Source organism: Zalophus californianus, chromosome 8 (assembly GCF_009762305.2).
Source record: "Zalophus californianus isolate mZalCal1 chromosome 8, mZalCal1.pri.v2, whole genome shotgun sequence".
Lineage (NCBI taxonomy): Eukaryota > Metazoa > Chordata > Mammalia > Carnivora > Otariidae > Zalophus > Zalophus californianus.
In genome coordinates this window covers 5969898-6108214 of record NC_045602.1, presented here as the reverse complement: position 1 = coordinate 6108214, position 138317 = coordinate 5969898, and the positions used below count along the sequence as shown (strand labels likewise).

At 42.3% G+C, this 138317-nt stretch overlaps 1 long non-coding RNA gene across 2 annotated transcripts; it reads left to right on the top strand.

The window, feature by feature from the left end:
* The first annotated feature begins 38472 nt into the window (after window positions 1-38472).
* On the top strand, window positions 38473-103594 carry LOC113938089. 2 transcript variants are annotated; one of them, XR_003524821.2, is made up of 4 exons: window positions 38473-38500; window positions 98511-98776; window positions 102166-102720; window positions 103323-103594. It is a non-coding gene; the product is annotated as an uncharacterized LOC113938089 (long non-coding RNA). The 2 variants fall into 2 exon arrangements; XR_003524820.2 differs by lacking the exons at window positions 38473-38500; window positions 98511-98776 and adding an exon at window positions 100736-101005.
* Window positions 103595-138317: the final 34723 nt, after the last annotated feature.

Here is a 138317-nt window from a genome sequence, read left to right as displayed (position 1 = left end):
TCCCTCCTTCCTTCCTTCCCTCCTTCCCTCCTTCCCTCCTGAATAGTATCATTACTCTTTTTCAGTCTCGTGGAGGTATAATTGACAACTAGAATTGTAAGCTATTTAAAGTGCATGTTGTGATGAGGCCCAGGCACACTGTGAAAGGGCCCTCCTACCTAGTTAGTGGACACATCCATCACCTCACATACTTATCTTTTTGAGTTTTTTGGTGAGAACATTTAAGTCCTACTCTCTCAGCAAATTTCTTAGACAATACAGTGTTATTAGCTATAGGCACCTTGTTATATCATACATTAGATCCTTAGATCCTGCTCATCTTATAGCTGACTTTTTACCCTTTTACCAACCTCCCTGCCCCTGCCCCCCCAGCCCCTACTTTTCTACTCTGTTTCCCTGAGTTTGACTTTTTTTTTCTTTTAGAGATTCCACATATAAGTGACACCATGCAGTCTTTATATTTCTGTGGCTTATTTCATTTAGTTTAATGCCCTCAAGTTCTATCTGTCTTGTTGACAGCATTTCCTTCTTTCTCATGGCTGTGTAATATCCCATGGTCTATGCAGCAGGAGAGGTCTTTCTTTTTTTTTTTTAACTTTTTTAATTCCAGTGTAGTTAACATAAAGTGTTATATTAATTTCAGGTGTACAATACAGTGATTCAACAATTCTATATATTGCTCAGTGTTCATCACGATAAGTGTACTCTCAATTCCCTTCATCCATGTGCCCCTCCCCACCTCCCCTCTGGTAACCAGTTTGTTCTCTGTATTTAAAAGTCTATTTTTTTGCTTGTTTCTTTTTTTCTTTTTTTAATTTCTAAAATTCCACATATGCATGAAATTATATGGTATTTGTCTTTCTATAACTTATTTCACTTAGCATACCCATCCATGTTGTTGCAAATGGCAAGATTTCATTTTTTATGCCTGAATAATATTCCATTGTACATATACACCACATCTTCATCTATTCATATAATGATGCTGCTCCCAAAATTGGACTATTGTAAATAATGGTACAGTAAACATAGGGTGCATGTATCTTTCTGCATTAGTGTTTTCATATTCTTTGGGTAAATACACACTAGTGGAATTACTGGATCATATGGCAATTCCATTTTCAAGTTTCTGAAGAGCCTCCATCCTGTTTTCCACAGTGGCTGCACCAGTTTGCATTCCCACCAACAGTGCCTGAAGCTTCCTTTTTCTCCACGTTCTCACCAACACTTGTTGTTTCTTGTGTTTTGGATTTTAGCCATTCTGGCAGGTGTGAAGTGGTATCTCATTATGGTTTTGAGTTGCTTCATGATTAGTGATGTCGATCATGTGTCCTTTGGCCATCTGTATGTCTTCTTTGGAGAATTGTCTGTTCATGGCTTCTGCCTATTTTTTAATTGGATTTTTTGTTTTGTTTTGTTTTGTTTTTTGGTTGAGTTGTAGAAGTTCTTCATGTATTTTGGATACTAACCCTTTTTTGGCTCTGTCATTAGTGAGTTATCTTCTCACATTACACAGGTTGTCTTTTAGTTTTGTTAGTTGTATCCTTTGCTGTGCAGAAGCTTTTTATTTTGATGTAGTCCCGGTAGTTTATTTTGCTCTTGTTCCCCTTGCCTCTGGAGACAGCTCTAGAAAAATGTTTCTATGGCCATTGTCAGAGAAATTACTGCCTGTGCTCTCTTCTAGGATTTTTATGGTTTCAGGTCTCCTATTTATGCTTTTAGTCCATTTTGGTTTGTTTTTGGTGTAACAAAGTGGCACAGTTTCATTCTTTTGCATGTAACTGTCCAGTTTCCCTCGCACCATTTGCTGAAGAGCAGGAGAGGTCTTTATTAATCGGACTTGAGGTTTGCACAGCATCCGTGACCCCTCAGCTGGATCCTCCTCTCACTCTCCCTGCGGCTGTGCCCCCACCCGGTTATGTGGTGTCCTGTTGCGCCTCCACACTTCTCTGTCCACCTGCAGCCGTGGCCGGTCACTCACATTTGCCCACAGTGTGTGAGGAAACACGTTCTTCCTGTCTGAGCCGTGGTTTCTTCCCGTAGCTTCCCTCGTGCCGTCCCCGAGGTCTTTCTGGACGAGGAGCCCCAGTCAGCACCCAGTGAAGCATCCACCTCTGGCTGCCTTCAGGTAAGACTGGGCTCCTCACCCACTCCTGAGAAGGGCCCCACATGCACCTCTTCCACTTCTAGAATCCCCTTCCCCCTTCCCTGCCTTCCCGAGCCTCAGCACCCTGGTCTCACTATCAAGCTCTGCTTCACATCTTCGCAGCTTTATGTGTGTAGCTCACCCATCTGTGTGTGTGCGTGCCCGTGTTACGTGTCGGGATGGGGCAGAGAAGAGAAAGCTCAGATAAAGCCTCCTTTCTAAAGTCATGCTCTTACCCTCATGTGTTTCTGTTTGGGGGATAAAAGTGACAACATGTTCATATTACATGGCAAGAGAAAGACTCATTTTATACATTCCTCCTTACACATTCCTCTTAGGAGGTATTAATGTGGATACTTCTTGCCAAAAAAGAATAAACAGTGCCTTCCTAAAGTACCATTGGTCCATGAACTGCAGTGCATGTATGTCTTAATGCATGGAAGTATAGAAAAACTATATGTGGAAGTATAGAAAAAGATTTCTGTATGTTCCTTGAAGATGTTTATATTTTAACATAGGAAACAGATGTGAGTATAAAAGAGAAGAGATGTGTTTCCACAAAGCTAAAAGTATGTGAGAAGTGTTTAAAATGGTCGGAAAACTGCTCTTGTAATCCTTGTAGAGGACTCTGGCCTGCACTTTCCTCAGTACACTTTATATTTTACTCTGGAGACCATACTGATTTGAGTTTCAAACCTTCGTGCCCTGACCAAGGTACTGCCTCTGAGCAGGGCATCATTACGGCTTCTGGTTTTGCTGATGCTGTGCTCGCTGGCAGAGGTTTTATGACTTTGAAGGTATCGGTTTCCATGTAAGTGGAGGATTTAGAGGATGCCAGGCCAAGGCATTATTTGCCAGAATTTTAACATTTTATACAAATAAGGGCTGAATTTCTGCTTAGAAACAGGAAAAGGGTCATTTAAACAGTTTAAATATTATTAACTTGCATAGAAAAAGAGAAGAAAAGAAAAGAAAACAAAACAAAACAAAACCCTGAAGTTATAATGGCATCCACAGCTAACTGGATAGATTTATTGAAGTTTTTGTTCCATGTTAGAAATATATCTACAGATGCCTCATGGTAAAATTAGGTAGGCTTATGGCACTTAGAAAACTGAAATCTAGAAACACATGGAATGAGTAAAGATATTTCCAGCAATCAATGCATTCTATAAAATGATTGAAGAGAGCTTCTTCTACACAACAATTTTGGACTTATGGTCCAGTTCTGTGTTTCTTATCCTCAATTATAGTAAAGGCCAAATCCCATTATGACAAACTGTAATAGATCATCAAAATTCTTGAGTTAGACCTAGAAATCTGTTATGTTAATGTGCTTTGATCTAAATGTGACTAGGACTTGGAAATCTTTTTTGTTAACTGAAAATTCTGGCTGTAAAGATATTTGGCTGATGTATTCAGTTCTTCCCATTCCTAGAGCAGGAAAAATCCTAGAGTATAAAAATTTCAGATTGTTTGGTGAGGCTGGCCAGACCCCAAGTTGGTCCCAGGTCCAGGCTGGAGGACTCCTGGTGCGGGGAATGTTGCTTTCATGTCTGTTTATTGAAGACCCAGTAGAGAGCAGAGAGTAAGAAACTGTGGACCCAGAGGTGGATGTGGCCCCTGGGGCTCCCCTGTTTCTCACACAGGGAGCACTTGGGTCTGCTGATCCTCCACAAGGATTCTGTCAAGTCACCTGACCTGGGGGCTCTTGAACTTCTTCCAGGCTGGACAGGAACAATTTCAGCTCTCTGGGGACAACCATTGTCATACAGAGTTCTTTCTGACTCATCATTTCATAAAATCATGTGTGTCTGCTCAAGCTTTCAGGGCGGGACCAGCTAAAAATGCAATTGCTAAGGTAGTCTGAAATAAAAGATGATGCTGACCCCTCTATCTGAGAAAACACTTCTCTTCTGAAGGGTAAGGTATTAAAGCATGTAAAAAAGAACAGGCCAGCATTATGGAGCCTAATAATGTCTTTCTTTTCATTGATGGATGACCCAATTCCTTTGGGCAAGCTCAGAGACAACAAATAAACAAACATGGATAGGGTCATTTCCCTCAATGTAGAATTTGGTATATGTGTCCTATATGGAAAAAAGATCAACTTGACCCTTCACCAACTAGAGGACTAGCAAAACAATGCATTCCTATGGGAGTTTGTGCTCCGAGAAAGCTCTCCATGCATGTCAGAAGGAGAAGAAATATCCTTTCATACACGTGCGACTGAGCAATCTGGTCTTTTAACTTGGCCAAGTGTTGTCTAGGTTCTCGGAGCCTCACTCTGGGGGATGTTTGTTTCCACATCTCATTCTTACTTGAAAGTCTTTTGGGAAATTACTGGGATCTTTGAACTTTTTTTTTTTTTTCTTTTTTCTGTAGGTCATACTAACAGTTCTGTCTGAGAATCCAGAGAGGAGGTGCATGAGAGCTTTCTAGTGTGAGAAAGATTATCTGAAATTTGGAAATATGCAAATAAGATTATTAGGTGTTTTCTCACTGTGGTGCTGGGATTGTACCTTTGATTGACTTCCTGGAGACTGGACTATTTTACAATTCTGTGGTGCAGAGATTAATGTGTAGATTTTTTATCTGGTAGAGGTGCAAATAATTTCTGTCCAGTGGGGAAAAAATAGCCACAAAGATTAATGGTGTGTGGCCCCATAGTTTGTTAACCAGTTATGTATCTCACCGAGTAGTCTTTTTCTAAAATTTCCTTTATTAAATCACACATAAATATACAGCTCCTCTAATTCTCATCTGAATCAGCATTAACACCTTAGTGGCTTTCTCACTAATTAATGCGCTGACTAAATCTTTGGCGTGTGTTTACATTTGTAGGAGAGTTGTGTTTTCTTTAACCTTTTGAAAATCGGAATATAGCCAGGAAATAATAGGGGATAGGGGCCTGGGAATTTCTCTGAAAACTTGGGCACAATTCCCTGAAGAGCATGACATTTCTCTCCGTACTCCCTACTCCCGTGGAGCTTTTCTGAGAAGGATTCTGTTACTTCCACTCTTCCCCAGAAAATGTCCAAATATGTGCACGTGCCAGGGCTGTCTGGATAAAGCTCAGACTCCAAAGAACAGTGAGATGAAGCAAACAGAAGTTCAGTGGCTACTCCCTCGCGTGAAACCTCTCTGACAACAGGATATGGGAGCCCTGATCAGAAGCAGGTGCTGCTCGTGACCTTGACAGACTGTGGCTCAGAAGCCTGCACCCCACCCTGACATCCTCCCTGTACCCTCCCTCCACATCCATCCGATCAGCCCTCTGCTGGGAATGACTGGTGTTTGCCACATTCACCTAATGTCGCAACTGTAGCCTGCCACGCTGGGACAGCTTGCCCCTGGGAGCTTTGGCCTCACTGCCCGGGGACCGTCTTCCTGCCTTCCTCCTGCCTCTCTGCTTTGTCTCAGAATGGTACGGGGCTGGTGACACACCTTTTTCTGATGGGTGTTCGTGATAATTTTCTCCTCCGGCTTCACCATCACCTACCAAACATGACTCTCCGTGACTCACCATGTTTCTCCTGCTTTTTCTCCATTTTTCTGTGTGGGGCATCTTACATGCTTAGGGAGCCCAAACATCCTCCAGATCCTTTTATTTTGTATTGCAGAGTAATTCACCTCTTTCTTTCCCAGCCAAGTCTTAGGGGCTTCAACTTTTCCAATGCAAAACAGGCCATCCAAGGTATTTTGCTAAGTAGAAAAATTATGGACGCCAAGAAATAAAATCACTTCTCTAATGGCTGTGATCAGAGTTTCTAGCAGTCTGAAGAGCAACATGTTTAACCTGACTGTCTGCTAGCATAGGTGGTTGGGCAGGGAGTGGCCCCAGTGAATGAGGAAGAATCTGGAGAAGGACCAGATTGGCAGGGGAGGTGGGAAGCCCAGCTATGGATGATTCCAGGGGAGGTTCCTCGGAGACATCAGAGTATCATGTGATGGCTTCCAAGACTGGAGAAGTTTGCTTCAATGTTGAAACGTTCTGCTCTTCCTCTTATTTAGGCTTCAAGACCTTGAAACCATTTGCTTCTTTCTTGCTGCTCCCCTCCCATTTGTCTCTGCATTACAAAGAGGCTGAGTGAGGGTCTGGTAAAATAATCAGGAGTTCTGGACTCCTGAGCGTGACCTACCACCAGACCCCCGGGCTGTGCCCACAGTAGTCTGCCCCACATTTTGCACATATGCTCGCCCCATTCTGTGTGGTCTTGGCTTCAGTGGCTGGACATAAAGCTTCAGCTGCTGTTTCACAGCCTGGATTTTAAAGAGCCCATAAGGAGAGATTGAAACCTGAATGTCTAATGCTGCCTTCAGATGCAACATCCATCACCCAAACAGTCTGCGTGGAGCATTAGTTGCTAGAAAACTGTCCCAAACATGCTTTTTATATCTCACCCTCAACCAGAATGAACCACTCAAATGTACTAATCAATCAATCAGAGTGTGCAGATTTATACTGTTGGGCCAGAGCAAATCAAAATAGTTTAAGTTCTAAACTTGCATTATGGGCAGTGAAATTACCCTAAACTGTGTGTCTGGGCTTGTAAAAATGATGGCCTGGAGGATTTGGGACATTTCCTGGGAAATATTTAATTACATATTTTTGAGTCTGATTAGGGAAATGTAGTTATTATGGACCAGACTCACTTGATATGATTTTGACCTGCCACAGACCAACCTGCACAGAAATCTGTATTGTGCCAAATCTTCTCGGAGGTAATTTAGAGAGTAAACATTTTCAAAAAAGTAATTAGAAATATAACTGGGTAGAGAGCTGGGGATTTCACTTCTAGTTTGAGCTTGACTTCCAACCAGCTGTGTGCCCTGGGTCGAGGCCCCAGTTTCATACATAAGGGTAAGGCAGTGAGACCAGTTACCAACACTAGACCATAGGGGCCCCATGAACCTACCCCCAGTGCAGAAGCTTCAGATGTCAGGTACTTGCTCTGATGACGTCCTTGAAGCTTGGGTGCAGATCTGGGATCTGCCAGGAGACAAACTTGCCACGGGTATGAACATTCAGTGACGCAGAGACCACAGAAGATGCGTGGTGTGGCAGTGGCGGCTGCAACCCAGCTGCGTCCAGGGAAGTCGCGCTAGTCGCAGTTCGGGCGCGTCTGGGTGCAAGATGGGGAAGTCACTGCCAGGTGGCAGCCACGGGCCACCTCCAGCAGGTCAGCTCTGTGGTGTGATTTGGGGGCACTGCTCCTGGTGATCTGCCCGTAAGTCTGCTGTTCATGTCCTCCCAGGGGTTTTTGAAGTCACTGCCAGGTGGTAGCTACGGGCCACTTCCAGCAGGTCAGCTCTGTGGTGTGATCTGGGGGCACTGCTCCTGGCGATCTGCCCGTAAGTCTGCTGTCCGTGTCCTCCCAGGGGCTTTTGCAAGTTCATCTGCAACATCAGTCTCTTTACGCTTGACACAGCCAGACTCCGTTTCTTGGGCTTACAACTAAGTACTCTGACTGTCATGGTTATAACTGGACAAAACATGGGGCTACCTAATTACAACCTTTTCCAGTTACCAACACTAGATTAAATCATAGCATTGCTCTATGTTTAAATTCCTGTCTCCTCCACTGATTGTTGGTTCTTCAAGGGCAGAAATGATGCCTTGTCTCCACAGCCCTAGAACTTAATGCTCTCTCTTACCTGGCATAAACTGAATTCCATCACAGGAATAAGAGCCAAGTGTAACAGATGTTCAAAGGAGCTGTTTATGGATTCAAGAAAAGCCTATGAGAAGAGTATCATTTAGGTGGGGACCTAAAATAATAAATATATGTCAAGTAGGTGAATCTGGAAGGGGCATTCCAATAGAAAGAAAAATGGGTGTAAAGACACAGAATGGGCCATTCAGGGTGGAGCAGTTAATTTGATGCTTATGGGCCTACATTGGAGTGTTTCTTCCCCCACAAATCTAGTGGTAGCATTGTAGTGCTCCCAGTGAAATCAGCATAGGTCAGGAGAAGCAAATAGGCAAGAGCACTTCCATACATCAGAAAGAGCTTCCAAGTTTGCAAATCATAGCTTTAATGAACTGAATACATTAATTGACTGCATTAATATCTAAAGGCAGAATTGGCACATAAAAGTGGGTGGATCAGCGACAAATTGGCATCTGGTTTGTAAATCAGTCTTGCTAGCTTGGTTAAAGGGAGACTGCAAAAAAAGATAAAACCTCTCTATTTTGATGATGATAAATTAAGGCTTCTAAACAGAGAAGACTCAGGAGCAGACTAAGGATAGAAGATAACTTACTAATAAGGAAATGCCATGCTGTGTAAAGTGATCAGCTAGGTATTCCATTATGCATTGTTTAGCCATTTGCACAATATGCCTTTATTTTGAGCTCTTATATTTGTCATGGCTAGGAAATAGGGTCTCTGGAAGGGCGTGGTGTATGTGAATAGTAGGTCTGGAAGGGAAACATGGAGGCTCTCAAGGGAAAGCTGCCCTGAGGATGCACGCATCATATGCTGGGCAATAGAGAAAGTTCCAGGCTCTGGAGTAGAATGAAAGCAAATTAGAAAAAGCACTTTCCTTCCACAAATACTATCTGAGTAGACTGCGATCATGGATGCATCGGAGCAAGATGACAAAGGCCTGGTCTCTGAAATACAGGGACCTTTCTGTAGAATGACAGACATATTTCAGAACCGCGTGACAAGGTCAACAATAGATGCATCCCTGAGACACAAATCAGACTAATCACACGTGGGAGGAAGGACTGTGAGGCCAAGGAAAGCCAAACTGACAGCTTCTCTGTAGAGAGGGTCAAGGTAGGGTGGCTGCTGAGTGGGGCAGTGGCCAGTGGCTAATGCCCAGGGTCCTACCTACCTGGTTCTGTAGAGTCAGCCCAGAATCTCCAAGAGGGTGACCCCACCCCACTTCCGATCCCTTCCAGCATTCTCTGGACTCTACCTTCCACTGCTGGTTCACGTGCCAACAAGTGTCCAGCCATTTTCTATCTTTGAGAAAGAAGTTGGTTGAGATTGTACTGACTGACAGCCAACCTCTGCCCCCTTCCCCATTTTGGAGATCATTTGGGTTTTATGAATATTTCTTTAGTGTTGGATCAATGGGGCTTTAGAGGGAGGAGAGAGAAGGGGCTTTTCAGCCTGCCCCCTCTTGCATCTCTCATTTAGCCTGCACACCACACTCAAGAGGCAGGCGCCATTATTAAACTATTAGAGATAAGCTAAATGCCAGGGTGGCGGAGCTATAGAGGCAGGGCTGGATTAGAGCCTGCAGTCTCCCCACTGTGCTCCCCTGTGCAAGGCAGGCCAAAGCAAGGGGACGGCAGGCTGGGTGCTCTGATGGGTAATGTGTAGCATCCACATGAGCGTGAGCTGCAAGGAGGTTAATGATAATGACGTGAAGCTGGTGGGCTTCCATGGGACCTTTGAGGGTGGGGGGCACGCCTTAGAGCAGTGGTTCTCACACTTTGCCAAGCATTAGAGATTTAAAAATTCCTCTGCACAGCTACATCCCAGACCAATTAAATGAGAATTTCTGGAGGCAGGACCCAAGCATCTGAAATTTTTTAAGCTCCCCAAGTGATTCCACTAAGGTCAAATTTGAAAACCACGGCTTTATGCAGCACTTCTCTCAAATGTTGATGTACCCAGGAGTGACCTGGAGACCTGAAGATGTGGATTTGGATTCAGTACTTCTAGAGTAGGACCCGAGAGTCTGACTTCCTAACAAGCTCCTAGGCAGTGCTGATGCGTCTCTCTCCCCCATGACATGTTGGGTAGCGAGACCTGAGAGAGGCGCAAGGCCCTTTGTTCCAGAATTGACACTGGGGAGGCTGACCTGGTTCCCTTGGAGGATTCTGTGTCTGGCCTGACCCCCTCTTTGTTGTAGGCTGCCTCTGCATCCCAGCTTCCTGGGTCTCAGAGCTGCTCTGCTGAGTTGGTGGATGTTTGGGACTTCAGTTTTCCGCACATTTTCTGCCGGGTCCAGCTCGTAGCTTCCCCTGTGCTTGGGGGTAGTGTCAGACACGTGCAAGCTGAGGAAAAGTCATTCATGGGGAAGCCCCTTTAACTGAGAGTTAACAGCCTCAAATCGGAAGAGGAACATTTCAGCTGGAAACTAGAAAAGCTCTTTTTCCTCCGACCACGGAGTGATTTTCCTGGGCAGTAGAAGCCACTTGTTTCACTTGGAGAGTCAGCTTAGACGACGCACAAGAGGTGCTGGTACAGGGATAGGTGAGGGGACCTCAGGGGTTTCTTATTGCTCCAACTTGTCCGCCAGTGAAACTCGAACAGCTTTTCATGCCTTAAACAGACGCACATAAAGCAAGTGGGAAGAGTCCATCTATTATAAAATACCTCCGTTAATAGCATGTTAGAAATATGCTGCTTGGGTCCCACTCTTCTGCGGTGAATGGGATTTGGACCATCCGGTGGGAGCGAACTTGAAACCCCAGGGGCAGATGATGTGGGGGAAGGAAGGTGGGTGGAGTGTGGCCCTCCCCCAAGGGGTCACTCCTCTTTCCAGGTCCCTGCTCTCCAGATCCTCCACACGGCCATGGGGGTGGGTGGGGGAGTGGAAGCAGAGAGGGTAATGGTTTCTTCATCTTCTCTTCTGCCGTTTTACAAAATGATGCTACCATATGTGCTGTTATATTTAAATAGCAGATGCAGAAAACTCACAGGGTGGAAAAATGCAGAAGCATGGTACCATTTGCAAACAGGTTTTCCAGAGAAAGCTCACTTCCTTGCAAGGTTTAGAATTTATTGCATCCATTTTGCCTCTAATTGCGGTGGTCTCTACAGCAAGGAACGGTTAGTGGTTCTCTCTCTCTCTCTCTGTCTCTGTCTCTGACTGGCTAATGGATGGAGTGTGCAGCTCTGAAATAGGCTTATGTGAAATTGCTTTTCACACCATTAGGGAGCTGGGACGATCTCTTCAGCAGTGCAGCCACATGCAAACACTGGCTGGACTGCTCTCATTTTAGAGAAGATGGCTGCAAAGATCTTACTTTACATCCAAGAAATGCCTGAGTAGGCAGAAGCCTTCATATTCTCCTTAACAAGGTAAGGGAAGCACTTGGCGGGGGGAGGGGGGGGTTGTGGGGAATGCACAAAACAGACGAAACTTGACAATAAGAGAAACTACTTCCCTGCCCAACTCAGATGTATGGATTTAATTGGGGAAGCCAATGAGTTGTAGAAAAAGCAGAGGAATGATGAATCTGGGTTCAGATCTTGTTTCCACACTTATTGGCTGAGGGATTTGGGGCAAGTACCTCAAGCTGATGGAGTTTCCAGTTCTTGCTAAGTACAGCAGAATGGAGCTCCTGCCCTTCCTGATTGTGGTCAGAGTGCGATGTGACAGTGTCTGTAATGAATCCAGTTCACCACATACAAGATTATATATTATCAGTGAGCATGGGGAGCAGGAAACCCACACTCACTCTGACCCTTGCCTGTATGCAACTCTAAGAAACAAGATTATAATTATTTAAATGTGCTTCATTAGCTCAGTTCCTAGGGGAGCAAAGCACCACCAATTAATTATAAAGCTGATTACAAGTTTTAAATCCATAGTATAATATGCTCATTCTGTAGTATTAATATTAATGCTCATTCTGTAGTAGTTAGAGAAACAGTTTAAGATACTAATATATTACATAAAATGCCATCAGATGCGACATCAGTGGGAAAAAGTTTAGGTGGAGCATGAGAAGTATTAGTCACACTTATTTAATCATTTATATGTAACGTTAAGTGTTAAAGCAAGCACAGCGGATGTATTTGTGATGACAAGGTTGCTTTGATTCTGTGGGCATTTTCATATTCACACCTCATTCATTAAAATAAAAATCACTTTAAATTATCATTAAGGAAGAGATACTATGGAGTAATGTAACAGAAATTCTTGCTTCCTCCTTGACCTTCCGCCCTTGCTAATACCAGGGTGAGGGCTGGGCTTTAGGAAGGGCCAAGGATAACATGGTAATTAAGGACTGGAGTAGTATGGAATTTAAAAAAATAAAATTTACATATAGTTGATGAGTATACATTTTACTATATTCATTGGACACCTGTTACTATACTGAAAAATTAATTTAAAAAGAAAAACTGAATGCTTTGTTTTTAGATTTAAAATAGATATACTTGTCTCAATGCCCACAGTGACACATGTTTCAACACTCTCAAGTGCTGGAACGGAACTGAAGTTTGATCTTTGGTTAGACAGACCCCCAAAGTCATTCTGTGAGAACCTGGTATTTCAAAGAGATTAGGATGTTCTTTGACTTCTCTTTGTGGAATAATACATACCAAAAAGATGGCAGTACAGAATATGCAAGAACATTGAGGGTAGTATCTGAAATTAAAATATGTGACTGTAAACTCCCTTCTTTCCATATTTCCCCCTGCCCCTATCAGCAGGGCCCTTATTAGAGAATGTCAGAGGGAGAGAGACATTAGTCATAACTTAGCTGAGAGTTTCAAACTTTAGTTTTGATTATCAGGAACCAACATTTGAAGGAATTATCACCTAGTTTATCTCAAAATGACAGGATTTCATAGAACATGTACATAACTGGCTGCTTTTCTCTTCTGTAGCTCATCTGTGTCTTAGGGAGGGGCAGTCGGAAATCTTTGTGGATTTGTTGAACAAGTAGGACTTGTTTCTTAGAGTTGCATATAGGCAAGAGTCAGAGTGAGTGTGGGTTTCCTGCTCTCCATGCTCACTTCACATTCCATCCTAGAAAGGGAACAGTTGGATGGTTAGTCGTAGAACTGCCCTCAGTGTGGGCGAATGCAAAAGCAAGGGAACCTGTGGCTTGCTTTTACAGAATTCAGCCTTAGGACTCAGTGGAATCTCCATCCAGCCTGGCACTGGAGCAGACCTCACAGAGACATCCACCTGGCATGGGGGAGAGCACTGCAGATTTTCCAACATGTCCTAAGCCTTTATTCCTTGCCAGGGGAGATAAGAGCCAATGGAATGGTCTTTTGAGTTGTGACACAGACTACACGCGTTCCAAATCAGAGATTATGACTAGACAGTGGACATAGTAGGGGCTACAAGGGGTCTAAAGGCCAATGAGGAAAGACTAACAGGGACTGGGCTCTGTTCAGAGGGGTGCCAGCGGAAAGCACAGTCTGACCTGGAACAAGACCACCTTCCTCCAGATGTCATGTGAAACATCAGCCTACCAGGAATTCTGTCAGCCCAGGTTAAAGGCAGAAGCAAGGAAGGCAGAAAAATCTGGATTTACTAACAGACTGAAAAAAAAAAAGAGAAGTGACTGAATTATCCTTGAATTGGTGAGCTTTACTTTCCTGCGATAGTTGAAATGGAGACCAAGATGGATATTAAGTTATATTGTAGAAGAATAAAGTCGTATGTTTCATACCCAACTCTGTGATTTAAAAATACATACCACCACAAAAAAATGCCAGAATTGTTGCAGATAATTTGTGTTGGAAGGAAAGATGTGCTGGATGGGAGAGAAAGAATCTGAGTTCATTCCATGTCAGAAGTGCTTTTAGGAGGAGGAAGGATTTGAGCTAGACCTTGGAAATGGGCAGTATCTGGATGGGGGCCCTGAAGTGCAGGAGTAGAGGGAGAAAAGAAGGAGATACATGTGGGCGAGCAAAAAGATGGGCAGCTTGGACTAGAACATTCACTGAGAAGTGGTCAGGAGAAGTGGTTGGACAAGCAAAGCAAGCAGGCGACACTGCAGACTTAGGGGATGAACAGCCCTCCTTGAGATGCATAAAAAAGTGCTGAGTAGCCAATAACAAAAGTCTTTCAAAATACTGAGGCATGCTCAAAAGGAAGAAAAGAATATTTTAACACCAAAACCTAAGAGAGAATGTAAAGCCTAAGCAGTGGACTTCCTCTGGTACCATGACAGTCCCTGGAGCTACTGATCAGACCTGGATCCTGGAAGTTGGTGGCTTACACAGATGCTATAGATCTTGATTTGGGCCAACTGGAGATGAGAACCTGGAGTTCCTATAAAAAAAATAGGATCCAGAAATGATCAGCGCTTCCATGGAACATACTAGAAAATCACATGTGGGGGCCTAGAGAAGCCAAAAGGAGGCTTACCACTTGCCTAGGACTCTGGATGGGAGTAAAATGTCTCTACTAAGGAATCAGGCTTGTACCTGTGAGCAGCAAGGCATCTAATGCACACAACTGATAAAGGTACAGGGAAGTTACCATAGAATCTAGGGCAGGAAAATTCCCAAGTCCTAAGCCAACAGCAAACAAATATAAAACTGCTCTGTAGGAATGCTATAACTCTGTACAGTGTATGGAACACCCACAGAAACCCCAAACCCTGCTAAAGAGGGCTTATATGACAAAATTGCACACCATTTGAGAAAATGAACAACCACAACAGTCAGCCAAAGAAATAAACAAGAAATGTGTGCTCTAGGACAGAAAACAAAATAATCTGAAAGAAACCATAAAATTAAATGTTAAAAGTGATTAAAAATGTAAAAAATAGAAATCATAGTGAAAGCATGTGGATACCACGATGAGAAGTGAATTCTAATAGCAAATCAAATGGAACTTCTTGGATTTAAAAAAAGAAGGTATTAAAATAAAAAAAACAATGGCAAGGCAAAAAGCAAACAACATAAAAACACAGTGGCATGGTACATACATATATAAAGTAAGTGCTCAGAGATTGCCTTGTAAAGGCCCGGGGTACTACACAGTGTAACTTCTTGTTACTTTGCCAACACATGTCATTCACTCTGGCTGTGATCAGTAAAGACCATCTCTTATGTACCTTGTCATATTTATGCACTACTTGAGATCATTGTAGATTAATGTCTGCCTCTCCCTTCTCTTGGTGCTTGGAGGGATGTTTTGAATTCATTGATTGAGCCTCTGTACGGACCCAGTGCGAAATAGGAGAATAGAACTGGGAGTTTCAGGAAGTTCTTCACAAAGTTTCATTGTTGGTCAGATACATTTGAAGCAAAGGAAGAAAGAAAATTTGGATGTGTGTAAAGAACATTGCCCTAGCAGACCGGGGTGATTGGGCTTCTTAGACACACCTTTCGCTTCTCTGTGTCTCAGGTAATTGAACTGTTGGGTGTGGGATGGCTGTGAGGAGACAGGATGTGGGCCCAATTGTTCTTTGAAATCACTTCCCCATCTTTGATCCCTCAGGAAGGGCCCAGAACTGTGTCTGAGGGTGGACCCTTCTGTTGGTGTTTTGCTCTTCAACTCCTCTGAAAAGGAAAACCTGACTATAGTGAGATCAAGCAAGGGATAAAGGGATTGCTTCCAGGCAGTTCCTCGAAAAGCTCCAGGTCCTCCAGTAGCTTCCTGGAACCTGGGCAGCTGGCTCTAATAATGTACCTTAACAGATTCACCTCAGACCTCAGGCTCACGTTCTCGTGTCTTATGTCTGTCCTGCTCTCCGTCGTCTGCACATGCATCTGATTTCCGTCCCTCTGGCTACTCTTTCTGCCTTTCCCCTTGAGTCTGATGGGGAGCTGGAGGCTCATTTCTAAGGATTTCCACAAGTCTCTGCCCTGGCCTCCTCTGGCATTTCATGGTGAGCCCCAGGGAGGGGGTCCTGGACTGGAACCCCAGGTTCCAACTTCCTTGAGATGGGTGTCCAAAACAGCTCCAAGAGATGGAGACGGAATTTGGATTTCTGTAGTCCAGATATTTAGAATGATCCTGTGACTATTCCAGGAAAATGGCCCAACCTTTACATTTCTAGCCCCATCATGAGCTACTTACCTCATTGGATCCTCCTCACAGTGAATTTTCCACTGGTTTTGAAAACACTCCTGGTGTTCAGTCCCATGCTACACGCCCTAATGCTAGGCTCTCCAGTAGCCACTTCCAGCCCTCCCTGCACTGATCGCTCTGCTTGACCTGCTTCTCCTTGTGAAAGTCATTCTCATCACTGTAGCCCACACAGGCCGTGCTCTCTCTTTGAACTTCTTGCTCCTTGTTATGCAATCACTGAACACATAGCTCAGGCAATTCCACCTGGGGAAAATGTCCAGTGAGGCATACATTTTCTTCTATGAGAGAAAGGATTGATGGGTAGAACTTGGCGGTTATTGATGGGTGAGGGGAAGGAAGTGGGTGAACAAATTTATATAACAGAACTCACGGACCCTTTGAGAAAACAAAAACAGAAACCCACATCCCAGCCCCTTCATCCCAAGATTCAGTGACCAAAACTTGGCCGATTGACTTAGCATGTAGTTTAATCCAGGGAGGCTCTGAGCAAAGCTTCCTGGAAGAGGAACTTGATGGGATTCCTGAAATAGAAGCACTGTGGGCCATCAGGAGACACACCAGTGGCCTAATTCCTGAGAGAAACTTCCATTGAAAGGAAAACGTGGGTCATTGTCTAAGAGGAGGTAGATACTCAGACCTAGCCAGAAGCCCCTCTCCTAAGAGCCCAGGCTGACGCTGGTGTGGTTTGTGCATGCAGAAGCAGCTTACCTGGGAAAGGTTGTTCTAGTCTCAACTTGAGGAACCGTTGTGTCTGGTCTAATGAACCAAATCAATTATTTGAGCATGGCCTAGACAAGAGCCTTGGGTCCTGATGCATCAACTGGGTGCTTTGGAAGCACTGGCTTGGGAGGTGGTGCAGATCCCTCCAATCTCAAGGGGCATTTCTGATTTCCAACCCCAACAATGAGATGAAAGCCTCCAGGGTGACCATTGAGCACTAAAAACATACCTAGGAGATTCTGGAGATTTTCCTAAGAAAGGAGTATCTCAAGACCTGAAGTCTTGTGACATTTGATAGGGACATTTAAAATAGCTGTGACCCATTTTACACCCTGGTTTCAAGCAAATAGGATGCATAGTTTATACTTACATTGTTATCGAGCTTTTAAAGTATCTGTGGGCACAGCCTAATTGCCCTCTCATGAAAGGCAGGAGCTTAAGGAGATTAAGCCACTATTTCCTAATTCTGTATTCAAGAGTTTATGTGATTATCACAAATTCAAATTTTATTTTGGTTTCCCTGTAAGCTTCTACCTGTTGTATCTCTCCTTGGACAAAGTCCATCTTGTGTAGTGTATACCTTGACACTCTGTGGCAGAAGCTTTCAGAACCTGTCTGGATTTTGGGTATATCATATAGTTGCTTGCACAATTATCTGTGTACATCTCAGAAAATCTTCCCTAATTTAAATTAAAAAAAATCAACTTTCTGTACATAACATATCATCAGCATAGCATTTCCACAAGACCTTTGTGGTAAAATATTTTTGGATTTACTACTTGATCAAGAGGTTATATACATTAATGTACATATTATTATATATGTTCACATATATATGACATATTCTATATTTTTATCCTGAGGCTTTTCAACATGCATCTTAACCATAGTCATCATGGATCCTCATTTCAGAAATGGCATCTCTGGCCTAAAAGTAAAAATTTCATGTGTGCTTTTTACAGTACATAATTCCTCATACATGCTGTGCCTTTGAACCTATAACAGTAAGATGGTGATAAAGACCAAATTTTTAGAATAACGAAACTGAAACCTATAGCAACCAAGTGACTTGGCTAAGGCCCCATGACCAGCAAAGCATAGAGTCAGAATTTGAACCCAGGTCCCATCCTGTAAACTCAAGGCTTTTTTCATTAGATCATTTTTAAAGAAACAGTCCTTCTGCACTGTTGAGTATTTAATTGGTGTGCAGCACTTCCCAGTTCACTTAGTATTTCTCATACCCTCAGTCTAGCTTAACCATAAGGTGAAGGAGCGCTGTTCTTCATTTTGAACAGGATGGATCACGTGCCGAGGGCCACACAGCAGTGATCGGGGCGGCTGGGACCAGTTCTGACTCTGAAAACACTTGGGCTTTGCTTTTGTTTCTTTACTCTTTCTCTCCTCACTTCATTCCTTTCTTATTTACCTTATCCCAAACTCCTCTAAAGAGAAGGGAAGGGAGATATATTCCATAACTCATGTTGATGTGTGGATTTTGTCGCATAGTATAATTGTGATGCCTTAATTTTTTTCTGATTATAAAGGTAATGTGTGCTCATTTTGTAGGAAATTTGAAAAATACCTAAGTTTAAGAATGAAACACATATCCCATTATCCCATCACCCCCAAAATAACTGCTGGTAATACCTAGCTACCCACTTATTTATCTGTTTGTCTCTTTCATCTGTCTTTTTTCTGCCCTCTCGGCTATCCTGTTATCTACTTATATCTATCTTTTGTGTTTCTAGATCTCTACAACCATAGCCCTAAAGAAGTCACGTCATAATGAAAATACTTTTTCATTGATAAATGTACTTTTAATAATTGCCTATGTAAGAATTTTCAGAAATATGATTTTAATTGCTACACAGTGTGATTTATTTAATGAGTTCCCTATTGTTGGCCATTTCTGATGTATCTAGTTTTTTTTTAATGAATAACATTGTAGTGAACAGCCTTCCCCGATATGCTTCAAATTCCTCAAAGAATTGAGCATCTTTATAGTTTGCTTGTAAGTTAGCTTTCCTTCCTAACATAGGGGAAGTGTGTGCATGCAGCCGGGCCCAAAAGCAAACAGCTAGGGGTTTGGTGAATGCTTTAAATCCAGAGTTGGCTGCACACAGACCATTGGATATTCTGCAGTCTATAGATTTGATGGTTTTGGTGAGCTCTTGGCTCCATCAGCTTCATAAAAGCAGACATCAGAGTCTCCGTCAGAATATCAAATGGGCAAGGATTATTGTTTAAAAATGAGTTCCTTCTGGCCTTAGATTCCCGTTAGATAAAAGGACGGTTTCTGATCCTCCAGGGGAATAACATTACCTGAAAGCTCTTATCCATAATTCAGAGCCTTTGGATAGTATATATATTCACTCTTGGGACATTTCTTTGTGGTATGCTAGAATTACATTAGCTTCGTGGGATAAGTCTGACTATCTTGTTCAACGGATATATTTAAAGTACCTATCATGTGCAAGGTATTTATAGGTGTCTGGGAATTGTAGTAAGCCCTTGACTTTCATCATCCCTTCTATCCTTCACAATGATTCTAATGAGGGAATTTCACTAACACTTCCCATTTCAGGCATAAGAAAACTGAGACTGAGCAAGATTAAGGAATGTTCCCCCAAGTCATATATCTCATATGTGGTGAAGCTAGCGTATAAACCAGATTTATCTCATTCAGGGCTTTTCTACTTAGCACCATGAATATTTTGGGCTGGATCATTCTTTGTGGGTGTGGCGGTTGTCCTGTACATTTGGGATGTTTAACAGTGTCCTCGATCTCTACTCACTGGATGTCAGTGGCACCTTGCCCCGCTCCTCAGTTGTGCTAAGCAGAAACATCTCTAGACATTGCCAAATGTCCTATGGGGGCAAAAATTCCCCAGGTTGAGAACCACTGGTTCAGTTCCATCATTAACCACTGTGCAGTGTTTCATCTCATGGGAAAACAAATGTTGCTTAATGAATTCAGTTTGTTAGAAAATTCATTTCTCCCAACATGGGTCTCAGGTTGATTTAGTGACTTCTTACAAAGTAGGTCCGGGGAGAGCAGCAAAAGGTACAATCGTGTTTACTGGCCTTCTAAGTCTCCAACTATAAGGCAGCTTTTCCTTCTTAATGTGGATAATTTCATTCCAGTCCTCAAAGAATGCACCTTTTTTTTTCCCTTTCTCCCATCAAATAACATGCAGGTCAAAATAGGAATCTTTTTATTAACATTCTGAACGTCTGGTAATTTTATTCATTTCTGTCTTCATCCTCCAGATTGCCACCTTTTCCTTTTTACAAGCTGCCTTGATGTTTCCCAATCATTTCATACCTGGCACTAGGGGGAAAATGGCAGCTTGCAAAAATGCCTACTTTTGCTTCCAAGTTAGCGTGCAGGAGGATGGAACTTTACTTGAGTTGAAAAAGTCATTCCCTGAAATTAAATGGCAATTGCTTTGCCTTAGTTGTCCAGGGAGGAACCAGAAGTTGCCAATGATCTCTGTCCAAATTGGTCATTAAGGGGGTCTGATGGCAAAGTGAATATTACCACCAGAAACTGCAAATTTTATTGCTACGTGGGCCTGAAAGCCCGTGTTCTGCATTCAAATATAGCTGCAAAACAGCTGTGATAGAAAATTGGTCATTTACCAGTGCTTAATGACTAATGCCCTACCCAATCTGAATTAGCAAGATTTATGACAGAATTGCTTTGTTCAGCTGAACTCTGCTGTTTGCAAAGAAACCAGAAAAGCCTGGCGTGAGTGAGTGATAGTGCTGCCTGGGCCTCCTGACTGGAGACAGGTTTGTCCCACACCTCAGAGGAAAAGGGACTGGATAACCCACCAGCTCTGGGCCTGTGTTAATATTGAGCCACATGTCTCAAGATTCATTCAGTCGTGGACTCTGAGGGGTCTCCTTAGACCATCCTGGTTGAGACCTATCTCTGATCAGCTCCTAAGTTCGGAACTGTTGTCAAGGTGAAGGGATTAACTCATCTACTCAGGCCAGATTCCAGCTCATCTCTTCTTACCCATAGGGGCTATACAGAGAAGGGTAACATGAATTGAGAAGCACTATAATCTAGTAGCAAGGGCTTGAAGATTGAAGCCAAACTGCTTGGCTCTGTCACTTGAGAAACCTTGAACAATACACCTAATCTTTCTTTGTCTCCGTTTCCTCATTTGTAAAATAAGGACAATTAGAATACTTTCTTAATGGAAAGGTGGGTAGGATTGAATGACTTAGCCATGGGAAGCTCTTGGAAGATTTCTTGGCTCATAGTATGTGTTCAGTAATTGTTAGCAGCTATCATCATCGTGAGCATCATCATGATCATCAATTTGTTTTTTATTTTAAAAACTGGTGACCTCCAATAATGTCAAGAATTCATCTTCCATAAATAGAAAACATGCTTTTAAAGGACAGCGATCTTTTAAATATATAAACTGAATTTTTTATCAATTCACATGTTTATTTGCTCACTCTTTTAATCATTCGTTGACATATTCACATAATCTTCATTGCTTATTTGCCAATAAATATGTACCCATCACTGAGTTGGGTTCTTTAGATACAGAGGGAAGAAAGAGCTCCTTCCTTTCTACCTTTGCAGAATTCAGAAATTAGTGGAATGATCAGCACGAACAAGATTGGATGCAATTATGTGAGGAGCTGAAATGGTGGTGTGCATGCCATGGTGGGGACACAGAGGGGCACTGGTGCTTTGCAGAGACCTTGACTGGGACAGTCTTTGGTGCCAGAGGCTGGAGCAGTATTAATTTCACTCATTATAACAAATCTGTGAAGGGCACTTTTTATCTCCATCTTACAAAAGAGGGAAGTGAGGCTTTAAGTCTACACACTACCTACTAGTGGTAGAGCAGAAGTCACCCAAATCTGGGCTCCACGAGCATTCTTTCTTATTGAACCTCCAAACTGATGATAAGGGGTAGATATTCAACACAGTTGCCACAGATTAACCATAACTTTTTTTCATTATCTTATTCATAATGAGCCAAGAATCCATGAAATCATCTATTCAGTCATTTTTCAATACACAGTATTGAATATGAAGAACCACCATCATCAACTGTCTTTTTCCTTGTCTCCCTAGGGTTCACTTCTGTGAACAGTACATGGTACATTCTTTTAGGTCTTGTGCATTTACAAAACACATAAATATGCCCATATATACAGACATCCCCCATATCATCTTAGATCACAGGACAAACCTTAAGGGCTTATGAGTTGATAGACAAGATGGTAATCTGTTCCCCCACCTCATTTATTTTACCAGTTTAACTTTTCCACATGACCAACAATTATTTCAGTATTTTACCTGATTTGACATAGGTATCCTCAAGCAAAAGAGCAGGAGACCATCATAACCTGAGAGCTTGGCCATGTTTTGGCTATTTGTGAGGGTAAGAGTGCATTGTTGCTCGCTCAATGCCACAAGTTCAATAATCCTGAGCATACATCCCCTGGGGTGAAAGGACACCCACTGTGCAAAAGTCTGCTCTAGTGGAATTAATAAATAACACAGTCATTTCCTTTTGATGGCACATACCCCTGAGCCAGGTGGCAAGCTCATGACAGGCAGCCTTTTCTCCTGCAATGCTTTGGTCTCCAGCCATAGGAGGTGATCCACTGGGGGACCCGCACCTGTCAGACTGTAGTGGTTGTCATTGATTAGACCATCCCTCCAGGCTGGCTGGAGCCATAGGTACATCTCAGAGAGGACTGGACAATGGCGTCCCAGAACAGATGTTGCTGCTGGAAGCAAGGAAACGTCACTCTTTGCCTAGTGTGCTGGAGCCCAGCTGGGCACAAGAGCCAGGCTCCAGCCACACACACGCCTTGGGCTCCAGCCCCTTGCAGGTAGCCAGACGTGCAGAGGCCAACAGATGAAAGGCTGTTCTCCAGATGTCCCCTGCTGAGGGTGAGACAGCCTGTCCAGAAATGTCATGTTTGGCAGCTGCTGAAAACCCCCTCCTACTGTTACTGGCTCGTAGCTCCTATAGGGCAGGAAAGATGCTTGCAATAAAGTCTCCTAAAGAGACAACATTAAAGGGAATTTTTGGCTTCACTCATATTGATACTCAGCTGACAATGTGATACGCTTTCTTGGTATCTCATTAATGGCATTTTATAATGTAATGAGAATCACAGTAATTCTGCTAAAATGTACATCTGATTATGTTATCCATCCATGGCTTCCCAATTGGTGGGTGACAGGATAGAACTCAACTTGTAACATGGCTTCAGTTTGAGGATTGAAAATCTCACATATTCTAGAGTCACACTTGTGAATAAAATACAGCTATTTGATTTTCTACAGTTTATACAAGCTTTCTCATGAGCCTTCACCCTTCTGGGTGGCAAGAAAACTTAAAGGCTTGCCAGTTGATGAGCCTGCAGCCTCTTCTAGTCCAGACACATAACTTGCAGTTGAAATGTTGGCTATTAACAAAACTCAGCTCTTTCTCATTGCTCCTTTCAGGGCTACTTTTAGATCTTGTAGAGTCTTGTAAATGCTCAGATTTTCCAAGATGCCCTTTCAGTCTTCTCCCTAAGATGGCATTTAGGATGAGTGAGGGCACCTACTTGTTATCATGGGGGCTGGGAAGGAGAGAGCTTTGCATCCACAGAGCCTCATTTGGATCTTCACTGGTCCCTCCCTACTCTGGGCTTTTTGGGTTTGTTCTCTGAACTGGTGACCACTGGCACTATTTGGGCTTTTAAGTAATTTTCTGGCACTTACTACAGAAGTAGACACACTTTTAGTCTGGCCCAGAACTTCCACATATTTTCCTACCCAGCTCTTACTAGAATCCTCTTATGTCCTACCAACTTTTCAGCACTTTTGCATTTATTTGTTGGGTACACTGAGACCTCAAGGATGTTGTCCATGCTATGTGTGGCCACAGGGGACAGGAACTCTGTGTCAGGCTCATCCATTTGTCCCTTGCAACCAGCTCCTGTGCATCATTTCTTCTGTTGGGGATGATGCCAAGTCAAAGGCAGGGGTTCCCCTGAAGGCCTGAAATCTGCCCTTACCATGATCTCAGTTTGACAAGTGGGCCACTACCCCAGGCGACTTTATGCTACTCTCTGCTTATCTAGATATTCCTAAAGCCAACCCTACCTCCCAGGATGCAACTCTGTCTGGGCTGGTGGATGAAGAACCTGAAGTCTGACCTCACTGATTTAGTTTCCTTCTGTCTTCCCATAGACTTCTTTAAATAATGGGTCAGAATGTGTTCCCCTCCCTATATCATGTCTTCCTTATTAATTCAAGCCTGATGACACTGTAAGACTGCTACAGAGGGAGAATCTGACTCTCAAAACACATTTCAAAAATAATATATACATATATATGTAAACACATATACGTAAACACATCCCTTGACATGCATGTAAATCTCCTTTCACAAACACACACGCACACGCCCATCTACCTCTCTTAATTTCTTAGCCACTACCTATTTCTCTTGCCCCATCTTTCCCCTCTTCCTCATTCATAACTTTGTGGTTTAGCCACACTGCTTTTTCTCAGAGCTACTCTGTTCTGTCTCACCTCCAAGACTTCACAGGTGCTGTTTCTTCCTCCTGGCCACCTGGCTGACTCTTACCTATCTTCTAGGACTTCACAGATGCTGTTCCTTCTTTCTGGTCATCTGGCTGACTGCTACCCACCTCTAGATCGGACCACAATAGTGCTTTTGCTAAGTTTCCCTTATTTGGGGAAGCTAAGAATGGGTTAGATCCCTCCATGACTGTGTCTCCTAAGATGACCCATCTCACACCTTATTGTCATTGTCCAAGTAATATCCCCATTAACTGTAGGAATGAAGAGGCTCTACATATGTTGTCACCCTCTGTGTTGCCCATGCTTGATATGGAGTAACCTAAGAACAAGTAAATAAAGAACTGACACAAGGCACAGAGACATACAGGAGTGAATGAGTCTAAAGGGATCTTCCAGTGGTTTGATTTAGGGGGAGGCTTATTAGGAGTTTGAAGAGCCAGAGAGGAAACTGAGATCACGTGACTTCATTGGCATTACAGCCCCTACAGACCTTCAGTGACTGGATTCTTGATCTTATTTTTCTGTTTTGGTTTCCTTTTAGTTTTGCTTTGTTCCTATGAATATGGCTAGAAAAGTTGCTCACATTATTAGACACCGCCCATGCCTCTGAGTCTCATGCAGTGCTCAGCTGTGATGGCGGCGGGTTTCTCTGTGAAGTCTGTGTCCAACTGGAATCTGATGGTGGGCGAGGAGGTAATTGGGGGCAGGGTCATGGAAATGTGCAGGGCTCATCATCTCACGCAGTGGACAGTGTCCGAGAGTAGCTTCATCTCACACTGTGTGAAATCTGCACAGCCAGCTTTCGCAGAGTTCGCCTAGACAACTGTTTCTTTAAAATGCTAACTTGTAAGAGCACAATTGGTTTCCACTATTTTCATGGTAATAGGGAAAATTAAAGAATTTGGGTTGCATTCTCCTTAAACTTTTTTTCTGACAGCATTTCCCCCATGTCATTACAATTTTCTTCTTAATAAGTTTCTTAACAAAAACATTCACATCAACTGTATAAGAAACAAAAGTTGCAGTCTATTCCTGTTTGTATCTGAGGTTTTCCCTGAAATATTTTTTTAAAAACTACAGCAATAGTTAATACGTAATTGACCCTTGTCACTATTCTAAGTAGCTTCTATTCATGAACTTATTTGATCCTCACAACAATCATATGAGGTAGGTTCTCTTATTATCTCATATACAGATGAGGTCAAGAAATTTCCCTGAGGTCACACAGTAAGTGGTGAAATCATGCTTCAAACCTGGTTGTCTGGCTCCAAGTCTGTGTTCCTAACAGCCTTCCTATATTGTATCTCAAGAGAAAACTCTATACTATGTTGTTAACAGGAGAGCGGCCATGACTGCAAGTTAGTTTGCTCTCTGTGATCTGAGAGAAGGAGCCAGGTAACCTTCTTCCTCTGCTCTTTGAAAGAGAGTAGTTAGATCCCTCAGGATATTCAAGAGACCCAGTGGCTTACTGAGGCAGCCCCTGGAAGAAGCTTAATAAACCAAATTTCACACATCCTACCAAAGGCTTTGGGTACCTAAACACAGCTCAAGAGAAGGCCTTCCTTATCCTTGTTGGCAGCAAACTCTACCTGTGAACTGGAAGGATGCTTTGGGCAGGATAAAGGCCAAGTCATTCAAGATTAACCCAGTAAGAGTCATCTTCGAAGTGGGGAATGCCTATGTGTATAGCACAAACAAAATGGTGGAAGTAAGGCCGACTGTGAAGATTAGGCAGGGATTCCCTGTGATGTGTTCACAGTAGCTTGCTCCCAAGGACCACTGCAGCTTCCTGAGATGATACAACTCCCTCTCAGCTGTAGCATGAAAGGCCTGAAGAGAAAATGATCAGCATTCTTGACTAAAGGCAAACATGTATACCAAGGTGTGCCTACACATTCTACTACTTCTCACACACAGGAAACATTGTCATGATAATCATGGGGAACAGAATAAGGAAACTGTTTGTTTTGTCCTGCCCATATCAGGTGTTATGTGGCACCAGAGATGCTCTCACAAAGATGGCTGCATTCATTTGCATCGTAAACCTCTGAGGTTGCGTCATCAGCTTCCTTGTCTCATATAAAGAAACAATCTTAGAGACCTAGAGATCGCATCTGAGTAACCCACCTAGTCACTGTCACAGCCAGGGTAAGATTTCAGGTCACACAGACTCCAAGCCCTTGCTTCTCTCCCTTGCCACACTGATTCCTGAGTAACCGCAAGTGATAACCCAGAGAGTGATCCAGGGTAATAATGATGGAGTATAGAGGGGTTGCTTGTCTATTTCAATAGGAATCCGAGCCTTCAAAACCAGACAGTAAAGTTGCTAAGCTCTCCCCTTTCTGTGGATAAATGAAACTTGATTTTCACTGGGTCTGTTAACACTCTACCTCTGCCTTATAGAGAAAGATGAACCACAGAGGAAAAATTAAAAAGTCAGTAAATGCTCACACCCTCTGTGGCTGACTCAAAAATTTCTACAAGTGCCCTGCATTTATAGCTGGAGAGAGGGAGACAGAGAGAAGCAGCTGCTTGCTGTTATTTCGAAGAACTTCAGGCTTCCAACCAAAATAGTGTTTGAACTTTTGAAACTCCCATTCTAATAGTCTCGAAGAGGAGTGAACCAATATCCTAGAATTTGAGATGATATTTTTAGTCTTGAAATCAATTGTGCACTTTGCTCCCTCCTTCCATCATAATTCCCTCATGCTGTGCGATGAGCATGTTGTTTTACTCAGGGGAGTGTCTCGTGGTATCTCGTGTGGGGCTGGTGCCAAGTGAAACTTGGATTAGGACTCAATTAAAAAAAAAAAGAAAGAAAGAAAAGAAGACCTCAAAATATTTATAAGTAAAAAATGCTCCATGGAATCAAGAAATAATTTAAAATATGTTCATCAAATTAAAAAAATAGGAAAACTTATTTTTAAGCTTAATAAAAGTGCTTATTAAAATAGATTTGCAGATGCTGTGGCCCATATGCATATTGCATATCTGTGTTCCCTATATGAATATATTAAGCTCAAAATGTTATATGCCATATGCACATATTCTTTCCTTTATTAAAAGCAGTACTAGCAATAGAATAAAGGCGAATCACAGACAACTGAGTCCATTGATTACCATCTTCAACCAGAAACACTGACATCGGACTTTATTCTTACCCCTTTTCAACTGCCATCTGCAACCCGTCGGTAAGACCTGCTGGTTCTACTTCTAAATTGTGTTTCAAATCTGCTCTCATGTCTTTACGTCCGCCGCCATCATTTAGTCCAGGTCACCTTTAGCTCCTGCCTGGGTCTCTGAAGCAGTCTTCCAACAGATCGCTCCCTTTCCACTGCCAATCCCTCCACCCCATGCTCCCCAAATCTATAAAACGTGATGGCCATCAGTGCTGTTTCTGCCCTCCAAAAATCAAAACCCCTGACTTGGGCAATGACACCTTAGCTATCCTTTGAGAACTCTCTCCTCTGCTGCATCAGCCTCAGGGGGGCTGTTGATGGGGGAGCTCTCCCTCTCCCTCTTCCATGGGTAGAGCAGGTGATCTAAGCTGGACAGTCGGATGCTGACTTGGGAGCTGGAATCTAGAGCAAGGACAGCAAGAGCTGGGAACATTTGAAGCTGGTGATGGATTTCTTCCTGCTGTTTAGATGTCCGGAGTGATTGGTACCCAGCCTTTCTAAGAGCTCTTTGTTCAGAGATTTTATCATCTCAAATTCCTTTACTTTGTTTTGCCAGAATTGTTTTGTTTGTAGCTGAAAAGCCCTAACTGACCCTAGCTGACTTTGAGAATATAGTGAGGTGACATTACCCCTCTGATTAAAACTTTAATGGTTTCCCAATGTGTTTAGAATACAGTGTAAGTGTTCTCATGGTGTTGGGTGATCTGGCCCTGCCTGTGCCCCTGGTGGCAGATTTGATGGGCACCTGTGGGGTTTATTTACAGACCAGGGAGGTGAGGTCCTGATGGTTCAGTGACTTGCACTACACTACACAACTATAAGCAATCGAGCAGAGATTGAAATCATTCAGAATTATTCCAGAATAATTTTAGTCAGAGTTCTTCAGAGAATCAGAATCAATCAGAGATAGATGATAGAGAGATAGATAGATAGATAGATAGATAATTTATTATGGGAATTGGCTCATGCTGTTATAGAGGCTGAGAAGTCCCATGATCTGCCATCTGCAAGCTGGGAACCCAGGAAAAGCCAGTCATGTAATTCAGTCCCCGTCCGAAGGCATGGGAATCTAGGGACCAATTGTGTATGTCCTGGTCTGAGTCCAAAAGGCTGAGAATCAGGAGTGCCATTGTTCGAGGGCAGAAGATGGATGTCCCAGGTCAAGCAGAAAGCAAATTCTCCTTTCCTCTCCCTTTTTTTTCCCATTTAGGCCCTCAAAAGATTAGATGATGCACATTGGTGAGGGTGATTTTTTTTTTTTTAACTCAATTCAGTGATTCAAATGCTAATTTTTTCCAGAGACACCTTCACAGACACACCCAGAAAGAATGTTTCACCAGCTATCCGGCCATTCCTTCGCCTAGTCAAGTTCACACATAAAATTAATTATAAAAAAATTTTTGTCTCTTTCCTTCATTTCATAGGATATTTGACTTCTTTTTCTCACTAACTTATTTCCTGGGACCAGGACACAGCAAGCCACATTCGATTTTGCACATGGCAGGATGTATTTTCAGAGGCTCTGGAAGAGCTTGTATTTCTTTCTTCTACCAAACTCAGTGGGTGTCAAATGACCCTAAACTCCAAATTCCTTGAAAGTTTATCCTAATATCAAATTACTTGTTTAGTTTGTGTAACATATTTGAAGATGTTGCATAAATCTTTTTAATTACATGGAAAATTATGTTTGTGACAGAGTGATTATGGAGGAATTAGTTCAATATGGCACCATTTGGGGGTATGAAATAGGCATGGCAGAGATCTCGTTGCAGACCATTAAATATTTGTCCCTGTGAGTGGAAGGGCATTGTGAAATGCTCCCACACTTATAATCCCTAGTTTTCCTTTCTCGGATACATTATTTGCATAAAATTGAAAGAATACTTTACAGGAACCAAGGCTGGGAACAAAATGGGCCATGTCTCTCTCGTTTTGCTTCTGCCAAATAATCTGTAAATTATAGTCCATTGCCGTTTTTTCATTAATTGCACATATTCTTTTTCATTTGGCTGCAAATTCCATCACTTTGGCCAAAAATGTGTACTTCTGTGACAGCACAAAGTAAGCACTTTGAAAGGACAAGCAGTTCAGAGAGAGTAGGTAATTATACCAAGAAAACCAAATGCAAAAGGAGAATAAAGCCCCCAAGATTGAAATGAGAAAAAACGATTAAATAAAATGAAGTCACCTTACAAGGTTTTTAAATAACCGAATACATGGTGTAGGAGTTAAGGGCCAGAGGGAGGACCAGTCCTTCTTAGTGTTTCCGTGTCTGTGCAGTGGGATTCTTCCCTATAGTCCTCCTTTCTCTTGGGCCAGGCACACCCCTCCTCCGCCCCCACTCCTCCCGCCATTTGTCCTGGGTCATTTACTGAGCACCTCTTGTCTGAGAGACTTTCCCCTTTGCTGCACGCCACGCTGCCTTTTCCTGCTCTTGGCTGCGCAGTGTGTTAGCCACTCTGGTGCCCATCTTTTCTTCAGAAGAGAAAACAGAGTTAGAAGCTCCAGTGGATTTCACTGACTATTCCAACAGAATCAGGCTTTCAGCCTAGACTGTCTGACTCCAGGGCTGGGCAGACTTACTGCTTGAATTCTGAATGCCATTCTCTTCCTTCATCAGAAACCTCCGGAGACAGTGCTGGATGACATGGGGAAAGTGCCTGAGTACATTCTTCCAGAGAAGGCTTTACATTTGTATGTTTCAGATCAGCTATTTAAACTCTTTTGTGTTTTTTGGGGGAGATTTGGGAGGTAGGGTAGGATATGACTACTCTCTGTCTTAATTTTGCTGAATTGTCCAAACTTGCAAACTCTCCACTGAAAGGGTAAATTTTGCTCCATGTAAGTTATATCTTAATTATAAAAACAGAAATAAATATCTTATGATTACTCCTTTTTGAGATTCAAAACCAGAGCCCCACTCTTGAGCAAAGTTTAAGTCAAATTCTCATGAGAGAATCACCAGCGCTCTGTCTTATCCCCTTAAGTCTGCCACCTTTGCAAACTCAGTCTTGTAGAAGAGTAAAATTTACGGTTGGTCAAAAACAAATGCAGATCCTCTAGTGTATAGTTCTAGACCACCCTAGAGAGGAGAACCGCTTTTTTTTGTTCAAACAAACGCTTTGAGTTGCTTAGGATTAGTAGACTGGAAATGTTTTGCAGGACATTACTTCCCCATATTTAATCACATAATTATATGTATTTTAATAGAAGGCTAATTTGTAATTTCTAAACAATCCACATCCTGCTGGGTAAGGGCTTTAGGAATAGTGGAACAGTTTTCTTTGACATAGTACCCTTCTCTCCATGGGTCTCAGAACTCATTCCAGAGCCATTGCAATACCAATAGAGGAGCAAAATTTCATGTGTATATGTAACTTCTCACATGCTTTGGAAAGACCAGAGAAGGACCAACAATATCTGAACTTTTCAGACATGTTGGATCTTCATTGCTTCCTAAAATAAAAGCTTCTGGAAAAAGAAAATGTGTGCACACAACTTCCAAATGTTTCAGCACTAGTAGACCTGATATAATATGGAATTTTCTCAGAATAATATTCTAAGCAATAATGTTTTGCTTTTTATTGGCATTCATTTAATGACTGTGTTGAGGACTTCCCTTCCTTAAGACCTTCTCATGTCATGGGGCACCTGGGTGGCTCGGTCAGTTAAGCATCTGACTCTTGATTTCCGTTTGGACTTTGATCCAGGGCCATGAGATTGAGCCCTCCCGCCCCCCTCCATTGAGCTTCACGCTGGGTGTAGAGCCTGCTAGAGATTCTCTCTCCCTCTCCCTCTGCCCCTCTACCTCCCCCTCAAGAAAAAGAAAAAGACCTTCTCACGTCGTATCAGTGTGGGTTCAGATGGGAAAATAGAGCCATTCTAATTACTCTGAGAATAAAGGGACTATATATGGACATTAGGGCCTATGTGAATATAGGGAGAACTCTGGGAGAAAAGATCAAGAGAGCTTCAACTGGAAGATGAGAACAGACATGGGAGCTTAGGCCTGAAACATAAGAGGTAGTAGTTACCAGAGGTTCACTGGAAAATGCTGTGGTTCTCAAAAGTACCTGAGGAAGCTCCTGCCGACTGCCTTTGTCTGTAACAGACAGGCAGGTGTGTCCCAAACACCTGCGGAGAAGCTCTGTGAATCCCATCCGCTGTTTCCAGGTCCGGTACAACTGCCTCTGGAAAACTGAGGAGTCCTTCCTCTTCTGCCACCAGATACATGTGGGTTTCTTTCACTAGCCGACTCTGTCCTGGACCAGACAGGGAAAAGGTTGCTGGATATGACTACTCTGTCTTAATTTTGCTGAATTGTCCAAACTTGGAAACTCTCCACTGAAAGGGTAAATTTTGCTCTATGTAAGTTATATCTTAATTATAAAAGCTGTCCCCAGCTTCTCCTCCCATTGCAGAGGGATGGTATGGGTGATGCCTTGCAATAGATCATCCTCACACATGTGCCATTCCATCCTCCTGGAACACTGTTCCTCTCACTCCTATCCTTCAGGTCTCACTCTAAGTGTCTCAGACTTAGTGCAGCCTTCTGGGGTGACCCCATCCAAAGCCTGGTCTTCCTAACTAATTTCTCATTAAACCCTACTCTTTCCCTCATAGAGCTTATTACAGTTTGTAAGTATGTAATTGTTGGATGTCTGGCTGTTGTCTAGCTCCTCACTGGAATGTAAGTTTCCGTGAGGGCAGGTACCAGACTGGCTCTGTTTGCTGCTGTATGTCTGCTTCCTAGTACAGCACTTAGAAACAAATGTATATGTTGATTAACATTCTGAATTTAAAATTTTCTTCTGAGATATTCTGGGACCACTCCTTACCATTTACAAAGTATAGGTACACATTTAAAAAATAAGAACTACTAAACATCAGTTATTTGCAAGGCAGTCCTCTGGATACTGTGGGAGGGGCATGCCGATATTACACAGAATGCAATTCATGTCCAAACTTTAAATAACTTAATCTTGGATACATTGCTCCCAAAACCTCACCCCAAGAAAGAAAACCTTTTACTTGTTTCCCACTTAAGTTTGATATGGCCTTCATGTCTCATAGAAAAATATGATCCTTTTTATTTATGTAATTTATGCAGTGGTCCAGAGTAGAAGAGCTTATATTAGCTTCCAAGGTTGGGAAAGGGATATATGAGCTGAGAAATTTGGAATTGGTCTGTGTAGCCTGGGTTTCCAACCAACACAAATACTATTGCCCGGTGTGGCGGGGCGGGGGGGGGGACTTATAAAAACGAGGCCCATGGCGCCAGCTTGCTGGGTCTTGAAGCTACATATTACGATTTCAAACTTAGTTTCAGTCAGGCTTAGTTAGTTCTCAACTTGGGGAGAAAATAAAAGTGTGTGAATCTCTTCTTTGGTTTTGGATAACACAGACATAGTATAACTTTGAGATTATTTTTTTCCTCTGGAGGGGGAAGAATAAAAAAAAAGCCTTCATTCGGATGTAGTATTGCAGCATCTACCCACCAGGTTAGATGTCTATCTAGTTAAGAGGGGGATTTTAATTAAAGAACATAAAATTTAAATGGTTTGGAAAATGTCAACATGGTTTCCTATTTTGAGCCCAACACAGATGATAGAACAAGAGGGTATAAATGAAAATTAAAGAAAAACAAATTCAGAACAGATGTCAGGAAGTGTTTCTTCTTTTTTTTTCCACGCAGAGAATCATAAATGTGTGGAACAGCTTACCAGGCAAGATAGTTAAGGCAAAAAGAGGGAGGTCATTAAATAAACAATTAGACTGCAAATAGATTGCAAAAACAATGAGAAGTGGTGAACCAAACGGTCTGTCTCTTCTCCGGTGTTTGGATGTTGCGGATAAAAGGAATCGTGGACATCCCTCAAACCCTAAATGTCTAGACCATGCAAATGGAGCTTGCAGATATTCCAGTGTCTGTATTTCTGCGCTTCAAATGAGAGCTTGTTGAGTGTCATCTTAGAGATTTTCATGTTGGAATTCTTCCACTCCAACACATGTGCTTCAGGAGAAACATGAAGTGTGAAAACATTAAGTTCCAAGTAACAAGAGGCATGGCAACTAATGAATAGACTCTGAAATGATGAATAGATTATGGACAAAGAGTTGCATCTACTGCCTGTATTAAATAATAAGACCTAATGTGAACATTTTAGCTAATTACACTTATGATTGTTTATGTTGGCATACGTCCTATGTTGACAAAACGTTCACTGTAGTAGATGCCTTATTGCAAGGTTGACAGGCATCTGCCTATACAGGGCATGTTCTGTTTTTAATGATGTTTTTTTCCTATGTCTTATATTGACTTTGTCAAGAAGTCCTGATTGTCCCATATTCAGCTTTTATCCATAAGTTACAAAAGTCAACAGAATTATTTCCCACTATAGTAACCGGGGTGCATAACTGGCAATACCAGCTGACAATCATACCTCTACATTCAAAGTTCTGGATGATATCTGTGGTCTAGCCCACAAGATTGGCTGATGGAAAACAAAAGAATGAACTGAGAAGAATTAAAAGTACTTTTTTTTCCTATTCAAAACAGGGAAAGATTGTTCTTCGGCTTAAGACCCAAGTTGTGAGCAAGTAAACTACTGTTAATTAGAGATAACCCTATACCACTGACCATGCTCTGAAAATCATCCAGTCTGTAACTGCCTCACTCCAGTGGTGGGTCATGCTTCAGAAAATCAGCAAACCAATGACAGCACCAAGCTTCAGAAACTCAACAAATTAAAGACAGCCTTACAACTGTAGATAAGAGCCAATCAACAAAGGCTTTACCCCAGTGACCTTGCTTCTGAAAGTTAGCCTTACTTCAGTGACCACAGTGGCACAGCTGAAAGTTCTCAATGCCTGAACACATCCACCTCTCAAAGTCCACAAACCCTTGTAGGCAAAATCCCCAAACGTCCTGTAAGACTAGCTCTGATGTTAGGAGACTGTACACAACTGTCCCTTGCAAGCAAACTGGGAAATTCACTGCTTTCACATCAGATGTAGAGCTTAATTTTTTGTTAGTTCACAAATTTGCAATCCTCTTAATGATTCATTCAATCTGTTTACAGTTAGGAGCTCAAAACTTGTGAGTGACCAACACACTAATGTGGCATTGATGAGCTCAAATTCAATCTTTCCAATTGCTGTGGTGGTTGCTATTATCCTTTTTTTTTTTTTTTTTCCTCCATTAGGACTTAATTTTTTAGAGCAGTTTTAGGTTCGCAGCAAAATTGAGAGGAAGATACAGAGATTTCCCCTATATCTAATACACATACACACAGCCTCTCCCATTTTCAACATCCCTCAACTCTTGGTGGTGTATGCCATGGGTTTGGCAAAATGTATAATGATATGTATCCATCGTTGTAGTATTAACGCAGTATTTTCACTGCCCTAAAGATCCTCTGCATTCTGCCCATTCATCCTTACCCCACCCCTTAACTCCTAGCAACCACTGATATTTTTACTGGCTTCATAGTATTACATTTTCCACCGGGTCATCTAGATGGAATCATTCAGTGTGTAGCCTTTTTAGATTGGCTCCCTTCATCTAGTAATATACATTTAAGTTTCCTCCATGCCTTTTCATGGCTTGATAGCTCATTTCTTTTTAGTGCTAAATAGTATTTCGTTGTCTGGCTGTATCACAGTTGATTTATCCATTCACCCACTGAAGGACATTTTGGCTGCTTCCAAGTTTTGGCAATTATAAATAAATCTGCTAAAAACATCTGCATGCAGATTTTTGTGTGGACATAAGTTTTCAACTCCTTTGCGTAAGTATCAAAGCCTACAGCTCTGGCTTGTATGATAATTTTTAGCTTTGTAAGAAACTGCCACTCTCTCCCAAAGTGGCTATACCATTTTTGCATTCCACCAACAGTGAATAAGAATTCCTGTTCCATATCCTCATCAGCATGTGGTCTTGTCAGTGTTCCAGAGTTTGGCTACTCTACTAGATGTGGTTTAATTTGTATTTGCCTGATGACTTATGATGTGGAGCATCTTTTCATATGCTTATTTGCCATCTGTATGTCTTCTTTGGTGAGGTGTCTGTTCAGGTCTTTGGTACATTTTTTAATTAGGTTGTTTTCTTATTTGTGAATTTTGAGAGTTCTTTGTATATGTCAGATAGCAGTCCTTTATCAGATGTGTATATTCTTCCAGTCTGTGGATTTTCTTCTCATTCTCTTGATATTGTCTTTTACAGAGCAGAAATTTTTGATTTTTATGAAATCTGGCTTACCAATAACTTCTTTCATAGATCATACATTTGGTGGCTTATATAAGGAGGCCTCACCATACCCAAGGGCATCTAGGGTTACTCCTTTGTTATCTTCTAGGAGTTTTATGGTTTTACATTTTACATTTGAACCTATGATACCTTTGGAGTTAATTTTTGTGAAAGTTGCTAGGTCTATGATTAGATCCACTTTTTTTTCTTTCTTGCCTGTGGATATCAAGGTGTTCCAGCAACATGTGTTGAAAAAAGTATCTTTGTTCCACTGTATTGCCTTTGTTCCTTTGTCAAAGATCAGTTGACTGTATTTATGTGGACCTATTTCTGGGCTCTTTTTTCTGTTCATTGATCTATTTGTCTATTCTTTCACCAAGACAACATCCTCTTGGTTATTATAGTTTTATAATACATCTCGAAGTTGAGTAGCACCAGTCCTCCAACTTTGTTCTTCTCCCTCAATACCGTGTTGAATATTGCAGGTCTTTTGCCTTTCCATATAAACTTTAAAATCTGCTTGCTGATATCCACAAAATAACTTGCTGGGATTTTGATTGGGATTTCATTGAATCGATACTATATATCAAGTTCTTATCCATGAACATGGAATATCTCCCCATTTATTTAGATATTCTTTGATTTTGTTTATTAGAGTTTTGTAGTTGGCCTCTTATAGATCTTTTACATATTTCTTTTTAAATCTTTTTTTTAAAGATTTTATTTATTTATTCATGAGAGACAGAGAGAGGGAGGCAAAGGGAGAAGCAGGCTCCCAAGGAGCAGGGAGCCCGATGCGGGACTCGATCCCAGGACCCTGGAATCATGACCTGAGCCGAAGGCAGACGCTTAACCATCTGAGCCACCCAGGCTCCCAGATCTTTTACATATTTCATTAGACTTATGCCCAAGTTTTTCTTTTTTGGGAGTGTTAATGTAAATGGCATTATGTTTTCAATTTCAAATTCCACTTGTTCATTGCTGGTATATAGGGAAGTGATTGGCTTTTATATATTAACCTTGTATCCTGATACCTTGTTATAATCACTTAATTAATTCCAGGAGTTTCTATTGATTTTTATTATTTTCTACACAGATGATCATGCAAACAAAAATAGTTTTATTTCTTCCTAATCTGTATATATTTTAACTTTTTTTCTTGTCTTATTGCATTAGCAAGAATTTCTGGCACAATGTTCAAATGGAATGGTGAGGGGACATCCTTGCCTTGTACCTGGTCTTAGTGGGAAAGCTTCGAGTTTCTCACCAGTAAGTATAGTATTAACTGTAGGCTTTTGTAGGTATTCTTTTTCAAGTTCAGGATATTGTCCTCTATTTCAAGTTTACTGAGATTTTTCATCATGAATTAAACACTTGTCAGATGCTTTTGCTGCATCTGTTGGTATGATCTTGTGATTTTTTTTTTTTCCTTTTTAGTTTGTTGATGATTTTTGAATGTTGAGCCAGCCTTGAAATATAACTGGAACAAATCCCACTTGATTGTTGGGTAAAATTATTTTTCACATTGTTGGGTTCAATTTGTTATTTTGAGGATTTTTGCATTGAAATATTGGTCTTTAGTTTCTTTTCTTATAATGTCTTTGTCTGGTTTTGGTATTAGGGTAACACTGGCCTCATAAAATGAGTTAGGAAATCTATTATCCATTTTGTATTTGTGTATATTGGAAGTATAAAATGCCAAAATGCAAGTGTAATTTTCATGATGAATTTTCTGCACAGTAGACATTATTAAACAAGGAAAACATCCTTCTGAAGCTCTTGATTCAGTATACAATTGTTCATTCAATATTAAAAATGGTGGAAAGTAATGTATAAGCCAGTAAATATCAGTAGCTAAACCTAAAAGATGTGTGATTTCCTCAAGCAGTATCAAAGAAGAAGATGAATAACAATTTTTTAAGAGAAATTTAGATGAAAAGATGACAGAATGGCAGTAGAACTTTAAGTGCTTTCCATGTGGTATGCCATCATCAGTATCTTAGCTTTAATGACTCTTTGAATGTATTCCTACCAGAAGTGTTTCCTGATCCCCAAACTGCAAACAAAATGTTATGTGTCAGGACAGAATCTACTTCAATAATAAAACATGTGATAGTTCCATTTACTATTACAGGGATTATCAAAGATCTAAGTGCCTCACCTTTTTATGGCAAGCCACAGGTACATGTAATCACAATGCAGAAATATTTTTCCTTTAACGTGTAATATTTTTTCTCATGTAAAGTTAGCCTTATGAGGCTATTGAGATAAAAACCCTTCTAAATGAGACTTCAGAAACAATAATAAAATTTTGCAGAGACTTATGCATTGTGTTGAAGAAGAAAGGAATAAAAAGTGGTAATTTTTGTTTGTTTTGGGCAGTGAACAATATTTTTAGAAGTTGATTAAGAGATTCAATATAATCCTGAAGAATGAAAAAAAAAAGTTATGCCATGAAATATGTGCTTGAGCAAGTCGAATTTGTCGGTGTATGTTCAGTATACTGGTTCGTAATGCTAATGTTGCATGTGCTTTTCAGTGGGAAAAAATGGAGTAAGTATATATAATCTTTGTAGGAACTATGTGGATGGACAGAGACTCTAACTGAAAGGAATTGCGTGTGGAAGTTCTTAGGAGCAAATCATCGAAGGCAGTGAAGTGGATGTTTGCATAGGTGAGAATAGGTCTGGTAGGGAACCCTCTCCTGGTTTGCAGATGAGGTGGGTGTTACTGACTGAGCAATGGATTCTGAAATGGACAGTGTCAGCATTCTAGATTGGAACCCTAAGTCCAGAATTTTGAAGGTTCTATTTGAAATTTGTATCCAGGTAGTCTAACTGAGAGAGAGCAGGCTGGAGCTGCAGGTATGTAGTTGGCAGGTCAAGTTGTTGACCGAGGGGACATTGAGTCCTGAGCAGTTTGAGCAACAGCAGAAGAGCAGGGATGGGAGAATCTCTATGAAGTCCAATTGTGGAGAGTGTGAGAAATATTTTCCTAGTGCAACCCTGAGTGTAGGTGTTTTTTTTATACCAAAATTAGCGTGCCCACTGCCCCTGAACCGATGCCCGGTGTGGTGTGTGGGGAAGGGGGAAGGCCTCCTTCGCACAAGCATAGATGCAAAAGCAGAGACAAAATATCTCCATCCTCAGTAAACTGCACTTGTATGTCCGCTGCACCATTTCAAGCACAGATTCAGCACCTCTGTTTGCAGCAGCTCCTGGTGTCAGGATCCGTATCGTAGAATTACAGGCTCTCCAGGAAAATAAAACATATAAAAGAAAGTGGTAAAAAATAGAGCCTGCTACTCTGCTATTTAAACGCAATTAACTTTGCCTAGAGATCTTTATATGCCAGTCCAGGAACAATTAAGGAATGAAAGCTCTAAGTAAGAGGAGGGTAATTGTTTATTCCTGCTCATACCTTCCCTGTATCTCCAGGCATTTCTCAGACATTGCATTTTTTTTTTTAATTTGGAGAGTTGGTTTTGAGGGGAATGTTTTAAACATTGATTCTCGTGTTATCATTCTTCTAATGCAGTCTGCCAGGATGTTGCATTCAGCTGCTGCAATCTGCTCAGTCCTATTTTATAAAGGGAAACTCATCTCAAATGAAACTCTCTTTTTCTCTCTGTTTCTGCAACAATATAATTCACAAAGGAATAAAGGTGTCAAATTTCATGTTTCTTTTAAGCAAAAAAAATAGGCATTTGCTAAAACCTATTTTTATTATTTTTTTTATTTAAACAATTTTTTTTTAATTTATTTGAGACAGAATGAGAGAGAGAGAGAGCACATGAGAGGAGGGAGGGTCAGAGGGAGAAGCAGACTCCCTGCTGAGCAGGGAGCCCGATGCGGGACTGGATCCAGGGACTCCTGGATCATGACCTGAGCCGAAGGCAGTCGCTTAACCAACTGAGCCACCCAGGCGCCCCGCTAAAACCTCTTTTTAGATGATCAAACTTAAGATATTTATATATTTTTTCCTCTTCCTTGAGTATCATTTTGCTTCATCACATATTATTCATGAATTTATTTAAATATAGAGGGCAGTTATCATGTGCAAGACGATAGTCACTATGCCAAACACCGGGACCAGAGATCTAAAAAAGATGTATTCCCTGTTATCATGGAGCTTGTGTTCAAGGGGAAAAGTACTTGTTTTTCTTGTAAATTCCTTGTAAACTTGTAAATTCCTGTAGGGAAACTAGTTCAGTGAGAGAGAAATCCACAAGAGTAAATTAACACAAGCACAAGCAAAAGTGTGCTTGGAACTTTGGTCACCTGAGTTTCTCAAGACTGAGCAAAAAGAGGCTATTGAAACAGATCTAAACTTGAACCCCATCTGTCACTTATTAGCTGTGTGCTCAAAGTCACATGTTTAATTTCTCACAGCCTGGGTTTTCACAACTATAATTTAGCTACCTCTCCATATTGTCACAGAAGTTAAGATGTCAAGATGTTACCGACCAGGGCACCTGGGTGGCTCAGTCATTAAGCAACTGCCTTCGGCTCAGGTCATGATCCCAGGGTCCTGGGATCGAGTTCCGCATCGGGCTCCCTGCTCTCGGGAAGCCTGCTTCTCCCTCTCCCACTCCCTTGCTTGTGTTCCCTCTCACGCTGTCTCTCTCTCTCTCTCTCTGTCAATTAAATAAATAAATAAAATCAAAAAAAAAAAAAGATGTTACCGACTATGGTGGGTGGTTAACAAATGTTAGTGATCTTTCTTCCTCCCATTTTCTTCAAGAACTCCAAGAATATCTTTATACCCTGCTTTATCCTGTTCATATTACTGATTTGTCCTGTCAGCACCACTATTTTATTATGCTACTCAGTGGATAAATGCCTTCAAAATATTGATAATTACTGAATCAAAATGGAAAGTCAAGGAATATATCATTAGAATACTTGAGCAATTCAAAAGGGTATGTATGAATCTGCCAGTGTGTTTGTATGATTAGAAGAAATGTATGATGCAGTGCTTTTTCAGCTGTTGGCAAGCTTTTGATCTAGTATGTAATTGTGTATATGCACAGGAAGATTTTTCGCTCGTGAAGATTTCTTCATTTATACATTTAGCACATTCAGAGAAAGACATTGTTGGTTTATGTAAAACTGTGTGTAACAGGTTATTGAATAGGACTTTGCTAGTCTAGATATCTTGAGTGGTGCTCCAAGAGAGAAGAAGTAATTAATCCCCAGTATTCAAAAGGGGGTTACTAGATTTCTCCTCATTGGGCTGAGTGACACAGAGCTCTCATGTCGGGGCAGCCTCACCCCTGCACTCCATGTAGCCTGAAGAATGTGCAGCAGGAGGATGAAAACAGGGCAGCATGAGGCCATCTGTACCCCACGTAGTGTGGCAGTGCTGTGTTTGGCAGGTGCTGAAGAAAGTAGCCAAGCTTGAGCTGCTTGGAGAAACTGAGGCCGAGAGAGTGCCCGGTGCTATGGGGCTTTGGGGTAGGAGGTGTGTAGGTGGGAGCTGGTGACTGGTAATGGGAGGGAGGGAGGACACAGAAGTGAGTTGAGGAGCTCTCCATGTGTCTCTGGGAAGCATGCACTGTCCATGGTCCACAAGGCTTCTGAGGAACCCAGATACCTGCATCTGGGAAAAAGCCCAACATTTGGACACCTGTCCCTTGAAGGCCCCAGTAATTTATTATAACAGAAGCAGTCAAGTCAGACATGCATGTGTTCTCAAGTCTTTCCTCATCCTGGCTAGCCTCAATAGAAGGACCAGGTAACTAAACATGGCAGGAGCAGAATGTCTTCTCTTCACACTGAAGGCCCCTGAGTTGGGGGTCAGGCCTGAGCCTGGGAATGGGGAGAAGCTTTGAGTCAGACTTAAGGGAATTTTACATCCCCTACAGTAAGTCTTACTTTCCCAGAGTAGCTCATAATAGAAACTAGCCAGAAATCAACAGTGATTAGGGTGAAAGGTGATGCTCCAGAGCATGCTGAGTAGGAAACAGTGACCAGAGAAAAATCAAGCTCTCTGCTTTTTGCACTCACCCGTTGAAGCCCTCGATGTAGTGCTGAGACCCTCACTGAACTCTGGTTATGGACCATGAGGGGTCCCGTGTGCAGATGCCGATGGCACTGAGAAAATGGGCCTGACTGAAGGAAGAAACTCATGCTCCAAATCCCATTCCCGTGCTTACTGCCAATATGGTTCAATGGCTTAAAATCCCTCATCCTAATATAGCTTTCTGCAAAGAGATTAGACTTTGTATTATTTTCCTTATGCTTGACATCAGCCCAGAGTTAATCTTGTAAGACTTGAGTAATCAGAACCATGTAATTAGAGACACTTAATACTCGAGGGGTGAAGGGAGAACCCCAACTATGGCACACCACTTCTTCCACTCACATTACTCATGGAGCCGTTGATGCCCACTGAAGGTGCCCAGGGCCTGCCTGCTGATACTTGTATTTCAGGAGACTCCTCCCCTCCAACACAGTGACCGTACACATAGATGTGTTATACACATTGATTTGCAAGTAAAGAATATGTCAGGGATCAACCTCAGAGGCAGTAGAAACCTGACAGAAAGCCTGAAAAAAAAAAATGCTCTTTCTATAATTTTATTTCATGTGTCTTCACTTAGCTCTGAGTTCTTTTGAGTGAGGGGCTCAGGGACACTGATTGCATACTTATAGCTTTAGGCTCTAGATACAAAATATCAAGGCTAATGGTCATGTAATTTTTTAGTGATTCACCAGTATACTTTATGAAGGAAGGGAGGATAAAAATATACCTGATAATAAAGTAAAAGAAAAAATAATTTTCCATTCTATTATCATCAGCATAGTGGTTAGTATGTACAAACTGAATAAGTATTTACCTTGTACTTCCCACACTTGATTTCATTTAGTCTTCATTACAGGTACTATCCCCAGAATGAGACTAAAATTTAGTGTCGTTGGATAACTTTCCCAAGATCATGCAGCTAGTTGGTGGCAAAGGCTGGATTCTCTTCCAACTGTAGCTGATTCGAAAGTGGATGCTCTTAGCCACTGAGTTATACTACCATTCACGTTTGGGTAGAGCTTGGGGGTAAGACTTCTTCAATCAGAACTTAGGGTGATGCCTTGTCATTATTTCTTAAAAGAGTTTGTACCCAATCACAACCATTTGTGAGATGCCTACTATTGTAATAATTCACCATCCCCTACAATCCATTTCCTTAATGAGAAAAGCTATCTGAATTCGTGTTAGTCAACAGAGAACTTTGGCTGCCGGGTATTAGAGTTGCCACTTCTCTCTGTTGGGGGAAACTGAAAGAAAAGAGGGGAGTGGCATCTTCAGTTGAAAAGAGAAATAGGGCGGCCGGCAGGAGAAGGACGTAATTTTAACAGTGAAGTCTTGGGGGGGGGGGGCACACGGAAGAACCAGCAGCCACCTCTGCCCGGCCCTGGCTGATTGTCTGGGTGGAACGGAGAGGTTGCGAGCAGCCCACAAGGACCTGATGGCAAATGCCCACACATGTACTCATGGGGAGAAATTTAGAAAAGCCTGAGAAGAGGCTGAAAAATACCTACAAACCTTTTCCTATCTCAGACATTTGGAAAATTTAGCTTATTGGAAATCATGGCATATCTCAGAAAGCAAAAAGGAAAACAAATCTTAGATTATGAGATCAGAAATGTATTGAGCATTTGAATGGAGGACCAGATAAAGGCAAAATAAATGACCCCTAATCTGTTATAATCTGCAATTAAGCCAGGTGGATAACAAGCATTTTATTGACACTACAAAAAAAAAAAAAAGATAATTCTTTAAAATTGGATGGGGAGGAAGGAAAAGGAGAGCAAAGGAATAAAAGGAAATTAATTTATAAATACAAGTTACTTGTATTCTTCAATATCTTGATGATATCCATGTTCATATTGAATGTCTTGTATCTTCATCACATTGTTGTTCTTCGAGGGGCATCCAGGTTGTAGCAGGTGTCAGAATTTCATTCCCTTAAAAGGCTGAATAATACTCCATTGTGTGTATACACCAAACTTTATTGACTCCTCTGTTGATGGATATTTGGCTTGTTTTCACCTTTTGGCTATTGCAAATAGTGCTTCTATGAACACGGGTGTACAAATATCTGTTTGAGTCCTCACTTCTAATTGTTTTGAGTATATACCCATAAGAGGATTTGCTGGATCATATAATATTTACATTTTTGAGAAACAGCTATACTGCTTTTCCTCAGTGGCTGAAACATTTTACATTCCTATCAGCAGTGCACCATATTTTGGTGTATTGGTTATAAAAACATTTATTTTCTAAGGATTTGCAAACTTGTGCACACACCCCCTTACTGTATTTTCCCCACACAGATTCAGTGGTAGCCCTTAAACCATGGATTCTTCTTGGCTGGGGGCTATTCTAGTGTAAAATTCCTATGGTAGGCCAGAAAACACTCTCCTAGCAGAGTACTTTTTCAAATATTTTCCACAAATATTATTTTTCAAATGTTTTCCACAAATATTATTTCATATGATCTTCACAATCCTGTGAAACAGGCATCATTATTATTGCAATTCTCATAGGTGAGTTATTTGTGCTGCCTGGCTTGTGTGACCTGCAAAGTGTTGCAGAAAGAGTGTGGGATGTGAAGGTGAACACATCTGCCTGTTCTTCCGCTCTGAACTTCAGCAAATACTATGGCATTTTGCTTTGTCCTGAGCACCTATCTGTGCCCTGTGGCTGGGTCCAGGCTTGAGCCGGCCTGATACGAATTGCCCGCAGGCTTGCTTCTGCCTGGATGGAATCATCTCTTCTTGCTGTTATATTCATTTATATTCACTTATCAAAAATCTAGTTTCTTTGTGAAATAATGTCTAACCCTCCCCCCCCCAACAAAAGCTAACTGCTGGAACGATGATGAAAATGAAGAAAAAGTGAGACAAGCTATGGCACTGAGGATTCTCAGCCAGAATTTAAAAATGAGTCAATTAAAGAGAGAAATGAATTCAGCAGTGGCTCAGATCTGAGGAATGAACAAGTTCACCAATTTCTCCCTACAGAAATGAGAAAAAGACATTTGTGAAACTGTGGTAAATGATCCAGCCAGTGAAAAAATTGCTCATCAAGTGAGAGATAAGACTTAAGTGAAAGCTGAAAAGGGGGTTAATGTGTAGAGTGAGAATATGCACAGGAAACACAAGACTTCTGATGGAAACGGGACTAGGCAGAAAGCCCAGACCCTGTACAAACATTTCCACGAAGCAGCAGATGGGGAAGACTCTGTGTGGCTCCTCAACCAACCTTTGCTGTGAGTAAAGTTGATTAGAAAGCTTGAAGAAGCATTTCCCCCCCTTGGATTATACAAAGTAAGTAGGAGAAATGGCACCAATAAACCTCTTGTCGATGATCAGTTTTCTTCTACACCAGAAAGATCCTAAAAGTGAAGTATGGTAGACTGGAACAAGACTGCAACACTGGTTTTAAAACCTCCACTGGACTAGAAGTGTCTTCATGAACCTGGGAATCCATGAGGAGAGTGAATACTAAGATTAAGGGCAGCCAAAGACAGTCTTCCGGGCTTTGGGGATGTGGTAAGCGCTGTGGGTGAGCCAAGTTTGCTCCACCCTTCCTCAGACTCCAGGGCACTTAGAATCAAGGATGAGAACTTCATGTCCATATAATATCCGTGCTGAAAAAACTGTTGGGAACATGGCATGTTTCCCTTTGTGCAGGACAGCTGTTTTGTCCAAGTGGAATTTGGACTTCTAAGGGTCTCAAGACCTTTGCCTCATGTTATAGATGGGGACATGGAGACAAAAATTACCCTGGTAAAAGATGACTGAGCCTCCATTCAAAGACAGATCAAATTAACTTCAAAGTCTGTGCTCGTCCCTACCAACTTTCAGTAGTTGGGTCAAACTTATTTCCCCAAAACTTGCAATCAGGGCTGAGAAGTGGACAGGTACAGAGCCCTTCTCTGGTTCCCTTCCGTCCACCCCATCCCCAGTCTACTGCTGGGGAGCAGGAGGGAGCTGGCGGAACGGTACATCCACCTAGGCGCATCGTATATAATAGAGCAGACTCCCATGATGTGATAGGCTCCGTTTTGATTGTATATGTTTTAAAGATTTTTTTCTATCAATACTGTTCACAATTTAATTACAATAATTAACATAGTTTTCCAATATTATTTTTGCATTTGATTATATGCCTAAAAATGTTGCAGCTGTGTTTACCTATATGCCTTTTGTCTTAGGCTTCATTTAAAATGAGAAGTAAATATCATTTTTATATATAGCTTTCCACTTGCTTTGTGAACTATTTTCATAATACCCCAATTTAGCCACATACATCCTCTGCTGTGCTCAGAGCTCTCCAATTAGGGTAAGAGCGGGACAGAAATCAGGGGACAGCATCAGTTCCCTGGCCCCAGCAGGCGATGTTTCCAAGTGCTAGCAAAATAAATATATTTTTCTTCATAAAAACAATGTAGATAATTTGTAGTCATATTTGGCTACCCATAGCTTTGCAGGCAAAATGGAACAAAACAGAATCCTTTTTTTTTTTTTTTTTTTGGCTACTCTACCTCAGAGGAGGGAAAAAGAAAACGAGTTGCTGACCAGAAGCCAATTTCATCTTGACTGTTCAGAAAAAAAAAAGGAAGAAGAAGAAAGAAAAAGCCTTTTAAAGACCACATGGCACAATTAAACAGCAGAACAGAGCATCAAGCTGCTTCTCAATTTAGAGTCTGGGTTTGGGCTGAAACACATTGGTGGTCGATAAACAGCAGGGAAGAAGCAAGGATTACACTTGTCAACTCAACTTACTTCTTCAACCTAGACTCGAGGTGTCAGTGCCTGAAACTATTGACAGAATCCAGGGTCCTGAATGTAGAGAAGTTAACAGTGACTAAGTCAAACACATGTAGGGTACTTTGAACACATTAATTGCTGATTGTGATTAATTATTTCAGTGAAGGTTGAAGAGACAATTACAATATAAATGCCTAAAAGCCAATCATATAATTGTGAAACATACCTAAATAATACATCTGCTGCAAAGTCTGGACATTAGCATATTTTTCTTCTTAAACTAGTTTAGTATTTCAAAAAGTGTAATGTGTTTACCATGGCAATGCAGGGTGATTTTAGATAGAAGTGCTGGCAGAGGGGACAGAAGCTGGGGCTGGAGGGGGCTGTAGAAGGCCAGCAGGTTAAGAGGAAGGGAGAAAGGATAGAGGAGAAACCAGGGAGGTGGAAGGAGCGCGCGCGCGCACACACACACACACACACACACACACGAAGGTGGAAGGAGCGCGCGTGCACACACACAGGAAGGTGGAAGGAGCGCGCGCGCGCGCACACACACACACACACACACACACACACACACACACACAGGCTCACAGCCACCCTTGCCAGCCAACAGCCCCCTGCAGGTGTGACTGTGGCACCTTGAACCATTAGTGCCAGGGATCCCCTTGTCTGCACATTCTAGGGGCCCTGCTGCCTGAGTAGGGACCCTCCCCTCAAGTTAAGGCCCAGTTAAGGAGGGGACATGACACTAGTGTTCTGCGGGGATTGGGGCGGAGCTACAGCCTCTGATTCCGACTTAGAAGAGAGAGGATAGTTGTGTAATTTAACATTCCAAGGTTCAGTTTTTGATGCTGATGCTTAGCTATAACTTTTTAGCTATGTGACACCAGGCAGGTCACTTTACCTTTTTGAACCTCAGATTTTTAATTGTATAATCGATATGGTGGGAATTAAATGCTAGTGTGTGCAGACCGTTGAGTATGGCATCTCAGTTAATAAATGGTGTCTATTTTAATTATAATTGTTTGTCAGACAAATATGCCTGGACCTTGGGAGGGACTCCTCTGAGAAATTCACCCATTAAATGAAATATCTAAAACATTATTGTTGACCAGCTTGGCTATAAAGTCATGTGAAGTAGCTGAGAACTATTTTGAACATCATGAAAAGACAGTTGAAAAAGTTACTACATGGTGTTTGTGGGTTTTTTCTCAAGTCAGATGACAACAGTGAGTACTGGATTCGACATTGATATTTGTACTCTTTTTGGGTATTGCTATGTAAATGGACGTAGTTGGGAGAAGACCGATTTTGTAGAGAGTGCAGATCTTCCAGAAAGAAAAGTTCATTGGACAACTCACTTCTTTTGGAGAAACTGTGAACTCTCAGTATTTAACAGTGTCCAAGAAGGTGTTTTATCCTTCCCAGCTGTATGTGAGTGAGGTAACTTGGTGCTGGTTAGCTAAAACTGAAGAAATTAAATTGCCTTATTGACACAGACTCCCTGCATGTCCAGCTGTGTAGACCCTTATCTAACTGCTCAAAAACATCTTCCTCTCTAACATTGAGTAACTTACGTTCAGGCAGTAGTTTGAAGGAAATGTTTACATTTATTATATTTGCATTATATAATTGATTAGTTGCACAGTTTTCTTTTAAATTGAATAATTTTTTGCATTTATCATTCCAGTTATATTTCATTTGTGCAGTGGCTTAAACTTCAAAATAAATTTGTCAGAAAATAAAAGTGAATTGATTTAAAGAAAACTAATATGTAAAAATAAGTATGTAGGCATATTGCAAAATTCAGGAGTATATTATAATAACAACTGGAGTTTGGAAAACAGTAATCAAGGATATACACATGTACTATCAATTTAGTAGGAGCTTCTGCATATTAGTTTTTATTCAGTTGACCTCTCTCTTTTATTTTTTTATTCTTTATTTATTTATTTTAAGAAAGTGTGTATGTGCATGTGTGGGAAAGGCAAAGGGAAAGGGAGAGAATCTTAAACAGGCTCCATGCCCAGCGAGGAGCCCAATGTGGGGCTCAATCTCACGACCCTGAGATCATGACCTGAGCCAAAAACAAGAGTTAGATGCTCAACTGACTGAGCCACCCGGGCACCCCTATTCAGTTGATTTCTTAACAAATACATTCTCATTTTAATAAATTCAAGAATCAATATTATATAAAGTTTAAATAGGGTCTACACATCCCTCACAGATGACAAATAATGCATACTGTGCTTCTAGCCACATTTTTTTTTTATATAAAAGGAATTGAACTATGGTCATTACCTGCAACTTGTATTTTTCATTAATACTAAATCTGAGACATTCTTCCATGTCAGTAAACCTGTCTTAACTTACTTAAGTTTTAAGTGCCTGTATAGTATTCTTTAACATAGAGGCAATATAATGTATTTCATTACTCCTTTTTGCTGTGCATTATATTTCCAATTTGGAAATACGACAAATAATGTCACAGTGAATATTATAAATACTGGTGCATATAGTTAAATGTTTCTTTGTGAGGCATTCTTGGAAGTGGAATTGCTGTGTCAAAGTTGTTGTTGTTGTTGTTTTTAAAGATTTTTTTTTATTTATCTGACAGAGAGAGACACAGCGAGAGAGGGAACACAAGCAGGGGGAGTGGGAGAGGGAGAAGCAGGCTTCCCGCCAAGCAGGGAGCCCGATGCGGGGCTCGATCCCAGGACTCTGGGATCATGACCTGAGCCGAAGGCAGACGCTTAACAACTGAGCCACCCAGGCACCCCAAAGTTGTTGTTTTTTTTAGTTGATACAACAAAATTGTCCTTAAAAAGCTTCTCCTATTTACAGCATCCGACACTGCATGACATAGCCTGATTTTTATTCACTTATTTATTGTTACTCTTTGAACATTTTGTCAGTGTAAAGAATGAAAATAATATGTTCTTAATTTTCATTTTCCTCATTATAAGAAAGATGGACCTCTATTCTTATTATCCATTTGGGTTTCTTCATCTGTAATGTGTCTATTCACATTTTTTATCCATTATTATTCTACGTTTAGTAGGTGTTTATCTCTTCTTTTTTTTTTAATTTTTTTATTGTTATGTTAATCACCATATATTACATCATTAGTTTTTGGTGCAGTGTTCCATGATTCATTGTTTGTTCATAACACCCAGTGCTCCATGCAGAACGTGCCCTCCTCAATACCCATCACCAGGCTAACCCATCCCCCTACCCCCCTCCCCTCAAGAACCCTCAGGTGTTTATCTCTTCTTATTGGTTATGTAGGATTTCTGTTTGTTCAGGTATTTTGGATATACTTCAGATGCACACACATGTGTGTGTGCATGCATCAGTGTATAACAAAAATGTTTCTGCAACTGGAAATCGTATTTTTAATCTTTAATGTCTTTCTTCATAAGAAAAAATTACATTTTTATGTAGTTATGTTTATCATTCTTTTTCTTTAAGTCTGAATTTGGCACCCTGTATAAAAAAAATGCATGTCTTCCCAAAATATTATTAAAAATAGGATCCTATATTTTCTTTTAATATTTTTCCTTACAATTCCCTCAGAACTTTATTTTTGTATTATATAGAAGAAAACTATTATTCTCTAAATTTTTAACTCTTTCTTTTCCTTACCTACTTTTTTCTGTATCACTGAAGTGAGGTCTAATAAATAATTATTGTATGAATCAGGATAGGTGAGGCTACGCGACAGCCGCACATGAACCCCAGAACCAGAGTAGTGACACGAGAGTAACGTTTTCTTTGTTCTCTCACTTGCACGAGTGTCCTTGGAACGCAGCTTGGGCTCAGCTCCATGTAGCTGCTGGGAGCCGGGTTGATGCAGGGTGTGACATCCCATAGCTGCACAAAAGGGACACGTGACCGTCAGGGCCAACGTGCAGGTGAGACTGAAGGATCTGGGGTGCTCTCGCTGCTTAACTTAGGTGCGGCTGTCGTGGGTCCCTTATGCTCACATACATTGGCCAGAATTTGCCTGAGGGCCTTGCCTCATGGAGAGAACACAAGGAGGACAAGATGGAGCTCACCTTTTCCTCACGTTCTAGTCTGTTTCTCGGTGAAGTTGGAGAGTGAGAATTCCGAGAGCAAATTCAGATAGGGAGATAAAGTGTTTTCTCCCAGCCTCTTTGGTCCTTGGGTTTTAAAAACAAGTAGAGAAAGTTTCTATAGCATAGGGTCATCAAAAAACTGATTTGAATCTATTTGGATTCTGAATTTAGAAACCAAAGGCTGGAAGAGCAGGGGATACCTGTGTTTGGCAAGTGTTGCTTTCTCTGCCATAGATAAAAATATATATAAAAATAAGTGAATGTATGCAGTAGAAACCCAATAGAATGATTTGTGAATATATCATTAGCTGCATCCATGCTTTGGTAAACTTATTAATTTTATTTAAAAATTTTTAATTGTTGCATTTTAAATTTCTAATAGCTTACAGTTACGTTATTTGCAAACTCTTAAATTAGTTGAAACTTATCCTCATCTGACTATGTGTAGTAAATATCTTTAGCCATAAAGAATCAGTGAAGCTATTAAGCTTCTCTGTGTCCTAGTTTCCTCAATGTGTCTATACAATAATAACACATCTGTATCAGAAGAATATTGTGTATATTAAATGTACTCACATATAGAAGGAACTTGACACTTAGTGCTATAAAAATATAGATATATATTAATATATATATACGTATAATATTCTATATAGAGAGAATTATTACAGTAGTTTCACGGTTGATTATTTTGAAAATTCTAGGTAGAAAACATTGTTCAAAACCCATGCCTCAGATCTGTGCCCTAGACAGGATCTTCTGCCAGTGGTTTATAGAGAAAGTGTGAAAGCTGTAAGAGGGTGGGCTCAGCTGTGGTCCAGCCTCAGGCATCTCCCAGGACCTTCTGGACGAGAACAGCATCTTAGAGCAGTGAGACCTGGAAGCAACAAGGCCTGTCTTTTATATTCCCAAAGCCCTCAGTCATTGGCTGCCGCTGTTCCAAGTGGAAAGCACTTCTTCCAGGCACTTCTAGGCGTGTTGATTTCCTTCCCGAGGGCAGCTCTCAGGAGGTGGGGCAGCTGTGGACTTTTGGAAGCCAGCACTCACAGTGGCTGGGGGTCAGGGTGCCATGGCTGGACTGGAGCCTGAGTGGGACGCCAACAGCCAGCACAATTGTTTGCAGGGAGGTTCTCAAACTTCAGCACGTGCCCAAATCCTGGGGGCTTGTTAAAATATGGATTGCTGTTTCCCACTCTCAGTTTCCCAGCAGGAGGTGTGAGATGGGACCTGATGGTTTGCATTCTGAGGGGGTGACACTGCTGAGAGAGGGGACCACACTGAGAAACACTGCTCTGTGCTTTTCCATGCTTTTTTTTTTTTTCCTATCTCATTTACGGTTTACAACTTTTAGTTTCTGTGATAATAAGCATCGTGTTCTTGTTTCTGTCCTTGGTGGGAATGTCTCTAATGATTCACCCTTCATACCATGTTGGTTGTGGTTAACTGGGAGATTCCTTTCAGCAGGTTTAGAAAATTCCCTTCTGTTTCCAGAGAAAGCTGCTTACCAGGAAGAGATGCTGAATATTATCAAGTGTTTTCCAGGAAACATAATGATAATCATGTTTCCTTCTTCTGTTTATTCACATTACCAAATAGTGAAATTTCTCTGAAGTCCTGGTTTAAGTCTTGCTTGTTTTATATGATGTCTTATTCTTTAAATTTACTTACTAATTTGATTTATTAATATATATTTTTAAGGATTTTGCACGTAAGTGACACTGACTCATTATTTTTGTTCAAGTTGTTTTCTCTTCATTCCATCCTGCTATCCTTCCTTCCTTCCTTCCTTCCCACCTTCCCTCCTTCCTTCCTTCCCTCCTTCCTTCCTTCCTTCCTTCCTTCCTTCCTTCCTTCCTTCCTTCCTTCCTTCCTTCATCTTGCTATCCTTTTTCCTCTTGCTTTCAGAATCATGCTAGCTTCACAGAATGAACTGAGAATTAGCCCACCATTCTCTAGGCCATGGAATATTTTCCCTAATATAAAAAATGTGTTTCTTGAATGTTTGATATAATATACCTTTAAAAAACTGTAGTTTTGGGGCGCCTGGGTGGCTCAGTCCTTAGGCGTCTGCCTTCAGCTCAGGTCATGATCCCAGGGTCCTGGGATCAAGCGCCACATCAGGCTCCCTGCTCAGTGGGAAGTCTGCTTCTCCCTCTCCCACTCCCCCTGCTTGTGTTCCTGCTCTCACTATCTCTCTCTCTGTTAAATAAATAAATAAAATCTTTCTAAAAAAAAATGTAGGTTTGGGGTCTTTTTGAAATATAGATGTTATATGGTATTTAGGATTCCTTCTGTATGCTTTTTAAATGATAACTATAATTTACAGAATATTTACAAAGACATTAAGTTCCCCGTAGCCTTCACCTAGCTTCCTCTGATGTTAGCCTAACCATTGCATGTTTGTCAAAACTAAGAAATTAACTTTGGTGCAGTACTATTAACTATACCACAGGCTTCATTAGAACTTTGCGAATTTTTCCACTAATACCCTATTTCCATGTCGGGTTTCAGTGCAAGTACCATGTTATGTGTAGACCCTGTCTCCTAGTCCTTTCTGGTCTGGGACACTTTCTCATTCTTTCTTTTTATTTCATGACCTTGAAGCATCTGAGGAATACTGGTCAGGTGTTTTGTAGAATGTCACTGAATTTGGGTTTGTCTGATGTTTTCTCATGGTTAGATGGAGTCAATAGGTTTTGAGGAAGAAGTCTGCAAAGATGAAGGCTCTTTTTCATTTCATCTCAGGAGATACATGATATCATCATGACATTACTGGTGATGTTAAAGTTGATTATATGGTTAAGGTAGTGTTTGCTAGGTTTCTGGCATAAAATTTTTATTTTTCACTTTTTTTTTACTCAATTCTTTGAAAACCAGTTATTAAGCCTAACCCACACTCAAAAAGAGAGAGAAAATAAACCTAATCTCCCTGAGAATGGATATCAACATTTAAGAAAATCTTCTGTAAAGAAAGGTTTTCCCTGTGTCTCATTTTTTATTTATTCATTTATTTGTTTATATTACTATGAACTCATCAATATTTATTTTATTGGAAAATCCAATATTATCATTATTTATTTTGTTGTTCACATTGTTCCAGCTTTGGCAATTGGAGGGCCCCTTCATGTTGACTCCTGTGTTCTTTTGGATTCTTTTAGTGGAGAATAGTATTTAGAAACCAGGGTTTCTTGGGGTGCCCACTGCTTGAGACTAGGGCTGCCCATTGCTTCTGGGATGGCACTGCTTCTAGGCCCTCTTAGTGGAGAGAGCCAGGCAATGTGTGCATGCAAATTAACTTGTATGTACAAACATATCTATAATTAATTCTGTACTTTTTACTATTTAATTTTGCAACCTCTTCTTTGGTAGATAGTTGTAATCCATATTTTACTAAGTGATTATGCATTTAACCAGATCTTAAATTTTTGGTGAAAATTCAAAAAAACATTGTAATTTTTCATTGAAATAATTTGTAAAGGGTATCTTGTATCCTGCTACCTTGCTAAAACTCACCACTAGTTCTAGTAGATTTTGGATTCCTTCCGATTTTCTACATGTATAATTGTGCCATGTAGAAAAATCCAAAGAGGCTTTTTACTTCTTTTTTTCCAATCATTATGATTTTTGTCTGTTTTAATTATTGCACTGGCTAAGGCCTCTAGGATTTTCCCAGCCCTGACATCTAGACAGTTCATAATGATTTATTTACCCAACAAATATTTATTGAATGTCAACTCTGTGCTGCATATAATACTAGCATATATTGTACTGGGTCCCGGGAAACTGATTATAAATAAGAGAGGACGTAGTCGTGCTTTCCTAGAGTTTGTATTCCACTGGGAAAAGATGATAATCATGAAACATACAGCTTCTAGTACTGCCGTGACATGAGGAAAATAACAGACTAATTGTGATGAAGAGTGCTAGGAACCAGGACCAACATTCCAAGGTTCTCATGGAAAGCCTCTAGGAGGTGACATTTATTTGAATAATCTAAAGAATAAGGGTTAGTCAGGTACCTGGGGGAGGAGATTCCAGGTGGAGCAAGTGGAAAAGTATGGCAGGGAGAGGAGGAAGGCCAGCGTGCAGTGAGCGAGGTGGGGAGTGTGACGTTGAGGACAGAGCACGGCTTTGTTTGTAGTCACAGTGACGAGTTTGGGATTTCAGTGTAATTGGAAACTGTCAGAGGACTTTAAGCAAGGACATGAGCTAAGCTCCTCCTTTGACATTTTAAAGGATTCTTCTCTGCCTTGTGGAGAATGAAAAAAAGGGCACTTGTAGAAATGGAGTCAGAGAAACCAGTTAGTGGCCACAGTAGCACTCCAGGTGAGAGAGAGAGCATCATGGCTTGGGCTTGGGTGATTTCAGGGAATATAGAGGTGGACACACTTGTGATACATATTTATTTACAAGGTGAACCAGTAGAATCAGAGGATGGTAATACATGGGATGTGGCGAATAGTAAAGAATCAACAGTGACTCCTAGGCTGTTAGTTTGAGCAACTGGATCAGTGGTGGGACCCTTTACTGTCATGTAAAAGACTCAGGAAGGAACGGATTTGGTGGTGGTATGAGGCAGAAATTAGGCTCTCTGTTTTGAAAATGTTAAGTTTTGAGACCTATTAGATATTCAAGTGTGTAGTGTATGTCGAGTATGCAGTTATATTCACAAATCTGGAATACGGGGGGACAACTCAGAGCTGGAATGTAATTTTGAACTGTTAAGGAAGATGATATTAATTACTAGACTTGTGCTACACTCCTTAAGTATAATCAGAATTGCTCTTGATATTTTCTGTGGAAGATGCCTTGCTGGAGACCCGACATACCACCTTTTACTAAGTCCAGCACAGCGAGATTGTTCCTCCTATTTTGAAGCATTTAGCTGTTTTTAGCTTTTTTGGGGGTTGAGGTCAGGTCACTGACTTGTGCTTAGCAGCTATGTTGAAGAAAAAAGACTATCTTAAGACATTATAGCATGACAGTCTCATAGATATCTCAAACTAAATATTTTCAAAATAGAATTTATTATTTCATTCCAAAACTCCATCAAATTTGTTTTTACCCAAGGACCCCCATTTTAGTAAATGGTACCTCTAGCCACCTTGTGGCTCAAACAACCAATCTAAGAACAATTGACTCTATGAGAGGTTCACAGATATAGGCACATTGAAGGAGTGGATGATTTTATTTCCTCTTCCATTTATTTTGGGCATAAACAGGCAAATGTGTCAGCCAGCCTCCAACCTGGCTCCCCATGACCCCCATCTCCAGGTGTTCATACCCTGGTGCAGTCCCTTCCCACACTGTACCAAGGTTGGTTTGTGTTGATCAAATAGAGTATGGTAGAACTGATAGTATGTCACTCCCAAGATTAGGTTATGAAAGACCCCAGCTTCCATCTAGAGCTCTCTGTCTCAGATAACTGACTTTATCAACCAGCCTTGGGGCTCATCTTGCCCTGGGGGAAGCCATCTACTTTGTCTTGGGGATACTCAGGTGGCTGCCCTATGGAAAGACCCACATGAAGAGGAACTGAGACTTCCAGCCAGTAGCCAACAAGAAACTGAGGACTCCAGCCAATAGCCATCTGAGTGAGCTCTCTTGGAGGGGGCTCCTCTAGTCCTTTGAAGGCCTTTGGGGATGCAGATCTGGCCAACAGCTTGACCACAACCTTATGAGAGACCTTAGCCAAAGCTGACCAGGTGAGCCACTCCTGGGTTTCTGAAACTGTGAGATGATAAATGTCTTTTGTCTTAAACAACTAAGGTTTGGGATAATTTGTTTTGCAGCCGTATATAACCGCTACAATAAGGGATTGTGCCTGTTTCCATAAGTTATTTCTGGCTCTGACCTTGATTTGGTCTCTCTGTCTTCTACTTCTCTCAGTCCAATTTCCATATTTTGACTTGTGCCACTGCCCTACTATAGCACTACCTCTCTCTGTAGGCATCTTTTTAAATTGGAAACAGGGTGAACATTTCATTTAGCTCTGGCTGAAGGACACCACACAGTGTGTTAGAAGGCAAATCGCTGACCGTTTTCCCTCACTTGGCTCAGTGCCTCAGTTGCTTTGTATCCTGTCAATGAGAGAGAGAACGATAAATGCATTCTCTGTATTCATAAAATTAAAGACCTTATGGGTTCCTCAAATTTGGGGGTTATTTTTGAAAATTAGCCCCTCACTTCCAAAAGAAGGCATGTAATATGCCAATTGGAAAGGAAATTGGAGATTATTCAGTCCAGTTTGCTCGTTTTTTCACAGGGAGCCACTGACGTCTAGAGTAAGTCCTCCACCGCCTGGTAAGAACTGGGATGAGAAGTCAGGTGTTGTAATTCAGTGCTTCAAACACATCATCCTGAATCCTGACCTGGAAGGCAGTGAGTCACTAGCATTGATGATCAGAGCGGGCACAAAGAGCTCACCGCGTGCTGGCCCTAAGTTTGCTGCATTCATGAATTCACTCACTTGTCATACTAGCCCTGTTTGGTATTGTTATTCCCATTTTGTAAATGAGAAAACGAGACATGGTGAGATGAGGTGACTTGCCAGCTTGTGCTCTCAGTGAGTGGTGAGACTGAGACTTGACTACGGGCGGTTTGATTCTGAAGTTTGTCTTTCTGCCTTTGTATTACTATCTGTGTACTTTCTGAAGACATTGCTTTTTCTTCTCCACATGCGTGTGCAGCAATAATATTACCTACTCTCTTCTAAAACGTTCATCAGTGGGAAAGTTCTGTGAGTGTGAGTTCAGACTCTTTTTCCATCATTAATGGCTGCTCTATTACTTGAAATTAGAAACTGCCACATTTTGCCTCAACCCTTTTTTTCCCCAGTTAGAACAAGACATGTATAAATTTAGTAATTTCTCTATTGCAGGAAAAATAGTAAATGGGTTGTAGAAATGCTATTAAAATATCCTGCAAGAATTATATTTAACTTCTTTCACGTAGATGGCAATAGCTTCTGTATTTCGCTTCCCTTGATGAGGTATACCCTGGAGTGCAGAGAAATGCTTGTGAAGTCTGCTTAAAGCCAATTATAAATCACCTCTCAGGGCTGGTTCCCAAGCCAAATTCTAGACACGATTTCATTAATACACTTTATCTCCACTCAGAACTCTGTGCTGGCCCCTCAAAATACATTTTGGATAGCTGGTGCTAATTATAATATGGTGCTAATGGCCTTAAAAGAGGCTGAAATAACATAAGTAAACTTCTTTTACTTTAAATTCAGGTCCAGAGGGGCTCGAAGGCTAGTCTGCAAATTCACCAGCCATCTGTCCAGAGCGATCATTTTGTTTTTAGCTCCAGCTCCCTTCATTTCTCATTTAGTATGAGCTTGGAGATTACTTTTAATATTGGCTGAAGAACTGTCCTAGTATGTAGCATGAGGAGAATGAGGATGATCTCAGATTTGCCTGAAGAACAGGAGTGAGTGGAAGAGAGGTGCCTCTCTTTTATTTCTAAACACCCAGGAAGAATTAAGCCTGTCCTCTTCAAGGGGCGCTTGCCGTCATTCTGTGATGCCAGTCTGCTGAGGTGGGTTCCTGGGACTCAAGATGCTGCTGCTCTGGATTGGCCTTTGAAAGCTCTGGTGGAGCTTTTCTTAGTGAACAGTGGTTTTGTTGTTGTTGAGAACATGCTCCAGGTCAGGCACTGTGCGAGGTGCCAGTGAAGCAGTGGAGGATGGGACATGGTTCCTGTATGCCCAAGTGACTCATGGCTCATGCTCAGAAGCTGTATGCAAGGACACTTTCCGGAGGCGTGTATCCCAGCTCCATTTAACACGCACATAACGTGGGGCCCTGAACTCTGGCAGTTCACACAGCAATGTGACAAAGTTAACCCCAATGCGGACTTGATTGTCTCCATGGTATGGAATGGTAGAGAGGGTATGAACCCCCTCTTCCCACGTGTGGGGGTATGAGGGTAGGTGTACGAGGCCCACATGGGTGGCCCTGGTGCAGGGGTCGCCGGGAACTGGAGAGATGACAGGGTGACACGTGGGGAACCCGTGTTCACAGAAGTTGCACGAGTACTGCAGCGATTGTCCCCTGCGGAGTGGCAAGGAGGGACGACACCGCTCTCTCAGAAATTGCAGGAGTCACACCAGACTCAGTTTCTGTGAAGAGCAGTCACGGGTGAGCAGGATTTCAGAGAAGAATCAGTCAGTGAGCTAGTAAACCTTTTTTTTTTTTATATTGTCTCTGTTCCTTTGATATAAAGGCAAGATATTGTCTCTCAAATCTGTTTCTTTAGAATTTCACGTTTATTTATAGAATTGAAAACTTCTGCTCTTCTTTTGACCTTGATGGTCTTATATTTGAGGTTTTTATATTTTGACATTCTTAAATGTTCATATTCTTGTGAATATATCTGTAATGAAAAATATTATACTAGCTTCTACTTGCTTATACAGTAAGTCCTAACTCCCTTGAAGTCAGAGATCATGCCTTACACATTATTTTCACTGAACACTCAGCAGATTTTAACCTACTCAAAAGTTTGACAGCCCTGGATGAATGAGATGAAAGTCCAGGGGAATTTTCCAGAAGTACTTTTCTTGAAAATATTATGTGTTCTGCCCCGACGTGATGACTCCTGAATGGAAACAGCGGGGATGCAAGCAGGGGAAGGACTGGAGCGTCCCCTACAGAAGGCCTGACCGGGCCCACAGTGGCTGCACGTGTCTCAGGAGCCCTGAGCTAAGGACAAGACAAGTTTAGTTATCCCTGAGCAGAGTTCGAGTGTGCCGCTGACAGAGTCTATCTGGAAAGCTGAGCTGGGGGCTGGGAACGTGAATGTTGCAGCACCGTGATGGCTCCAACAGAAGCTTGCTTGTAGGTGCAGACTTGTGAGGTCCACTGCCTATGACACAGATCGCAGCCCCAGACAAGTAGCATTTAACAGTTGGGAAAGGAAGAGAAAACACCAGGAAAGATTCAAAGGAGACAGACAGAAGTTTAACTTCAAAAATAAACCACTTTCTTTCTTTGAAATATTTTTAGCAAGAACTAGGTCAATATGCCATTAATGATGGGGAGGGATATCAAGTTTTTTTAACTGTTACAATTTTGTACTTCACCCCCTTCTCCTTACCCTACTGTTTATGGCTACACAACTGGGGTGGATTTTTCTCCTCTTGAGTTGAATGAACTGCTGCCTGTCCAAGCAGACGGCCTGGGGGTTAGTGTGAGGCCATCAACGTCTTTCCTGGCCGTGCCAGTCCTCGGGCTAGTCCTGATAGAAAGTGAATCCACAGCGCAGCTTTGTCACTATTTGATTTTTATCACCATTAATGTTCTAAGTACATGCTTTTCTAAGTTATTCAAGCACTTGCGCTTATTGTAAAACACTTTGTAATTGTTTTGCTCATCTCCTCTATTACTGTTTTTTTAGTGGAATCCTTGCACTAATATTTCCTTTCTCCCATGCTTGTGCCCTTGTACCAGAATCATTATGAGCTATCTGAGGGGAAGGTGCAGGCCTGATTCTTATTTGCATCACCCCGGATGGATTGTGGAGATGTAATAGGTGTGGTTTTTGGTCTTCAGGCACAGGTGTTCAAGTGTTATCATTTACTATTTTATAACAATTTAGCCTTTGAATTCACACCTAGCTATCAATAAACATACCTTCCCAATCTCAGGAGATTCCTCCTTTCCTGATATTCCCATTTTCATGGTGCAGTCCTGATTCTGGGATCCTAGGAGGTGACGGAATGTGGGCTGGAGATTCTGGTCAGCACTGGTATGACAGAAATCACCATGGGCCTTGGCACAGTGCCCCATGAGCTTGGTGGGGAGGATTGGCTGTGTAATTTGCAGGGCCTAGTGCAGAACGAAAATGTGGGGCCCTTGTTCTTTGCTCATTTTTCTACTGGGTTGTTTGTCATTTTTAGTTTATTTTAGGATGTCTTTATAGTTTATGAAAGTTAGCACTTTGTCTAAATTTCCAAGTGGGTCTTTTATCTTTAACTTTATTTAGAGTGGTTTTGTCATCAGAAATATTTAATTTTTATACAGTCTACTTTATCAATATTTTCTTTATGGTTTCTACTTTTGCTCTAAATTTAAAAAGGTCTTTTCCATTATTTTTAGTGGAGATTGAAATCATCAGATTTGAGTCTTGAAAAGATCACTCTAGCTACTGTTCAGAAAACAGGTGGGGGAGGCAATGCCAAGATTGAGGGTAACTATGAGAAAATGATTGCAGATGTCCAAGTGAGTGATATTAACAGCTGTCCTTATGATAATGGCAGTGGGAGTGGAAAACATGGATGGGCTCAAGATCTGTTTAGAAGGCAAAGGAGATAACCAATAGATTGGGCATGTGGGAGGAGAAAGGTGTTTGGTTTGAACAAATGGATAAAGGATGTCATTCACTGAGTTAAGGAAGCCTGGCAAAAGGACCAGCTTGGGTTTTTTTCTGTTTCTTTTTTAATTAATTAATTAATTACTTGGGTGCAGGAGGTGGGGGAGGACATTATGAGTGTGGTCTGATACACATTAGCTTTGGGTGGTTTTAAGAACCCCTAAGGGAGTTGCTGAGTCCATATCTCAGGTTTCCAGAGGAAGGGATCTGGCCGAAGGTGAAAACTCAGGAGTCATGAAGTAGTCCATGGTCATCGAAGTCTTGGGTGTGGATGAGGTCACTTATGAAGACAGCACGGAGTACAAAGAGATGAGAATCCAGAGGAGTCTTGAAGAAGCCCAACATTTCATGGCTGGGTCAAGAGGATGACCCTCCTCCCGATGGCTCTGAATGCTAGCCAGGCTCTGGTGCTGTGTGCTTACCAGGGGTTAAGAGAAGGACAAATCTCAGGCAGTGAGAGGGGTGCCCTGCAGCTGGGCTGGACACCCGGTAGGAATCTGCGAGGGCCGGGCTGGAGAACCCGTTGGCCTGGGCGGCTTTGTCTACCAGGACACCCTGGGACATCTCGGATTTTGCACATTTTCTTGTCTGCCTTTGTGTTACCATTTCCACATTATGAGAGGAGATTCAAAAAGCAGATTCCTCTCACTCTTCCCAACACTGACATCAAGTGTTTTCTTGCCACCTTAACTCGTTAGTGATGCAAAAAAGACTTATTCAAGAGAAATATGCTTTGTTCTTTCCAGGCAAGATGGTAGAATACATTAAAGGCACAGCATTTATACTTCCAAATTGGGGTGTGAATAACATGGGGAAAAGGGTTTTTCAGCGTTTCTACCTAAACACCTGTTACCGTTTTTCTTGTTGTTAGTATAGTGTCATGGAAACAGCCTGGATGTTAAAAATATCTAGACCTTGGTTCAAACCCCAGCACTGTCTCTTGCTACAGCTGTGACTTAAGACAAGTCGCTTAACATTGAAACTGAAGTTCTCTCATCTATAAGGTGAGGATTGTCGTACTTGTTTCTCCAGGGTGAATGTGAGAGCTGCGAGAGGGACCATGAAAGAGAACCTAGCAGAGGGCTCCTCACTGATGGGGACATCATCGCCTCCAGCATCTCTCCCTCCCTCTCCATCATTGGCACTCCGGATCTTAAGCCAGCCTGCTTCGTCTCATGCACATATGCTTCTTTCCTTCCATCACAAAACCATGGAAAGCCTCTGTATTTCCCTTTGAGCAACAGAGGATTTCTCAGGTGAAATGGTGCATTCGTATTGTAATTAACTTTGCCCCTGGTTTCTGCGAAACCGTAGTTGATGAGTAAATATTCAGAGCTGGAAGGGATCAGCCTTCATGGTCTGGAACATCCATGCGTTCAGAGAAAGAAGACAGCGGCACAAAGTGTGGTGGGAAAGGGAAAGGGGAGTTGGGGCATGTTAGCCTGTGTGGTAGGCCTGGAGGCTGGACCCGAGACTTCCCACGGCACTCAGGTCAGCACCTTGTCTTCGGAGAGGATTGTGTGGTTCCTCGTTGACATCACGTACACCTAGAGGAAAGCCTGGGTGACATTTCTTCCCTAAAGTCTGGTTCATGTACATCCTGTTTCAAAACGTCTGGGCATGAGACCGCATCTGATTCAAACATTCCAGTTTTGTCATGTTTGGGGAGAGAATAGCATCCTATGTGGGTGGAAAAGGTCCCGGAATGGGGTCCAGAGATTTAAACTGTGTCCCCAGCTCTGGCAGTCGCTTGCTGATGGAGTGGGTTCTGCCAGACATCTGCCCTCTCTGGGCCTTAGAGTCCCCATCTTTCATACGATAAAAGGTCCCCTTTGACCTCTAGGGTCCCTTCTGGTTCTGAGGAGCTGTGAAACTAAAGGTCAGGAGGTAGTTGTAACTTCACTGGTGCTGGTGTGGTGCTCCAATCCCAATGTGGATCCAGCTCGCATATTAGCAAATCTCACATTTTTATTATTTGCATCTCATTGTGCAGCAAAGCATGTATTATTGGTTAATTAATGCTGCCGGCACAGCACTCCGCTAAATGATTGTTTAGCCTAGAGTGGAATAAAATGCTGCAATGACTAGTACAGTATCATTATGTAACAGAAAATTAAAAATCTGATAATTTGATTGGAAGTCTCAGGTGAGTTTTTTGTATAAAAATGTTAACCTCAAGTAGCTATAAGCAGGTAAATGTTTTATTCATCCCACTGATACGAAATAAGTGCTTATGATATAAATTATGTATAATTAATACCCCTGGGGTAAAAAAAAATGTATGCTAATAGGTTGTCAGTTAATTAAGGAAGGAAAAGGAGGTAAACAAAGGTGATTATAATTTGTCCTGGGACCATAAACAGAAACCGTGCCTTTAAATAATCTCTGTAAAAAAAAATACATGATCCAGCAAATCCTTCGTTTCCATCCGGAGCAGCCGCCTAATGGTTTACAGCCACTGTTCAGTGGAGGTGTGGAACGAAGAAGCAGCTCCTGAGAGGGGGCCGGGCCTGGCCCTCCAACCATCGGGGCTCAGGACTTTTATGAGCAGCTCCGGTTTTTTCGGGAACATTCTCTGAAATATAGCTGTTTGGGAAGCCAGAGGCTACATTCAAAGAAAAAAAAAAAAAAAGAAGAAGACATCCAGCTAATGAAAACTTGAAAAAGTATGCACATATTAAATGGCAGTCTTGTGCTTTCTGGCTAATTCAATCCTCCTCTTTGAAACTGGGTAGCAGATACGTGGCACTCGCCCCGACCTGTGGCTGGGTAGAGGCACAGTGACGGACAGTATGCACCAGAAAGAGGTATCATCTGAGTATCTCTGAGCCTTCTTCACTACTCACTCATATGTTCATTCATTCAACAAACATTTATCGACCACATACTCTGTGGTAGGCATCAGGATACACATGCCTTCTGAGTGCTGTCAGTCTTCTCTCTTTTCCTCTCTTTTCACTAACCTATGGGTCTGGATGTTCTGATAAGAATATATCGCAAAGAGCTGGATATGAAAATTCGCAGCTCTGAGGAAAAGTCTGGCATCAAAGTAAAAGTTTAGGTTACCTGAGTGGTAAGAGCAGGGGGACGAGGGGGAGCTATCCAGGGGTCATGAACACTCAGGTGCTGGAAGAAGCAGAGCCCCACTGCGAAGGAGGACCAGCCAGCAAGTCAGAGCAGTGCTTGGAGGCTGGGTGTCACAGAAACGAATGGACAGGGAGACCCAAGAAAGACAAAGCCATCCACGGTGTCAGTGGAATGGAGGGACCTAGCCCATAAACAAAGATGTGTTCTCAGTGGATTCTGAGCTTACATGGGCATAGGAGCCCCTACAGCAAAGTGGAGGGTGCGGGCTTGGCTGCTCTGTGTGAGACAGGTATCAAGCTAGTGAAAATGATCCTCGAAGAAGTTTGGATACAAAATGGGGGAGAGGGTTTGGAGATGAAATAGATTTGGGAGGGTCAGTTGAGAGGGCAGTTTGGTTTAAGAGTGATACATGAGGGGGCCACATACATTTTGGGACTGAAGAGACATGCGTTTTTAAAAGCTGTCAGGAAGAGGCCTGGAAAGAATTTGGGAAGGTATTGCAGGCATACAGGGAGGACTTGTCCTCCGGGAGCACAAGGCCATCTCCCACCGATGAGGCATGAGGAAAAGTGAAAGACACTTAGGATGATGTGGGACTCTCTGTAGGTGTGTGGGCAGAGGCGGTGGGGAGGGCAGGTTGGCCTCAAGTCCCCTGAAATAGGAGTTCCCGATTATAGGCCAGACTGGAGCGAAGGAAGTTGAGCGAGAAAGTAGGATCATGGTGAACATTCAGAATTGTCCTAAGAGGAACAGGAGACAGGAGAGGAGGTTCACCAGAGACAGGAAGAAGCCTAAGTGCATCTCTTCCAGGTCCATTTCCTTTCCTCTGCCACTCCCAACCCTACCGGGTGCTCGGTCTTCTTCCTTCCCTTCCATGATTCAGGAGAGATGGAAGGTTTTGAAGGGGAATTCCTTTATTGTGTATTCCATCGGCCCCTCGCAGTGGGTGTTTAGAATGCTCATTTTACCAAAGTCTTTCCTACAGCCCTGTGAGTATTCATTCTTTTCTTTTCTGTTTTCAAGGTAGAAAACAGTATTTCCCCTGATTCCAAAGATTCACAGTTCCCAATTTTGCTGGATGATCAGAAGGCATTTCTGTGCAATAAGACCCAAAGGCAGCCATCAGTCCCAAAGGTTGTTTGTTTCTGTCTAGTACCAAAAATGTTTTTAAGTTCTTCCTGAGAAAAAAGGTTTGATGAGCTGCGTAGGATGGGCCTATCTTATAGCTCTTGGGTTATACACTTTGACAGAGGTTACAAGGAACCACAGAAAAATAGTTGATGGAGGCTACAGGCTGGGGACAGGAATCCTGTCACCGCTGAGCCTTGTGTCTCCTTTAGACGGAGACGAAGACTTCCCAGCACTTGCATGTCACCATCAATACTAGCAACAGCTTGAGTGAGTTAGTATTTCCAAACTCAGGAGAACTTCTGAAATACAAATGGAGACTAATAACATTATTTTATAAAGCTAACCGTGCTGTGGGGTGGGAAATTCCTGATACGTGGATCAGACAGACTCTCAGATGGGCGGTTCTGACTCTGACACTGGTGGGTGGCTCTGAACAGGTTAACTAACTTGAATTTTCCAATCTGTGAAATGAGGATAATGATCCCTACCTCCTAGGATAGTGTAAGATTAAAAAGAAGGAAATATCAAGGTGGCACGTCTAAGATGAGGTCAGTAAAATCTCCAACCTGTTGTCTGTCATCTAATGTAGAGTAGACACTGCTTTCATTGTATTTGAAAATATTTATCCATTGTCGCCTTCATCACCATCTTCATAATCACGGCCCTGAAACTTATTATCTGTGGACTTTAAGTCATTTACTCTATTAAGAAACTAGATCCCACTCTTATGAACCCCAGTCAGAGGGTTTGTTAATGTACATATTAATGTGCATAGAGAAGAATACACAAATACTAAGAGTGAAACTCAACGAAATTTCACAAACGAAATGTGCCATGTAACAGGAATCCAGATTCAGAGTTTGGACATTCACAAAATGTACCCCCTGCAATCCCGTGTCCCTTGCAGTCATTACCTCCTCAAGAGTAGCCACTCACTACCCTAACTTCTAAAATCACAGATTACGTTTTCTGATTTTTAAATTTTATACAAATGAAATTATCTAGTAGGTATTCTTTTACATCTGAGTTCTTTTGATAGTGATTCATCCATCTGTTGGAGGGAATTATAATTATTTCCTTCTTACCACTTTATAATATTTCATTTGTGAATATGCTGTAGTTTATTCTACTACTGATTGGCATGTCTGGGTGTTTTCCTAATACGAGCCTATTCAAACATTGCTGCTGTGAATATGCTTGAGTATATGTTTTGGGGAATATATGTGCACATTTCTATTGATGCATATGTAGGGTGGAATTGCTAGACTATAGGATATATTCATATTCAGTTTTAGTAGATAATGCCAGTTTTCCAGTGTTTTCTAGCCATATGAAAGTGTGATTGTACCAATTTAATCTTCTATAAACATATGAATTCTAGTTGCTCTAAACACAACTCTTGGTTTTATCTGTTTTTAAGTTATGGGCTTTCTCTCCTGTGATTTTTTTTAAAGATTTATTTATTTATTTTAGAGAGAGAGAGGGAGGGAGAGTAAACATGTGCACGTGCATGAATGAGGGGAGGGGCAGAGGGAGAGAATCTTCAAGCAGACTCCGCACTGAGCGCGAGTCCCATGTGGAGCTCAGTCTCACAACCTGTGAGATCACGACGTAATCCAAAACCAAGAATCGGATGCTTAACCAATTGAGCCACCCAAGCGCACTTCTGTGCTATGATTTGCATTTATCTGATGATCAGTGAAGTTGAAGCACCTTTTATCATTTTTGTTTTGTGGTTTTTGAGATTCAGATCTTGTTTTCTCATGTGCCTATTCAAGTCTTTCTGTTATTTGGCATGTCTGCCTTTTTCTGATTGGTTTAAAATATATGTCTTATAAATGTATTTTCCTATTCCATGCCATGCCTTCTACTTCTCTCAATGATGTCTTTTGATATTCAGAAGATCTTAATTTTAGTGGAGTTCTGTTTATCAATTTTGTCTTTTGTGGTTAGCATTCTTGTGTGTGTGTCTTGTTTCAGGTTTGTTTACCCCAAGGTTACAAAGAAGTTGTTGTGTTTTCTTTTAAACCTTTACTGGTACACTTTTCCCATATAGATCCACAATCATCTGAATTTGAATTTTAAGAATGGTGTGAGGTATGGGGTCAAGAATCACTTCCCTTCAGCATGGACGTCCAATTGACCCAGTACCATTTATTGAAAAGATGACTCTTTTTTCATAGGAATGTTTCAGTACGAGGGATTAAAACCTAACAAACCATTTGGGAGGGCTAGGGGTAACAGAGAAAGTGAAACCATTGCCAAAGTTCTCGGCTTGTAACACTGAAGCAGGAGATGCGCAGGGGTTTGTCTGGGACCTGCTGAGAGGTCCCACCCACTTTCTACCCATACTCTTATCTGTGAGTCCAGTTGTACCTCTAGGTGTGACTGCTTCTGGAGAGACTGACTTCTGCTTCCCTTCCGAGGTCAGAGGCACCTGCAAACTTACAGGGAAAGGGATCCTGGGAAATGTAGTTCTGGGATTCTTCTCTGGGATGTAGCAAGGACTAGAGAAGGGGACAATGATGATGCCAAATTGAAAACACAGTTCAGCCTAGACACTTAATGTTTTTGTGCCTCAGATGAGGAAATTAAATTTAAGGTTGGATTAGAGGCTCTCTAAGGACTTCCTGGCTCTAACAGTTATTAAAAGCATATTAGAAAAGCTCTATCGGTAGCTTTCATTCATTCATTCATTCAGGTATTGTATCCTAGGCCAAGAATAGAAAAGTAAGAAGGAAAGCTACTTTTCCTAGAGGCACTTTGAACGCCCCTGAAATAGGGGCGTGCCAACAGACGGTCAGCACAGTGGAGCCGTGCTTGTGGCTGTGACTGTACAGAGGGCTGCAGAGTTCTAGCAAAGAAACAGCCTGCCAGCCTGCGGGGTTGTCCCCGTGGGGTCCTGCCCTCAGCGGCAGTGTGGGGATTGCGAGCCCCAGGGAGAGAGCAGGAGGTGCACCCAGGAATGCCTATATTACCTGGGGAAAATGTAAACTCAAGCTTTGTTTCCTTTTATCTTGAATTTTTTGAGGAAAACCACAGGTGCCTTCAAGGAAACAGATGGAAGTTGTAATCTGTTTTGTGTAACAAAAGCATTAGGCAGCATTTATGTGGCTTTGGGCAGGTTCCTTCCTCTTTATGCAATGATCTCCTCTCTCAGTAAAATATCCATGTTTCTTCATTCCTCCTAGGTCAGGATTTCTAGGGCTCCTCAGTTTTCTCTTCCCCTGCACTCATTCACAATAGCAAAACCCGAGACACCTTGACTTACTAGGTAGATTTCAGTGGTGTCTAGATTGGCTTTATTTTCCTTATAGGTTTCTCTCCAGAACGCTTGGGAAATGGGGTGGAGTGGAGGCAGAAAGGGGAAGAAGGAACTCGGGGTGGGTGTCAGTCAATCACAGCATATTTCAGTGATTTCACATGGATTGCGAAGTGTTGAATCATGAGGAGGCTGGCAAAAGGGCCTGCTCCTCATGAGGTCTGGTTAATATTAGGAATTATTGCCTCAAACGCTGCAGGTGTGGATCGATCTCTTTCAGTCCCAGTAAATGGGGCTGCAACTGCCTTTGACAGCCTCAAAGCCACACAGTGCTCATGCCCCAGGGCAGACAATGATGCGGGGGAGTTGCTGATTTTAGGATAGAAAATTGCAATGCTTTATAGTAAACAGCACCTGGAAGTTTACTAATGATTTTTACAATTAACAGCAGCAGTGTGGTCTGATTATTCATGCACGCTTTCTATGAAAGAAAAGAAAGGAAGCAGATGTTGAAAAAAGTCACATGGCTTAGATTTTACTGGAGGGGGGACGTGGTGGTGAAACCAGGATGGAAGGGTAGGGGCAGAAGGAAGGAAAGAGTATGAGGTGGAGATTGCTTCCTGTTGTTTTCTTTAGGCCGTCGTATGCAAATCAGCCCCTTCCAAATCTGGAAAATAACCTTCAGATATGTTTGATATCATAATGGCTCTTTTCTACATTACACAGATTTAAAATCCTATATATTTTACAGTGTTTGAGCAATTTTATAGAACCATTAAGTATTCACCAGAAATATACACGATCGGGCATTTCTCTGGTTCTGCACTGAGGACTGGGGTGCTCCGCACAAGTGCAGGGTGCTGGCTGGAATCTTCTGGATCCCACCAGGTGGGGTCATGGTTAATTTTGGAAAACTACTTTCTACCGGGAAACTATCCGTATTGTATTTTAAAGCTTGATGACTGCTTCCACTTCTCTGCACCTATCTCAGATCATATTTTTGTAATCCTTTGCTCAGCCTATGGTGAATTCCATTTCCTTTATCCTTGTACCTGTTTACTTTATATATTGAAAATGTGATGCAGCCATATTAAATAGTCTTCTGAAGAATTAAATGTGCTCTTATCTCAATACACATATGCAACAGATAATTTCATTTTTCGTATTTTGTCCTGACCTCTGTCTATGCAAAGACATCTTTTATGTAGTTGCAATCACAGGAAATGTGTCATTTGTGTATTGCCTTTTTTTAAGTTATAAAAACAAATGGAAATGTTTCCTATTTCCACATGGAAAACACATTTTCATGTACGATAATTCACCAATTATTGATGGGGAATTTTGTATTATTTTAGGCAAAACTGTAGTGAATGCATTTGAGTAGATATTCACTTCTGTTACACCGTTCCTTAGGGAAGTTCCTTCTTCCTCCTTCTGCTTCCACTAAATGACGGGATCATCTGGTCACAGGAAAGGGGTAATCATAAGGGGGCTCCGGCTTCTTGTTACCCTTGGACTGGAGAGTATCCTCAGGACATGTATATACCATATTCAGCACAGACTCATCAGCACTGGAACGACTGTGTGTGTGTGCATGTGTGCTAATTTTTCCATCTATAAACTAGTATCACAAGGTGGTTTTTCATCTGAATACTTTTGATTATTTTCCAAGGAAATGTTTTTTATTTTTTATTTATTGAATTTTATTCCATCTGTCAAGGGACCTTTTATATTTTCCCATTTATCCACTACTGAGATCCTAACATTTCATTTAAAAATTGCAATATACAATAATATTTCTGAGGGCAGGAATATATATGTATATATATCTTTTATCCTTTTATAATTTTTATTCCGCTAATGCTTAGAACTATCCCTGGTACAAAGACAGTGCTATAAGAGTACTTGTTGAATGACATAGTAGGACACACATATATGAAATTCTTATCAATTCCTGACTATTTGGGAACAAAATATCACATGGATGTTGAGTTCCCCTGGCAGCAGCAGAGGGTGGAAGAGAGGGTATATAGTGCCTGGAAGAGAGGAGACTCATGGCCCACAGACAAGAGGAGAGGTGGACTGATCAGGCTTTGATGATGTTTTTTGCTTTTTCTTGTGCTTCTTCCCAGGATGAATGTCTGCTGGCCCATTAACATCCACAGAGTAAGACAGCATCGGTCCGTCCCCTGTCATCGAGGCCAGATGCTGGATAGAGAGGGTCCACAGCAGACAGTGAAGCATAGCTGGCCCAGTTGGCGCGGCCCCCGGCCGCCACCTTGACCCCTTGTGATGGGCAAAAACGGAGAAGCGCTTAGCTGCAGGGCAAGAGCAGAGCCTGGGGACTGCGGTTGGAATAAGGGGCAAGAAATATTTAATAATAGCATAAGGCGTCTGGGACTGGAGCTTAGGTTAGAAATCAGGAATTTCCTATGACCTCCTTTCCACAGTCAGTAGTTTGTTTTGCAGTTAGGTAAGGGCCACCCATGCTTCCCCGGTAAACCTGAGAAAAGTGATACTTAGGGAGGACATAGTGGAGTCCTTCCCAGAGCCGCCAAATGAATCCTTTTTTTAATGTGTATAGCGTGTATCCAGCACCCAAAGCCATCTCAGAAGTTAATAAAAGGTCTCAGCTGTATAAACCAAAGCTACAAGATTTTAAATTCAGGAAATCTCATTTTACACTAAACAAACAAGGAAAAGGGCCCAAATTAAGTCCTACTGTAATCAGATCCTGTTGCCTTCTTGGGTTCACAAAGTTGTGTTGGGGCCTGGCCCATGGGACCGCATGCTGCCTGGGGTCCCTCTTGTCTGTCTCTGCAGAGATTGAGACAGAAGAGAGGAGGAGCTGGGGTATGACCTCGGTGGGAAGATAAAGCTCGCAGAGGCATCTGCTCCACAGGAAAGGGGCTTTTAAAAAGACCACTTTATTAAGGCTGTGGAAAAGAACTAACTCTTGGAAATGGCAGCTTTCCCATTAGATTGAATATTGCTTTGCCTTTGCTTTCATTCCTTAACTGATTTAATTCTCACAACAACCCTATGAGATAAGTAGAATTATCACCCCTGCTTTATAATGAGACTGAGCCTTATAGCAGAGCTGGTATGGAAACTCCTGTCTCTTAAACATCGAGGTCCCTGATGTAAAGATCATGTCACATTGCTCTATTAGTCAGGATTTGGCAGGAATACAGAAGCAACTCTGTATTTTAAGGAAGGGGGAAAAAATGGTTCAAATCTTTTATCAAAAAAAATGAAACAAAATAAAGATGCAGGATTTCCAAACAACTAATGTTAAATAGGGTGTTTATAAGTATTATCTATTTTTGCCAAGAACAGGTCTTTGCTCTGCTTTTTGGAACAGACTGTGGCAGGGACACATTTGTGTGTCCTATTTTGTGACGTTTCCAGGCATCCCAGGAGAAATACATTTCTAGCCTCCCCTGCAGTTAGGACAGGGCTTGTAACTACATTCTGGTCCGCGGAACATGGTGGAGAAGCCATGGCTCTCGGTTTCAGGCCTGGCCCTTAAAGGCATCCTGAGCTGCCTCCAGCTTTCTTCCTCCTGCGAGGGTCCTAGGATTCCAGGTTTTCCAGATGGCATAGATACCAGATAGGGGAGAGCCCTAGACCTGCAGGATCCTTTGTTGAGAATAAACATATCTCTATTGTGCTAAGCCCTGCAGATTTGGTCATTGTGATAACAGCTAGTTTGTATTAATTACTCTAACTCTTAAAGGGACCCCAAGACATTGGGACATTCCACCTTGCTGAAGAATAACAGGCAATTGTCATTCCATTTCCTCCACTTCCCATAAAGAGAAAAAAATTAATACATGGTAATATTAAGGGGTCCCTGACTAGTTTGTGAGCACCTTGTGGGCAGGGATTTTGTAATAATCACTTTGGTATTTTATTATCTCCCTTCCTCCCAGCATGGTGGCTGGCGCATAGAGGGTACTCAGGCAATGGGTCAGGAGGATTTAATGAAGGACCAGATGAGTCTTGATTTTAGCACATTGTTCTCATCAAATGCATTTTTATTTATTTATTTATTTATTTATTTATTTATTTTTAAAGATTTTATTTATTTGAGAGAGAGAAAGCATGAGAAGCGGGAGGGGCAGGGGGAGAAGCAGGCTCCCCGCTGGGCAGGGAGCCCGATGTGGGACTTGATCCCAGGAACCTGGGATCATGACCTGAGCTGAAGGCAGATGCTTAACTGACTGAGCCACCCAGGCACCCCTCAAATGCATTTTTAAATACATTTTAAAGTACATTAAATATTTGTAAATGCAACTTTTAAAATACTTGAATGGTAGATATGACTTGTTGATTTATTTTAAAATGATAAGCAACTAAAAAGAGGGCTAAAATCTATCTCACTTGTACAAATAAAATAGATTTGATTTTTATTAATGTTAAAATTCTATTTTTTATTAACTCATTCTTCATCATTTGCATCAATCCAAATTCCTATGGCCTACAAAGAAAGGGAGTTTTGATCACATGTCATCCTTATGATGAATCTGAGATGTTCTGTGCTCATCCATCTTATGAGGTTCCCTCAGCCGAATGTCTCATTTTCCTACAGAGCTGCAGGAAGGCTGTGATGTTCCTGCCATCTGTGACTGCCTTTGAAATGGGTTAACTTCAGCTGGTTTCACATGTGTATTTTTTCTTTTATAATTTGACTAGTGTGTGGATATAAAACCGTTAATCTCATTTCCTAAACTACCTTCTCCTCTGTGCATTTGTATCCCTCCGATTTTGAACATTCCTGAAAATGGCTAGCCCTGAAAATGAAAATGTATCTAAAGGACCTAATGTAAGTCAGAATGACACTACACAAATGCAACTAGAGGGGCCTAACCCCTCCTCTTAGTGACCCTGGGAAGCTATTTCAAGGAGATGAAATTATTTTAATTAACCAAGTAGGTATTGCTAAGCCACATATCCCACTGTCTGCCAGAAACTGTCATAGCTAAATTGTCCCAGGGTTTATTTTGTGCCAACAAGACTGATGAAAAGTGACCAACATTATATAATTACCCTTGTCTTATTTGGGACCACTTTGACAGGGAAGCCACTGAGCCTACTCCAGTTCCATGATTATTAGCTGCTTCCCCCACCTCTGGGGCGGTCTGGTCTCGAACTGGCATCTGGAGGGAGTCCTCAGGGAAACTTTTACTTACCAGTCTGGTCTGTGCTAGCGGGGTTAGTGTTTGGATAGGCCTGTGAGGGATTTGAAGGAAGAATGCCAGGTAGATGCATACGTTAACTGCTTCTTTGGAGAAATGGTGATCTTGAAAAAGAAACTCCATAGCAGGCACCCCAAAATTTGACTCTTATTTGTATTCCTAATCATTTCTGTGAATAGCAATAATTTTAAAAATATAACCAGGTTAAGAATATAATTGCGCTGAAGACTATCCATCAAATCCCATCCTTTTGGATATTTGTCACCCCAATGATCTATTATTGATAGGTAAAGAATCAGAAGTGATTAGGAAATTATTCATTCATTCCATACATATTTGCCGATCCCCCTCTTGGGGCCAAGGACTATGAAGGGCATTGATGACACAAAGCCAAGTGAGGCAGTCTTTGCCCTTAATTGCTTACGTTTAGTGTGAATGCAGTCTTGGGAACTCACCACTTCAGCAGGAGCGGTTTTCAGGTCATACGGTACTCCTCTCCCGAGATATGACTCAGCCCAGAATAAATACATGTGCAGCTTGGTAGGACTGTACTCTTAGAAATTCTATTCCTTGTTTTCACTGATGCCCAGAGGAGCAAAACTGAGTGTAAAAGTTTAACTCGTCCTTTTATTAGCTACAGCCTTACTTTTCCAGCCCAGTAATAGAGTCTTGCAGCTAGTCCAATGTTTAGGAGAACGTAAAACACAGAACTACAATAGACAGTGATGTGCTGCATGTTTGTAGCCACCAAATCTATGAGCTCAGAGTTCTAGGCCTTCTAGTGACAAACATCTAGTGAGCTCTTTGGAGCTCTCCTGGTTTCCTGCTCTGTCTTCTTAGCTGAGAATCCTTCTCCTATGGCCCAGTATCATTCTCTATGGCTTAGGGAGTTCTCGCTCCCTGACGTTTGACTGTGGAGAAGGGAGGGCACGGCCTCTTGTTGCCCCGGGGACTGAGTCAACATATCATTTGTGTTTTAAAGATCGAAGCCCAGGAATCAGGACCAGTCAATCTTTTGTGTTTTAAAGATGAAAGCCCAGGTCTCAGGACCAGTCAATCTGGATTTGAACTGTATCTCCATCATGCAAGCTGTGTAGCTTTAGGCAAGATGTTTATCTTCTTTTAGACATTCAGCTTTAGCTTTCTCATTTTAAAAGCAAAGATGAAACAGTGCCTTGGAGAGCATCTGGCATGGCATCTCGTGCAGAACAAGTGCCCAAAAAAGGTGCTGGCCCTCCTTCGCCCATCTCCATGTCCAAGCCACCTCTTTGATAATAGTAAGAGGGTAGGCTAGGGAGAAATTACACTCTGCTAAGAGCATTGGCTAACTTAGCCTTCTGCACAAACTTATAAGAGAGGTGCTTTTATTACCCAGAACTCATGGAAGGGAGAACTGAAGGCAAGGCGAGGAGGAGAAATGCACTCAGTTTCCCCCAGCTTGTGAGTAGTAAAGTCAAGATTTAAACCCAGGCATTTCCAACACAGAGCCCTTGCTCCTTTTAATCTTTTGAGATTGTCTTTGACACTCATGTCCCTCTATTTTTTCTGATCACAATTATTGGATATTAACAGCAGGAGAGAGGAAAGAAAGCACACACACAGACACGGTGCTTGACAGGACAACATGATGTTCCCTCTCTTGTGTTTCATGTTTAACATCAACACCAAGGTGGAGGCATTGATCACAGCCACATGCGCGGCTCTCTGTAATGTGTACACTGGCCGATCTCCTTCCACTGTCCTATAATCTCTGCCTCACACCTGTGTGAATGGTTGTGGAGGCTTTACCCCCACCTGGCATCTTGCAAAAACAGGGGGAGATGAATCAGATCACCTTCTAGGAGGTCTTTCCATGGCAAAGTCCATCTTGGCCTTGGAAATGGCAACCGGAGGCCAGAAGCACCAGGAGGGAACTGGGAAACTTACTGTCTCACAGTTCTGGAGGCTGGAAGTTCTAGGTCAAGATGTTGGCAGGGTTGGTTCCTTCTGGGGGCCCGGAGGGAGAATGTGTTCTGGTTTTCCTTGGCTTATACACGGCTCCCACCTGCCCATCTCCCACCCCAAGTGATTGGGTTGGGTGAGCCCTGTGGGTCAGAGACATCCTAGCAATGTCCCCTGGCCTCTTTCTCTTTCTCCTTTATTCATGAAGTGCATATTTTTTGGACACACACTGGGAAATCCCTCCGAGCTGGGCCTAGGCTCAGCTGGGTCAGGCCTGGTCCTGGCACTCAGGTTGCTCACAGTCTATTGGTGGAAAAGCACTGATTTCTGGAGCTGGCACCAGGCCTGCCCTCCAGCTCCCAGTTTTGGCCTTTTCCTCTGGGAAACCTTCCCTGAACTGGGAGCTGGGTGGGTTTCTTCCATCTTCTAGATTCTCCTTGTACTTGCCTTCCCATGTCTAACACAAAAGGTCTCTGAGATCCACTACGCAGGCCCAGCCCCACACCTGATGTTGTATGTATAAGGGGCTGCTCACTTGTACAACAGACAGCAGACATGCATGAGGCTCCACTCTCTACTTCTTGTTGGGTGGGCTCCTGTGCCCTGACCTGCAGGTCTGCCTGAGCTGAGACCACCCTTGGGGGGAGGAAAGAGTCCCCAGCACTGACAGCACTGAATATCCTGTATGACACGGTGCTCTTGAACCTGGGCACTAGCTGTGGAGAGAGACCCTTGAAAATAAATGTAGAACCATAGCTGTGGTTATTCTGCAGGACGAGCTAGACGGAGTGTCTAAGCTCGTGAGCCAGCCTCGTGCCCGCTGTCCTGGGAGCAAGGCAACCTGCATTGGTTTGCTGTCTCCTCAGTCTCCTAGCACCCACAGAGCTGGTCAGGCCTTCAGCATCATCTCGGAAATGCAGCCTGGCCTCTGCCCTGATGCTCAGCAGGCAGGTGGGCACCTTGTATTCTCATATCCACCCTCTAAAACACCTGCATCCTTTGGGTTGGACGTACCATTGGCGTTTTACCCATGCCAGTGAGCTAATAGGAAAGAGACCTTTTGGAGAATGTAGCTCATCGGAGAGGTGATCCCAGAGCAGAGAACTCACCAGGAAGTCAGAAATTCTGTCTCAGCATCCTGATTCTGACTCTGTAAATAAAGACTCCCCCTCTCTGGTGTTCTCATGCATCTCCATGAAAAGGGACCCATGATATGGACCTTTTTCCACCTCACAACTTCATGAGAGGATGGGTCACACAACACTGGAAAAAGATGGTAGGATTCAGAAATTACTTCTTTCATCATCAAGTCTCTAGCTTAACGCTGGGACGTGGATTCTCAGCCATATTCCTGTTGTGTGACCTGTCTAACTTAAGCTGGTCCGTGGGCAAGATTTTATCAAGTTATATTAGTGTTGTGTGGTCTTTGTATGAGGTTGGAAGGGAAAAAGAAGAAAGGCCCAGGTGTTGATGCAGACTTTCAGAAGGAAAGGAATGTTTTCGAGCCTGCATTCCCTATTTAACCACATATAACAACAAACATACTACTTCCTTATCTGCTGTTCAAAGAAGGGAATATTACAGCATAACAAGCCACAAAATGCAATTGTATTCTGTTTGGGAATGGTGTTTTTAATTCTGTACTTGAGAGGGATTGTATTGTTATACCATTAACCCACTCAGAAGTTTTGTTGTCTTAATAAAATATCACTATATTACAGAGACCAAATACTATTCTTAAAAAGAAGTTTAAAATCTGTTTTATTGATATCTAACAGAATAGTACTTGATATCAATTATATACTATTCTAATGGCCTGAAAGCTCCTTTGAATGTGTTCCTTTTATCTTCTTCCACCTTCCACCTTCTTTAAAGCCCCTATTACTGTTGATAAATACGCACACACTAAGCACACATGCACCACAGCACACACAGCACACACACCCAAGAAAAGAAAGAATCTGCCTCTACTTTCTAATTTCCCAAGTATCCATGCCAATGAGTCTTGATTCTTAAATTTAGTGTGGGTAAAATACCAGAAGTCTTTTAAAATGCAGATTTGGGGCTCAAACCTAGGGACTTCGATGTAGCTATAATACAGGGATGAGCCCTTGCCTCTTCATTTTTGCCAGTGTCCCAGGTCGTTATAGTACAGACGGCCCATGGGCTATGCTTTGACAAACACCACTTGACACCCACAAATTCAGTGCCAACCAATTCTGAAGGTCAGCCTGCCCAAAGTAAAGCATTCCGCAGGGGCTCCCATGACAGCAGTGGGGGTCACCTTTTTAAGCTGACCTTTGAGGGCCTTGGTCAAATATGTTCACTCTTCGCTTATCACACACTCTTCGGGTCTGACTCTTCCTCACCCCTCCAGGACTGTATTGAAATGAATTCTCCATACCCCTGTCTTCTCTTCCTCTTGGCTCTTCGCTCAATATTACAGAAGTTCCCTTGTGGACCTGACAACTTCTAATTCAAGGCATAGCATGGCACTTACCTGTGAAAGGCTCTCATTCAAAGTCCCACCCTGTCAGCGGAGATCTGGACAGGATCTTGCCAAATGACATCTGTCAATTCTGTAGACTTCTGTATGTCCTTCTCCTGTGGCACTTATCCCTCTACCTTGCTTTGTGATTTGTTTAGTTCATGCTCCCAGGGTCTCAGTTAGATTTAGTTTGTACCTTCTTAGCATGGCACCTGGCACCAACACTAAAATCAATAAGTGAATCCATACAATAATTCAAATAAAAAGCAACCATACTTTCAATCTCTCTGACCTCCGAGACAGATTAATAACTTAATGGCCCGACTCAGCCAAAGCTAAATCTCAGTTTAAGAGGCTTTCTCATTATTTGAGTGTTGAGGTATCCTTCAAGACCAGTGGATTAGTCAGTGGATGATTTGCCCGGAGAGACAGCAGATTTCTGTTCTATCGTCCTGAGCTGAGTGGCTTCTACCTCCCACAAGGCTTGAACTCTTCCAGCTGGAGGATCATGTGTTCATTTGGTCACGTGACAAATATTTTTTGGGCAGTTATTTTGTGATAGGCAGTAGCCTAAGCATGGGGAAGACAAAGAGGAAAATACATCATCTCTGTCCTGAAGGGGTTTACAGTCTCTCGGGAAGGAAGGAAAATGGGATGAAATCACCACCTGCAGCTCTGTATAAGCAGCATGTGATCAGCCCTGTCCAGTGGGCTAAGGAACGAATTGGCAAGACTCTTTAGGAAAACATGGCTAAGTGGGAGAAAGCCATTCTAGGTAAATAAGATCTACAAACCTAGAGTGAGAAAGTGCAAAATATAGTGCAGCAATCATAAGTGACTTCAGCTAGGCTTCCCAGGAGACAGATTTTTGAAAAGATGATGTGCATATAGGACATTTTTTGCGGATTTCCTCCGGGATCATTTCTAGGAGAATAAGGAAGTTGGGTCGGTCAGAGGGGGACTGTGACCTGTGATACAGTTGTAATGCAAGCCAATCTCCAAAGAAAGCTCTGAGACTGGGGCAACGCTCAGAGTTACCCTTCTTAGGGCAAGAACCACAGTGAGCAGGGCTCACTGCCCCTGAGCCTGCCCCTGAACCTGAAGGGCATTGCTCTAAGCTAGGTAGTTCTCCGACTGGAGACAGTTCTTTAAGAGGCATTTTGTTGAAAGCTGTCAGTTGTCGACATTACCAGGCCCTGGTGAAATGAGTGCCTCAGTCCTTGCTGGAGGTCTAGGAACCACGGCAGCATCCACTACAGTCAGCCTAGGGAGTAGGAAATGTGAGTGTGCAGATGCCAGTGTAGAGGTGACAGAAATACAGGGAGACAACGTCAGGAGTCAGATTAAAAAGGACCCTGTTCATTGGAGGCAGAGGCCCATTCCAAGAACCCGAGGGGCCATGCAGAAGTGTGAAGAAAACAAGCAAACCAAAACCATGACCAGATTTGCCTTCTAGAAGGATCTCTCGGTAAAGCATTGTGAAGATGGTTTGGAAAGTCCCGAAAAGCTTGAGAAAAGGGTTTGAGAGCTGTTTAGAAGATAAAAGAATTAAACATGAGCGGCTGATTTTTGTGGTCAGTGAGGGAGAGGATTTGAGTTCTGGAAACTGGTGAGTGCAGAGCACTTTGGTGCACACAATAAAGACATTGGGAACCATGCCCATTCTTGACGTCCAGGGGTTAGTTTGCGTAGGAGGCCAAAGAGATGCATTATGTGTGGGATGCATTCATCATCCAGTTGCAAGAGAATGAAGAATATGAAAAGTTCCATAAATGGAGATTTTGTTTTGTTTCTTTTTTTGTCTCGATAAGTCACATGTGACAAGAAAACTATTGGATGAGGCTGGTGGCACTTGCTGAACAAATTGCATATTTTTCAAGATCGCCAACTCAAACTAATTAGAATTATTATAATTAAGATCATGTGAACACATGTGAATGCCTATGTGTTTGTGAGGCTCTGTATTTATTATCTTCTGGTCTCAGACTAATAGATTACTCACCTCTACAGCAGTTCTGTTTACGGGCGATCTAGTGGAGGAAGAAGCAGCAGAGGAATTGAGAAGAGAAGATGTGCAATTAATTAAAAGGGTATTAGTTCTTCTCCTAGTTAAAAAACAAGTAAAAATAGGGATGCCTGGGTGGCTCAGTCGGTTAAGTGTCTGCTTTCTGCTCAGGTCGTAATCCCAGGGTGCTGGGATCAAGTCCTGCATCGGGCTCCCTGCCCGGGGGGGAGCCTGCTTCTCCCTCTGCCTGCCGCTCCCCTGTTTGTGTGCTTGCTCTTTCTCTGTCTGATAAATAAATAAAAATATTTTTTAAAAAAAGTAAAAATAGGGATTTAACAGGTGTTTGGCCATAAAGAGCATATCAAACAATTTCTAACCATTAGGGGAAAAGCAGGGAAAACCCACAGAAAGCATTCCGAGGACATTTCCTAAACACCCCTCTTTAGTGATGTGATGTCCTCAACACTTTTTAGAGATCCTCTCTCTTTTTCCCCCAGAACCAGTAGTCACCTATCCTGCTCTACACAACTAGATCAGACATTCCATAAATCATCACAAAATATGTTAAGCCATCTGCATCATAATTGAACAGAAAAGAAATTGGACAAAGCATGTGAGCTGTCAGTTTAACTTTTCCTAAAACTCAGTTTCTCATCAACTATCACTAGAATATAAACTGCACGAGGGCAGAGATATATCTTCTCATCTGTTCACTGGTAGGTCCTCAGTGCATAGAACTATGCTGGTATAAAGTATGCGTTCAGTAAATATTTGTGAATCGATTGAGTCAAGAGTGAATTAATTTAATTTCTCTTAAAAAAAAAAAAAACAAGATGACTCAAGGGGTCAGATTCCTGGCAGCATGGAACTGTACTGTTCTGTATGGCCAATGAGCTTTCCTTGGTGGCACTGGCTGTGAGGTTCTACAATGACACACAGGCGTGGGCTCTTCTCTGTTTACTGGGGTCTGAGCATACCAAGGTTATGTTTCATATTTGACAAGTGATGTCTGTATTAGTTTCCTAGAGCTGCTGTAACAAATTACCACAGACTGGGTGGCTTAACACAACAGAAATTAATTTTCTCACAGCTTTTGAGGCCAGAAGTCTCAAGTCAAGGTGTTGGCAAGGCTCTGCTCTTTTTGAAGGCTCTAGGGGAGGATCCTGCCTGGCCTCCCCCAGGTTCTGGAGTTCTGCAAATCTTGGCATTCTTTGGTTTGTAGATGTGTCACTCCAGTCTCTGCCTCCAGCTTCACATGGCATTATCCCTGTGTCTGTGTCTCTTCTTCTTTTCTTATGAGGACACCAGCCATATTGGATTTGGGGCCCACCCGAATCCAGTATGACCTTGTCTTAACTAATTATATTTATGAGGACTTCATTTCCAAGCAAGGACACATTCACAGTTCCCAGGGATTGGGACTTTTCAGAGGACACAATTCAACTCACAAAAATGTTCTTTCAAGATAGACTATACTTAGGAATTATACTCTTGGGGTCTGTCTTCAAGGAAACCAGTGTCTGCTGATCCCTCCAAATATTTTCCCAACTCTCTATTGGATTTCTCTTTGCCCATTTCTTGGAGGTCAAATACATGTAAAATATCTCCATTTTTCTGGGACATGACACATACCAGGATATTTTTTGAAAGTAGTTCAGGCACAGAAGGGGCAAGACAAAAAATACTTCAGTGGTTGATGTACGAGGGATGAAGACACGTTGAAAGGGGTACATTAATGAAGGACAGAAGTGTATAGTGAAAGAATATTCAGGACAAATTTCACCATTTTTTTCCTCTAACCAGCTGTGTTTCTGATGATAACCTGAATTGTCACTTTATTTGAATTTTACTGGGGAAATTTTATATAAATTACATATATATATATATATATATATATATATATATAGTGGGTTTTTTAAATGTCTGTTTTTCCTTTAACAGATCCTTATGAAATATTCTTTGCCATGTATTACACTGTATTAGGTACTGGAAGAACAAAGAATATATCAGTGACTAAGTTGTACCTAAAAGGAACTAACGTGTACTCATGATGTAAACTTAAAAGTGCCAAAAAATAGTGTCTCTTTTATTCTTACCATTCTGACATTAAGGCAGTTGTTCAATAAACCTAGTAAATTTGATAAATCAAATAGTTTGTGATTTCTCTCACTTCAAGTCTGGATTAGGCACCTACTTCTCCAACCCTTCGTTTCTCTGCGCATATCCTTGCATAACATTTGGCACAATACTTTGTAAATATTATGCTTATTTGCTTCCTCCACTAGCCTGGAAGTCCCTGGCAGATGATCATTTCTCTATAATTAGTGGAATGACTGACAGATAGATATAATTTGCTACAAAGTGGTACCAAGTACAAAATGATAGCTGTAGATCAAGTGCTTTGACATTTAAAGGAGAGCCTCTACTATCTGTACCTGTGTTCATTAGGGAGGGATTCTTGGAGAAGGTGGAAATGAAGTGGGGCTCAAGGATGGGGGAAAGTAAGTCAAAGAGTTTCCAGAAGTCATGCCACTTGAGGGTAACCATGGTAGTTGACACATGCCTGCCTTTGCCCTTTGTCTGCTAAAAACTCTCTAATTTATATTCCGCAACAAATGATTGGCCCAAAGAATAAGAATTTGTGTTTAACTTAGTCTCCTTTTACTCAGTAAAGGCAACTACAGTCTGTGGACCTCGAATTGATTACAGATTTTCAAATTGATTAAGATCTTTTAGATTCTATTACATAGAGCGTATTGGGTTATAATATATAGATAATGTTGGATTCTATTGTCAGAGAAAACACTGATATTATTTTTTAAAATCCCCAAGTGAAACAAGGCTAAAGCAACTTTGTTCTCCCTAAGATAGCCTAGGCACATAGGCAACAACCAGCTAGAGAGATGATACCATGTAGTTTCATTCTATCAGTTAAAAGCTGGCTGTAGAGTACTAATGATATGCCAGGGACTGAGCTGAGGGCTATGAAGCCCAGATTTTAAGGAACTCATAGTTTAATAAACACAATATATAAATACAGTATAATGTAGAAATGACAAAATACCATGGGTTCTTGGAGGAATGGCTTCTAGCTGTGTTCACTAGGGAAGTTTTCTTAGAGGAGTCATCTGTGTTTGCCCTTAAAGAACAAGTAAGTTCTGGTCCTGGAGAAATACTGATGTTAAGATGTTCTAGGCAAAGTTCACATTGAGTTCACTTTGACTTTAGCGGGCTTGCTAAGGGGTGTGCTTATTTTAAGGCTGGAAATATAGGTTAAGAGAAATCATGGCCCCTGAAGAATTAAGGCATACTGAATAGATAATAGGGAATGTGGGAAATTACTGAACTTGACTGGCACGACTAGGGCTGCACTGGAAGAATATTAGTAGGGTGCCGTCTGAGGAATAGGGGAGGGGAGCCAAGGCAGACCGGTTGGGTGAGGAGACTGTTGGGATGGTCTTATAGTAGCTCAGGTGAGAGACCAGGAGGGGCTGGATAACAGCGTAACCACAGAGACAGAAGAGGAGCCAGGTAAAGATGTTGACAAGACTAGACAGGCAACATGGTGACACATTGGTAGTAAGGTGCGAGAACTAAGTGTAACTCACACTACCCTGGGGTCTGTGTTTTATGAGGGTATAGGTTATCCTGACCATATATGCCCGATCTCAAAAGCCAGTCATGTCCAGGACCCTCCCTGCAACGTTTGTCAGTCGTGGATTTTCCTTCCAAATGGCCACGTCTCTCTCTACCCACGTCAGCTCCAGCTACTCAGGCTTCTGACCCCCCTGCTGTCCTACACACCTTAATTTGCCTCTTGACTGATTCCACCATGAGTGCATTCCCACACAACCTGTGTCTCTTCATGGATGATTTGTGAGGTCCTAGCAAAGGGCCGAGTCATCAGAGCACGTGTGGCCCATCATGCTTTTGTGGGGATGCCCCAGATCTCTCCCTCGACCACCATTCTCAAGCTCTCCACATCTCACATATAGTGGGATTCTCCAGACACATGAGCATTTCTTGATTATTTGCAGTTTGAACAGAGAGGCAGACTCACTATCAGTGATGCACATAGAGGATTTCTTGCATCTTATATACACATAGTTACAGGATTCAATATTGAGCTCATGCAGTTGTTGTTGCTAGTGAAGAAGTCTCCTTAAGACAGTTGTTTCTGTGTCTGATGTTGGGTTTGAAGCCAGCGGAGCTGATGGTTGAGAAGGAAAGGTGAATGTGAAGCGGAAGAGAGCAGGGGCAAATTGGACCCACATCTGTCCCTCACCACCTCCAGTCTCAGGGGTGGGGTACAGATCTCCTGGTGCCCTTCACTATGATACTGTACATGTGCCTGGCCCAAGACTCAGAGAAGCTGAAGGGGAAGATTAGGCAGGAGCTGGAGAAGCTGCAGCCTGGTTGCTGCCCTAGTCCCACAGGTGAATCCACAGATGATCGACAGTGGGCAGCAGCTATGACAGGACCTGGCCCCACACCAGCTCCTCAGGCAGAACCAGGGTTGCTGCTCCCTTCTGGATTCCAAATCCCATGCAGATTCCTTTTGTGGCAAAACTTGAATATGCGGAGAAGGTGGTTCTGGGACAGCAGCTCCAGCTTAGCTGAATAGATCCAGGGCAAAGCCACACACTCTCCTCTGCTCGCAGTCTTCAGGCTGTGGGGCTCAGTTCGCAGACCCACTGAACCAGTGCAGAAAGATGGCACAGCTCTGCTATGCCTTCAGGAAATCAGAAAAGATTTCCAGGACTGCCAGACTCTCAATAGTAATGGCTGGTAATAGGAATAGTGAGCAAGGGAAAGGCCACTGGGTTTTAGCTTAGAGATTGTAAGGGTTGAAGAGTGCGCAACTGAGTGTGGGGAGATTGCATGTGAGAGATGTGTGCATCGGCACTAATGCATCCCAGTTAGAAATTCCATCAGAGCTGTCTCTGCTTCTTTCCTCTGATTTGTATCTGGAGACATCATTGCTGAAAAGCATTGCAAATAAAGTTTTTATTTTTTTGTTTTTGTGTTTTGTGGTTTTGTTTTGGTTTTGCCTTGTCAGTTTAGAGCAGTGGTTGGAGAGCATAGGAGGGAGGAGCGTGTAGATCTCACGTGCCTACTCACCTGAACTTCCGAAGTGCGTGTGGTTTGGACGTTTGACTGGATTTAGGTATCAAATACCATTAATAAAGAGATGAAGTTTTTATGTCTATTAAAGGGAACAGAGTTTTAAGAAGTTTTTGTATATGTTAAAAAGAATTATGAAAGAAAGGCTAAGTTCAGAGAAGGTGAATCTTGATTTGACTCAAACCCTTAAAACTTACATGTTAATGTCTGCTTTTGACTTACAGCTCAGGGCGGCTCTCCAAATTAACCGAGCAAAGGACGCTTTAATTAAAATAAGCACAATTTATTAAACACGCGCTTTATAGGTTTTATTGGAGAATGCTTTACACATATAATTTTAAGTCCCACAACAACACTGTAATGTAGTTTTATGATCTCTCTTATATAGATGAGAAACTGGTTCTCACCAAGGTTAAGCAACTTGCCCCCAAATCACACAGCTTGTAAATGGCTAAACAAGGAACCACATCAATGATCTGCCTCTGACACACATTTAAACAACTTTTCCCTGCTCTTTCTCTCACCTAAGCTCCTGGGGCCAACCTGAAGCTCATCTGAGGAACATGTATGAGCTAACATCACTGAGATTTATTTGTGTGTGTGTGTGTGTGTGTGTGTGTGTGTGTACACATTTCTCTGCATATACACATACACATATACACACGTATATACACACATATGCATACTGAGGATGGGGGCGATATCAGTCAGAAGTATTGATATATTCTAATGCCTAAAGCAAAAAGTATTTGCTTTTTTGTCCATGTGCCGAGTACCATGTTAGATGCTAGGTAAATGATGGAGAGCCTGGTCAGAGCTATACCCTACTATCAGGAGCTGATAATCAAATGGAGGAAGGAAAATGACCAAAAGTTTATACTAATACATATGTGGTTATCACTTATTGTACTCAGTACAAAGAGATCTATAAGAATTTGTGCCGGGGTGCCCGGGTGGCTCAGTCGTTAAGCGTCTGCCTTCGGCTCAGGTCATGATCCCAGGGTGCTGGGATCGAGCCCCGCGTCAGGCTCCCTGCTCAGCAGGGAGCCTGCTTCTCCCTCTCACACTCCCCCTGCTTGTGTTCCCTCTCTTGCTGTGCCTCTCCCTGTCAAATAAATAAATTAAATCTTTAAAAGAAAAAAAAGAATTTGTGCCAGAGGAATCCAGCCTGGACTAGAGAAGTCAGGTAAGTTTTCCTTAAAGAGAGAGGGTCAAGGTCAACTGAAAGAACAGTAAGGGGAAGATAGGGTTCGGGTAGTAGAATATTGAAGACGAAACAGCACATGTGAAAACCCTGTGTTGGGCAGAATGAATGGATGGTTAATTGATTAATTTAACACTGGGAAACATGGGTACCAGATTTTTTATTGACAGCATGTGGCAGGACCTACCATAGCCTACAGTTCACTGGACAGCCCCCTCCTGGGATTTTGTGGATGTGGGGTTAAATGACATATAGGTACTAATGGATGTGAACAGAAAAGGGTTTCCTGAAGGAGAAGGTCAAGAGTGAAATAAGAGGGAGGGAGTGGGACATAGGCTTTGGATTATTAGTGCAGTTGGGGGTTGGAGTCAGGGTGAGGAATGCCCTCCCAGGCAGGTGTGTGTATTATCTGAAATGTCCATCAGCCACACGATGCTGGGCCCAACCAAAGGCTCCCTTCAGGTTGCCCGATGTAGGGCAGAGAGCACAGGGAGGGCAAGACTGGAAAACTGTCAGAAGTCATCAAAAATAGTCTTTCTCTTGATTACATGGGTGGAAGTTACTGCAGAGTGATTTGTCATAATTCCAGTGCAACAATTAAAATGCCAGTAAATTATCAGCAAAGGTAGAATGAACGCCTCCAGAAGTTGAAGTCATACAGTCAAACAGAAAAAAAAAAAAAAAAAGGTTTTTCCTGTCACCAACATTATTATCTATTCCTGCTCTTCCTGTGGCATTGATGGGGCTTTATACTACAGATCACAGGTAATCCTGCCTGCCTGATCACCCCATCCATCTAACTCCCTGGAAAAGCTTATTTGTGAAGGATTTAAGCTACTTTAATAAAACACAAAAGAAAAAAAGAAAAAAAATATTATCTGCAAAGAAAAGAAAACATTGTGTGTGTGGGTGGGTGTCTTTATGTTTGTGTCTGTGTGTGTCTTCAGCTGTATGGGAAGTATATAAAAATGAAATCAATTATTAGTAAAGGACTAATGAAAACATTCTTTGTGATACTCCAAAAAACCCCAAATAATCTGATTAAAAATGGGCAGAGGACCTGAATAGACATGTTTCCAAAGAAGACATACAGATGGCCAACAGACACATGAAAGGATGCTCATCACTAATCATCAGGGAAATACAAATCAAAACCACAATGAGACATCACTTTCTATCTGTCAGAATGGCTAAAATAAAAAAAGGTAAGAAACAACAAGTGTTGGCGAGGATGTGGAAAAAATAGAACCCGTGTGTCCTGTTGGTGGGAATGCAAACTGGTGCAGCCACTGTGGAGAACAATATGGGGGTTCCTCAAAAATTTAAAAATAGAACTACCCTACTGTCCAGTAATTCTACTAGGTTTTTACTCAAAAGAAAAACACTGATTTGAATACACACACACACACACACACACACACACACACACACACACATATTCTTTATCTATTCTTCTATTGGAGGACACTTAAGTTGCTTCTGTACCTATTGTTGTAGTATTATTTACAAAAGCCAAGGTATAGAAGAACTTAAGTGTCCTCCAATAGAAGAATGGATAAAGAAGATGTGGTATGTATAGCATGGAATATTACTCAGCCATAAAAAGGAATTAAATCTTGCCATTTACAACATGGATGGATCTAGAGGGCATAATGCTAAGTGAAAAAAGTCAGAGAAAGGTAAATGCCATATGCTTTTACTCCTGTGTGAGATTTAAGAAACAGAACAAATGAATGAACAAAGAAAAAAAGGAAAAAAACACAGACTCTTCAATATAGAGAACAGAAACTTGGTTGCTAGAGGGGAGGTGATGGGGGTGAAATATAGGACATGGAGAATACACCGATGCGGATGAGCACTGAGTGACATATGGGGAAGTGTTAGATCACTATATTGTACGCCTGAAACTAATACAGCACTGTACGCTAATTATACTTCAATAAAAATTTTTAATTAAAAAACAGAAATAGTTATATCCTGCAAGTAGTTTTTAGTCCTTTTCCTCTTAATATATCTCAAGGAAATGATGTGAAACATGAAAAAATCTATTCCTGATGATGTTCACCACAAATTTAAAGTAACAAAACTAAAAACAGTCTAATTACCCAGTAAGTGTTGATTGTTAAGGAAACGAAAATATAGCGACTTAAATGAAACCTTACATTTTCATCAAAAAATATGTATTCTTAGTAATACAGAAAAATTATATGATATAATGTTTAGGGAAAAGAGCACTATGTTAAATTCATACTTTAATTTTCACTATCAAATTACTTATTTATGATAAATTTTGGAGACAGTCACAAAGAAGTCATCATAGTTGATATGTTAGGATGTTAGGTTTTATATGCATTTTTATATATGCTTTTACTTTTATATTTTTCAGACCATAATGTTGACTTTTTTATTAAAAAACAAAGGAAACATCATTTATATCAACACTCCTGTTGCCCTATGAGGTGTGGGATTATAGAGGTAAAGAACAAGTAGGCAAAGAAAAGGAAGATAGAAAGAGATAAAGAAGCAGCTTTTGAATCCCTACAACATGCCACTGTCTGCCAGGTGCTTTGCATGAGTTGACTGTTTAAATCTTCATAAAGAGCTATTATGTTAATATCATCACATTTTGCAGATCAGTAACTGGAAATTCAAAGAGTTATGAACGATCACTCACTTAAGAAGTGATAGAGTTGGGACTGGAATTTATATTTGGATAATCCTGACTAGATTTTCACTAGAGCCAACCTGTTGTTTCAAGTGCATCACGCTGAGCTTACCTGGATTATTTGTCTGCAACAATCCATTAAAAGTTTGAGAAATTCCCCCTTAGCTCACTCTTGCTATTGATTAATTGAAAGGAATTTTCTTGCATAAAATTTTATATTTCCCAACTCTTCCATGAACTCAAAGTTATTTTGAAACACAAATCTCCTTAAAACCCAATAAACACTTTTTAATTTATTCCACAAAACCATACAACTTTTCTCACTCTTGGAAATAATCATAAAAATGCTAATTTGGTCAATTTTACTCTATAATTTTGTCAAGGCCCTGTTTGGAAAATGTATTGGCACTGCATCTGATTGTACAATATTCCTCTGAGAATAGCAATAAAAAAATATCACTTAGCCCTGAAGTCTCAACATATTTTTCTTTCCTTTTCTCTTCAAGTTTTATTTTGTTTATAATTCCATTCCAGTCACACTTCCTCTCGTTCACACCTTTATCTTTATACTCCCTGTCTGAAGAGATGAAGTTGGGACCTCGGGAAACATAGGACATTTGTGTGTTTGAGAAATCCCTGGAAAGATTTAAATCAGAAGGTTCTTTTTTCAAAACTTCTTTGTTTGAAAATGTGGTTTGATAATTTGGGGGCTTGTAACTTGGTGAAGTCATTAGCTTCATCGAGATGAGTTGTAAGACCCGCCAGTTGTTTGAGAGGTGGAAACCGTGAGCGTGCGTCTGTCCACCCTTCCTCCCCTTCTTCCCACCCCCGTGCAGTATCTGTCATGCCATCCTGCCATCACGTGCGTGAGTCTGCTGGTCTTCCAGGGGAGGGTGCTCACTTATTTTCCTTTTACCCCACGGACCTTTCTTTCTGGTTTCCTTTATCAGCTGCTGCTTCTGGCCCACACGTCGGAAGGACTCACCTCCTCCTCCTTCTCTTGTCTAATTATACTACCTCCTCAGGCACCTTCATCAAGTCCCATGTCTTTCTGGGCTGCTAAATCCCCAGATTCGGTCCCCAGACCCAAAATGCCCCCTGGTTTCTAATTTCCTACCTGAAACCTCTATTTGAGTATCTAATTGACATTTTAGATTTAGCATCTCCAAAATAATTTTTGATTTCTTCATTTCTTTCTCATTTTAGAAAATGTCACCAACATTCAAGAGGTGAGCCTTCTGATGTCTCTCTTTTTCTTGAACTGCAAATTTATAACACTCATAGGCTCTACCTGATGGGCTGCTTTCCACCTACACTGACCTCTCCTGTCCAGACGGGTGGCACAGCCTCCACACTTGTCTCCTGCTTTCAGTCCTGGCTCCCCCACAGTCAGTTCTCCAGCCAGCAGAATACTTGCTGGAAAATGTAAACCGAGTCATCAAACCATCAGCCATCAGATCTTCTCGTCTTCTAATTACACGTGGGTAGAACATAATCCCCATTGGTGCCTCCCACCACACGGCCTGCACCACCCGGTCCTCGCCTTTCTTCCTACCCTCGGTCTCTTGTTTGCTCCCCAGACTCACTGGCCTTCTTGCTGCCCCCAGAACGAACTCCTGCCTCAAGCCACTTGTACTTGCTGTTTCTGAAGACAGAGCTCATTCTCTGACTTTGGACGTCTTCCTGTGCCCCACCCCCAAGCCCACCTCCATCATGTCACTGCGCACTGCCTCATCCCTCCAGTTCTCCTACGTTGGACATGTAACCCCGTGACTTTAAATTCACTGAGTTGTGCTTTTACTGATGTGTCGGTTCATTGTTTGTCTTCCTAGCTAGCATGTAAATTCTATGAGGGTAGGAACTTGGTCTTGTTTACTGCCCCAAGAATGGCAGATGCTTAATAAAATATCTGTCGCATAAGTGATCAAATCTGTCGTTTCTTCAACAGAAGGTACTGATCGTTGTAATAGTTGGGAAAGTATTTGGCTGCAAATAATTGAGACCTCAATTACCACTGTTTAGGCAGATAGCAGAATGTCTCATTAAATAATAAGAAATTTGGAGGGCAGAGTCCAGGCCTCATTCAACTGCTCAAGAGTGCGGTCAGGGACCCCATTCCTGGTCTTGCGGCACTGCTTCCGGCGTGGCTTTCGTCCCATGGCTGAAGGCTGAGTGCTGCATCACCAGGCAGTATACCCACGTTTCAGTCTAAAGGGCAGAGGGCTTGCCCCAAGGGGACTTGCCCTTCTTATTTCACAAAAAGTTTTACGTCTACAGATCTTTAGCCAGAACTCTAGCTGGCCACATTTGTAGCTGAGCTCTGAACTTCTGTTCTGAACAAAATTGGGCTCTGTTAGGAGAGAGGAAAGGGAGAATGGAGAGCTAGTGATCAGTGAGCTGGATCTGCCACAAGCACCATGAGCGCACCATAAGACACTGCAGAGAAATCTTCTTTTGAGGGACATATAGTATAGAGAGCATGAAAAGTAAAACTAGACATCGTAGGAAAAACAAAGACTCTTCTGAGAACCCAGCAGACGGAGTCATTGGCTTCTTGGTCTGGGGATCAGGAAACACTTTGCAATTTTTTTGATTGGATCTTGAGGGAGGTTTGCTAATTGGAAAGGTCTGAGAAGGGTATGCTGAGCAGAGGAAGGACTCTTTGTAAAAGTATGCAGTTTGGGTGCTGAGGGCATGTTTAGAGACAGAAAGTCAGTCAGTGTGGCTGAAGCAAAGAAGAGCAGGGCGTGAGGGTGGGCAGGGGGACTGGAACAGGGGGTGACAAAGAACTATGAAAGGACTTTCAGTAAGGAAGTAGTATTAGTCAATACATTTTGAAGGCTTGATCACTTTCGGTGGGGAGGAGGTATTAAAGGGAGAAAGACTAGGGACAGGGAGATTAATTTGGAGACTATTGTCTTTGCTCCCAAACCCATACAGGCAGGCTCCTTTACTACTCAGGCTAGATGTGAGCACAGTTTAGACTAGTGATTCCAACCTCAGATGGCCTATAGGAGCCAGCAGGTGACATCCCATGTGAATCAAAACTGATTTGTGGCACTGCGGGTAAGGAGCCATTGGCAAAGTGAAGAGCGACCCCCCACACACCCCAAGGACATGCAAATTTAATTTAGAACAAACCAAAAAAATGCTCCACCTGCCAAAAAATCCTCAGGACGGATTTTGCCCAGGGATGGCCAGCTTGCAAGCCCTGGTTTAGGGTAACCCTGCTTAAACACACCCAGTGACAGTCACACATCATGTGGGGACACAGAGGTGCCCACCCCCAGGGGATGAACGAGTCAGAGAGATTATCATTCTTGGCTCATGTACAAGCTCTCCTGACTGGCATAAGAATGGGCCAAATGGAGGAAGAAATACTCTCAGTGAGGGGGTTCAAAGCGTGGACACCTGAGTTTCTTCACCGAGGATGGTTTTTTCGCAGCACGCACAACACAACCTCTCTCACAGATAAAGAAGAAGACAGGTAGAAAAGCTGAGTCTCATTCAATACAAACCTGACTTTTAAACAACAATAGCAGCACAAAATTTCAAAAATAGCTTTTGAGAGCTTACAATATGCTAGACATTCTTCCATGTATTAATTTTCATAATCTCTCTGCAGAAGAGGTGGTCTTACACCCATTTTATAGATTGTGATACTGGGTGCATACACCCAGGGTCACACAGCTGGTAGAGGCCTGGTGTCAGGCTTCAGTAAGTGCCAAGCCCCACACTGTTTCCAGCACGTCAGGTTTTTATTTATGTCCCCGCCAGTTAGAACAGTGTTCATCTGAGCCCTTTGGAGTTAAGCCTAAATTATTAATAATTCTGAGTTTGAACTTGCTTCTCTTCTGCAAATACTCCTGAGCACCTCTCAGCTGGTGAAGGACACTGCCCGCTGCTTGCCTATGTAGTGGATCCAAAGGGTGAAGGGAGAAGCAGAGCAGAGCCTCATCCAAGTCTTTGTGTGTTGAGGATTGTACCAAGAATCTAGGTCAGACTCAGACTTAATTTCACATTTATTGAGAACCTACTACTTGCCAGGTTGGATGCCAACAGAAATCATCAGTAGCTATTTTTGACTGATGCTTGACATCTCCACCCAAATTCAGATGTTAAGACCAACTAGCCACCCTCTCTTCTGTGTTTGGAGGGTACGGTTTGTTTCACTGTTCTGGTATTTGCCTTATTTTGGTGTAACTCGGGTGCATAGATGGCCGTGAACTTCTGCAGAGGAAGCTCCAAGGATGGTATCATTTTGAATCCCCATCTTGCTCAGCACCGGTTCTGGCCCAGAGCAGAGGCTCCATTTAAAAAATAAAAATAAAACAAAGAAGCTTCCCATTGGATACCAGTCTCCCTCTGTATGCTCTGTCCAAGCCACCTTCCCACAGCAGAATAATTTTATTTTCACATGGAAGGAGCAACCACCCATGGGGATTTTCTTCTCCTACGAGGGTGGGGGAGAAAGGAAAAATAAGTAATATACTTTCTGAGCCTTCTATTATTATTTCTGGGAAAACATAATAAAGCTACAGCTGGCAGGCACTTATTTTTTTCTTAGCATTTAATAATAGAATTAATTGCTAAGTGGAAAGCTTGCAACCCCCTTTCTGTTGTATGTTGCCCTCTGCTATCATTATGAATAGATGTAAAAATCAAAGCTAATTATCATTCAGAATGTTTGAAGAAATAGACTGAACCACACACAAAAAACTCATTTTACCCCTACCCTAGCTCCAGGTTACAAAGTTGAAACACACACACACACACACACACACACACACACACACACACACACACTATAGGGTGGGGCAATTTCCATGGATACTCAGTTCTTCCTTGGATGTGCATCCTTATAGCCAGAGCCATTAATTGCAGTGTGATGATGTCCTAGAGCCCTGATGCTTCTCATTTTTCCTAGGAGTTGGGTCTGTGTCAGTTGGAGGTCCAGGACTTGGGTTGTCCTGAGAAGCTCTTTATCGAGCCAGTTTGTGGCTAACTGGCTTTGAACATGAAATGAGTGACTCTCTGAGCTCTCAGTGCCACCATGTAATGTCAAAAAGCAAGAGTGGAGGCCACGAAAATGGGAGAGGGGAATGGAAGTACGTCTCAGCAAAGAGAGGAAAGGCCATAACAGGGCCTGTGTGCGGGCAACAAGGGAGTTTAGAAAGGGAAGACCCTTCACTGTTACAGGACACGCAGCCAGGCGGAGAGCATAGATCATGGTAAGGAGGACACCTGTTGCCCTCTTAGCTATGGAAGCTCTGAAGGCCCCCAAAAGAGAGCTGGGATCAACGAGGGCTATTAAAAAACAAAACAAAACAAAAAAAACCAGTGGTTAGGAATGGAGGTGAAAAGCTACTTTCAAGGTGTTGGTTGTAGTTCGTTTTGGTTTTTTTAAATTTATGTTAAGTAAGGGATAAAAGTTAAAGTCACTGTTGTCAAGAAAATATGAAATAAGCACAGGTCAAAGGTTTATTTACCCATTAATTAATGAGCAAGCCAATAATATTTTACATCAGATTCCAAGAGCATTTCAGAAGCTACATGTGGAAACAGGCATGGCTAGAGCACAAAACAGGTTAGTGTCCAGCAGAGCTACTGGCCTCCGGGGTTATGTGTTTCAGCAGATAGAAATTCTTAACATCTCTAATGGGCAAACATTTACAAGTTAACAAGCAACTTCACAACATCTGAGGCCTTTCATTGCAAAGGAACAGTTAAACAGTTCATTTTTCTAGAAAATTTTTGGGCAGCCTCTTCTCCCATATAACATTGAGAGGTCATGATGCTCACTTCCTTGCTTATTTCCAGGTTTTGGATCTCTTTTCAGACCATCCACAGGGTATGCTGCCAGCAAGGTTCCGGGGCAGGGATGGGAGGGGGCTTTGAGGGTGAAGCTGCTGGCCACTGGAAATCAATTTTGGGTGAATTATGTGGTGGTTATATAGAGTTTTTCTTGCATGTGATATTAACCTTTTTTAAAAAAAATCTACCTTTGAAATCTTCAACAAATCTACATGGCTTGATAATGTTTTGTAGAGTGGTGGGCATACCAGGACCCACTGGGGGCTGCCCATGGGAGGTATCCATGCTTCCTCTCCCCCATGCTGGAGTGGCCAGGAGTCCCATTACAGTAGGTCATCAGTCCTGGTAAGAGTCCTCAGAGGTGGGTTTCATACTCAGCATTTTAGAGATGAAGTAACTGAGATATAGAGAGGTCCAGTAACTTGCCATCTGGCGAGCTTATACCAAGCCAAGATTAAAACCAGTTCTGCTAACCTCTCGAGCTCATTCTGCATTTTTTCCATGGACTTTGTAGATGACAAGAGTCAAGGAAGTGAGGGAAACTGCCATTCTTCAGCTTGGAAGTAAAGTAGGCTAAGGCATTTTGTAAACTACATTCCAGGAAACACGTGTAGTACTATGTTAATTTGAAATACCACTTCATATATTTTCCTTCAGTCATTTTGTCATGAGAGCTAAGCCAAAAATGTTGGCTTGCTGCCCCATATAACAAAGACCACCTAGAACCTGGAGCCTTTGCTCAGCTTCAAATTTCGTACTAGACTTAAAATGCTCTAGCAAGACAGTGGCATTTCAAGAGAGAAAAGAATTTCACTGGAAACTCTCAGGCTGAAATTTGGTTATCAGGAATCGGTGCTGGAAAAATGTACCACAGAACAACCTGCAGGGATGGACGGGAGAGAGGAAGGAGGAGAAAGCTGGCTGGAGTGGGTGGGGCTTCCATTGGGCCCAACGTGTGAAGAAGACAGGTTGACCAGAAGGGTCTAAAAAAGAAGATTCCAGAGCATGGGAGACGTGTAACAAGGTGCGATGGACGGCTTAAAATCACCATCAGTGGGCACGAGTGCAGTACTGAGAAGAGCAGGTGGGCCCAGCCACACCCATTGGTGGCTTCACCGTCTCTCTGTTGTGTGCCCCGTTCCCATTGATCTCCATGTACGGGATATGAGTCCTTTCCTAGTAAGATACACTGAGCAAGTATCTTCTCTCAATTTGTGGCTTGCTTTTTGTTTTTATATTTTATAGCTTCTTTTGGTTAACATAAAATTTTAATTTAAATATGGAGCAATCTGTCATCCTTTTCCCTCAAGGTTAATGCCTTTCATGTTCTAGCTCAGAGAGCATTCACCACCCTAACGACAGGGAGAGTGCATCTTACGTTACCTTCTAGAAGCTTGTTTTGCTCTATACTGTTGAATCTATTTATTTAATATAGAATATGAGATAGAATCATGTATCATATGTATTTAAACAGCCTCACCACTGTTTATTGAAATGACCTTTCTTTTCCTTCTGTTGTGTAGTTTCACCTCCAACAAGTGTGTCTGTGTATGTAGGTTATTTCTGGGTATACTTTTCTGTTCCATTGGTCTTTTGTCTGTCCTTGTGCCAATGTCTCCCTGGTTTATGATAAATTGTGATGGCCACTAGAGTAAGTCCTTCCACTTTGTACTTTGGATATGCCCTGGCTGTTCTTGGCCTAGTGCTTTGTCATATATGCTTTAGAATCACCTCTTCAGGTTCCCCCAAAAAGTCCTATTTAAGTTTTGACCAGGATTGTATTGAATTTTCTGACCTTTGGGGAAAGTTGTCATCTTCAAAACGTAGAGTCTTTCAATCCATAAACATGGTGTATCTCCCTATTAGAATTTCTTTACTGCATCTTTATTTTTATTTAATATTATTTAATATTTATTATTTTCTCTACTATATCTTGATTTTTAAGTGCCATTTTAGTTTTATAATTCTTCCACACATATTCTGTTACTTTTTTTACTGAGTATTTAATTTGCTGTTTTATTGTGACTCGTATCTCTTCTTTAACATGTTTATTCTTGGAGCGCCTGGGTGGCTCAGACGGTTAAACATCCGCCTTTGGCTCAGGTCATGATCCCAGGGTCCTGGGATCCAGCCCTGCATCGGGCCCCCTGCTTAGTGGGGAGCCTGCTTCTCCCTCTCCTTCTGCTCCTCCTGCTTGTGTTCTGTTGCTCTCTCTGTCAAATAAATAAATAAAATCTTATAAAAAATAAAATAAAGTGTTTATTCTTCCTGATTGTTGATACATAGAGGTGAAATAATTTGGTTTTCACTTTATATCCAATACCTCATTAAGCTTACTGATTTGTTCCAATATTTTATCTGTAGACTTCCCTGTATTTTCTTTGTAAGTAATCATTTCGCCTCTGAAACGTGGTGTCATTTTTTTTCTAAATAGTATAACTTGTTTTTTTTTTTTTCTACTCTTGACATAGACTAGAACCTCTAGTTAAGTTGAATAGAAGAAGCCATCCTTGTCTTCCCTCAGGCTTCCAGCCGGAAATACTCACTGTCAGCCCTTCCCTCGTGGCCCTTTATCAGGGCTTCTCGGGCATCATGCAGATGTGCTTTGCTTTGCTTGTTTCCTTTCTCCCTTCTTTTCTTCACTTATGAGGTTTCTTGTTTTAAGCCACCAATTTTGTGGTAACTTCTTATGCAACAATAGAAAATCAACACAAGGAGGGACAAAAGCGATAGCAGAAATTAAAAATGTCTAGTAAATAAATCACTCAGATTATTTTTGGAAAAAAGTAATCTAAAGGCATATCCTCCTCGTCAACTGAGAGATTAATAGAAATAAACGATTCAGAAATGGGGGAATTAGTAATAGCGAACAGCTCTTTGAATAACTCCTGGACCAAAGAGGGAATTTACAAAAATCACTTGCCAACTATTTAAAAAATAATAGCATTGCAGGTATTATGTATGAGTAGTTGAGACACATACATATTCTACTCCCAAGTCAGATTTATAATTCTAAGAATTTTTATTATTAAGCCATAATGATAATTCATAAAACATTTAACACAAATGATTAGTGAGAGAACAATGCCAAGTTTATGAAAAGGAAGTGGAGGAGTATATTTAATACAAAAGCAGACATTAGTACATTAGAAAAAAAAAGTGAAATATGTAAATATCAAGAGTTGTCTCTTGAAAGAAAATGATAAAGTATATAAAACACTAGCAGGGCACCTGGGTGGCTCAGATGGTTAAGCATCTGCCTTTGGCTCAGGTCATGATCCCAGGGTCCTGGGATCGAGTCCCGCATCGGGCTCCCTGCTAGGTGGGGAGCCTCCTTCTCCCTCTGCCTCTGCCTCTCTCTCTCTCTCTCTCTCTCTCTCTCATGAATAAATAAATTAAATTAAAATTAAAAATAAAATTTAAAAAATTTAAAAAATTTTAAAATTTAGAAACATAAAACACTAGCAGATCTAATTAAGCAAAACAAATAGAAAGAAAGCATCAATTTAATTAGGCATAAGAACAGGAGGACATATAAACTGATACATGGGAAAAAATTCAAAAAGAAATTCTCTAAATATCCTTTTAAATCTATATTTTAATGACCCATATATCTCTTCAATAATGTCTACATCTCCTTAATATATCTCTTAGTAATCTGAATAATCTACCTCTTACTTAATAACAAGTAAATTCTTCCTTCTTTTGTGCTTTCCAGATTTTATGATGGAACTGCATAATGTTTAAAATCAGAAGAATATGATGCCTGCCATTTACTGCCTGCCCTCCTCCCCCAAATAACAAAGAACCACTGGGACTAGAATCTACTCTTTGTTTTCCTGTGTAAAATCTGGCAACTGTCTCACCTTTCTGGACCTCCATGAGGAAAGTGAATAGCCTCAAGTATCCAGCAATTTAACAGAATGAACCATTGTGCCCCCTGCCTCTTGGTGTGGTCAGGATAATCAAAGCTCACTTATCAAGGTACTTGGGATTCCTTGGTTAGCTAAGAACTGAACAGAAGACTCTTTGCTCCAGCTCTGCTAATAAAAGAAATCTTCCAAAATGTAGGAGAGGAACAAATATTTTTAAGTGTATACTTGATAGGATGAAATCACACATCTAAAGAAAATGATCCCATATGTGGGGAAAGATTACAACCAACCAGTGGAGGAGGCTGCCTAGCAGAGGGCCGCAGGGCCACCCAAGGGGGCAAGACAGAACCACCAAAGCCATCAGCTAAGTCAGTGCTTTGCTCTTTTCCCTTTTGTCTCCTTCCGTGGATTCTGGAGCATCCAGAGGCCACATAATGGGGTGGGGGAGAAGAGGAGAGAGGAGAGACAAAGCAGACCCTACCCTCCTTCCTCTGAGACCTGGGGAGGGAAGAGCTCCCTGAACTGGAAGGTTCGATTTAGGCACACCAGTCTTTTAAAATAGTTATGACTCTTAACTGTCTAAAATAATTGTACATATCTGGCAGAGGCTACTTGACAGCCGTGACCAAAAAAAAAGAAATCAGGCTTTTTGTATTTATTCTCAAGCTCGATATACATTCCCCCATACAATAAGTAATTATTGAGAAACTATTATGCAGAAGGTAGGTCCTGTGGATAAAATGATTATGGTGGCCTCTAACCTTGAGGTTCTTAACCTAATGATGTAGGGAGGCCATGAAAAGTGAACACAGCACAATCTGGGAAGGCCCGTAATAAAGGTACAGGTGCACTAACCAGTCATTCTTGAGGTAGGTGAGTCGGTGACTCTCTAGGGGGCTCAGCTCTGGTGCAGGCCTTGTGTGGCTGTCCTGTGGTTTCTGCCAGCCTCCTGTGGTGCATTTGACACTTAGGAGCTGAGTAGTGTGTGCTTTTGAAAGAACTGAGAGTGGGGGCAGGAGACAAGCTAGGAGGCCACTGGATGTGGGGCAGGATCGAGTGTAGGAACCAAGAGATAAGACAAGAATTCATTTTCATAGAATTGCTCATTGGAAGCATTATTCTTACGAAGAGCAAACTTATGCCCATAAAGTCAAGCATGGATTGGAGTGAGCCCAGTGGGGGTATGCACAGCTTAAATTGCTTAATTACATCTGCTCCGTGATATTCTGTAGTAGCTTAATGCTTTGTTTGCAGACACTGTCTATCGTCTGGATGCCTGGCTTATTTCACAGTGGGGCCCAGCTCACGGCATCAGACCTCGGGGACTGAACCTGTCTTCATGGCCCCACATACAACACCTTTAAGATGAGTGTGCCAACCCACAGGGTGGGTTCAGGGAGGTTGAAGGCGAGTTCTCACTGTTGTGGTTTTGGGGCCTGAGGACAATGAGAAAGCAGAGGTGAGAGTCGGGAAGAGGGTGATAAACAGCTTCTCAGATGGCTCCATTCACAACGTGTTCAGTGGGAACCCGCGAGTGCTTTCAGCAACGAGGGACATCTTATCTGCTGCCAGGATGAGAAATTTCACTTATAACAAAGCTTGGCATAGAAAGGGCTCTTATCTCAGAGTCCAGAATGAGGATATTAGTAACAGCGCCTGCTTCTTTCTCAAGCCCTATTAGCGTCTGGTAACAGGTTTCTCCGATGGTCTTAGCATTGGCTCCGCTGCAGAGAGCTACTGAAAAAGAAAGTTTCTTTGGAAACAAGGTAGATTTATACTGAGAAACATCCCGAATCATCGAGGTTACTACCGATTCAGGTATTTTAGAAAGGTTGCCTGTGAAGAGTTTCTGGGGGGTGAGTCAGATGCTTCCCATTGACTTTCATTACACAGATGAGAGTGGTGTACCTCCGGGCGAGGTTTCAGGCAGCCTCGCAGAAAAACTGCATTTCTGTGAATGTAGTGCCTTTATGATTGTATAATGCTTTACTATGACAGTTTGAAACTTTGGGGATATGTGAGTAAGCCTCAAGGGGCCCCCAAAGTCCATCAAACTGTATCTAAGAATTGTGTGCATTTTGTAGGGGAGGAGGGGAGCCATGGCTTGAACTGGTGACACCAATAAATGCACAGAGCACTGCCACCTACAGTGTTGGAGAAGAGCCTGAAAGAGGTCCGTGGAAGCCATTCTTGCTCTGAGGTTGGAGCAAGCAGCAGGCGTAGAAGCCTTGAGTCAGTCAGGAGTGCTCCTAAGATGCTCAAGAAATAGCTGGGAGGCCAGTGTGAGTGGAATCGGATAAGGAGAACTATGGCAGATGAGCTCAGAAAAAGAGCTCAGGTAGGTGTAGGGGGAGAGCATGTCCTGAGGAGCCCACCGGGCCATTCTAAGGATTCTGTGTCCTGCACCATGACTGAGATGGGAAGCCAAGGAAAGCTTTGGAGCCCAGAAGTGTCTTGAATGGATTTTTATTCCAGATGATCCCCTGGCTGCCATGTTGAGCATGGAATCACTTGGGGGGCAAGGGCAGCAGCGGGGCGATTGTTCGATTGGGAGGCCATCACAATGATCCAGGTGATGGGATTTAGATCACAGTAGGAACAGTGGAGGTGATGGATGAGGTCATTTCCCAAATGTGTTTCATAGAGCCATGAGGGTCATTAATGGATAGGTTATGAGTGTCACAGAAAGAAAGGAACCAGGGATGACTCTAATTTTCAAGGCAAAAGCACTCAATCCCCTTTTACTTGGAAATCCTGGAGCCCAGCTGCCTTTGTGTTGGCAGCTATTAAGCAGCTGTGTGCTACTCAGTCTAGGCAAAGGAATGGCTTAGTGCCCTGGTGTTCACCCTCTGGAGGGGCCACACAGGGGAAGTCTTGAACCTACTGATCTGTCCTGATAACCTCTTCAGATCATGAACAGACTCTGTGGGAGAAGTTAATATCCATGTCACCTTTGTACTAAAGGTAGAACAAGAAGGAAGCAGCAAAGGTGAAGGAGAAGAGCTGGTGCCCCCAGCCCGAGGGCAAAAGCAGTGGGTGGACGCTCAGTTGGGCCATGCAAGATAACCTCCTGTTTGCCTTTCACACCCCACACCATGCCCTTCTGCATCCTGCACTGTGACCCAGGACATTGACCCATATGGACTACACTGCGGGTCTGGCTTCAGGTTGAATTTGGGTCTTGAGGGGCACTCGCATGAGATTGAAGAGAGGGAGCAGAGTGCGGCCAGAGTTTTATTTCCCTAGCTCTCTCTGTTGGGCCCAGGGACTCACTACATCCCCTGACTTACGGGGCTATAGCTCCTGTCTGGTAACCCTCCTCATGCCCCTACCCTCTCCTCTCCTCTCTCCAGACTACAAGTATTAACAGCTCTAGGATGTTACCAGCCTCAGGAAAGTGAGCAGTTCTCATGATTACCCCATACCATGTGTGCTTCTGTAGAACAGCCCCTTTATTAAAGTATACTGCAGTTTGTCTTGCCATCTTATTTCCTGCAGGGACCTTGACTGATATTTTGGATCTTCAAAGGGAGTTGAGGAGTACAGGCTGAAGATTATAACTTTGACAGTTGATTTCAGTAAGCTTCATTGAAAGATAATTTATATGCAATGAAATTTGTTCATTTGAAGTGTACAACTTGATGAGTTTTGACACATGTATACAGTCATGTAACCAACAATGCGATCGAGATATGGAACATTTGTGTCAAGACAGAATTTTCCTACCACCCTTCCCTCCAGTCTGTCCCTTCGCTCCACACCCTGGTCCCTGGCAACCGTTGCTGTGGTTTCTGAGGTTTGTCGGCTTTCTTCCTTCAGCAAGTGTGTCCTCTGCGTGATGCCCCAGCCAAATGGAAGAGATTAGCAATAGAAGCTTTTAAACAGGAAGACCTTGCCCATGTCAAGAGCCGGAACAGATTTTAACCTATTCCAAAGCCAGGCTCCATGAATAATACTGATGTTGACAGTCACTGGAAGGCAAGGGACAGAAGAGAATAGAAAGAAAATGTCACTGCCTGGGAAGTGGATCTGAGCCTTAGATGGAGGTTTGAGGTAAGGAATAGGGAGGTTGGTCCTAACATTTAAGAACGGGCTCTGGGGTCAAACAAATGATAAGTTCAAATCCTGGCATTCCTGCTGATCAGCCTGGTACTTTCAACTCTGTAGACCTCTATGGTTTCTCGGTAAAAGAGGGACCCTTATACTTAATTTATGTATTCTTGTGAACATTAAAGTGAACTTGTATATGTGATGACCCCAGACCAATATGAAAATATATTCATGCAGCACATAGGCTTCCAGTGAGTCGTTGTTATTACAATAATTATAGCCATGTATCTTCTTGCTCACTTTTACCCATCAGTTAAGATTTGTAAGACCTTCATGATATATGTCTTAGTTTTTTATTTATCAACCTTGCTAAGTTTTTGCTTGTTTTAGTGTAAAATATCCCAGTATCCATTTCTAGAAATTTCAACAAGCCTGACAAGATTTTGAAATGTCTTGTTGAGATTTCTGGCATAAACTCTGGCTCTGCTACTCACTAGTTGTGATGGGGGGGGCAGGGGTCCCCCTGTGTTCTGCTTCCTGATCTTCAGTTTCTTCCTCCTTAAAATTGTTTGGTTGGGCCGAGTGATTTCTATTGTCTCTGCCAGATCTAAAATATTACAGCTCTTGGATTCAAAACAGGAATATGTAATATCTAACGGGATATTATATTTGAGTGACTCCAGCCTGATTTGGACAGAACAGCCTGAGCATCCACTGCACCTGTTACTACTGTTCAGTGGGATTTTCCTGTGGAATCTAAGAAGGAAGAGTGAAGGAGAAGTGCAGTAGGATGTAGTGTATCTCTGTGTAATTCACAAGCCGGGAACATACCCATCAAATCTGAAGATGCTAGAAGGCATTCTCCGTCTCCCCAAATAAAGAGAAAGCAAACCTTTTGGAATTTCTCCTCAGCAAATCTCTTCTTTAATAATGCTAGTTAACAAAATGGCTACCGATGCTAACAGCTGTCAGTGTTCAGACGTAAAGAGCTATTAACCAGGGAGTTCTTTCTGACTTCACACAGTTAATGGCAGTTTGGGCTACCTAAATGGTAAGTTAGAACTCAAAATATGGACTTGGGAAGCAATTAGGGTTTATTCTAATTTCATTCCCTAGAAAGTTCTTCCACTGGGTCCCTCAAGAGCAGATGCTCTGATTTATTTCTTAAGCCACAGTTAAGCTTGTTTCAGTGTATCCAGCTTCTCTACTAGAATTATTTTTCATTAGCCCTTCTAACCTTGACAACAACTCGGAGTTAGGTACTACTGGACTCGTTTTACACAGGAGGAAAATGAGGCTGCCTAACGTGGCCAGCATCATGGTGTAGAAAGGGCATAAATGGGGATTTGGCCTCAGGCCTCTCTGATGTCCTGATCCCAGGTTGCTCTTTCTCCTGAGCAATAAAGAGCCTTTGATACTCTTGCTTTTTCAAACCAGTGAGCCAGAAATGCCAGTGTAGGTATTCAAGCAATGCATTCATGCTCAACAGTTATTAAAAGGCAAAATGGGAGGATGAGCCAAGAGGAAACCTGAGGGCCAGGTTACCTGGGAAGAGCTGAGCCTAAGGGCTTTTCGATGAGTGCTTTGCAGACTGGCCTGAGCCTCCCTGACAGTTTTAGTTGCACTTCTGTGACACAGTGCCGAAAGGTCCATACATGGAAGCAGTAGATTTCATGGCCCCTATAGCTGTCCTGTCCATACTGCTCAGAAAAAGAATTCCCCAGTAGCCCAAGCTGGAGCACTTCTGGGCTTTATTTTCCTTCTTCTTTCTAAGTTGGTTTACATTACAAAGCCCTAAAACATAGTCATAGCCAGATAAAGAGTCCCTCTCTAGGTAGAAAAAGGGGATACTTCGGGCGTCTAAGCCCGAAAACCAGAACTCTTTTGGGGAGATTGGTATTTGGACACCCACACTCATATATGAATTATTTTGCAGTAATAATGGTTGTCTTTAATCAGTGGTGTGCTAGTAAATGTTTAAAAAGTGGCTCTCATGGTGGGGTGGGGTGTTGATTTTGTAGCATTTTTTTATTTCTGCCTTGGTTGACTTCAGGCTATCAAGGTGATATCATTTAAGAGAGAGTTGCGAAGACATGCTCAGAAGCACACCATTATATAATATTTCCACTCTACAGACATAGTGGAAGCAAATAACCTCAAAAGCATAGATAGTAGCATATAGGCCATACACCCAAAGCAGGAAAGCATGCAAATTTCTATAGAGAAATGAATCTCAAAATGTGATCCAGATCAGCGAGCAGCAGTAGCAAAACATGGGTATTGGTTAGAGGTGAAAATTCTCAGGTGCATTCCAGACCTACTAAATCCAAAACTTTGGGGGTGGGACCCCAAAATCTATTTTAATAAGCCCTTCATCTGATTCTGAGGCACGTTACAGTTTAAGAAGCACAGATGAGTCTTAACAATATTTAGAGAGAAAGTGTGGTGTGGTAGAAGGCAAAATTTACTCTTAAAGCACTTGTTTCAACAGTCTTGTGCATGGGAAACTGGAAAAAATAAATAGCAAAACCACACCTCCCTACCCTCTGGCTCCCACATTTCCCTTGAATCAGAGCTATAGGAGAACATCTTGGTTACAAACCTTAAATGAGAAAGGTATTTCTTTTAATTATGTTAGTGGTATATACATACATCACATACATTCATTTCATTAAAAACTGTTCAAGCATTACTTGTAAGTTGACACTCCCCTTTGTCACAATCTGAATCCCAACACACTCTCCTGAGATTTCTGTGCTACCTCTCTGGTGTAGACCCTTACCATTTTCTATGCATTGGTGTGCCTCTGTGTACATATGATGGTGATGATGATGTTTTACAATAAATGCATCACCCTCTATATATCTTTCTGCATTTTTAAATTTTGATTTAAAATACATCTTAGAACTATTTTTGTAATAGTATGTGTACATTCACCTCAGTCTACATGTATGGAGACATCATTATTTGTTTAGACATTTCTCCATTGTTGGACAACTGGCACCTATCCATTTGGTTTTGTTGATTATAGTAGTGAGCCTGTTGTACCCAGTGCCGATATGAGGCTCCTCATGACTTTTCACTCAATAAATATGATGCAGAGATAACTCATGGTGCTGGTCCTGCTCCTGTTGTGTTTCTCTTGAGTACTTAGATTTGGGATTGCTGGGCCGGAGGTTATGAACATTTGAAATGTTAGTACAAGCTGCCCAAGTTGTCCTCTGCAGTGACTGGACCAGTTTACAAACCCTCTGTATGGCACGAGAGTAACAGCTTACTTTTGTTCTATCCAACACTCAACATTGCCAGCCTTCTAGAAATTGCTGATCTTATGGATCTAAAATGGTCTCTGTTGTTTCAATATAAATTTTCTATTTACTTATGGGATGATTGATGCTTTTTTCATATTTTTTTATCAATTTACATTTTTTTCTTGTGATAATTGCCTGTTCATCTCTTTTGCCCATTTTTTCCATTAGATCTTTTATGCATTTCTTATTGATTTTCAAGATCTATTATTTTCTCCTGTCCCTTTCTCCCTTGTGCTTAAATATTTCATGACATCTTTGGTCACATAAGAATTTTGTCTGTTAATGTAGACAAATTGATTATCTGTCACCTATGGACACTGTCTTTTTGTCTCAATTATGAATCCCTTTCCTAGTTGGTTTTTTTTTTTCCAATTTTTTTCCTTTTATGAATAGTACGAGGTAGGAATAAAACAACTTTTCCTAAAGTGATAATTATCCTTTTTTGACATCACTTATGGAATATATTCTGCTTTTCCCACAGATTATCACATACTAAAATTTATGGGGTGTTTCTGACTCTGTCTTAGACATTGACCTACTTTTTATTCCAGCGCTATTATCGTATTCTTTTAAATATTACGGAAAAAATATTTCAACTTTATGATTTTGAAATGTGTTTTAGGACTGCCAACAATGATGGTATTTTTAAAATTTTCTCCATGTAATGTATAAAATATTACTATTGTTACCTCACTGCCAAAACTAGTTCTACTAAGTCAATCCATTTTTTGAAAATTGAATCTTACCTAGAAATTACTGAAGTTTGAGCTCAGCCCCATTTATTTCCATACTCAAAGGCAGGATAGCAAATGGCGTGCAAGGAAATCTTTCCCAACCCGTGTGAGACACAGGGTTCCTGATGTCTTCAAAAGGTGTCCTGGGAGCATGAGCAAGATTTATGACTCCACAGAAAGTCTTGGATTCACAAAATTATATGTGATTTCCTCAATGGGCAAAACCTGAAATGTATTCCCTGACCATTTATGTTTAATTGATGATTTCCTAATAATCCAGACTAGCTGTCTTAAGTATAGCACTTACCTTAAATTTCAAGGGGATTAAGAAGTGTCGTGTGTGCCCACCTGTGTGTGAATTTGGATTGGATCAATAAAAATGTTTTAGTTCCTTAGATGAACGCCACTTAAAATTTAGTACCTTACTTTTTTGGGGCACAAAAGAAAATTTGAGGGAGGGGCGCCTGGGTGGCTCAGTCGTTAAGCATCTGCCTTCGGCTCGGGTCATGATCCCAGGGTCCTGGGATAGAGCCCTGCATTGGGCTCTCTGCTCAGTGGGGAGCCTGCTTCTCCTTCTCTCACTCCCCCTGCTTGTGTTCTCTCTCTCACTGTGTCTCTGTCAAATAAATAAATAAAATCTTAAAAAAAAAAAATTTGAGGGACAATTACCGGAACATGCTGATTCTTTTCTTCAAAGGCTCTAAAACCATGGCATATGCTAAACAGAAGAATTTAAGTTTATAAATTAGATGACTATTTCCCAGCCTACCTGGGAGAGTTACCGTTTACATCTGTTGTGTTATAATGGGAATGGATAGTGCTTCTTCATTCTCTGGAGGCCTGTTTTAGTTAATAAATCCTATGGCTTCCCTGTGCATGAGGTTCATAAGCATGTCTGTGCCTGCTCAGGCCTGCACTTTTGCTGGCTAAGGGAGTTGGGCCTTGCTCTTATGTTCAGAGGTGTTTGGGGATTCATGCATGAAGCTGAGCATGAGCTCAAGGAAAATGCAGGTACTGAGGATGCAAATCCATCATTTTGCTTCTAAGAAGGGATATGCTAAGGGAGAGTAGGATTGTTGGGTTGCAGACATCTGCCTTCAGGGGCCTGTATTTGCAGGGAGTTTGCTGAGCAACACAGGCATGGAGACTCTAGAATAGAAGGTCTGGGGCTTTGACACGACAGGCAGCTGTGCCAAGATGGGAAAGCACGGACCTTACTCTTAGATCTGTCACCTACTAGCTATGTGACTTTAGGGATACCATGAAGCCTTTTTGAGCTTCTTTAAAATGGGAAGAATAATGCTCACTTCACAGGACTGTGGGAATTAAGAGGTATAAATGTGTGTAGCTGTGCACAAATGTACTTGCTAGAATTGTATATGAGGAAGGAAATGAAATGTCTGCCAGATGAGGACAAGTGCAATGACTTAAAGCTTCAAAACATGTTGCAGATTTTAGTGTAAATCTCTCCAGCAATGTTAATGTTGATTCGCATTAAGTGTGGGGTGGAGGAGGGAGAAAGGGAAGAGATCTTTGTTACTATGTCTAATTCCTTTGAAGAACATGGATTGAAACACCCAAGGTTGACCTTGATATTTTTGTTTTTGAAAACACTTGTTGTCATCTAATTCAACCCCTACTGGTCCTGGTTTGACAAATTCAACAAGCCTTCACAGAACCTCATTGTTTGGTGACTGGAAAGAGCTGGAAGATAGATATACAGAACACTCCCAACACAGAGAAGTCTGTGCACAGGGTGAGTTCTGGTCCTAGAGGGTGATTCAGAGGACTCTCCTGAAGGATAACAACAGAAGTGCTACTTGTGGGTCAAAGAAGACCATTGTAATTAAAAAGAAAAAAGAATTAAAAAAAAGAATTATATGTTTAATCAAGTCTAGGGACAGTATGCCATTCCTTGTCTGCCAGCAAATTTATTTGCTCAATGGGCACAATGAACAGCAATTATCTTCTCCAAGCTATGAAAACCTGGTGGCAATTATCAGTGACAGTGGCATCCTATTGGCTCACAGTATGAGGGAGCGTGTTACTGGTAATTTTATCAGGTCCCCTCCCTGAGTCAAATTGTGATTATGTTGTGTCAAGTTTTCTTCTGCATTCCCCCACCCCAAACATGATTCTCATAAAGGCCACAGCTTGCTGAGCAGATGGAGACATGGGCTTCCAGCCTCAATTCTGCTGGATCATCAGTTGTACATTTGACCCGGCACCAAAATAGGGCAAGTTTTATGACCAGCTTGTGACCCCAAACACCTAAAGAATTATAGCGGCACAGGAGCTTTGTTTCTCTTCTATGTAGACGTGGCCCGAGGCAGACTCTTTGCTCCTTCCCTAAGCCCACTCCAAACATTGCACTTGACTTCTAACCTCTCCATGTTGGAGGAAGGCCAATTTAAGGAAATACAGGACAGTCTGCAGGAAGCAAAAGAGGATTTCCTTCAATAATGGCATTTTTAAAGTCCTCACGGTACTGTTCTTCACCTAAGAATGGGCCTCAGTGAGTGTTCTCAAATTCGATGAGCTTGATTGCCTCTCTTCCTCCCTGACTATGGAATCAGAGAACAGACCCACGGGAAATACTCTTTCTTATAGATCAGAGCTTCGCAGCTGGTTCTGCGGTGGGTACAGGTCTGCTGAGATAGTCATCCCTCTCTTCCCTCAGTGTAGGAGGGATTCCTGGGCCTGGTTTTTGTTTTAACTGGCATATTTTACAATACTGCTATTCTCTATATCTATCATAGCATGAAAACTCAGAGAAGCTCTATTCTAGCAATTGTCCAGCATTTTCATTCTTTTCTCTGTCATCCTGCTTGTTCTAACTTCCAGATCCAGAGTCAGTTAGGATGTTGTCTTGCTCACTTAGGTTGGAAGGTCTCTGGAATGTAAGAATATCCTATGGTCTCCATGATGGAAATATTCTCCAGTCACACTCTGCCTGTCTCCGTCCGTCCGTCCATCCATCCATCCATCCATCCATCCATCCATCTACCTATCATCTATTTCTCATCAGAAAAAGCATCGGCACCCTAGATCAATACTTTGGGAATTAAGGGCCCTTTGATACTGATGCCCCGTGTTTGTGAAATAGGTCAGGATCAAACATTACTTAAGTTTTCCCATAAAACCTGCTCTGAATTAGACTGACTGACTAGTTGCTTCTATTCCCTTTATTAATTTATGCTCAACAGCATTATCAGTGTTCAGGCTCACAGGTTGTGTGTGATGTATAAAGTTTACCAGATTTGGGTGACAACAGTGCTCAAAAGAATATGTCAACCCTGAGGTTTGATGCCATATTATGTAATGTGACAAAAGCATATCCTTTACCAGTAGCTCATCTCAAAAATGAAATATCCTCCCGCCTTTCCCACAGAGAAATCAGAGACCAAATGGATCAATTTCCTTCCCCACCACCACAGAGACATTAGACCTGAGAGATACACTGAAGTATCTTGTCTCCCATATGCCTCCCTGCTCAGCACCAGTTGGACGAATATGTCTTGAGTGCCTGGTTAGAGTCTGTTTCCTTCTGGAAATTGCAGTCTGGACCTTCCTGCATTGAAATGGATACAAGGCACATTTCAGAAAGTTAATGGAACACAAGTCCCAGTCTTGAGAACTTAAAAGCAATTACAACTGCCCAGTTCCTGTCTATACCGTCATGACTTTATTCTTTGCACTGGCATAATTTTCTATTCCAGGAAACTTCCTGGAAATGCTTACGTAGGAAGATGAAATTACAAGTAACTTTATGGCTTGTGTCAGGAGCTTCCCTAAAGTCTATTTATTAAAGAACAGACCACTCAACTAGTCCTCATCATCCCCTTCTTGGCCGATAGATTGCTTACTTTGTCCCATCAAGCAACTCTTTTCTCACCAAACAATTGAGTATCTTTATGACTCCCTTCAAATTTTCTTCTTTCTGTGTTCACCAATTCTAACCCCACCCCAGCCAAAACCTTTGTCCTCCTCTCAGCTGCTACTGAAACACTGTCAGAACTGTGCAGTAGATTCTCCCGCTGCCGTAAGCAATAAACTCAGCTTCAGTTTGTCAATGGGTTATGTTGGTGGTCTTTTGAGACAGTTAGTACTTGATGGTTTTACCCACAAAATGTAGAAAGTACAAATAGTTGCCATATTCATATGTTACTATCAAAGCAATTTATAATCTAAATATCGATTCCCTTATATAATATTTCTCAGACCTAAAATTCCCAAAGCCCAATAAATAAAATCATCTGGAAATTTTGGTCAACAGTGAAGATTTCTGGACCCACTAAGATGAATTCTGATTCATTATGTCTGGGATGGAATCAGGGATATTCAGTTCCAGCCTCAGAGGTAACAGGCTAATGGTCCCCAGACCGTTTTGGAGAAACAGTGATCTAGACCCACATGGCTATTTGCAACCAGACAGTAACAGAGATTGTTATCTGGGGAAAGAGGTGAAGGAAATATGTATTTTCTTGTTTCAGCAAAATCAAATACGAGTCATCCCCGGTGACACACTTAGGTTAATTCTATGAACTTCAACTCAACTGAGAACATAATCTCTATCCAATGGTTGATCGAGATCTTATGCTGCCATTTCCTATGTGGGGGATTAGGGGTTGCAGTTGGCAAATCACCACTCATAAAGACTATTACCTCTTGAGTAGCATCTAAAAATATTTTTTTCAAACATTTAAATAAAAGTGCTACACTGACATGCATATTTCTCCAAGTATTTTCTTCTCCAATTTTATAAAGCCTCCATGTATCTCTTTGTTTCCTTATTGCCTCTAACATCCCAGAATTGCCATGCTAAATCAACTCTAGTCTCTAACAATGGACTTGACTCCACTTTCTGCCTGAACTCATAGGGGACACATTCACATCCTTGCATCCTGCATGGTGCCGGGTCCTGGTCTTTCTACATTTGTTCATTCTCTGGTAGGATGTCAAGGTTCTGCTGGTCATTGATACCCCAGTGGCTGCTTCCTGCTCAGGCATGAGGTGGGCCTTGGTATCTGTCTGGCATAGAACACTTTCCTTTTGCCCCTTTGTGTTTGTTCCAGGCAGAGTATCCACCTCAGCACTTTGATGACACACACATTCTCACTCTCAGGATGTCTGTGTGGGGCAGACATGTTTATTGTTCAGTGTTCAGTTGCTGGGCATTTAGCCACAGGCACTACATCCCTTGCTTGAGATACATTCATTTGCTCAGGCACACTCTGTTCTTGTCATATGCCACCTCAGGGGTCACTGTGAGTACATGGATGGGATCTGAGTCTGTTAGGTGCATTCTTTATGGAGCAAGGCACACACACTTTGCGTCCTTTGTCAGGGTGACTGCCCAGCAGGTGTCCTCAACACACTTAACACCTAACATTTTCTGACTCCTGAGTCATGAATCTACCTGGCCCATCCGTGCCCTTCACAACACTCTCCACTCCTGGGAAGGTCCCCGACTAATGCCTGGAGTCATCTGCACCAATCTTCTGGACGCTCCTCCTCAAATCTGCCAAACCTTTAACTGCCACTTTGTGTGGTGCTCACCCAGAGTAATCAAGGAGACTGATCCAGGGCCACTTGCCATCAGGTCTGCACACACATGTATGCCCCTTGTGGCATACCCTGAAGCTCAGCTTATCTCCCGGTGATATGTTATTTATATATCTAGAACTCTATCTCTTTGACATTTGGGTATGGGACTGGCTATTTATTCATGTATTATCATTATTTTATGCAGTCTGTGCTCTCACCCTGTGCCTTCCCAGTTGGACAGATCTTTTAACCACGTGTACTAACTTAACTTATGTTAGGTGACTTTCTGGGTCTTTGGGGTTTAATTAATTCTGCTATTACATATATATCTTTGACTTAAAATACAGAGACTAATTGGTGTGATAGGCAGCCTTTTTGGTCACTTGTATAAGTTAGTTTCTTCAGAAGCTGACCTTGGTAGGAGAATTCACGAGCGGGAATTCAATAAGAACGTGCTCTCCAGGGAGATCCGAAAGGAGTGGGAGCAGCATACCAGAGAAGCCTGGAACCAATGTCTGGACCGTCTCATCGGGAGAAATGCATGTCCTCTGACCAGGACACTTGAATTGCCCTGACCCAGGGTGTATCGTATGTGTTCTACTTGAACCCTGACCTTTAATAATAAAAACCAATTACACATTCTGCTGAGGAGAGGCACTTCAGCATAGATTACCTGGAGCTGTAGAAGGAGCCTCTAGGAATAACAGAACATAGAATATTCTGTGTCATTATTCCATTGTCCTCCAGATAATGTGGCCGTTGCGTGTCTTTGAAATGGTGTATGCTGGAAATGAATATATTCTCCTCTGAAATCCCTGAAATTATTAAACCTATTTATAAAGCCTATAACTTCTAATTGGTTCTAAATCACCACTTCCCAAACTATAATCTAGTACAATCTTCCATTTCCAATTTTGCTCTATTTCTATTAGAAAACATTTGGATTTTCCTAAAACATATTTACTGTTATTTACAATTTATCTTTTTGATTGAGGATATTAATTAAACATGGCAACCCATCTAAGTTTTCCTATATTTTTCACATCATTATTTCTGCTAGGTATAATCTTTGTATTTACAATTTGCAAACTCATTTTACTGTTAAATGTCTTGTCTCAAATTCTCTTCCTGATTGGGTTAGCATAACTGCAATACTTGGCATAGTTTTTTAATTTTGTTTATGGGAATGTTTTCATGATTACCTTTTAATACATTTTGAAATTCTGCAGGCATTTTATCTGATCCAGAGTAGGACTTAATGCCAGGCACTCTGCCATCCTAAATTTCATCATCTTATTTTACTTATGTTTTGCTAGAATTCATAGGACTCAATGTTAGATAGTTCCTGTAAGACTCTGAATTTGCAAAGGATATCTGTTCTTATGTTTTCCTCAGATCTCTCTTCCATAATTGTCAGATAGGGTGAAAACAAAACAAAATGAAACAAAATAATATGTAAGGGAACTTTATGTGTCAGTTGGTGGTTTAAAAAAAAAAGTGGGAAGTACCCCAGGGATTTACTTGAATATTGCAATATGTCACGTAAGAGAAGCTCTTCCAAGTTCTGGTGTCACTGGCTAATGTGAAGAAAAAAGGAAGATTCATGGGAGAAATGAGTCACAAATTTCAGTTTTCATCATGGAACAACAAAGTTATCAAATTCTTAGAGCAATCTCATAGACGAAAACAGACTTCATGGGACATAGGAAACCAAAATAATCCTGCAGTCATTAAAAATAAGAACCAGAAATTTAATATCTTCCTTCAAAGATCATAGCAGCTTCCAAAGGGGCAAGCCATGAGGCGAAGGGGCCGAGGGAGGGAGTGATGAGAATATTTGGCGGAAGATTGCAATCAAGAGGTGACCCCAGTGCCAAGGCTCTGGGGCAGGAGCATGCCCAGGGTGTCTGAGAGACGCTGAGGAGGCTGGAGTCCTGGAGCAGAGGGAGACCGGAGGGGTGGGGTGGGGGGGGGTGGCGGTAGTGGGAGGTGACATCACTGGCCTTCCGGGAGGCACAAATCACCTAAGCCCAACGACTAACTTAGGAACCTTGTCATCATCTACAACCTGGCCATCTTGCTTCTGAATATACTGCAGAGAAATGCAACCATATGCACAAGATGGCTGATCCCGGAATACCCGACCATCTTAATTTTTATAGCCAGGGAACCCCAGACACAATCTAGTGCCACCAGCAGGAAAGTGGCTAACTGCGTTGTGGTGTCTTTCCACAATGGAATGTGATAGACGAGTTCTAGAGCTGCATCTACCCACATATCAGTAACTGGCATAAACAGTGTCATTTATCTGAGTTTTGTTTAACACTGTGTGTGTGTGTGTGTGTGTGTGTGTTTTACTAAATTTTTTAGAACCTTAAAAAGAATGGAATTGATTGCAAGGATATAATGAAGAGATTTCAATTTTATGAGTTGCCTAAAAGTGCAGAGGGTGTGTTTTGCCACCTAACTCTATTAAGGACTCAAATTGGTTGAACTGCACTTACTCTTACTGCTGGAAATCAAGAGTTCCTCTTCAGTGGGTTCTTAAAAGACAATTTTAGGGTTTCCTGGCCCCCTGAGATGTTATTAATCTCTGGTTTGGGGAGCTGGCAGACAGATTCTCTCTCCCCCTCCCCATTCTACCATCATTACTAAATGTTCTCAGAGCTGGGAGGATTGTTGGGGAATACTCAGAAAGAGCTAGAAGAATTACCTCATTTATTCTGTATGCCCAGATAGCTTCCTAGAATAGACACTCAAAGAAACTGAATCACGTGATTCAGTGCTGAGTGCCTGATACATGCCATGTGTCCGTTCAGGAAAAGGTGGGTCACTGTGTATACGAACCAGAGAAGAGTGCTTTCTGGGGGAATGAAACCTCCCAGATTTAGGATTTTATTTACGTAAATGTTTGCATGTCTTAATGTGATTTTATAATTTTCTGGGTGTTTTGCACGACACACAGTGGTAAGGTAGCTTTATGACACACAGTGGTAAGGTAGCTTTACCTGCTCAGAGACCGGGTCCATTTCCCCCTCTCTTTTCCCACGACTGTCCTTTGGACCCTTGGCCCCAGCCGCCCGTGCCACCCTCGCAAGCCCACCACTGCAGAGGTTCGTTCTTCTACATCTTGGAATTCAGAGAATTTGACAAAATCCCTCATGACTAAATCATGTGTCAAAGTGACCTGAAGGAAAACCTGCTAAGGGGAGGAAGTGGGGGGGGAAGCTCTAAAAACTAAACTTCTACACGCACTTGAACTGTGTCTTACGGCTTCTGAGAGTACAGCAGTGCCGCCCACAGCACTGGATCTCCGGTGTCCAAATCCATGTAGTTCTAAAGCCAAATCAAATTGAAACAAAGATCGACAATTTTTAAAATATCTTTTGTCTTCAAACCTCATTTGGTGATTAAGTACCTCCTCTTCTTACATGAACTGTTTGTGTATCTCATTTAGTGTAAATATCCAGGTTTAACTGGAAATAGGAATGTATTTAATGACTAGGTGCAGCCCCAGATACTGACGGGCTGCCAGTGTTAAATGCCCAATCTTGCTTGCTTGCTTTCTTAAAATCTGAAAAACACTGAATTCTAAAGCAAATCTGGCTGAAGCATTTCCAGTAAGAGAACTTATCAGCCCCCCATTTTGTCTACATCAGTGCTTTCTTTCCTGCTTCCTGTACTCCAGATACTAGCATGGAACACTATCCTTTTGTAGCAAAACAAAACAAAACAAAACAAAAAAGCGACCTATTTGTACTCCACTGTACTCAAATCTTAAGAAGGATTGCAGTGTTTGGCGCCTGGGTGGTTCAGTCAGCCAAGCTTCTGACTCCTGATTTAGGCTCAGGTCATGATCTCAGGGTCATGAGAGGTCGTGAGATTGAGCTCCAAATCGGGCTCTGTGCTGCACGTGGAGCCTGCTTAGGATTCTCTCTCTGCCTCCCCCCCCAACCCCCACTCTCTCTCCAAATTAAATTAAATTAAATTAAGTTAAATTAAAAAAAACTACAGTGCACTAAACAGTTTTGAACAAGTTGTTATATAGGATCTCTTTATTTGAAGTATTTAGCAGATTTCAGCTGTGAATGTTTAGAGTTTTAGTTAATCTTCTCACACTGGAGTACATAATTATTAAGCATGATGGATTATTCCACATTCAGCTTAAATAATTTAGACTAGCACATTCAATATGTAGTGGTAGGCAACTTGACTTTCAAAATGATGGTACGCATTTCTGAAAATAACTTTTTACTTTAAATTGTAGTTCACTATTTTCCATTTCAAAAACAGAAAAAAAAAAATGTGAAGAGGCTGTTGTGAGCTCCAGGTAGCAATGGGGATTGTTTCACTTATATTGTAACTCACACCTGCAGGCCAAGGGTGAAGAGCACTCACACAAACGTCTCGAGAAGCTGTTTTGAAGTAACCAAATCAAAATTTCATAGTGAATTCAGTTTTACTTGCTTCTCCTAAATAAGACAAATTCTATATTGAGTACGCTCTTCAGAGAGGGTAAAAGTCACACCCTTTTTTGGACTGATAAAAAACGAAGAGTCAGACGCAGTGAGAAGAGTAGGCATTTTTAAAGCAACCCCTTGCTGCAGAAGGAGCAATCCAAAGCGGAGTTTCAGTTTTAAATAAAAACGCTAAGAGATCACACAGTGTGCATATAAAAGGCAAGATCTCCCATTTACTGCACCTGAAGAGAAGAGAGCCATTGCTTCAGATACAAGAGTGGAAAGAACTGAGTCTTTTATTCATTAGCCACTGAGCCTGGGAAAGGCTCTGTCATCATAGTTCTGGCTCAGCCTGAACCCGAAACTGGCGGCACTACCTGGAGCAAGAATAATGTTAATAATCATAATGTCTGCAGCTAACACCTATTATGTGCCAGGTAGGGTCATTTCTCATTTAATTCTTGCAGGGTTGTCTCCGGTGTTCAGGAGTAACTGAAGCTTAGATGGACTGCCAGGAGGCAGTGACTAAGGTGTGATGAGCAGCCTCGGTGTCTCTAAATCTCACTAGACCATGTCTTTTTCCCAGAGAAATTGGGTCAAAATGCCTACTATCTCCCTCCCACCTTCCCCCACCCCCCAGCAATCTGACTTTCAAGTATTTTCTAACATATATGTGCAAAGTTGTACTTGATACGGCTCAGTGATACTAACAACAACAAAAATCCCTGACGTGTCTTTTAAAAGTAAGATGATAATGGTATACAGTTAATTAATTTAATAAATACTGATTAAATTCTCATAGTGGGCCAGGTTTATGTTTCATAGAGATCAAATCCAGATATGGTCCCCACCTTCGTGGAACTGCTGGAGAATGAGAGATATTAATTAGTCACATTAACAGATACATAATACAGACAAATCAAATGACTGTAATTCTGGGTGAGCAGATAAAACTGGGTGAGGCTTATCAGGGAATGATGACCAGAGGAAGCTGGGCTGGTATGAAGATTTGCAGGTGCTAGCTAAGCGAACGAGTATCATTCCAGGCAGAGACGGACAGCCTGACCAGGGCAGAAAGAACGCAGACTTCCAAGGAACTGAGAAGTATGGTGGGGCCGTGCACCAAGAGCAAGAAAGAACACAGAGGGAAAGTAGACAGGAGCCAGACAAGGGAGGGTGTCCTGGGGTCCCGTGTGAGCAACGGTACACTTCATTCTCAGAGCCATGGGGCACCATCAGCGAATCTGACAGGATCAAATATACCTTGAAAGTGATCACTCCAGCTCCAGTCTGGAGAACTGGATGGAGCAAACAGAGTACGTGAAGGGACACTGGTTAGGCCGTGTCAGTAGCTGAGAGATGATGTAGCTTGGGCCAGATTTTGCAGGGGACATGGAAAGAAATAGATGGGATTGAGAAATGTTTTGGAGGAAGAACCTGACAGGCCTTTCTGAGGAACTGTACGTGGGGTGAGGGTGGGAAGGAAAAGTCAGATGATCTCTAGATTTCTGTACTGCATGACTTTCAGAGATTGGAAACACTAAAAATATCAGGTCTGGAGGAAAGTCATAATTCTGGTCTTGAAGTTGGATTTGTGATTCCTTCAAGACATCCAAGTGAGCGTACCAAGGCAGGGTTGGAGCCAGGGCTTGTGCTTAGGAAGCCGCGGTGGGAAGGAAGGTGGTGTGCAGGCTGGGGGAAGACGGGGGGAGAAGCAGCTTCCTCAGAGGGTCCCTCAGTGGCCGGACATCCTAAAAAGGGCTCAGGAGACCTGCTGCCCCGCAGAACAGAGGGAGGAGCTGGGAGTGGCCGAGAAGGAGTCAGGGGACGTACGGGCACCGCACATAGAACCAGCACTGTGTTGGTCCTACTAGAGGGGTGTCCCTCCTACTAGAGGGGTTCCTCCTACTAGAGGAGTTCACACACTGGCCCCGTCGGCAGCAGCCGTCTGGGCAGAGCCTGGGCTCCTTCCTTTTCTAGATGTGGCTTCTAAAGCTCTGAGCGGGAGAGTGGCTGGAACAGGGCCCTCAGCTAGTCCAGCACCACGCCTGACCCTTCCCTCAGAAGGTCACTGCCTTCCCCACCCTCTGTCACACAAGTCAGCACAGGGCCGGCTCCCCAAATCCTAGACTTTTCTTCCAGATTGTGCTGCGGCTTGCACAGAGATGACAGTGACCACGTGTGCATCACCTGCTGCTTCGAGCCCCTCCAGTCGGTAGTCAGAGCTTGGTGTCGCCTGGCTCACCCAGGGTCCTTGTCCCTGCGCCCAGCGGTGTTCTCGCGTAGTAGCTGGCTTTCGGGGCTGTGACGAGAAGCCCCTCGGTGCCGACGGGACGTGCTGTCATGCTGGGCGAGCTCTGGGTTGTTCGTGGGAATTAGCAAGTGGGGATGGAAGGGATGCCCCTGGTGGGGTGAGGGAGACGAGCAGGGGAGAGGCAGAGAGAAATGTTTTGTGACTGTGCGGCGTGGGGTGAGGGGCTGCAAGTTAAAAAGAAAACGCCCCAGAGATTTCATTTGTTGCAAATTGCAATTAAAGGGTATCAATTTTTTTTTACATAACTTTAACTGAGAAAATTAGAGTAAAATGATAGGGGAATAACATTCCCTGCTTATTTACTGACTCTCAATAAGGTAAATACATTAAAGTGTAGTATTTTAACAAGAGAAAATGTAGGAAATGTCAACAGGAATAAAATCTAGAGTAGAAAAGTCAAGAGAAACCTCGAATATGAAAGCCATATATTTGGCCAGTAACTGGGCGTGAGAAGCAAAAATGAGTCAGATATCAGAAGAGACTCTTAACAACATGTCCAGAGGACACTAAGCTAATTGTAAGAAATAGATGTATATGTGTGTGTGTCTTGTGTGTACATATGTGTCTGTATTATTAACACAGTGCTCAACACACAATAAACCCATAATAAGTCCTAACTACCACATACACACAGATACACACACATAGACACAGGACTTGAGGCCCCATGCTGCTTGGGGTCTGACACCTTCTTTTTTAATCAAATTGTTCAGTAAGACAGACACTATTATAATAAATGGGCCAACTGAAAAAGTTAAACCAAAATTTATTTTTTCTTTTATATGCCTCAAAGAGAAATAATATCAAAGAGAAAAGAGTGAGATTTACAAAACTGCTAAGCTACTATGAAAGCTTAAGAACCTCCGGTATCCACTATGAATAAAAACATATTTTCCCAAATACTGTCTTTAAAAACTGGGAACACCCACAGCACAGACACAGTGGCCCGCAGCCTGGCGCTGTCTATGGGTACGCTCCGTGTATGATGTGGTGTCATACAGGAAAGCGAGTTTCTAGAATTCTTGGTGCGTACATCAGAGAGGTACTTTCCTCAGCGTTCTTTGTTCGGCATAAAGAGTTGCTAGGAATGAATCAGGACGTGCATATCTGAGTAGGTGAAATTCCGGGGTCCTGCCATCCAGAGCGTGGTCCTGGCACCTGTGGAAATGCTTCTCCACCATGTGGGAGCCTAATGCTGCCCCGGAAGTGGGACCGAAACCCGGACAGCATTACACCCGTTCTCAGTGGAACGGGTATCTTAGGGTTAAATCAATGTCCCATCTCTCCTGTGTGAGAGCGTTCTGGAGAAGAGGCCGTTTCCGTTCCTGCCCACTACCTTCCACAGCTGCCCACGGTCAGAACTAGGCTTAGAGCCTGGTGAAAACACGTCCTGTTCCTACCAGTGATGGTTCCTCAGGCAGAAACCTCAGGGAGAGAACCACTTAGTGCCTGTGACCTCTGTACATGAGAAACTGCTTCTTGAGGCCGAGGAGCTGGGCTGGGGGAGGACCTTGTGCCCTCCCCAGTCATCACTGGCAGGGTGGCCCTGCAGCCCCTGCTCTTTGTATACCTAGTACATTCAAGGACCTTTAGAGAGGGATCCATGGCTGAGGAAGTTCAAAAAAATGTTATTTGATAAATTGTGATACAGAAAGAACCTCCTTGAATTCCATTGATACTTTTTAGTTGGGAGAATTCATGTTGTCACAATTAGCATGACTATTTGGGGGAGTGTTTAGGTTTGTATTTGCAAGAATACTAACTGATTTGGTTGACAGAGCCAACTGATACATATTTTGTTGAGCCCGGGATTATTCAGCTCACTCTGCCCTTTTATCTGCATGCTCATCATTCTTACTTCTGAAATACTAATTTTGCATGCACAAGAAAGTTCTACTTTAGGAATGGATTGCATCCGAGCCTTTAACGTGTAGGTCATTTCTTTAGGATTTGGAACACATACCCCAATAAAGACAACGACAAAGAATACAAATAGAGATGACTCCTACAGTCACTTTATTAGTGCTTAATTTTAATTGAAATAGGCTACCGTGGGGGCTGCTTTGAGGACTACATCTGTAAAAAGAGAGTGAAAGGAATGAACAAACTTGGCTTTGTGGGTACTGTGTTTCTCAGCACAAAAGAGCACCTGTTCTTTACCTCCCATCCCTACACCTATTGTAAGCCTTGGTGGCCCCGATTCTCCAGTCCACAGCGGGAGAGGCATCCAGGAAAGTTGTTCAGGAGATGGGTGGGCAGAATAAAAGTGGGCTTACAGAGAAGAAAGAGCAAAACGCTCCAGTCAGTCTGGGTACTCAGTATAGGCCAAATTTTCAAATATCTAGACTGTTCTAAATGGATAGTAATTTGGCCAGCATCCAACTTTAAGGATCAAAGAAGTGAAGGTCATTCTTTCAGTCTATATTTGCATGATACTTTTATGATGTGAAAAGTATTTTTATCTACCTTATAGAATTTAATTTGTCCCAAACCTTGTGAAATGGTTGTAAGTTACAACTGTAACATTGATGGAAATAACCAAGGTTTAGAAAATACACTTACTGTATCCAAGCCAGAACTAAACCCAGATTTTATGATTCTAATCTATTCACTTAGAGCATAATTACTACCTAAGGAGAACACATCCACTCTTACAATGCTTTGGTCAGAGTGAGGACAAATTTTAATTGCTCAGTCTGCGCTTTTTTACCTTTCTTTTTTTTAAAGAAAGAATATCTTGATAAATTATCCTGGTCCTGCTGCAGATGCTAAAAATTGGCCCCCATGTCTCTGCCTCAGGAAGACTGGCTTTATGCACTCATGTGTGTCTTCTCCTTTGAGAAAAGTCCCCAGACGTCCAGCACGGAGGGAAGTGCCTGAGAACCGTAGGCGCCATGCAGCCCTGTGCCCTGCCTCTTTACAATGAAGTGACCCTAAGGTCTTCAGGGATCGAGCCCAGCAGAACCTCATCTTCTTTTGTGTAGCATATGTCTTGGTGCTCCCCAGCCTTCCCATTGAGTTAGTCTGCCGCACATCAAGGCCCCCATGAATGTAGACTCTAGAGATTGCGTTTGATAATTGTTCAATAAACTTTGAATTTTACTTCAGATCTATCAATGCAGAAGGATCCTGCTAAAAAATCAGTTAAGCACATTTCTGGAGGGTATTTATACACACGGCTTCCAAAAAAGATTATTCTTTGTAAATAGCAAGATGGCTTTTTCATGGTAGCTCAAAAGAACTCAGTTCAGCAATCGTGACCCAAGTCACACACGCCCCTATGAAATGAAATAGAGTTATGACCTAATCAGGGAAAGAGGGCTGAGGCTTCCTAACCTGTCGCATGGCAGAAGTTCTACCTACCTATGTGCAATTGGAAATAATGCAGTCCTTTTCTGAAATCCCTTGACAACTGTGTTTGCCCCATACACCCAAGAAACAGATGCCAAGGTGGCTTAAACATGCAAGAAATTTATTGGGTAAAGACTAAGACAAAATGAAGAAAGAGCCAGGAGGGGCTGGAAGAGCCCTTAGAATACTCACCAGTCGGACCCTGCTTACAAGAGAGAGGGACAAAGGAACGAAGGTTGGAAGAAAGTGTCTTGGGTGGCCATGAACTTCTCAGAAAAGTTCAGCCAAGCTCCCAGCAGTCCTTGAGTCAAAGGTGTCTGTCGAGTCCTGAGTCCCTGGGGAAGGGCCAGCCTTGGTGTCCCTGTCACGTGCAGACATTGCTAGGAGAAGCCCGTGGGAGTTTGGCCTTGAGGTGATGATTTCAGGTGACAGCAGCTGGATCCTTGATCATTTGGAGATCTGAGAGGTGCATTCTCAAGGCCACCACCGCACCTTTCTGATAAGACAAACAATCATGAAAACGATGTGTGGTTGGCTGAATAATCCCCTCTCTCTGAGATGTCCACGTCAGATTCCCTGAAACCTGCAAATGCTTCCTTGCTCGGCAAAGCGGCTTGGCACGTGCTGGAGATAGGGGGACTTTGCTGGGTTGTCTGTGTGGGACCCGTGTCATCACTAGGGTCCTCGTAAGAGGGAGGCAGGTGGATCAGAGTCAGAGTAAGAGATCAGAGAGAGTGAGCTTAGAAGATGCCATGCTCCTGGCTCTGAAGGAGGAGAAAGGAGTCTGAGCCGAGGAGTGCAGAAGCTTCTAGAAGCTGGGAGGGGCAAGTAAGTCGGTTCTCTCACGGGGTGTTCAGACTGTTCACTTCAGCCTGGTGAAGCCCACTTCTGACATCTGACCTCCAGAACTGGAAGACTGTAAATTTACACTGTTTTAAGCCACAAATTCGTGGTGATCTGTTACAACAGGAATAGGAAACGATGACGTGTCATTCACTAAAGGGAGCAAGCCAGAGGAGACCAACACGGTGCTGTGGAGTTCTAGTGGAGACAAGTCACTTCCAATTATTTGCAGTAGTTATGTTCTACAAAGTTATCACAAATAATGAATTAGCAAATACTGAACCATTGCTCCTAGGGAAATACAGGGTTAGGTTCCTGAGAGCTTCTAGTAACAGCATTTTTGTATTTTTGTCAACCGATCAGTATATAATTTTGCTTGATGTGTGTTTCTGTTTAAAGAAACCTTATTCAATATAGAGCACTGATTCATTAACATTGACCTGAACAGCACTATACCTCGTACCTGAATGAAGCTTACCTAATGCACCGATTTTCTTTCTAATGACATCTTACCACCTTCTTGCACTCAGGAACACCAAGCAGCACTTCGGCACATGCTTGTGGACGATTTTAAGCAGCAAAATCACCAACAAAAAGCACAGAAATATGAAAAACGTGACATAAATCAGACCATGAAAAGGACACTTGTCCACATTGAGAGAGTGAAAACAAGAAGCAGAACATTGCTGTGTCCAACCTGAGCTGGGAATGTGCCCGTGGAGTGACTCAAATATTGTACGGCTCTGCACATGTTCCTGAGTGACCACGGAAGACTTTCAGGGTTATACACAGGTTTTAGAGAGTAGACAGATTCATACATACAAAATCTGTGAACAATGAGGATTGACTATATTTCCTTTGGGCCAAATGTAGCATCTTAGGTTAACAGTAGTGGACATCTTCTGTCAACACAACTTCTGATAGTAGTTAACATGGGGATTCCTGGAATTTTCGTGTTCGGCAAATGCGTGTTTTGGATAGTCAGTATGGGAAGTGCGTGGCCACAGCCGCAGGTGAGGGCTGACCTGTATACTCTGGATTGGCAGTCGAACGTGCCTTTGGCTCCTGGCTGATCTCATTCTGCTGCATCCCATTTCTTCCATACATATGGATTTGAAAACGGTGCCACATAACAGTTGATGATTCATTCTAGAAAACAACTTAAAGATTTAAAGGGTTAAAAATTATGCAGAAAGGCAGCATAATATCGGGCAGGTGAGGCCAAGTGGGCCGGAAGTTCTACATTTTCCCTTCAGGCTTGTCACAGACTGGCTATTGGACCTTGGGCGCATTCTGACCTCTGTGAAATTATAAACTCGTTTATTTGCAAAATGGGGGCTACACTACCACGTCCTTCAAAAGAGATTCTAATGATCAGTGAGATAATGAAAGTGTTTTGTAAATAGTCCCATAAAACATACATGCGTATGCGTGCATCTGAGTGTGTGCGCATATAAACTTGAACCTTTTCACTAGCACCTCTTCCATCACATCTGTCGCCCTTCTCCCACTCTGGTTCTCTTAAAGCTTGTGCATTATATGCACAAGTATCTGAAGGATAAATGGCTGCTGAGAAGCAGAGTCTGGAAGAGGCAGGCGTGGGCGGGGGCAGGTGCGAACCTGGGGTGCAGATAGGACATGAGCAGTCTGTGTGGGAGGGCAGGGAGGATGTGGGCTGGGTGTCGCTTGCGCAGGAGATGTAGGTGCCTACTTGCCCTACGGGGAAGGGATGCAGGATCACAGCCTTAAAGTATCTTGTTTTCTTAGCTAAATCCAGAACACACTGCCTTCTTAGACGTGCCCTGTATTTCACTCACATATTCTGTGGAGGAAACCTGCAGAGTTTCCCATCAGCCAGCGACGCAGGGGCTGCAGAGCAGGACCGTTTCATGATGTGTTCTCCGCACAGGTTGTTGGTCCCCGAGCTGCCAGCCGATTCTCTCAGGGAAATAGCACTGAGTGCTGTGAACCTGCTTCCTCAAAGCACTGAGGCCTCAGAGTAGAATGTGTGCTGCATGCACTTCAAACACATCCCGACGAGGCCTGGGCCCCCAGTGTTCTTTCTTGGTTCTGAAGCAGATGGAGGTTGGGGGGGGGGGTGGATATGAAACCAGAGGCATGGGCTCTCCAGGCCCAGGCTGGCCCTGAAAAAGAAAATCTGTCACTGCCAGTGTTCACCCCCCCTTGACATGTGCAGAGCCCTCTGGAGAGTGTGAAGGATGAAACAAGGTGATTCAAAGAGAGGCAGAAACAGAAAATGCGACCAGAAGTCTGCTTCTACTGCAGACCGCGGCGGGTTGGCCTCACTGAGGTACACAGGACATTTCCTCATCCCACGCTCAACAGGCATAGAACAGGACCGGGTTTGCTTTCCCTGAGGAGATCCAGTCCCAACCAGCAGAGTCACCTGAGAAGGTCTCTGGTTGTCACACTCTCTTCCCCCTCGTGGGTAACTGGTCAGTAAGGACAGAACACCACTTGTGGTCAATCTTTAGCGAGATAATTGAGAAAAACACTGCGGCTCGCCGAGTAGTAGGTAGGACATGAATAAGATTGACATTATAGAGGCCGAACGATGGCAGTTGCTGTGAGGTTAAGAGAAGTAAAATTCTGAGAGAATTTAACAAAACAGAACTAACTAAGCTCGGTGACCAGATAGATGGGGTGAGGAGCCTACTGGGTTGAAGGAGAGAAGGCACGTTAGATTTTGCCCCCTTGGATCTGATGTGCTGGTGGGACTCCTAAGCGGAGGGACTCAGTAGGAAGTTTGATACATGGGCCAGGAGCCCACGAGTGGCCGTGCTCTGGTATGTTAGGGGCAACGACATATCACTTTGCTTGGAAGCAAGTGGAGGAAAAGAGAGAGGTCACCCAGGGACAGCATGTGCTGGACGAGGGCCCTCACCTTCTGTGCCGTGCGGTTTCTGTGAACGTCTCCCAGCCCCTATGTCCTGAAGGCCAGGAATAGATTCTTTCTGCATTACCTGTATCCGACACAAATGTTTTTATAATGATCTGTTGCCCGTTCCCCTCTTTTATTCAGTAAAATATCCATTGCATGCCTGCAATATGCCAGGCTCCGATCCAGTCAGTCTCTGGCAATATATTTGGCATATACAGTAAAGTATATTTTAGAAGAACAAACTAATTTATGAATGAACAAATTCTTCATGGAGCTTTAGATTTGTATTAGTTAAATGAAATAATTCCACTGGACTTCCGTATGACTGCCCCAGAGTACTGCTGAATCCTTAGCAAAAAGCTGTTGACCAGTAACTACATGTTGATGTTCCCTGGAAAGTAACTTGGCCTTAGTTTAGGATGGAACTCTAGTCCCCCTCTGCGGCCCAGTTGAGATGTGAGCAAGTTCTTGAGCTACGTTGGATGTGTTCTCATACAGCTATGTCTGGACATTCCTACTGAAGTCTGTGGTGATGATGCAGGCTCTCTCTCTGAGGAAAACACAACCTGTGTCTGGCTTTTGTTTCTCTTTTCTCTTTCTGCAAAGCCTTGCAATCTCTGCTTTATTGTTTTCTTTCATAATCTCCTGATTTCAGCCCCTCAGTCCCGTGCACAGCTGTGGCTGGCATCAGCTCTGTCCTGGACTGTCGCTGACAGACCATAGCAGCCGAGGACAGCAGCTACAAGTTTCTAAGGGTGTCTAGATGGTGGGGGCTGATACTGGTCTTAGGCAAAACCAGGGTCAAGGCCAAGTCGTGGATGTGGCTAGCACACACATGAGCAGGTCATTAAACCAGGTGGGTCTGGAAGGCCTAAGGTGCTTCCCTACACGCAGCTTACACAGATGCCACGTCAGGGTGTGGGGCTTCTGAGGGAGGCTTGTTCTGAGGAGAATTGTTCCATTGTGTCTTCCTTTATTTTTCACAGAGTGATCTTGTTTCTGCCAGCCTGGCTCACTTTATCAAATGTCCTTCTCCACAAATGAGCCCCTGTCCAGATAGGCGTGTCATTTGTTGCCTTCTGCATGGGTTTGTCTTCCTTGGAGGGCTTGTGGTCAGCCTTCTCTGCGTCTTGAGTTGATCTCCATTAGGATAATGCTCATTCAGAGGGTCACACTCCCAGGGGAGGGGCGTTCTGGAAGTGGAACTCAGGCCGATGTCTCCTGCTGACCTCGAACTCCAAATGTTAGAAATAGTCCATAACTGCCTCCAGATCCTAAGCTGCCCTCCATACAAACATGTCCATATAATATATCACTCAGCCAATTTTCTCTTGATCTTGTTATCAACTGGCATCAATCCTCAGGAGAACAAGGTTACTAGCAAGATCCCCATTCTAATGAGTACCCCTGAGAGGGGTGTGTGTGTGTGTGTGTGTGTGTGTGTGTGTGTGTGTGTGTGTGTGTGTGTTGGGATGATGGTGTTGCTGTTGTTATTTTAACTACTCAAACATTTTAAGATATGTCCCCTAGAACTAATGTTGGATTATTAATGAAAATTACTTTTATTGTAGTGCTGATATTTCACTCTTTCAAATAAAGTTTCTCTTTTAACTTTCTTTGACAACTAATCATGTTAGTTGAGTCTGTGTTTAATGACATACAAAGGGCAGTGACTAAGACTTAAAACATAAATATTCTGGTCCAGTGTTGTGACTTACTGACTGTGATCTTGAGGGGGGTCACAAAACCACTGAACCTTAATTTTTTTCTTAGCGAAAAACAGCACAGTCTTTTCCCAACCGGCACAGATATTTTAAAAAATAAGTTAGATAAAAATGTTCAAATTGTTTGTTAACTCTGTTGAACAGTATAAATGAAAGACAGTTGTGATGTCACTGTCATCCTCTTTATAACTACTTAATTCTCTTGACCTTGTAGTTGCCTTTCTGTAAACTTTCATGAAGGTAGAGATAGCATTTGAATGCGTATGTTGTACACAGTCATATTAAAACACCCAGCACAGAGTGTGATCCAAAGAAGGCACCCCATAAATACTAGGTGCAGAATTTAATGGAACATGTCTAGCATTTAAAAGAAAAGGCAGAACAAAATGAAATGAACGAAATGAAAACAGACTCTTGGTGCAGCGCAGCCAGTAAAGTTGGGGACACCTGTGCTGCTGTTGTGATTTGTCTGCCAGAGATGCGCGTGTGTATGTGCATTTGTGTGAATCCCAGGGTATAACACACTCATGCTACCTACCCAGAGACATGGTCAAAATGTGTTAAAAAAAAATATGTCTCTAGACAAGAGGAATGCAGATTTTCAAATCTGTGGAGCATTCCACAAAAGACAATATGAGTGAAGAAAATTCCATGTTGGAAGCAGTCAGGGTACGTCCCAGGAGAGGGTATATCTGCACAAGTCAGGCTCTTTCCTTTTCTCCTCTCAGAAGATATATAAAAGCAACAGGGAGAATGTAAAAAAAGATAAAAGTACAAGCTCCACTTTTAGTTGAATTTAGCCACACATAAAATCCGCAGATTTCTAAAATATACATAAAGCCTGTCAAAAAGAACCCAAGATCATGCAGAAACTCTGGTGTGAGGAATGGGAGAAGAGAGGCCAGAACTAAGTGAGAGACACAGCAGGTGACCTTGGAATAGGCAAGAGGGTCATCCTGAAATGACAGTGTTTGCTGCAGGAGTGACAGCAATGGTTTGGACAGGAAGAGCAGGGATGGTGGTGGAATTGTTTCTGGACCTATTCTGAATCCAGGAAAAGATAAAGTAGGGCATAGAATGGTCCCCACATTTTATTAGAAGGGAACTGTTTCTGTGCAAGTGGGAACTATGGAGCCTTTGCGCTTTGAACTTTGCATCCCTACCCTGCTATACTAGTTTCTCCCCGACACCCACCACTCTCAGAAATCGATGATGGGATCTAAGAAGACCCCAACCCATCCAATACTAAGTAGTAAAAAGGAGACATAAAGATACTTAAGAAATGAATGCAAAAAACCTGGCAGCACGTGAGTACTTGTCAGAAAGAATGTTGCCGTGTAGCAATGAAAACTTTCCCAGTTATTTCCCTGATAACAACAACAACAACAACAACACAGAAAGCATTGAAATAGTTAACTCTGAGAGGAAAGATCACAGTTCAGAAGTCTAAGACCAGAGGAAGAAATTGCAAGCTGGTGAGAAGATCAACAAAGCTGGCATAACTCCAGAACAAAGTGGGAGAAAAGAAACAAAAGCAGCATAAAAATGAAGTGTGGGAGAGTAGACACTTCACCAGATCTACCAAGAGACAGCCTGCAAATGAGAGATGTGGGAAAAGGTGAAAGGAAAACAAAGGATTAAAAAGGAGAAAAAAGAACAAGACAGTTAATGAAGGACTAGAAAAGTAGTGGTAACTACACTCACATAATTGGGGTCCCCAAAGAAGCATCGGAACCCGCTTGTGTACAACAAGTATTTAATGATGCAAGGGAGAACAGTTACTTTCCTGGAATGAAAGATTTAAATCTACATATTGAAAGGCTCAACTCTGTGGAATGGAAAGTTGACAGGTGACGATCAACTTGAATGAAGTTAATGGTTTTAAAGATAAAGAATCCAAAGGGCAGCTGGGCAGAAAGCCACTAGTAAGGGTAAAAAGAATAGTTGGTTCCAAATCCCTCACCCTCTTCAAACAACATGTTTCTCAAAAGAAAAATGAAGGGTGGGCCCATACCTTAAACCATATAGCAGTGTAATTCCAAAATGATCAGCTATTAGAATATAAAAAATTAAACAATCAACATGTGAAAAGAAACAGAGGTACTTGACCTTACAGCTTTGTATTGAGGAAGACTGTTTTAATATGGCTCAAAATTTAAAAGTAATACAGGAAAATAATGATAAATTGACTAAGTAAAAAAAAATCTACAAAAAACCCTTCTGCATAAAAATAACCATATAAGCAAAATCAAAAGGGAGAAAACTAGAAAATGCTTATATTTCCTCTCCCCAAAGGACTGACATCTGTTATATAAAATGAACTCTAAGAAGCTTTTTGTAAAATGACTAACAAAACAGTAGGCACCTGGGCAAAGGGTAGGGGAGTGGACAGTTTATAAGAGGGGAGCTACAAATGGCTCTCAAGCATGTGGAAAGATGCTCAGCTCCTCTCATGCATGAGAAGAGTAACTGAAAACTACACTGAGGACCATTTTTACCTCTGTGTTTAGTAAAAGTCAGGAATTTCATCATACTGTTGGCAGTCTGCATCAGTGGCCACAGTCAGACATAGATGACATCCACAAGTCCTTAAAACCCTTTTGCAGGACAGTTTGGTAGTAGCTATCAGAGCTGCACGTCCGTGCAGTCTCACACAGTTTCCTACCTTTGAGGCTTCCGTGGGTGTATCCGCATGTAAGGGAATGATGGAGGTCCACCGCTGTCCGCCCCAGCAGAGTACTGAAATCTAGCGACGTGCCCGTCAGTGGGGACGATTTGAATAACTAACTGGTGCTGTCTCTATTCCTGAGATTCTGTCCAGCTGTTAAAAAACGTAATGATGGCACTCTGCTGGTACATATAAATATATCCCACATACATTCAACTGTTCCAGAAAAAAGAAGGGAGACAAGTATATATTTGTATCTTGTGCTTGAAGAGATTCTGGAAGGATACCCAGGGAACTTAGCGGTTCTTTGATCTTGTATGGGCTACCAGATGGAAAAATATATATACCAAAACACATGTTCCTTCTGATAAGTTTCATAAATCTAACATTGACACATATACACACCTGCAAAATCTAAATTGATATAAGGATTCTGGGGGATAATTTGGAAATACATTTCAAAAGCCTTAAAAATAAATATACCTCAAGGGCCCAACAATCCCATTTATAGGGAATTCCCATAGATGCTAAAAACAGACTTTATAAACCTTATAATTCCTTAGAAGTACGTTAATGAATTGGAACAGAAAGCTATTTTCTTAAGTAACGACAGGTATCTCAAGCGAAAGGCCATCATTTTTCTTATTGGGAAACACTAGAAGCATCGTAGTTAAAATCAGCTGAAAACCAATAAAGTGAAGTCTCATTACTGTCATTTAGCACAGAGTCACTCACTAGCCACTTCAACTAGAGAAGCAGTAGAAACATACAAAAAAAATTCAAAGGAATGAGCAAAAGGATCTTTGTTTGCAGTTATTAACTGTTTAATCTGTCCCACTGTCTTAAATCAAGTACAACACGAGGCAGGAATATGACATTTCCCCCAGCTTGATGGGTTTTGTCCTAACATTACTCATCCAGTACACTATCTGTTTGCCCACTACTTGAAGGACAGATCATCTATAATACCAGTACTAGAGTTTACTTAGGGGTGCACTTGTGACTGCCTAAAACGGATCATCTTTTATTCAATGGGAACCTTTGCGATGCTAACAAATTTCACGTCCAAATAATGGTTTTAAAAGATGGGAATAAACAAAGCAAAACTCGGTATGCTTGATTAACAAGGTCTGGGGAATAATGTTGACATTTTCATCAGAATTATTACATCATCCAGAAGAAAACAGAAATATTCTGATGAGAGGGAGATTGAAGGGGGAATGATCAGTATTTCTCTGGGCCACTCTGGAAGCCCATTGGTCGGGACCTTTCAGTGAGTAAATTAGTTTAATATGTGTAGAGAAATAGTTCTCTGAATTGAATTTTTTAATGTATAATTATAATAATTCCATAGGTTCAAATTCCCCCCTCTTTTTTTTTTTTTTTTGCAAATAAAGTAATAAAAGGGAACATATGTAAGTTTTTAAAGAGGAATTTCCTGGGGTGGGGGGAAAGCCACCACATCAATTTTATTTTTTTTTTTTTCCCAAGTGTTTTGGACTGTGAAACAAGAGCATCTTCCAAAATCACATTAGTTGAAGCCTTGGGTGGTTGGGGAGTGGAGGCCAGGAGAAATGTTGCAGTGAGTTTTGCTTTCCTGAAGCTGTTGTTGAATTACACACAGCCCATCTGACTCACGTTCTGCATTTTGAGCTCACCACGAGGTCCTGGTATGCTCACGTTCCCCTGCGTCCAGGCTGCAGAGATCGGGGTGAGACCCAGGAGAAAAGACACTCTACCCGCATTGGCTTTGAGGATCTTCCTAACACAAAGGACATCCAAGAATAGAGTGTGGCTCCCTGAGTATTTGGAGAAAAGAGCTAAGTTGTAACTGCTGGGGGTAAAAAGGGGGTGAGAGGCACAGAGAGGACCCCACACAGGTAAGAGGATGCTGTGAGGGAACCTGGGCCCTCAGTGGTAGGTTCAACCAGGGATTCCCACACTCTTTTGCCATATGCCCCAATACAGAAAGAAACCGTAGGAGGAGAGAACAAAATGCGCAGCTACACGTACAGGTTTTACTGCTTTATGCGAGGGAACTGACATCCAGCAGCACCAGGTTTCCCCCTGAGCTCTTCTCCAATTACTAGCACAACAGTTAGGACCACTTTTCATGTAAAACCTTCATGCCTGCAGTTTTTCCATAAATTTCCCCCAGGAAATTAACTGCATCAAATATTGCTAAGTGGTTTCTTTTGACCCCATCCTCCCCAAAGGTCCAAGAATAGGTAAAGTTTACTCAATCATAAAAATAGATCACATGTCTACTATGTATCAGTTGTTTTTCTAGGCACTGAGGACACACAGCACACAGAAACTAAGTCCCTACTTTTTCTACCAGACGTCCCAGTGATGGGAGGTAGCTGAGATAAACAAATAAAAAATGTGTGTGTGTGTACATATGTTAGAGCCTAATAAATGCCAAGAGCTGAAATAAAGCAGGATAAAGGGAGAGGAAGTGATGTGGGTGCTGCTTTAATTAGATTGGGCGGGCACATTCTCTGATTAGATGTCCTTGGGAAGAGACCTGCAGGAGCCGGAGTGGAGAGCCATGCAGACATATGCAGGAGTGGATTCCAGACAGAGCAGACGGCAGTGTCAGAGACCCTGAGACTGGAATCTGCTGGGCAGGTCTGAGGAACATTCCAAAGGCCAGTGTGGTTGGAGCATCAGTGAGGGGAATCTGGTAAAAGGGTGGCTCCTGGTGAAAAGGTAGTTTGTAAGAAGGTAGTGTGTGCAAAAATGAGTTATAAAATGATATTATGCAAGACCGATGAATAATTATGTTAATAGAACTTAATTGAAAATCACATTTAATAGAATAATAATTACAGACTTAAGAAACTTGGAGATCATATGAAATTAATAATTTCCCTAGTTCCCAAAATTGCTTTAGAAAAAGAAAATTAGGGGCGTCTAGGTGGCTCAGTCTGTTATGTGCCCGACTCTTGATTTTTGGCTCAGGTTATGATCTCAGGGTTGTGAAATGAAGCCCTGCGTCAGGCTCCATGCTTAGCAGGGGTCTGCTTGGGATTCTCTCTCTCTCTCTGACACTCCCCCCACCCGTGCTCTCTCTTTCTCTCTCTCTCTCTCTAAAAATAAGGCAATAAATCTTAGGGGAAAAGAAGACGACAAAGGAAATTTAAACAGAAAAATAATTGTGGAGAAAATTAACTAAGGCTCTCCAAAATAGGGCCTGTTGGTTATCAACCCCTTGCCCCTCAGATCCAATCACACCGTTTCAGTGGTAACAGAATCCCTCTAGGTGTCTAAGGGAGTGTGATGGTAAAGCTTTCTCAGTAGAGGGCGCTGAGCGGGGGGGGGCACTGCAGGGAGAAGAGGCTTTCCCTAGAGGGTGGGAGGCCCTGGCCATGTGGGGTGAGGACCCCAGTAGAGCCAGGCTTCACCAGCAGCCCCTCCCACAGACCCCGTGCAATCTCACAGACTTGGTTTGGTAGTGACCTTTCTGTGGCTCTCTTGATGTGGAAACTAGAGCTGTGTATGACCCTCTGTAACCTCTTGTTAGGACAGCCTTCGCAAGCTCCCTATCCTACATGTACACGGCTCCTTAGGGCCAGGAGGATCACTCACAGGCCGGTTGTTCCTTCTGCATCTCCCCCACCCCGTGTTGCTCCCCTTCCTCTCCCAGAGCAACCCTCTATCTCTGAAAGCCTTCTGTGACCACCCGTTTCCCATCTACACACCTGAGAGACCTACCTATTGTCTGCCAAGTAATTGTAATCCAGCTCCTACCTGGCTAACCCAGAGCCTTTCTCTATATGCAGGGCCTAAAGTACACCTTCTCCAACAAAGTTTGAAACCCTTCCAAATTCTTTTCCTTTCTTGGGTGCCCTCCCTCAGTCCTAGGATGCCAGAGAGAGTTTCTTTATATCTTATATCAGTTACTCTAATCATAGTCAGTAACTCTTTATATGAAATTTCCCTATGTAATCTGTTGTGTGGTTTCTGTCTCCAGATTGGACCGAAATTGCTGCAGAGACTAAGCTAGGCTTTTAAAAGCCTTTAACTTAGATGATTTTCTTTTTATGCAAACTCTTCCTGTGTGTGTGTTTTTGTAATGCCAGCATAAAAATGTAAAAATAAAAAAGCCAGACTATTTTCACTGGTAAATGTTGATGTAAAGATATTAAATAAAACAATAACAAACAGCAGTACGCAAAGAGCACAGCACGTTGGTCAGTCTCCTATGTCACCTTGGCCTGGCTACGGTCCCCAGGCATTCAAGGAAACACTCATCTCGGTGTTTCTGTGAAGGGACTTTGGAGTTGTGATTCAAGTTCATAATCCAGTGCAATTAAGTAAGGGGAGATGATCTCAGATGCTCTGGGTGGGCCTGATTCAATCAGTTGAGAGACCTTACGAGCAGAGCTGCATCTTCTCCGGAGAAGAAATCCCACCTACGTACCAGCTTCATGCAATGCCTGAGAGCTCCAGTGTGCCATTCCTGATGGCCTGCTGTGTGGGGGCTGGGCTTGCCTGGCCAGCCCACAGAACGGCATAAATGATCTCCTTGTAGTGTATCTTTTCTGTCCAACAGAGTAAAGTTCATTCCAATGATGTAAAAAAATTATTTTATGATCACGGGAAGACTGGATTGCCATCTCACTCCTTACATCAAAATAAATGACTAATGGATTTAAAAATACACAAGAACACTACTGAAAAAAACAACTGGTTGTTAAGGAGTGGTAAAGTCTTTCTAAGTATGATACAAAACTGAAAAAGCCATAAAGGAAATAAATGAGACATTTGACCATATAGAGATTAAAAAAAAATCTGAATTGCAAAAAATGCACAAAATGAAGTTGAAGGTCAAAGACCAAAAGGACATATTTACAAGAGGACAGCTTATTTCCCTCCCATGTAAATAACAGCACAGATCAGAAAGAAAGAATTAAGCAACCCATTGCAAATAGGCACAGGTAGAAAGAGGCAGAACTTAGAAGTGGAAGGGTCAATGACCAGGAAGCAAATCAAGAAAAGACTTTCCTCAGTATCAATTCAAGAAATTTAAATTAACAAAATTTTAGAAAAACTGATGTAAATGATCTGGGTTAGGATTCAAGGAAATAGAAATGCTCATACACTGCTGTTGAGTATCAACTGTTGGGGGAAAATGGACAATATCCATTGTAATGATTTTTTTTTATGTTCAGTTAGCCACTGTATAGTACATCATTAGTTTTTGAAGTAGTGTTCAGTGATTCATTAGTTGCACATAACACCCAGTGCTCATCACAACACGTGCCCTCCTTAATCCCCATCATCCAGCTACCCCCTCCCCCACCCCCTCCCCTCTGAAACCCTCGGTTTGTTTCCCCGAGTCCATAGTCTCTCCTGGTTTGTATAGTCTCCCTCTCTGATTTCCACCCCTTCAGTTTTCCCTCCCTGCCCCTGTGGTCCTCCGTGCTGTTCCTTATGTTCTGTATATGAGTGAAACCGTATGATGATTGTTGTTCTCCACTTGACTTACTTCACTGAGCATAATCCTCTCCAGTCCCATCCATGTCGATGCAAATGGTGGGTATTCATCCTTTCTGAATGCTGTGTAGTATTCCATTGTATATATGGACCACATCTTCTTTATCCATTCATCTGTTGAAGGGCATCGCGGCTCCTTCCACAGTTTGGCTATTGTGGACGATGCTGCTATGAACGTTGGGGTGCATGCGGCCTTTCTTTTCACTCATCTGTATCTTTGGGGTAAATACCCAGTAGTGCAGTTCCTGGGTCATAGGGTAGCTCTATTTTTAACATCTTGAGGAAACTCCATACTGTTTTCCAGAGCGGCTGTACCAGCCTGACCTCCCACCAACAGTGTAGGAGGGTTCCCCTTTGCCCACATCCTGGCCAACATTGGTTGTTTCCTGTTTTGTCAATTTGTTAATTGTAATGATTTGAGAATGGTCTTACTATTGGAATCAGCGGTTCTATTTTAGGAATTTATCCTAAGGAACAGTCACACTGTCGTACAACATCTATGTGAAATCACAGTCCTTATGTGTTTATAAACAGTGGAAAATTTGGAAACCAACCAAAGATGTGGTTATGTTCACCTCTGATCCACAGGGGTCTCATCGAGCCCATTCATTGCACAGTTGCCCTCAAAGCTCTCCTTCTTTCTGAGACATGCAGGTCTCCAAAGCCACGTCCCAAATCCCCAGAGTGATCCAAAATTAAGGAGAACTTAATTTTTCTGGTATTTTTTTAAGTTCTCCTCGTTCCAACAATCTCCTTATCTTCACCAGAGAATCCTACCTATCTCCAATGAATCTTCTGGGACGTCTGTCCCAACCTCCTCCTTCAGCCCCTTCTCTCCTCAATCTTCATATCAAAGTCTGTCATTCTGTCTCAGATCAAAGCAAACAGTGAGGCTGGTGCCAGATGCTTCCTCGGCCTGCTTCCATTTCTTATCTCATCCTTGCTGCTCCCAGAGGTGGTTGCTTCAGGTGATTGGTGCATGAGCATCTCCCATTCTGGGAACCCTGGTCAGGTGTTTAGCAGCCCCCTTCCCAGACACGTGTCAGCATAACTAGTGCTGCCAGAGCATCCCACACCAGCCACATGGCTACATGTCAGGCTGATTCTGACCTGTGGGTCTCATGTTCATTCCTCAAGTCCTGGCACAGCCCTCACTTCGTACACGGATGCTTCCATGTGGATACCCTGCTCATGCTGTCCCTTCCTGAGATGACCAGGACTGAAACTTGCCAGATCTTCTCTGATAAGGACTTCCAGCAAACTCTGCATTGTGCCTTCCCCCATGCCATCCATCTCCAAGCCAGATTATGAGTTTGGGTGGGAAAGAAGGGGGGAATGCTGGGTGTTCTGAGTGCCCTCTGATGGTATATATACCACAAGACATAACAGTAAAAGGAGAGGCAAGAACCCTACTGTGGGTTGAATTGTGTCCCCAAAACAGATACATGGAAGTCTTAACTCCAGGTGCCTGTAAATGTGACCTTCTTTGGCTTTCTGTAAATATAATCAGTTAAGACAAGGCCACATTGGAGTCGGATGGTCCCTTCATCCTGTATGACTGATGTCCTTGTAAGAAGAGGCAGAGACACCGACATGAGGAGTACGCCATGTGCCAATGAAGGCAGAGATTGGATTAATGATGACGGCAAGATTACTTAGTGTCTCTAAGCCGAGGAAGGCCAAGGATTGCAGGCAACCACGAGCAGCTGGAAGAGGCAAGGAAAGACCCTCCTCTAGAGCCTGCAGAGTCAGCCTGGCCTGAGGACACCTGGATGAGAGACTTGTGGCCTCCTGAACCCTGAGAGAATAAGCCAGCCAGTCTGTGGTACTCGGTGGCAGCAGGAGGCTGAGCCAGCCCTGGAGCATCCCTGCTGTGTCCCCACTCTCTTCCATCTCTCAGATTCAGGCCATTCACCTATGCTAGACGGTGAACTGCTTAGAGACAGATCCTTTGTTTTTCTGATCTTTGGGTTTCCTAGAGCCAGGGTTAGCCAACTGCGGCCTGAGGGCCAAATCCAGCCGACTGCCTGGTTCTGTCAAGATTGGCACTCCGTCACGCCTGTTTGGTCACATGCAGTCCATGGCTGCCTGCCAGCCCCAGAGACAAGTCATCAGAGACCATGTGGCCCACAAAACATTGAGTCCCCGACCTTTACAGAAAAGGTTTGCCGGGCCCTACCCTAGGCCATAATAAACATTCCTCACATTTTTAGACAAATGAAAGGAATGGAATGGATTCACGCC